A 139,619-nucleotide genomic window follows, 5' to 3' on the forward strand; every position below is an offset into this window, starting at 1 on the left:
TCTCTCCTCATTATGTCCTATCTCTATTTCTTCAGAGAATGTAAATCAAAGTTTCTTCCCCATGAGACACCCTTGCCCTTATATTCAATTTCCTCATCCTCGCTTCCCCAAGAAGATGGCTCCATGTGCTGCTTCTCCCCAACGCTCAACTCTTCCCTGTCCTGCAGTTGCAAGGAAGCAGCTACAGAGATGCTCAGTGTTGAAGTGCTGATGCTGCATCTGCTAATGTTCATGCTCAGTTATTGACTCCTGCGAGAGCAGGCTGGAGCCGAACAGCCATGCTTTTCCCAGGAACGTGTGTGCGTAATTTGAATTCTGTAATTCTAAAAAGCAACTTTAGCCTTTTCCAAGTGCTTTTGCTGTGGCAGACACATAGTCACAGTAATCGCAAATATTGGGACAAGCACCTTTTGCATTTACATTTTGTCAATCTGGGACCAACCCTTTAATTAGCTAAGAGACCCCAGGAGAGCTGTCCTGGTGGCATACATTCTTCACTGCGCTGTGTCTGACCAGAGTCTGATGTGGGCTTATATAATTTGATGGAGCAGAGTCACTAAATTACACGCTGCTATGCAATATGTAACCCTACAAGACATAGAACAGCTCCTTAACACCACAGCCTTCGAAGAGGCATGAGCTCAAATACCACTGCAGAGAACAAAGGTTCCCAGTGTTAGATACGATATTAGAAGTTCTACCTCATGAAACATTATAGGTTCCATTTTCAAAGGAAATCCAAGTTTGTGCCCATAATAATAGCGCGTTCAGAACTTCCCGCCAAAGAAATAATTTGTGTAGCTACGTACAGGCCAGCATCAGCGCACGCAAAAAGGAAGGCTGTGGAGCGTCTACTTTACAAATGCAACTCTAGGGTTTCAGAAGCGCATGCTAGACACATGCAGGATGGAGACAGTTATAAGCTGTTTGGCAGTGAGGGCCAGAGTCTAAAATATGAGTCTCGGAAGGTTGCTTTATAGCCTGAATTGTAGATTTTGTGGCAGCCTTAGTATTCTGTTTGCTATATTTTGGAAATCAGAAATCTGTTCCAGAGATGTGTGTTGCTTTCCATCTAGTATTAACATTTAAATTGTGTGTGTGAATCTCTCATCATCAAAACGACAGCAGTCCTGCTTGCCTGTGAACTGTCATTTACCATCCCCAATGATAACTGGATGATAATGGCCGTATTCTTACAGAGTTTGATACTTGAAGGAAATATGCTAACAGAATTAACCGTGAGGAATAGATTACCAGTGTCACTTGCAACAGTGAAAACTTTTGCAAGGTATACTGCTACAGTATAGAAAATTCTTGAAACACTAGAAATAAGTGATGGTCGATGACTGCATGTGTGTGTTCAGCACAGAGTCACATTGACTTCAATAGCAGTTGTATGTACACAGCCAAGGAAGAGTTTTTATTATAGATATAAAAATATATATATATTTATATATCGCTATATATATGGATAGATGTGTGTGTTTGTATGTATAAAACCACACAAAACCACAGCTACTTGGTCTTGTCGTTTTGCTATAATGTTTAAAATGTCTGATAGAGATTTTTTTTCTGATAATGTTACAGTATATTTGCTACATGTACCGAGTTTTCTTTTGTTTGTTTGGGGTTTTTTGTAGGCACCAGGCAGGCAATAGGTAGCTGGTTTTGGAGGTTCAAGCAGATGCCAAAATCTGAGGGCAGCCAGATTTAGATTTCAGCTTGAGAAGTGCAAAATATATAGCTGGATTGCTCCAGTAGTTCTAGTGCAATGGTTTTGCTCTCATCTGTAAGATGGCTTTCGACTTGCACTCAATCTTGGCAAGGAACTCACTTCTGAGGCTTTGGCTCTCCTTCCAAGGAGGAATATTTAGGCCAGTACGGACACTTGCATCTCCCAGCCCTCGTAGGAACTGATAAAATGATGGGCTGCTAAATGATACTGGAGAGGTTTGGTTTTAAAATTACTTAGAACTCGGTCATATGTGTGGGACCCATGCTGGGCATCCTGGCACGTGTGCCTGGGTGAGGGAGCTACCTGCTGGACTGGAGACGGGGGACACCACCCCTACACACACTCTCTGCAGCCTGGGGTTCACAAACTGTCGCTGGCTTTGGCCAGCAACGCGTGAACCTCCCCCTGGGGTGGGACGGTGACTCAGAGGGGTGCCTGAATCATCGGGGCTTCCCCTGGGCGAGGCAGGACTTGGGCACATGGCCCTGCCGCATGTCCGGGCAGGGGGGGTGGATGGGAAAGGAGCTCCTAGCTCCACGGACCCACAGCCCCAGGAGCAATCTCCCTCCTGAAGGACCTTACACCTGTAGAGTGGCCACAGGTGGGAAACAGGACCGAGGTGACAAGGTTATTTGTAAAAGTCATTCCTATGGCTTTTCTTTTTTTGTGTCTTTTCTTTCAGGGTCTGTTTTCGGTTCAGCAGGGCTACGGGCTATGGCAGCTCCCCTGCAAAGTCTGCAATAATGTGAAAACAGAAATAAGCGGTGAGTGGCTGTTGCAAACTACACTGGCCTCCTGGCATTTTCGGCTGTTTTCCACCCACCCTTGAAAATCATCTCTGGCCCAAAATGGAACTGTGAGCTGTACCACATGCTCTAAATGAAGTGCTAATTAAATACTTCTACTTAATGTAGACATCATTTCTTTGAAAAGACTGTAATGTATTGCAGATGTCATGAATTCCCTTAGAGAATGACGAGGGGAGCAACGTACACATCGCATCCCTCTCTAGGAGGCAGGGATGTAACCCGGGTGGTTGCGACTGATAAGGCCTAATGCTGAAACAGCACTCGGCTGATCCAAATTCCCACACACGTTCTCTCACAGTGACCTTGGTATCGGGAATACTGCAGGTGCTTCCATCTGGGTGTACACTTTGACACATGGGAGAGAAATGGTGGAGCCGTAGAGATCGATAGGTACTCCGAATCTAAACGAAAACGGGTAAGAACTGGCAGATGTTGCAGAAAAGGACTTAGAGCTCCCTGGGTGGAGGCCCCAGCCATGCTAGAGGAGCTGGCGAGTGGTTTCTGGCTCGGGCTGTCCCAGTGCAGGACAGAGCTCCACAGCAAAGGGACCAAAAGGCTTTGGGTTTAGCACATGGGCTAATGTGTTTTCTGGCAACAGGAGAAAGGCTGAAAATCCAGCTCCAGAGTAGCTGTAAGGCTCTGCTAAAGTTATTGCCGTTGAAATCGTGGTTGATCTGTAGGTTTCAGCATCAGCAGCCATCAAGCTCAGAAGAGCCAAATCACCTAGCTTTTGGGGTATGCTTACGCTGTTAATGGACCATATGTTCAAGCCCATTCCCAAGGCCAGACTTGCCCATGAGCAGCTTGCTTTCATGCAAGCTCTGGCACAGGCTCAAGTCCAGCTCTAGCTCTCTCTCGAGGGAAGAGTTTGAGCAAAATGGGTGTCTTTGTACAGGCCCAGGCCCTCATCAGCGCAGCCTGGGTGGATGAGACGAGAGCCTGGCTGAGCATACAGGGGTTCAGTTTTCCAGCACGGATCCCAAACATGGATTGAAACCCTTTGTACGTATACCAGACCCAAATTACCACCAGGCCAAATGGAGAGAAACTTGTGTGTCACAGAGCTTGTCCCCACACGCCTGTGCTCATCACACGCAGGCAGGCTCTGAGATCGAGTCCTCGGGGGTCATCTTTTGAGGGAGGAGTTTTCTCATAATCCACAGGACTAGAAATCCAGACTGTCCTTTCTACGACAGTGTAAACCCTTGGGTATCTGAGGGGCTACCTGTGAGACACTGGCACTTTGTCTGAGCTCCAGCTTCAGGGACGGGGCAGAGAGAGGCCCCCCCTGCGTGCAGCGGGGCGGGAAAAGGGGCTTCTGCAGTATTCCAGCTGCAGTGGTTCCGATACAACCCCCCCACACCAAGTGAATAGGGAGAGAATAAACTGGGAAATCCAGTTTTCATGCAGTCATGGTTACTTACAGGGCTGGGAAAGATCTCTGATGCTCCAATGTCCGGTTGGGGGAAAGAGCCTGATTAGGCAGAGATTCCAGTTGGGAGAGGAAGGAGCACGAGTCAGGACTCCTGGCTTTAATTAGTTTGTGCTAATGAGTCTTGTTAGTGGCTTGCTTACTGATACACCAGTTTGCTTTTCAAAATGGATGGTACTATCCTGTCTTATTGAGATCAAATAACTAAGGTGTGTTATTGCAGGTGACGTAATATTTACGTAGGATTTCCAGGCCCACAGATGGACATTGCAATATAGTACCTGCATCTTGGGGGCTCAGTGATGATGAATTAAATCTTACATTAACACTGGATACGTATAAATTTGTAACTGTAAATTGGAGAAGGAGCTCAGCACTGAAGAGTTAACAGGTGGGAAAAAAAAAAAGTCCAGTTCTTTCTGTTTTCTTTCTGACACATTTTGCTTTGAACTGCAGCCAGTGTGAACCTCCCCTGCCCTGGTCCAGCAGTACCTCCTCGCTGCACTGACAGAGCTTTTCTCCCCAGGACTGCATCCTGCAGGTCTCCCCAGCAGAAACAAAACTGGGTATTCATAGATCCCTAACTGCAAATTGAACTCCTTCTCTTTTTCTTTTGAAGATTGCAGGCTTGTAAAGATCTGAGGCTGGTTTAGCAACTGTTCTCGGCAGCAGGATTGTGCTTATTGTGCAATGTTAAACCAGTTATTTTTATTGAAAGAGTGAAGCCAGCATGTTTCCTTGCTGGTGGAAGGACCAACATGGACCATGCTGTACTGATTTCTGCCTGCAGTGCCCAAAGTCTGCAGGCAAAATTGAGCCGCAGGGTGCAGAGAAGGATGTCTGTCCACCTTGGCAGCATTGCTCCCATCACTCTCCGCACGCTGTCCCTGTCCCCACCTCAGCAGCTCGTCCACACCGGGCAGTTCTATCTCAGCTACCTTTGCATCCCCAGGTACTGCGTAGGGAAAAGCACGTCCTTGTGCCATTGACAGCAGCCAGAAGAAGGTAGGGACGCCCTGGCACCCCAGTGCCAGGACCAAACCAACCTCTGGTAGCTCCACACTTGGGGCACGTGGAGCAAATTGCTCCTTCACAGGAGATCTGGGGATCTGGACAGTTTCCAAACAAATGACTTGCAAGGTGCCTCGTGGCTCTAAGTGAAGAATTAAGGGTACAGACACTGTAACCGATTTTTTGGAGTAGCACAATTCATTTATTATTCACCTCTTGTGGGTGGGAATGAAGTTTCAAACACACAGAGGGGTCAGAGTCGCTTTGGTAGCTGCAGTAGGCACCAGAACGAGCCCGCAGGGAGCTGGGGGGCTCTTGCGGTTGTACTGTGTGAAGATACTCCAGGGGATACCAGAGTCAAAAGCAGAGAAAATCTTCACTTTCAGAGTGACACAGCAATTAATTAGTGCTATCTTCTTTTTTCTTTTGGTGAAGTTGATAACAGTGGTGGCTGAACAATACGAAGATAGCTTCAAAGGATTTCTTTATAATAAGAAATATGCAGCATCTTATTGTGTAAAGAGTATGAAAGCTGCTTCTGTAAAAATTCTTAGAATATTTCCACATTTCTTTCAAGATGGTTCTGCAATGTTGTCAGTGCTTGTCGGGGTTGGATGCTCCCTTGGGAGAAAAAGGAGGTAGGAATCCAAGATGATGAAGAAACAAGAAAAAGAGGGAAGAGAGCAGATGGCTAGGTGGAGAGTGTTCCTTAATAGAGTATTACACAGCGAGGATGTGAATTCAATTGCCTGTTGCTATTTCTCGTGACCACATAAAACTCAAAGTACTTTGGTATTTAAACAGTTATAGATTCAGACATGAGTCATGAAGCAGAGCTGATATTTTATCTGTGGCCGTGTTGGTGAATGGTTTTCTAATGCAAGGATCTTATTTCCACTCTCTCTACTTTACTGGTATTTCTGTTCTCAGATTATTTTGTTATAGATAAACAGGACAAAATGAAGACAACTAATGCTTCTAGGGCTGTCTGTTTTTACAGACTTAATTATTTTCTTTTAAAAAACCATGCTGCTACACAGTATTGCAGGGGTATTCCAAGTTCTCACTCTCCAGAGAGAATTAATCGAGAAAGATACCTTCTGGCTCTGCTTCTGTAGGAAACTTTGAGAGGAATTTTTGCTGCTGTTGGTGAGCAGGTCTCTGACTCAAGTCTCATTTCGCGCATCTATTTGCCAACAGACAATGTGTCATTTGTGTGATAGCCACTGCGAGCATCCTGCACGAGGGAGTGAGTGAGTGGGAGTGCAGGGGAGTGTATCCAGTGGCATGAACTTAAAAGAAAAAAAAAATCCTGCAAAGTTCAATTCTGCATGTGGAAATGGATATGATTTTCAATTTTTCAAGTTTAATTCTCTTAGTATTTCTGAGTATGGCAAGCTAAATAGGCTGAAATCTGTACGATAAAGAGGAGCATTCACATGAAATTTATTTTGATACAAAATGTTCTCTCTTGCATTGAAGACAAGCAGCTACTCAAGCAGCCCCTCCAGCCCTAAAATAATTTGCAATGGTAGATTTCTCTTCCCATGAAAGAAAAGTTAAATTTGAGAGAAGACAGATCCTTGTCCCAAGGGAAGTATTGCTGATGTTAGAGTCGGGGCCTCCAAACAGAGGCTGCTTTTGGAAGATGCATGTTGAGGATTGTTAATGCTGGAGAGGGAACTGACTCATCACATCATCAATTCGGCTCCTCTGCCAATACAGCACAAAACATCTTTTATCATCACACTCTCTTTCTTCTTGATTTCTTTTTTAAAGGAGTTTAAAACTGGTTAGTGTTCTGGTCTTCCCCGTTTCCAGCCTGTTGGGGTGATGGAGCCCACATTTGCTCTGTGCAGGAGGACTCTTTCCCATCCAGGCGTTGTCAGGGACAAGCCAGAGGATGAATTTCTTGGCTTGTGCTTTCACTCCTAGCACTGAGTTGCACCCATACCCCTTAGCTGTAAGAAAACTAAGCTTTCCCATCTGAGTCCTTTTTTCTTTTTGCTTGCCTTAATCCCTCCTTTCTCTTTGTTGCGGAAAGCACTGTTTATCTTAATGGGGACAGCAAGAACACTCTGACCGCATAATTGCCACGAAGGCTACAGCCTGGTCCAGACAGTACCAGTTTGCGCTGATATTTTTCTGGAGCATGCCAACAACAAGCGGCTGCTGTGAGAGCTGAAAATGCTGCTTTTTTTTTTCCTGTTCACATCTGCATTTGATTTTCAATCAAGACTTGGTTGGTGAAAAGCCAACTAATCTACAGTGCTTAGGGGTTTTTTGTTTGTTTTTAAGGGGCTGGTTTGAGCCAAGTTTAGTACCACAGAACTAGTTTTTAATAATTTTTTTCCCCTGAATTATAAGTACTTTTGGATACAGACTCTTTCAAATGGATCTTGTGGGGAAATTATTATTCACCGTTATTTCTTTGTATTAGTATCTTGTGTACGACTGTCATGAAGGGCCAAGACCTTTCTGTGCCAGGTACATTAGAGCACACAACAAAGCGGCAGATCCCATTTCCAGACCCTCATGGTGTCAGGGACGGTGCAGGGGAGACGGGTGCCTCCACCTTCCCGCTCTGGAGCCAGGGAATCAGAAAAGTTTGACTTTTGCGAGAACTAGGGGAGGAATTTCCACAGGTTTTGCGTGAAATGCCTGGCATTTTGTTTGGGCTGGTGTCACATCCTCTTCCATTTGCTGCTGTTGTGGCAGATTAAGAATTGGTCTTGTACTGAAGATAGGTGAAAAGTCACTGTTTAATCAGAAACTTCAAAGGAACTGGGAAAGGATCCATCTGTAATTCAACCATCTTAAGCTTTGGGTACCAAAAAGAGGAAAGGGTCTTGGATCAGAGTTTTCACTTCTTTATGGCAATTTTTCTGTAACAGAAAGCACTGACCTGTGACTAACACAGCCTACAGAAGGACCTCTGGTATTGCTTGCCGTCCTTTATCAACCTCCACTTGATACACAACACACTTTTAATAGAATTTTTTAAGATGAACATACAGTTAGTGTTGAAAGGTGCTGAATGAATAACCCTCTGAAACTACAGGTTCCTCTTAACGTGGGAAAAATTGAGGGGGGGATCTCGCTGGCTGAGGGAGGGAGCAAATTAATCATACTGACAAAGAAAGAACATGAAAGGTAAAAGCTACTAATATAACACAGCACTATTACTGTGAACAATTAACACTCACGTCTTAGTGCTTTCTACCTGTATTTTAACATGTGTTAGTGCAAAATCAGTGTAAAAATCTAACTCGGTCAGCCTGTTGTTATATTATTATTTATATCATTATTACACCCCCTGTGGCCATCCCTCAGGTGCTTTGCAAGGTCCCCAAAAGCGTCTCGCCAAGAGCTCCAAGGCCGTGTGAGGTTTGTGAAGGTGGCGATGTCGGGCAGGAGGGGGGGCGGGGGCTGCTCCGGGGTGACCCCGCACCCCCTGCCCGCTGCCATCCCCATGGGGCTGCTCCCTCTAGCCGCATCTTTTCCATGGGATTAATTCGACTTTTCAGCCTGTAGAAGTTCTACGCCTTTTTTGGGGGGGAAAGGCAGGGGGGTAATTGTTTTATGCATATTTTCTATAGCTGGTGATTTTTCAACTGAAAATGTAGGCTTTAGTGATGAAGGTCCACAAGTCTCATCCCTCCTCTGCCTTCCTCTGTTAGCGGGCGGGATGTGTTTGCTACAACAGTTTTGGCTTGTTAGAGGAGTGGTTTAAATACTTGAAAATACTAAATGACTGTGTGGTTGTAGGGCAAAGTACAGCTTTCAGTGGCCCATGCTTTCTTCTGCTGTATGGCAAAAGCTTGAAAGATCCCTTAGTAATGGACAGCCCGGAGCTAAAATCGATCATTCTTTTCTGGTTAGTTTTCTTTTAGCCAGCAAAGAGATCAACTACAGTCTTTGTATGGAAAACCTGCTAATTTCTCACCTACCTTCAATTTACTGGGTCACTCCCAGTGGAGATACGTTTAAAAATATATGATAGTTGGAGGCTGAGCGTGCGGCTGCATTGGTTTTGTTTAGGCAGCCAACCGGTGCCAGTTGGCAGCCGTGTTTGTACGGGGCGGTAAAGGCTGAGGACAGGCGGCTGCGCCAGTGGGTGCTGCCAGCAGCAGCGCCTGTGCGTGCGCGCGGGGCTGACACCGTCTTGCAGAGTGACAGCCTCTGCTCAGCCTCACGTGGAAAGTAGAACACGCAGGATTTTAAATCGCTACCTGTTTCGGTCTTTTGGGGACAATTTTTAAGGAGCTTGGATAGCTCGGGCTGCCTTCTGCGGTGTACATGGTGCCATCTATTGCTGCCTTCCCTGTGGCACCTACAAACCTTACCCTTGATGCGGTTTGTGCTTACGCCCGGTATATTTGCCTGCGTATCTGACCGAGGCACCAATGTAGGATGAGCAATTTTAGATCTTCAACTGAAATGTCTTTCCTTCCTCCATGCTTGGCCTTCAGAAAACGGTTTTCTTTTTTTTTTTTTTTTCTTTTTCTTTTTGGGGAAGGAAGGAAGGAAAAGCGTTGAACTTCTGTTTACCTCATTTTGTTTGAACAGAGCCCTGTGTGTTAACCCTCCTCCACACAATGAAACTCTGTACAGTGAAAACTGGCTAAGTGGGTCCTTATTCAGGATCATTCATCACCATGGCAGTGCCTCGTGCACACATGGCAGATTTACATCGGTGAAACTGAGGAAGAAAAACAAAAGACCCACGATCTGAAGGAAGGGCTGGCATTATTTATGAAGCGCCAGTAATGCACTGAGGATTAGATGAAGATCGAATCAGCCTTGCTCCGCGAGGGTGCTGGTGGCAGGGTGACATGTCTCTGAACACTGCAGTGAGGAGGACAACGTATTCGGCAACTTGGGGCTCCTTAGAGGCATGTTGTGGTGTGCGTTTTGCGCACTAGACTCCCCTCTTCGGCAGATGGGGCATGCACGTGGGAAGTAAGTCAGTCTAATGGTGAGTACAGACAGCAAAATTGTTTGAAAGAAATAGTGTTCTTGTTGCACTTGCTTATTTGAAGCCTCAGGACCTTCACCAGGCCAGGAAGCCACAGTGACAGTTTCAGATCCCACTTTGCTCGTTTTGTCCAAGTGAAATAAATGCCAAAAAATATCAGAGGGGAGGCAGAGATGAATGGGGAACATGCTTCTTGGAGTCAGCAATTCATACTCCTTGAGGGGCTCAAATATATCCCTTCCCTTGCGTCTCTGCTGTATTTCAGTGAGGGACCAGCAGCAGCTCTGGGGTTGTTACCCAGGAGCCCAAACCCACAAGCCGGGCTCAGGCTGGCTAAACAAGAGCATCGTTAGGATGCTGCTGGGCTGGGTGCAGGGTGCGCAGGGTCGGCTGGCACCCGCTGCTCATTCACAAATTCTCAGCTTTTTCATGGCAATGGCAATACTTGCTCAAGAGCCGATTGCCAGGCCACGAGGAAGCCTTCTCCCACTGCCTGTGTCCCGGTGGTTTTTGTTAAAGGAGAAATCGCATCTCTTGGCACTGGTCAAGATGAGAGTTGTTCTGGTTTCCGAGGCGTTGCTTTTTGGTGAGTGTCTCCAGCTGCTGCACTCCCCTTCACTCAGGGCACTGACTCATGCTTTTTGCCATCACAATAAGTCTGTTTTCATAAACAAAATTAAGTGCGCTGTGTTTATTCATTAGGGAGATCTGAAGTCTCTCAGCAACCAAGAAATATGCTTCGTGGGATGAACTCTCCCTCCCTCTTCCCTCCTTCTCTCTTTTAGCAGCTAAGGGAAAGAAAAGGTTTGGGAAAACACTGGCCCGATGCTATCAGCGTGCTGATTCTGTGCCTGCTGATGCGCAACACCATGGCTGAAGAGACGGTATTGACTATTCGGCCGGGGTTTGGACATCTCGCAGACTCAGTACGCCAGAGAGGCATATTGTAAATCGCACAAAGACAACCAGGAAAACATGGGACAGGTTAATGAACTGGGCTTTAAACAACGCTCCAGGTAAGCCGAGCACAGATGAGGGGTCCCAGCCTGACAGCCAGAGAGAGAAGCTATTCTGGCACATGGATGGTGCCAGCTCTCCACACTCCTCCGTACCCAGGGCTCTCTTACAGACAGTTTTGGGCAGGACTGGGCATGGGCATGGGCAAAGCCAAGCAAGGCAGGTTGCCTGATGCCCCAGTGCCCGTGCCAGAGCCCTGGTGGCACAGCCGGCTCTGCTGCTGTTCTCCCTGTCGTGTCCCTCTCACCCCCAGACTTCTCTCCTTCCCGCAGCGGGAACACGGCTGGACCCAGCCCCTGGCCTAAATGGGACAAAACTCAATTTGCCTACAGTACTGGTAGGTTTTGAGCTGGATCTGCAGGAAGGTGAGAGGCTCGTGCAGCTCACCATGCCCGGACTCCCCGCTTTTGGCTGTCCCTCCTCCCTGCTGCCCAGGCTCCTGCAATTGCTGCCATCTGGGGTTACTGATGCATTGGTGACATTGATGCTTCTTCATTAAGGACTGAATTAATGCCCACAATATCATTTGAGAGGAAAGAAGTGTCTTCCTGTGGTTAAGCCTGAAATAAAATTAAATGAGATGGAAATTGTATGGGTGAGTTCGTGGCAACAAGATGGATAAAATTTTGTGACTGAAACAACCCCTGTGCTCTCGCTCAGAACAAGCGTAAAGGCAAGTAGCAACCGAGAGATGGCATCAAGCATGTGAAGAGCCAGAATCCAATTAAACTAATAAATAAGTCCCTGTAATTCATACAAGTTTTAACCTAAGCATCCAGATCTAGAGATTCTGCACCTTGGCCAGCTGCAGTACTGCAGAGGGAGAAGAGCAAAGTGCCAAGTTATGGAGCATTATTAAGACAGATAAATTCTGATGTTAGCTGAAGAAAATGGGCTGGCTCAGAATCAGCAAGTCTGCGTAAGGAAATGTCTCGCTTATATCAGCCCACCAATACAGTTTTACTCCCTAATGTATGTTCCTTATTACCATATGTTTTCCAGCATGCCAGCACTGTTCCCTTTGAAATTTGGGTTATGTTATAGAGCCCAAATCAGAAACTTGCGAAGCAATCTCCCATATTGAGTGTGTGCTTCTGTTCAGATAGCTTTAAACCTGCAGAAGATAATTTAGAAGAAATGAATAATCCCCAAGCCAGTGGGGAGCAGCGAGGGAAGCAATTCAGTCGGCCAGGTATAATGTCAATATGCAGAGGGCTTAATCCCGGCCTCTAAAATAGCGAGATCGGGGTTTGAACATTGGTTAATAAATCCATGTTATTACGGGGTGGAAAATATACCTTCAATTTCTACTCATAACAACCACTCAGCGACTTCTTTATTAGTATGCAAATTTTTTACCCATAGAAGAGGAAATAAATGTGGAATTTGCTGTCTTTGCAGCAAATGTAGAAGGTATTTTGGCCATTCTTGAAATCCCTGTTTCTACCACATACCATAAACGAAGTGAATACCTTTCACTTGTGCTTTAGAGGGATCCATAAATCAGAAACAAAGGACAGCAGAATAACAGGGTGGTGTTTCTCCTTCTAGAGCACCAGATACCCTGTGCCAACAGCAACAATGTCAACGTGAACAGCGGTTTCCGTGCCAGACAATTCTATAGGACTTGAGTTGCAGTGGTTGCTCACCTTCCAGCGCGCAGAGCCAACCCTCGCTTGCCAGCACCCAGTCTTCTTCAGGGTCATTGCCTAGTAAGAGATGCTGGCAGTGACCTCAAACTTCATGAATTTGGGGGAGCAGGAGCATGGATATTGATCTGGGCTCAGACTTCCGATAACTGGATTCTGTCCCGTTATCATCGCTGTTGCTGGAGCTGGGACTTTGGATGAGTCCCTTCCCCGTGCCTCACTTTCACCATCTGTACAAACAAGGTTATATTTCCTTGAGAAAGTTGTGTGGGTGAAAAAACACTGGATAAAACCAAGGAATTTTGTAATTTTAAAATGTTTAAAATTTTGGAATGTTTTGATTTCTTTGTGATTGACAGCAAACACAGGGGGTCTTCTGGCTTAGGTTCCCATGTGGAAAACTGGATACACTGATAGGCGTCAGAGTTTATTGGCTACAAAAGCACCATGTCTTCAAGAGCATAACCAGACTTACTGTCCTGGTAAATAGTCACAAGCATGTGACTGTGCCTAATTCTTCAAAGGAGACATCTTAACCTTCAGCCATTCTCTCTTTGTTGTTTTTACAAATACTATTTCAGTACTCTTCTGTTTCTGTTGCTCTTGGATTCTTTCACCACTGAAAGATGTTCTGGGTAAAGTGATGGCCGGTGGAATGGGTAAATCTAATTTTCAGCTTCTGCCAGGTCAGCCTCCGGCTCTGATTGCTTGTAAAACACGCAACAGATGAATCTCATGCAGAAGTGAGTTGTCCTCTTCATCACCTTCAGGTGGTTCTGCTCTTCAACCCTTACCTCCTCCTGAGAGAAGGTGCCAGTGACCCACCATTGGGTGCTGCTCTTTGCAAACTAGAGTTGTGTGGGTCTCTAGCAACTTCTCTAAAAAGTCCTGGCTTATTTCAAATCTGCTTATTTCAGAAACTGAAAAATTAGAACACATAGAATACATACATAGAAGAGATCTCATCAAACGCATGATGGGCTCCAAGTCCACAAATGGGTCTGTATCTGTGTTAAGGGTAGGTTGAAATGTTGCAACCAGCCAAAGCTTCTGGGTACAGTGCCTTGGAGTGTCAGCCTCTAAAAGTCACATTCAAGCTCAAACATATATATCACATATTTGAACCAAAATTTGTCACCCAGGTTTGGAGGAGGGAGAAGCCTCGTGGTTATTTCTGTCACTGCAGGTCTTTTTTTCTACTAAGCCACGATGCTTATCAGGCATTGTTACTCAAAAAAAAACAACCAAACAAACACCACCAACAGCTAAAACACCCTTGTCCTCACATTTTTCTTTTCATCCACTGAATCCCTCTTATTTCCTTAAGTTCTCCTGGTGGAGATGTCACTGTGGGTGTCACGGTTTCAGCTGGGACGGAGTTAACTTTTTTTGCCAGCAGCTGGGGTAATGCTATGTTTTGGATTTGGGATGGGAACAGTGCGGTAGGGCACTGGTGTTTCTGATTGTTGCTAAGCTCTCAAGGCCTTTTCTGCTCCTCGCACCACCCTGCCAAGGAGCAGGCGGAGGGGGGCAGAAGTTGGGAGGGGATGCAACTGGGACAGCTGACCCCAACTGACCAAAGGGTTATTCTATACCATGGGATGTCATGCTGGGTATATAAAGCTGGGGGGATGGGGATGGTCCTCACAAGTAACCGTTAGGTGTGATGGAGCCCTGCTTTCCTGGAGTACAGCTGAACACCTGCCTGCCCATGGGAAGTAGTCAATGAATTTCTTCTTTTGCTTTGCTTGTGTATGCGGCTTTTGCTCTACTTATTAAACTGCCTTTATCTCAACCCATGATTTTTTTCTCATCAGATCTCTTCTGATTCTCTCCTCCACCTGAACAGCAGGGAGCAAGCGAGTGGCCGCATGGTTCTAGCTGCCGGCTGGGGTCAAACCACAACAATGGGTGAGAAAAATAAAACAACCTTTATCATTAATCTTCTTTCAGAGGGTTTCAGGTTAGCCAGAAGATCTGGGTTTGCCTGATATAATCTTAGGAAAGTGGATTACTGCTGGACTGTAACCAGCACAAAATGGCTCTTGTTTAGATGCACCTTCTTGTAAAAAATACATGTTTAGATTTACCTGTTTCTAAAGAATGGAAGGAAAATTTAAAAATGGATAATTGTTGCCAAACCCACTCCCTGTTGCATGAACCAGTGAAACTGTAGGGGCTGTGGTCAGAGAGTATTGATTCGTGCAGGGTCCATCCTCGCTCTGGTTTCCATACCACCTCTGGAGGCCGGGGCTGGTCCCCAGCCGGCTGCTCTTTGCCGGGCGGGCTTGCTGAGGTTCCCCCAGCAGGGGAATGCGGCGATGGGCTCTTGGAGACTAGGGGGAGAGTGCAGTGTTGGGGAATGAGGAAAAAGGCTGGGAAGTAGTGTAGCCATCACAGCAGCTGTGCAAGCAGCGGTTTAATACAGAGCTGCTGCGATTGATAGAAAAGGTGTCATCAGCTGCTGTGCGGTGCATGAAACACAGTGGCAGAGGTCAGCCCCACAAAGCTCCCCGCTTTCTTATCGGGGAACTCAGCAGCACAGGGTGAACCGAGCTGCACGGAAGACTGGAAAAACAAGGTTTTCCAGACAAAACAGTTTTCACAATCATGAAATGCATCCTAATCTTGGCATAGCCTTGCCAGAGCTGGGGAGAGGTGGCCGGGAAGTCCCAGAGGGGAGGGCAGGGGTGTCTGCCTGCCCGTGCCCCCATCTTGGAAAGGCCGGCCGCATCACCCCGCGCTCGGGAAAGTGCGTGCGTGTGTCTGTCCGGCTGTTGAGGGGGGGAAATGCTTCGCCTGGCTGCGCTCCTTGCTGTCGTTGCGGGGAGGATGAGGGGAGGCACAAGCACAGCCGGGTCCCAGCCGTGCGAGGGGCCGACGTGGGAGATGCGGCGTGCGAAGCGGCAGCGGGTCTGCTGCCAGCGGGGCCGCGGCTCCCCCTGCTCTGGCTGCGCAACCCCCCGGGAAGCGTTTTCCGTGGCCGGGACATTTCGGGCTCCCTCTGGCACCGCAGCTCTGCCCCACCGGCGCGGGGGGTCTCCGCGGGGTGGGCTCCCACGGGGCCGTGGGGAGGGTCTCCGCGGGGTGGGCTCCCACGGGGCCGTGGGGAGGGGGGCAGGAGCGGTGCGGCAGCGGCGAGCGCAGCTCCCCTGCAGATGGCAGTGATATTCTGTGCTGCAGCGAACCCTTCGCTGTATTTCCCCGGGCCTTTTTTTTTTTTCTTGCTGTGGGGAAGGGCGGAGGGGGGGGAGCGGGCGGACGGACGGACGGACACGACACGACACGACACGACACGACACGACAAAACCCCAACCAGCCCTCCATGCAGCCTAAAGAGCAAATTTTATATAACCTTTGTTTTGGCCCCAGCCTGCAGCCTAGACGGCGCTGTGCTGTTGTGAGGCAAAGTATTACATAGCTCATTATCATATTAAAAGCCTAGAAAATGTAAGATATGTGGGTATGATTCGATTACATTTATTCCTTCCATTTATTTCTTTTGTTATATCACCTCCTTAAAGGTAAATTAAGCCAATGCAGTTTCTTGCAAAAGCCCTGTATACATAGCTAGCACAAATCCTGATTTATAGAAATGTTTGAGTTTAGAACTGGGAAAAAGAAAAAAACATAAGGAAAGAAAGGCACTGCAGCGCTAATGGCAGACGGAGCTACTCACTGGAGACTTCAACTTGAAAAAGAAAGGTCTCTCTCTCTCTCTCCCCCCTCACGTTTTCCTTTAGTGAAGCCTAACATGAAAAAGCTCAGAAATGAAACATCTGTTGGGCTTAGATTTCAGTGGCTTGCTCGTGCTGATATAATCAGGCATCTGAGAAGGCTTTCATGATAATCCTTGTCTTTCAATAAGTTCATATAAAGGGTCTGTGAAAAATTTACTCAGGCCAACTTAAACCTCCAGGACTATTTGTCTCAGCAGTGAGCTACCCTTACCATGCATTTGATATATTAAAAGCGTCCACTGGGAGCAGGGCAAAGCTGAGACCTTAGTATCACTCTAAGGAAAAATAACCTGCCAGTCAATGAAGCGTCACTTGGACTGAATCGTGGCCAGTGGATAGAAAATACACGAATTCCTGTCACTGTCATGTTCACGTACTCTTACCTAGCATGGCGCGGAGCTCGTGTGGCCAATCTGCCACACTTTGCGTGGCCCAACCGCTGTGCAGCTGTTGAGGTCCCCGTACAACACCTGAGCAGACTGCTGTGCTGCAGGCTGGGGACATTACCAATGCCTCTGCTGTGAAGCCACTTGATAAACAAGCCTGGAAAGTTTTGGGAATTAACAGCAGCACTCCACGGCTGTCATGGTAAGTAAATGAGGCCCCGTTTCCCATGGATGTTTTTCTTGTGCTGGAAACCCTTTAATTTTAATTTGGGATGGGGAAAGTTTGCTGGTAGTTGCAGTAAGCCTGCAATGCGTGTTCGTCCTTCCTGCACACACTACCAGAGAACGGGGGAAAACTTAGTCCAGCTCTGTCACTTGCCATGCGGCAGCACGTGTGCGGTCATCACCGCTGACACTTACCCTTCCCGAGCCTGGCTGTCATTTCTCTTTCAGCTAGAAACATATCTGTATTTTAGTATATAAAGGGCAGCGTTAAAGCCAGTGGCTTTAGCTACTGTAGCACAGATTAGGGCACGCTTTGCAAGGAGTCGGGCAGTAAGATGTGAGGTCTGTTGTCATAAGTTTCGATGGGACACGCACATACTTCTGAGTCTTTGATGGCTTTTCATGCCTCGAGTTCACCTGGTGTATAAAGTTAAGGCACACAGGTTTGTGAGAATTTCTGACATTGCAAGAAAAATGTAAATTAAAGCCGGGGGGTTGTGGGGGTGATGGTGCACGGACCTGGCAAAAAGTCATTGATATTATCTGTCAAAACTAATACGACTCAAACTTGACTCCTGTGTTCACTCCTAGGCTATCATTAACGGCCTGCCACAAAATCACAGTATTGCTCTCTGTTCTGCTCTGCAGGGACAGAGGCTGTAATATTTTCCTCTCGGCCGTGCTGCTTTGCTGCTGCGCTCTCTCCAAGGGCCGGGGGGGCTCGTCGGCGCAGGCAGTCACTGCGGCTTTGCTGGAGGGAGGTTTCTGAAGGCAGACGTCCTAATGCACTCCAAATCTTGAGTGGCATTTCGGAGTAGGCATTCTCGCTTGCTGCTCTCAGCTAGAGGTGGTGGCAGGGCTGGACTGCTCCGGGGGGGACCTTTGAGTCGTATTTCCTCAGCTCTCTCCTTGCAGCGCTACTGGAGGAGAGGGCTCGGGACAGCGTTGGGGCTCCCTGCACAGTGCCGGTACTGACCCGGCTGTCTCTGACCTCCGCCGGAGGCAGAGCCAGGATACGTGCCAGCGGCAAGCCCAGAGGCCCGAGGAATTCCGCTGCAGTTTTTTTTCTGCTGGTTTTGTACTGTCTGAAGCCCAAGGCGCAGCCTAGCCCTCAGAGCAGTTAATATCACCTAGAAATAATTTCTTTAGTCACATATACTCCTGTAGCTGTGCATAGATGTTGCAGCTGGGCAAGGAAGGGGTTTTTTTTATGCTTTTTAGCTTGGTTTCTGAAGAAAACAAGGCTGGTATAGTGAACACTGGCTGCTTGCTCCCCATGCCCCATCCCTGGCCTGAAAGTGCATTTCAGCCAAAATCCCCAAGCAGAGCTGGACCCTCAAAGGTCGTTAGACAGCTAATAGACTGCAATGCACAAGTATCCTTTTACTATTTACATTTCTTATATGGGTATCTAAGCGGTAGATGGAGATCACTTTTATTTACATGCCCGCCTGCCTCCGTGCTCTGCCGCTTGAGTTCAGCTGCGATTTCGATCCTGCTCCCTACCGAATGAAGAGGTGCCTTTGTGCTGCAGTCACCCCTCACGCCTGGATTCGGCCAAGTGGTGCGCAGTGCGGCTCCTGCCAGCTTCTCCCGCCTCCCCCTCCCCCCCGGCTTTTAGGTTAAGTGGTGCCTCGCAACCTCAGCAATTTTGCTGTGCCGGCAGTCCTGCCCTTCGGTTTAGCAGGAGCTCAGACCCTGTGCTGTGGCCTTCCCTATATAAAAGTAATTCAAGCTCCTCTGCAACATGAGTTCCCTGCAAGGGTAGCTGCTTGCAGGAGCAGACAGCCCCGCTCTGGCACGGGAGGTGATGGGGGTCGGGAAGAGGAGGACAGGGTTGGGTGGGAGCTCATCATCCCTCCTGCAAAGCTCCCTCAGCAGCAGCTCAGTTGAGCGCGGCCACCTGAGCAAGCCAGTGATGATGCATTCAGAAAAGAATCTGGTCTGAAGCTGAAAGGCAGCTTCTTAAATTGAGTAAATTACATTTGTATTTAAAAAAGAAAAAAGAGAACTTGTAAATCGCATATTTACACAATGGAGCACGCGAGCAAGTGAGTTTTCTCATACGAAACCCAGATGTTCATTAGAAACATGAATTTTTCTTCCTTGCTGCTACCATGAGAAGCAAAACTGGGAAAAAAGTCAGCTGTGCTGAAGGGGTATAAAGGAGTGAGTTAAGTGTGCAAAATCCAGGAAATTTTCCGTTAAAACTAAAAATCTGGGGTACTGCTGTAGTCTTTTAATTTGGACCCAAGATAGAAATTAAAGCCAGAGTATCAGGTCAGGTGCTCAAGTTCTCAGCCCTTAGCTGTGGAATTTCCAGGTTAAGTTACTTAAATTTTCCTGTTGCTGAATAAAGCTAAAATCCTGTGTGCCATATATTTGCTCATCATAAAATGTTCTCTCCTAGCCAGTAACAGCTTCTTTGTTGGCGAAGCCTGTCTGGTTTATGAGCTTCCCAGCCTTTGTACAGTGTACTGGGAGTTAAGAACTTCCACATGGCGCTTGCTCTGAGGCTTTTGTGAATAAGCAGAGCAAAGCGCTTGCTCTGTGTCCAACAAATGCATCAAATATGGTTTGAATTCTCTGTTTTTAAATGCAAAGGATAATATTGATTTTGTTAAGGTAAATGTCTTTAATTGTACGCTATATAAACTGGACTCTTACTGAGACATAATGGGCTCTGGGCGTTCTTCCAGCAAAGCAGTATGAAAATGCATCTTTTAGTGTCTCCAGTAGAGAAATGCAGAATTAAGATTTAGATGAACAAAAATTAAACGGAGTACATGCCCCAGTCTCCAAGAAGCATATTCTGATGCAGACGGACATTTACACAGATGGAAATTAACGCTGTATAAAAGCGAAAACTCTGGAGTACCTGTTGATGTGCAGTGTTTAGTGCTTTTTATTGGGATGGTGCTGGTGGGAACAGAAAATTAAATGAGGGGAAATAGACAGTAAGAGCAAATGAAGAAGTTCACACAGTTGTCACTGTATGAATCAATCGATCTTATCTACAGCACGGGCTCTTGATGCAAAGGGGTACTGGGCATCTCATTCACAAAGAAGTACCCCATTCTCTAAAGTCCTTATGCACGTTTTGGTTTTGAGTATTTAGAAGGGTGGTAAGGACAAGACACCTATTGGGTGGGCGACTCACCCACCTGATGTTAGTTTAGCAAAGGTGATAAAGGTATTTAAGAATAGACCAAACAGTCACACAGCAGATGATATCCTTTCATTTATTGCTAAGCTACCATAGTACAGGCAATATATAAAAATATTTTACAGATAGCAAAAAATCATTACATTGGAGGTTAACAATGTTGTTGTAGGAATGTGAAAATTATATAAACCCCTTTTCAGTTCTTAAAGTTAGGCTTTTGAACAAACAGTTTGATTAAAAGGACATCTGTTAGGATGATTTGAGTGACAATTGGGCACTCGTGTATCTATTAACACATGGTTTTACCTGAACATAGAAGGCAGGGCTTCAGCAAGGACACTCGGACTTCAGTGAGAGGGGGATCTTTTCGTAATTACACACACACACGCACAAACATACACACAATATGGAAGTCCCAATTAGGCCACCAGTATAAGGACTGAGCTATACCTTGATTCTCTATTCCCAGGTCTCACCACACTACTTGTGTAGTAAGGTACTGATCAGCATCAGTAAAATGATTTAATCCTGGAGTAACTAATTATTCTAACAACACATCTGTGGATTTCTGGGCTATTACAAACACATAAATCATTATCCAGTTCTGTGACTCAATCATTCTAGAACTTTCTAGCCAATTTTGCTATTTTATGAGAGTTATTCACAAGGATCTCAAAAGACTAACTTTTCCCCAGATAACCACTCGTTTGCAGCCTATATGCTCTTTTACAGTACCAGCACCTTCATTTGAAATTTATTGCAATATGGGTCAAGTACCAATTGATCTTTTTTGTACCCCAGGAACAATGACAATGGGTAAACAAATCTTAAACAGACCATAGTAGATGATGAGATACTGACTGGTGGTTAAACAAATTGCTATCAGCTGTCACCCGCTGCAGTTATAAAGTGACAGAAGTTAAAAAAGACAGATGTCAATCATGTCAAGTGTTCAAAAAACTGGATTATTCATTCTGAAGTGAGATTAATAAAGAATTACAACTTTCCATGTGTGATGGAAGTTAAGAAATCATTGCAATGTAAACGATGAGGAAAACAGTTGACTTCTGGAGAATTTGAAATTCGCCCAGTCTAAACCCAACACTGGCATCTCTTCCTATTGCACAGGAATACGTAACATAAATAAAGAACACTCAGAATTGCAGATAAACTGGAACATCAGATGATTTTAAGTGGTGCAAAATTTATGAAAATCTGAATCAGTTTAAGATTTGAAATTAAGAGAGTCATTGTCTTGAATCCCATCTGGCAGATAATTGCTCCCTATTAAGTAGCGATTTGGAAAGAAAGTCAGGGGAAAAGTCAGATTGAAATATTTAGAAACATATTTCTGAAGTGTTTAAAGCTGTCTTTGACGTCTTTGGAAAATTTATCAGATACATCTACTTTAGGACAATAACAATTCAACAACAATTGCATAGAAAATTAATACACTCAGAAAATGAAAATTGATCCTTTATAAATACTATCCTTAATCCAAAAGGTGTTGCATATTTGGTCAGACAAAAAGCATAGACACTTTTTTGTAAAGATATGGATTACAAAATATACTTTAAAAAAAACATGCTAGCTAATTTGAGAACTGTTTTAGATACGTTATTAAGCAGCAGCATTTTATACAATAGAGAATAACATAGTGCTGGTTTTGGAAATATTCTACATTCAGAAAATGCTGTATTCCTACAAGAAGAATGGAAGTGATACATATTTACATGGATACAAGTAAAGCAAGTGCAAAAACCATGGCTCTTCTACATTCTTTTCTACCAATAAAAACACGTACATTAGACACTTTCATTCCATTGCTGTTGTTCAGGTCTTAGATTTTGCTCATTCTCATGGAGAAAAACAAAAACGGGACTTCATATTTCATTGCAAGTATCTTCACAAGCAATTACTCTCCTGGCAAACTGTACTTCCAGCACTCATAACTGACAAAAAAAAATCTTCCTGATATCTGTCCACTCCCATTCCACTCTCAGACTGTTTCCATATCATGAATGATGATTTTATTCTACGTATTCATATATTTGATGCAGAAGTTTATCAAAGCTCATCCTGTATTTGCAGCCAAAGCTTGGATGGAAAAATGGAAGTTAAAAAAAATGCACACACACACACACACACAAGCAAAAATGAAAGAGATGAACTTTGAGTCCCAACGAGCCCCATGTACTTCACATGGTATAACTTTGATGGAAAATGCATTAGAGTTGTTCACCCCGTAGACAATGTATTTGGAGGCCTTTGGTACAATGGCAGGAAGGCACTGTGGTGAAACATTCAGATAACTGAGGAAAGACAGAATTTCCTCATGTGCAAATATGGCTATCTTCCAGATAAAGTGAGAACAAATTACTCACAAAATGGTATTAACTCTTCCAAGGTTAAGCTAATGCTTCTACAGAAAAAAAGCAAGTTGTATTAAGTAACAAAATATTAATACTGGAAAAACACTGCTTAGCAAGAACAGGAAATAATTTAGTATTGTATAGTTTGAAGTTCTTCAGCCTAGCTATATAATTTTAACATAGCAGTTTTCTTTTTAAAAAGAGACAACAATGCGTAATGCTATGGCTGAGGAGACTCCTTTTCTCCAGAAATAAATATAAAAGTTGGTTAAAGCTGTATTATTTAACTAATAGTTGCATGTAAAAGCAGATAGAGTAGCACAGCCTGACCTCATGTAGCTGTAACTAGAACCACTAAAATGTAGTCTCTATTATATACATCTTGTGAACCCTCGATCCAGTAGCTGGCTTCAAGTGCCTGCATAGGTCTGGTTGAGCCAATTACAGGATGGTGACCCAGGTCTGTAATAGAGTGTGTGTGTGTTCACATATAATCATATGTATATAATATATCCACTTATAGATAGGGTTATATTATATAAATATACATGTATATGCACCTACACAAACACACATACAGATTAATATTTATGCATTAAAAATGAGGAAGAAATACAGCAAATGCAAGCATGAGTAAAGCACTTGTAGGACATTTAAAAAAAAAAATCCTCTCTATAGCCAAGTGCCCAAAGGAACACAGAAACGCAGTGGAATTCTTAACCTTCAGTTAAAGAGCGCATGTTGCATGTGTGCATCCTGCAAAGAAGCGTCGTCGGAGCATTGCGGGGGCTCAGGGGTTTGGCTGCCTGGGTCCCTTTGAATGCTGGAAAGCCTTTGCTATGAGTCCACATTTTTCTTGTCTGCTATACACATTTATGCCTTATAGTAAAAAGGGGAGAAAGATGCTTAAATGGTCAATGGGGGACAGTGGCAAAACCAAACAAACAAACAAAAAAACCCAAAAGAACCCAGGCCACATCATGAATACGCATACTGCAGTGGCTCATCGTGGGAGAAGGTTGCTGGTAGATTTGGTGTGCAGTTATCTGACTTCGAGATCAGCCATTCATCTGTATACAGAGGACTATTGACAAGCAGTTGCTATGGACAATCACCAAATAAGCAGCAATATTTTGAGACTACATCAGTGCATCTACAGCTTTGAAAAGAAGTTAATGTTCTTCTTTGATAGTCTATTTAAAATCCCATAGTAGAAAAGTTTCTGTCAGTTATTTGGTGATTTCTGGTTTTTTGTGAATTTTTTTTTTTTGTCTGGTTGTTTGTTTGTTTTTTAATTTCTCATCTACTTTACAGATTGGAGCAGGAAAAATAGATGGTTGGTTTTGGTACTTTCAAGTGTGAAGTCTGTCAAACCAGGAGACACGTTTGGTCTGTTCTTTTACTCAGCTGCAGCAAAGAACTTTTGACGGCAACTTTTGGCCTGAGGAATTTTTCAAAATTGTCCCAAATGATCTCAGACTGCATTAAAACCCCATAATATATGTCAGATTCTGGCAAACTGGCAGTTTTAAAACAATCCAAAATAGCTTATTTGAGGCACGTAAAGCAAAGTACTATACAAGTGCTGTGTAATGACCAATAATTCCCCTGTGCAGAAGTCATTTCAGCTAGTCCAAGCCTCAGTTTTGTTTTTGTAAAAGTCAGTAATAAAACAGGCCGTTTTCACCGCCGCAGGTAACAGCCTCAGGCTTGGCTATCTCAACATTCGCACTGATGCAACATGTGGAACTCGCAATATGAGCATCAGAATGAGGCATCCTCAGCCAGAGACTTCTTGGTGTTGCTGAAATGGGATACAGGGGACCCATTCTGTGACAAAAAAGATTTGATCTCACAAAGTGGACTAATGCCTGCTACCACTTGCTGTCTACCAGTGCTGCCAGTGTGTGTTAGCAGTACTTAAGGGGAAAAAGAAGCAAACTCCCTAAGCCGCATTATGGATGTCAGTTTGGGATCTGCAGTCGGGAAAGGCTCTGCTCTGGTTCTGGAACTTGGCTTGGTTGAACCCAGAGCTTAGAGCCTCTCCTGTGAAATTCAGATTTCAATTTAAGACCCAAGATTATAGGTGAGCCCTAGGTCAGGTGTTCTGGAAAGCCTGATGCTTCTACCTCTAACTCTAGAACTGAAGACCTTGCAGAGTTTAAGCATCAGCTTTTAGTGACAGAAACTATATTCTTCTCAGTACTCCTGAAAAGATTTCTGTTGAAGTGAGCACATACTCTGCAGGATTTGTGCAAGATCTTTCTTGCAATATTGGGGAACCAATTATGCAGCTGCTCTCCCAGTCTGCTGTATTCATATAACCCAATTCCTGCTGTGAGCGTGTGGACATGGTATTCAGCAAAGTTTACTGTGAAACAACTGAGAACAGGATAGATTAACTGTGTTTTCTAGAAGAGAGCTCAGGCTTTGCCCTCTTAAAAATATCAGTGTTCCTCATTTACAAAACCAGAAAAGATTACTACGTATTTCCTACAATATTATGGCTATTTTTTACTGTACATATTGATTATCCACTCATGATGCCTTTTTATCACACTGTGGTAGCAATGACACACCAAAATGTTATAAACTTGCTAGCTGTACAACTGCAGATGGCAGCGGTTACCTCTTATCGTGCTAAGCCTGTGGCAGTACAGTATATTCTAACACATGAAACAAAACATAACAAACATATTAACTCATGTGGAAATTTAACTTTTCCAGAAATTGCTGGTACCTTTGCAAAGCTAAAGAGACGAGGTGTATATAAGCAAGTGTATACTTTTTCTGGAACATACGGTTTCTGTAAGATGCAATTCTTTTCCTCTGCAGCTTGTGTGGTTAAATGCTACAGCTGCTAAATGAGATAAGTTACGAGCCAATAGCAGGTTCTATATGAAAAGAAACAGCAACAATTCATTAGAGAGAAAATATCTAAGATGTGTTCATACACTGACTAAATATTAATAAGGATCAAACATAAAATCTTTGGATTTACTGTGACTCCTATATATTAATCTCTGTTTTATCTGGGTTTATTTTACCTTGGGACAGGTGTTAGAACTGCTGAATTGCTCTTTTCACTGCTTCTCTGTGAGCATCGTTCTCCTTCAAATTCCTATCCAGTCTGACAAGAAAAATGAAGAAAACTCCTGGATTCAGCTGACATCTATTGTTTGAAATACTGATCACAGTGCTCAGAGTCAGAAAAAAATGGCTTTTGATCACAGGTCGGATAAAGGCTGAACAAGCTTGGATTGCCTCAGTTTCCTACAACAATAAAATTTCTCAAAAGAGCTTTGAGACCTGGAGGGCAGGTCATTGTTAGTGAACTGCAAAATGTTGTTACTCTTTTATGGAATATATTACTCTTTCTTCCCCCGTTTCCCACCCCACCCAAATAAGCACTAATATATAACCTCCCTTGCTTTGTGCGGTGTTCAGGAATGACATCTCACTTCTCCCTTATTACTAAGATAGATCAATACATAGACAGATACTCTGCAGCAGGCTTGAAGAGTTTCCTCAGACAGATGCTCTGTTATATGAGAACAATACGGTCTTTGGACGAAAGGAAGGGTGTCCTTCTCGATGTTTACAGAGAGAGGTGGTGAGTTGCTTAGTCAAGGCTGTCAGCTTGATGCCAATACATTGTTCCTTGCATTGAATTGGTGCCTTGAGATGAACAGTTAAGGAAGCAGGAGGTTGCAGGGGCATTGAAAGGATCTAAGAGGTCAGTTATGGAAGGATTCGGTAAAAGTTGTCTCTTCTATGTCTGATTTCTGGCAGGGAGTCCAGAAAATTCCTTCCTGATAATTTCATTAACTGTGAAATAAAAGAAAGAGGAAGAAATGTTAGAGCACTTTCAAAATCACAAGAAGTAAAAGCAATCCTTGGGCAGTTTGCTGTTAAGCTGAACACATCCCCTCTGGATTCATAACATAATTTTATTAAAACCTAAAACTTTAAGTCCTATTTACCCAGACTACATATTTTTGGAAGGCAAGTGGGAAGGAGAGGAGAGAGTGGGTTTACACCATGTTCAGGATGCTTCAAGTACCACAAAAACACAACTGAGAAGATGTACCATGTGTCTAGTACATGCTACATCCCTTACGTACACAACACTTTACCTCTTTCACAGACATTTGCTAGATTAAAAAAAGCCTAGGTTAAAAAACATAAGTATCTGTAAGTTTCTAAACATTTAACATTTTCACTAGGCTGAAATAAGAATATTTTGAAAAGAGAAAGGTCAGATTTGGAGGAAATACAGCGGACAGTGCTGAAAACACAGAGATTGCATTGCAATTCAGGTGGAAAAGTGTTGTCTTTATTGTGGTTGGGGGGGTTTGGAGTTTGGGTCTTTTTTACATCTCCCTGTAGACTAGTTGCTCTACAATTTTGTTATAGTTTGTTTGTAGGTTGTAGTGTAAGCAAACTTCCATGCACCACTATGATACTCTAGGAGGCTGGGACAGGCTTGTTAATAAAGCTCAAGAGAAGACACGGAAGAACTTTGTTCTCTGTTTAAAATCAGAACAATATTACACATTATATACAACAGCCATTCTCTCCTGTCTACCTTTCACACTTACTTACCTAAAGCACCGTTTGAAACCTCCTGGAACAACAATTCTCTCTCTAGGCTGCACTTGTATTAGGAAAGACCTAAAACATGGGCGTTTTAGTGCAAAACTCCAGAACTGCCTGTTTTGGGGCTCCATTTCCCATGCAGCTCCTTGGCACTGTATTCACCAAGGGGGTCCACGGTTTGGAAACTGTTTATATCTACTTTGACAAATTTGCCTTAAAACCAAAAAACCCCACATTTTCTAAGGTTTCAGACCCCAGATCTAAATGATTTCTCCCCATTAATATTTAAAGGCTAAGACAAAACTCAAACCAAAGGCAACCTTCACCCAAGACTGTTTAATCCTCAGGTATACAGCTGTAAGATTCCCCCAAATTTAGGTCCATTTCTAAAAAATGTTTATTAAAAAAATTAATTAACATAGTATTTCAATGCCTCCCACAATTAAAAAAAAATGGTGCCCAATTTCTTGTTGTGTCTGGTAAGAGGAAGACATGTATTAATTTTTAATGTTATGATTAGTAGTTTGAAAGCTTCCTCTACTCTACATGCAATGGAATTTATCGCTGAGAAAGTAAAAAAAAATCTATGTTTTATGCAAAACTCCATGTTATTACTGTACAGATGTCTGCTGTGGTGGGCTATATTCCTCAAGGACTAAGTATTTGCACAGAGCACAGCACAGGTGCTTGACAGTAGGAGCAGGGAGACAGCCCTCCACGTTTCCAGGTACAGCAAACTCTCCTGAAGGGACCCCACAGCCTGTGCCACACAAGGCTGTTTCCATCCCTCCACGCTTAAAAATCCCACCGTTAACAGCTCAGCATCTAGCTTGCTAATTCAGCCAGGAAATGCCTGACTTCTACCAGACCAGTGCCTCTTGGAGAGGACATGCTTTTTTGCGTGGCTGACAGCAGAACTCTTGTCCTCTCTTGCTGGTCAGCTTTCTACCTGCCACCCACACATGGTAACTTCTACCAGCCTTTTGGGTGAGTTCTTTCTTGCAAATAAAGCACATATGTGGGGTATTTGGTGTGTTGCTGCTCTGCAGTGCAAGCAAGCAACCAGTGGGAGGTGAGGTTGGTCCACTTGCAGGCAAGAAACCTCCTTCAGCACAGTTAGAAGGGCTTCCTGTTTGCTCTACCCAGGAAATGAGAGGAGCAGGTCTTCAATGGAAATTTTTCACAGCCTCAACTAAAAATAGCAGTGAGGTAAAAGAAGTGGGCACCCACTCTTACAGGGTCATTTCCTTTCTAAAAACAAGTAGGCTGAGACTGCAGGCCGATTTATTTATCGACGCATTTGTTTGAGCAGCCAGTGTACCAAAAATATCATGTACGAGTTTCCTTTCATTTAATACAGCCACCACTTGTGGAAATACTGGAGCCAACAGTCATCTTTGTCCAGGAAGGGTTAAATATTCAATGAAAAATCAGCAGATAATTAAATGGTTTGCTAAGCCTACAGTCTTTTGAGGAGTCCATTTTTGGTTCTGTTTCCCAGACTGAGCTCTAGGCAAAGTGAAATCCGTTGCTCAGCACCCGCAGACCACGAGCCCAGCACCTGGCCAGTGCTGGGACCTCCGCGCGCCAGCGCCCGGCAGGTTGGATGGTGTGGTAAAGGGCTCACTCAGCCTGCAAACTTCACTTTCCCTCCTGTGTGCTGCACGGGAGGTCAGCAGTAGGTTTTGTGGGTTGAGGTTATAGGGGGACTACAATCTGAAAAGAGCTAAAAAGTTGCAGGGGAACAGTATAGAACATTAACGCCATAGATGAGCTGCAGGACCGTGCTTGGGTGCAGCTGGGCTCTCTCTGTGTGAGCTCTTACAGGTGGCAAATTGGATTTTTGTTGTAAGCATCTGAATGACAAGGGAGCTTTTCCTGTTATCAGTTGGCCTGAATGTCCTGTAGTCACCCTGAATTTCACCTAAATCCACGTGGCGAGGGGAGTTAGGTGCAGTTTAGGCTGGGCAACACTAGTGTGGGAGCTCTAAGGGAAAGATGTGTAAGTCAATGACTGTCCCAGCACAAAAAGTCCTAATCTACAACCAGAGCCCCTAAATCTGAGTATATAAATGTAATAAGAATGGATCCCAAGGCAAGTATCTCCCAGCTTGGAGCCACCTCCAGACCGAGTCTAGTGAAATCACGCATCTTTGGCGACCTGCTCCAGATTTGGGAGCACATGGATCCAGATCCAGGTGTAATTTCAGTGACTTGGGTTTCAACGGCAGGTTGAACAAAATCAGCAAACTGAGACATATCTAAACTTTAGAGGAAGCTGAGCTCATGTGCTGAACTCGCTATTCTGAACTCCCATCTATCTTTTTTGGTAGCATGGTTAAAATGTATCTCAAGTATCGGTTCTCATTATTTGCTCATTTCTAGCCAAGAGGAAATGGACACAATGTGATGAATAAATAAAATATTGTTATTTAAGGTGCCTGTCATGTGGCAGCTCTGGAGCATACTGCTATTGATCCATTTAATGAGAGAGAACTGATTAAACGGGGCCATGAGGACATATGCCAAGATAACGAAAGATTAAATCATAAAAAAGGATATTGAAATTACAGCTGACGTCAGCCATCCAGACCAAGGAAATGCCTAGTTAGGCCTGAATCCCTTCAACATATCCTCTGTTAGATACTGTTGTTGTACAAGTATTACAACAGCCCCGGTGCTTGGAGATCCCCAAGCTAGCTGAATGCAAAAGGCTGGCTGAAATCATGGGAGAAAGAATGTCTGCGTTCTTCTAATCACTCAGCTTTGATGGGATAGAGTCAGTCTCTCAGGCTCCAGTCCTCAAAGACATTTAAGACTCTAATTCACATCTTCTCAGATAGAAATCTGGAGTGTATTCACTTGCGGGATGATAGTGGGTTGTATTAAATACCGAGCTTCAACTAGTAGTCCAGAGACAGAAAACAGCCTCCAATTTTAGCTGGCAATGAGTCAGGCTCCTTGTAATTGATTATATACACGCACACACGCTCATATGCATGCGTACGCACACATTCACAAACGCATCGGAATAACAACTTTACCAGCGTTATTCCATGTATATGTCCGGACTAACACCGATGAAGTCGATGTTGTCAGAGCACTATACCCGTGGCAGTGACTGGGCTCTTGTGCGCTTTGGGTCTCATCAGAGGAGGCAAAGCTCAGCTCCAGTGGGCTCCTCCCTGCACCGGGCAGGGATCCTGCAATATTCCACGTTTGCTCTGCTGATGCAGCCAAGAGGCAGTTTTACATGCAAAGCAAACACAAGGCACGCAGGGAGGAACTAATGGCATAACAGGGACTGGGGAGGGAAGCTGAACCCGGAATTTTTAGCATGCCCTCCAAATGGGACCAGGCAAACCATGGTCCTGACATGGTTCTAGCTGCTGCCTGGGAACAACAGGATGCTTTAGCCCAGCATGCACAACCCCATCTCTCCTTCCCTGCCCACCAGGCCCCAGCTACTTCAGGACAGCTCTGTGGTACACAAGTGGGGAAGAAAAAGAATGAAAAAAAATTAAATTAAATTAAATTAAATAAGATTTTAAACCCTTTAAGCCAAATAAAAAGGGGCATGACTTTTTAATTGAAAAAATAAATAAATAAAGGTTAAGAGAAACACACAGCTGGAGAAAAGGCAGAAAAATACCAATTACCTTTCTTTTTGATTGCTTGGATCAAAGATCACAGTCATTCTTTTTCATATAATGTTTTGTATCCAGCTAAGGTGTGTATCTATCAGCTCTGAAAAAGATTTGCAAAACCATTTTTGAGAAAAAAAGGTAACCTTTGACCTATGTTCCAAGGCCAAATGTTACAGTTTTCAGCTACTCTTTAATTTTGTGGTTTAATTTATTAAAAGGACATTTCAGCATATACAATACATAAGGCAGAACTTAACCGCTGACCTTTCTGTTTGCTCAGATCCAGAACTAGATTTTTCTTTTTACCCCTCTTTTCTCAACTGATAATATCTAAAAATAAGTATACAAAAAGTACACTCCTAAGTTGATCACAAAACATATGCGAAATGCTGGTAATTTGATCTGAGACTTTGGAGGCACAGGAGGCCCATGCGTCTTGTAAATCAGGTCAAAGACTAGTCACTGCCTTTTGCAAAATTCAGTTATAGTATCATCTTAGTGGCCCAAATAAAACATGACACATTTATGCCAGATCCAAAGTCAGTCCCTTTTAAACAAGAGATCTAACCACAGTGGCTGTGTAAATTAGACTTTGCCTTAATTGTAAAGAACAGGAAAGATATGTGCAAAGAAATTAGAAAGTTAGTGTCTGCTTCAAACACATATAAGGTGATTTTTTTTTTCTCATAAAATGGCAATATTTTAAATTCTGTTTCATTTTTTTCTGTCTGATCTTCTTAGATTTCTTTTGAATTCATAATGAAAGCATTTGGCACTTCTGCAAAATCATGTGGAAATTAAAAAAAAATTGCAATATTAAGGAGGAAAAAGTGTTGCTTAAAAACTAAGTTAGTTTTTAGTGCAAGATTCAGAAGTGTCTTTGCTGCTGGATTTCAGGTGACTATATATAGAAAAGAAATATTTTACTTGGCACCCAAAGATTGTGCAGCCACGTATCGTACACTGGAACCTACCACTCAGTACACAGCCTATTTTATCCTGCATCCTGGAAAATCAGCTTTTTGCACATGCAAGCAGAGCAACTAATTGACTGGTAAATACAAACTTAGGTGTATCAGGAGCCCAAACCCAACAAACTGTGTTGGGGAAAAATACTGGGTGTGTGCAGGGGGGTTGTTTTATAAATCAACAGCAGTGAAAGGCTTTTTTTTTTTTTCTTTCTGGAAAATGGGGACATGTAACTTAGCTGTAAAGCTTTACTTTCATTAAACATCAAAGAAAGGTTTTAGTCCTTGTTGAAATAATGCCAATAGATGCACCCTGCAACTTTTCTTCCTTGTCCTGCTTGTAATCTATGCAGTCTGTGTAAACAATAAACCTCTTCAACACCATCCAGCCCAACAGCAATCAGGTCACCTCCATTAATTAAGCAAACTCTTGGAAGAAGTTACTAATCTCAAACTAAGTGGCAATTCAGGTCCCACAATGCATTTTTGCTATAAGAGTTTCAATAGATTCAAAACCAAACAGCATCCTTCCATGAATCTAACATCATAATATAGATAATCTGATAGAAAACAGAATCTAAATAAAATGCGTATTTTTGGCTAAAGCCTATCCCAACTGAAATCAATATCTAAACTCCTCGTGATTCACAGGATCTGGATTTCACTCACAACATTTAAATATCCTTCCCTTATATTTCAATACAGTTGCAGAGTGAGGTGCAAAAATAAAACAATCAATATCTATGGTACTATACCACCCAAAATCTTTAACAGGAAGCTGGGTGTGCCTGTAAGAACAGAGCAGAAGACAAAGATAGCATTTCTGCTAAAAAAAAATCAGTGTCTTAAACGCACTGTACATCAAGACTATGAAGGAGGAAATACTCAAAACACAAATCTGTCTGTTACACTACCCCAGAAATTTTAAGGATTTTCTAAGTACTTTCATTATTGTCACTGTGCTTCCAGAAAAGATCAACAGCCAACTACTACAAAACAACTGTGTTAAAACTGTCAGGAAAAAGTGTGACCTAGTGGTTACAGCAGAAGACTGGATAGTGTCACTCCAGAGCCTGGACCTCTGCTATATCATCTCACCCTATGACTCTGGCCAAGTCCAAAGTATCCCTGAAGGACCAGATTTATCACAGGTTTGCTTTGATCTGAAATATGCAGAAAGACTGTGAAGGTCACACTCAGGGAACTTAAATAATACCCGCCTAGCTAACAGAAAAAAGCCTGAAATGATGATGACCTGCACAGAATGAGCCTATACTAAGTGTGTGGATGTAGTAGAGAGCAACCATTTTCAAAAGTCCCTACACGCATGTTTTAAAATCCTTAGGTAGTTTAGATCCCAAACTACCAAAGGCATGAGGCTCTTAGTCACTCTAAATATTCTAACATTATTTAAGTTACCAACTTAAAACCTTTAATGTCAGTTAATGTTGGAGTGCTCAATACCTCTAAAAATTAGGTCTTAAGTATTTCTAGTAGGAAATTGAACCAACATAGGCAACAGAGAGCACTTTGAAAATCCGTTCTGACTTTGCTGTATAGCCTCTTAAGTCAGGAGAATAAAGAGCATCCCTCAGCCCTAAGGATGCCTTATCCAGGGAGACACTGGAGTACCACTCATGAGAGGCTGCACAGATCTCTCTCCACTGACCGTTCGGGAAGTCTGGGACTGGTATCCCGAGACGGTTGGTAGCCTGAATAATTTATTTTAGACAAACAACCCTTTGCTTTTGTTTATTGATGCATTACTCTCAGACACAAGTTGGTACTCTACAGTTCCCTCCAGCCAAGTTCTCCTCAGTGATACAAAGCAAAGCGACCAATTACAGGGGAGGGAAAACAGAGCAGTTCGCAGCAGTGGAGATAATGCGAAATCTGGGCTGCTCTCCCTGTACTACCTGCTCTGCAGGGAGCTGTTGGGTGCCTGTCTAATTTTGCCACGCTTCACTTCAGCTTGTTACACAAATGGTTACAGTCTTGTAAATCAGTAATAAGTTGCACCTGAACCTGTAAGTGATTAGTAAAAAATCATTACATTTCTATGGCCAGAGCAATTTCACACAGTTAATCAGTTAAAAAAAGAACTGGGTGTTAACTGGTTGTTTAATTCCCTGGAAGACCAGTTTATTGAGACCCCGTAGCAAAAGGACTGAAATCTGAAATGCAAACAATATATGGGAGACTTATATTGCTTAGAAATTATATACTCTCCTGGAGCAACAGGTGCCAAATGTTATCCTAAAGTGAGCTGAATGGACGAATTCTAAGGCTGAGCAGGTGCCATTTGTGCCGCTTTCATTATTTAATCCATTTGATCCCTGTTTGAATCTATTGGAAATCAGTGTTGAGTTTTCTAGACTCCTCCACGAACCAGGAAACCAGGGTTATGTGATATTTGTAAGACAACATGCACACACGCACGAGGTTTCTCATCCTGGGTAGTTGACTAGAACAGCAAAAGAGCAATTTTTGCTCCAGAGTGTGATTTCCTGTTTGCTTGATGGATTACAGTATTTAGTCATCAATTTTTTATCACATGATTCTAAGATAGGCGCAAACCCTGCCTACACATCGACTGCAGGAAGACTCCGCATCAGCTGGCAATCTGGACAGGGCACCTCCAGGCACAATGCCATGCCCTTTCCCTCCTGCCCCATTAGGCTTCAGCATATCCCTGTGGAAAGCTCTTGGAGCTCATCTGCAAGCTCATTTCCCCCGCTGTAAAAAAACCTTAATTTAGAGGAGTTGCAGAATAGTCACTGCAGGAGCACACTGGCAAGAGGCACCCCATCAAACTGGGGTGTTTCTTTAAATCTCATTCTCAGAACCTTTTTTTCTTCTTTGTCCACAGCGCTGCACATGCTGAACCTGAACCCAAGGGAGGGTGTTCAGGGTGGCACCCAGTGCCAGGCGCTGCCAATCTCCTTCATGGGTTACCTGGCAAAGGACTGGCTCCCAGTATTAATGCTGGCACTGCTGGGAACTATATGAATATGAAGCAAAAGCTCTTGTATTAAATTTCCTAAGACTGTGATAAATAACCTGTTTATTTCTTAGAAAAACCCTTTAAATCTATTTAGTCACTACACATAAGGCATAAAGGGGCTGCAACAAGATGTGATAGCTTTGTGCAGTTCTACGAGTGTCAGCAGCCACTTTGGAAAGTGTACCTTGAAAGTGGAAAACTAGATCAGCCTGGGCGTGATGAGGAACTCCAGGCCGCCGTGGATTTGGTTTGTAGTAGCTTTCCATAACAAAGTCTTTTTTTAACTGACTTTCTTTCTGCTCACATATATTTAGATATGACTTTCATTCTGCAGTACTCTGATGCCAGATAGTTTTGGCTGAAATTGTAAGAGAAGGGACACGTGTTTGAGTCATGCAGTTGGCTCTCTCTAGTTGATAGTTAGCAAGTTACTGAGAAAAGATGAAGTTTGTATTTAGTTTTAGTTAACATGCAATGAGACCAAGTAAAATATTCCAAGTAGAATATGCACGTAATAAATAAATATACAAAAACTTATACCAGAAGGGGATGGAATTCATTTTCTTAAACCACATTACTTGGCTAAACCAATACAGAAATATTAGGCTGATGGACTGAAGCTTAAGAAACACAAGGCAAGAGTCTTCACTTTGTCACTCCAAACCCTTGATCTAACTCTGCGACAGCTGCTGCTGCGGCAAAGCACCAGGGTGAACTGCGCTCCTGTCTATTTTTGCATGTGTGGTTTGGACCTGAAGAATTTGCTACATAACTGCTGAGATAAGCAGTGCCACTTGGTATTAAGACATATTTCTTTTAGATTAAAAACAGCAAAGCCAAAGGAGGTTGGTGATGATTTTTCTTACAGTAGCTTGCACCTCATGGTTTGAAAGCTAATGAAATTGGTATTAGATACCACAGTGCCTCTAAAATAGTAGCTACCAGCAGGAAAAGCACACAAGCGATAGCGCTATTTATTCACGTGTCACTTTGCAGTTTCATCATTCTCCTAGACTTAACCTATTTACTAAGAGGCGGTATGAGTCATTCAGCGAAGTGTTTCAAAAACAGAGAGTGAAAAGAGAATGGATGGGAGAAAGCTATTTTTTACAGGAAATAATTGGGGGGTAGGAACCAAAGAACAGTTACAGCATGTTCAGGATTAGCTGAAAGCAACAAGAATAGGCAACGCTGCTGCTTTTTTTTATTTCTGTCACAAAGGAACTACCAGAACAAATATTTAAGTGAGGGGAAACAAACCATTTAACAAATATTTAATTAAGGGGAAACAAACTGTATTACCCTTCCCTTTAGGCAGTTTTGCAGGGGATGAACAGTCAATAATGTAATCTATTTTCTTCCCTTGAGCACTAGCGCTTATGTCTATTAATCCACAAAACTATTTACTGGCTCTAATTCTCTGGCACCTTATCTTCTGCTGTGTCTTAACTTTGCAAGCGTCCCCACTGAAAGGCTTGTGCATTCTTGCAGAACTTGGGCTTCTCCAGGAAACTGGGTTTCCCTCCGAACGTGTCTGAACTGAATTTTGAGCCTGGTTCTCAGGAGAAAACAGCCAGCAGAAAATCACTGTCCCAAGGTAACAGGGAAGATGCACAAGTGGCCTACGAACAATTTTGCCAGACAAACCAAGCTCTCCTCTGGAACAGGCATGCAAATAACCTTCTGCTTGCGATTACTCTGCTTTCACAAACAACTTCAGAACAGCGAGCGCAAAGAAGGCATATGTTTCTTATGTGCCTTATTTTAAAGAGGATTATGGGCAGTAGGCACACTGTAGTGAAAAACACTGAGCATGGGAACACATGAAATCACTTTTGCACACAGATTATTTTTCTATCATGACTCCACATCCTTCAGCAAATGAAAGTTTGGGGCCAGAATCTTCCCCCCTTTGCATTAGACACTGAATGGTGAACGTTGTTTTAGGAGCCTTGGTATCAGGAACTGCGCCTGCAGGCGACAGAAAGGGACCAGGCACTGCTAGAGAGGTCTGCGGGTCTTGGCAATGGGAGTCCAGGACAGGCGAGAGCCTAACTTTGGGGCTACAGTTACGAATCCCAAGTTAGCTGGAAAGAATCCAGACCATTAAATATTTAAGTGGTTATTGACAGGGTGTTACAATTCACATATAACAATGTCAAGGAGGTGTCACATACAAGATACTGCATGTCTGCCCACATCCATCTGTTTGCTTTTATTTTGCACTTTGACTGTAAGACCTTTGAGGCAGGAACTGTTCTTTTCCTTTGGAGTTGACACAGCATCTGCCACAATGGAGTTCTCATCTGTGCGGGGGTTTCTAACATAAAATAATGTAATAATAAAGATACTAAATAATACTACAGACTATATCTATAAATCAGAGACCATTATGAACTGAGAGGGCGGGCTAATTATATAAGACACCTTTAACTACAAAAAAGACTATGGGGAGTAGATACCGTAAGTGACTTTGCATCTCACCTCAAGAAGGCCTGGAACCTCTGACAGTAAATAGCTCGAGAGCATAAGAAAAATGTATGTGCATCATCCAAATACTTAAAACTTTCAATTTGACTCAATGACACAAACGATAAAACTTTTGTTCTCAGAATGAAAAGAAAGGAAAAGGGGGGGATATAAATTACCAGAAACAGAACTGAGCTCCTCAATGTCCAATAGCTGTTGAGGTGACTATCTTTAGCTGAAGTGTAGCCAGCGCTATTGAGGTTGGGCAATTCCCAACCTCACCACAATTGCAATAACCTACATTTGTTCAGAAATTAGCCCTCAATTATTTGCAGACCTCCCATCCCAATTCCAGATCAAGATGTAGGAACAACCACCCAAAGAGACTGCCCCAGGGAATCCTTCCCAGGAATTAATGATGAGCCATCCCAAATTTTCCAACTGTGAGGTCTGAGAGCTGTGGTATCCCCATGCAACCCAGGCAGGAGGTGAAAGACTATGCTCACTGCAGCGTCTCAGGGGCATGCTGCAAGGCGCTGCAAGTACCTAGCAAGACCATCTAATCACTCCCAAGTTCCCATCAGCTGCATGAAAACATTCTCCTTTATACGTGAGTTTGCATAGCCAGCTCATGAGCTCTGCATTTGTAGCTCATATTGAACCTATTAGTTTGTATTTAACCATCCATTGCTACACTTCCTGGGAGAATTCCAACCAAACAATGAAGGCTTTGGAACCACATCATGATAAAACACCCTCTTGCCTAAAATAAAGATAAAACTTGCTTACGTTTGATATGATCTCATCTGACTACAGAACACATTCAGAAGCAATTGGCAGGCCATCCCTTCAGCTAGGAACATGGACTGAATGGGAACACTGTTTGTCCTGCAGTTGGGGAACTAGCCACAGACAGCTGGAAGAGACAGTAATAGCAAAGTGGAAGGCCAAGATCACCATAACTCTTTCTGAGCCGTCTTGGAAGGACAGTGACCGCCAACACGAATGAAATGCCCCAGCTAACACATACAGCATAATGAAACTGTATGAAGCCACCAGGTATCTTCCGCAAGGCCAGATTTTTAAAGGTATTTTGGTAGCTAACTCTCAACTACATAACTGTGGATTAGACATCTAGCCACTTAAAAATAATCAACTGTACAAAGAGACAAGATCACCTCTCAGAATCTGGCCTAGACTGTACCCATTTCCCTGAAAGACGAGATGGAACAAATGTTGGGGAACACCAATAGAGAATGGCTTACAATAGGAACTGGGGGTTGTCCTTTGGGATGAAAAGCAGAGACGGGACACTTTTTGTACTAGTAAGTGCTGACTTATCAGTGGGGAGGTAATGCTGACTCCTTGCATGCTCCTTGCAGCACCATCATGAGAAAAGCTCACACTGTTTCTATGCAGCACTTCACCATCACCACCATCATGGAGTGACACTGCACAGCATTGCCACAATCTCTCCTCTAGGACACGGGAACAGCTCTGATGGCTGACCAGCTGCTGTGCTTTGCCCCAGGTTCAATGTGGAGGAGAAGGACAGTGGAGCAGCCATGGTGGGGAGAAACCCAGCTGAAGCAAGAGGACTGCTGGCCATCCTAACCTGCGCTCCCCCATAACTCATGACACCCAGAGACTCGCCTGTGGGCTGTGGGACATGCTGCAGAGCCTGTCCCAGCTAGCTCCAGCTCCCGCACTGTTCCTCAGCACTGCAGGACTGCCTGGCAGTGAACGCAGGTGCAACGCTTCAAACCACACTGTAACTACCCACTGGTCATGGCACTGCTGCGCCCAGCAGCAGCAAAACAGGCAGGTGCCTGGGAAAGGGGTGGGAATATCCCAGGTACTAAAAAAATGCCACATAAAGAGACGTCAAAATGAAAGTAATTTACTGGTAGGAAAAGATAAACTAACCAAGAGGCTGGTTCTTCCCCCTTTGCAGCCAAGAAGTTAAAATGCGCTCAAGTTTAAGTGGGTGTTTGAGTCATGGTGACTCCAGAGCAGGCTCATGCTACAGTGGGTGCTGGGAGAGGGCAGAAGGAGCATCACAGAACTGAAAACTCCCCATTTTGTGCTGACAGCAACCAGTGACCTTGGGAGAGCCCCGTCAAGCAGAGATCGGTTACGTTTCATGGCCGAGCCAGCAGGGAGGGTGAGGTGGGAGCGTGCTTTGCCCCAGCTGTGCCATGGGTCACACAATGAGGCTTTCCTCTCAGGGGGTCCCCTCAGCATGACTGTAATCAACACTAAAAATAATAGCGCAGTTTATATTTGGGCTAGAAATCACCACCATTAATAGCAACAGCCAGCAGAGTCTCCAGAGAGGGTCTGGTCACTGCTGACCCTGGCTGAGATCTGAAGGATTATCAGGATGGAGAGGGCTTCAGCCTTCTGGCCACAAAGACAGAGGCAATTTTTATGATTCAAGGGGGTGACCATCTCCAATGGGCACTCCCCCCTTCTCACCACCTGCACTAGGTGCCCCAGAAACATCCCCCAGTTGCACTTCTTCACCTGCTTGTGCAAGGCAGTCAGCCTGGCCCTGCTGCAGCATGGGAGCAGCATCAGAAAGGGGACAGAGCAACATGAGAGCAGCTCGTTTGGTTTGAGCTTCTTTTTACAGAATCACAGAATCACAGAATTATCAGAGTTGGAAGGGACCTCAAGAGATCATCTAGTCCAACTCTCCTGCTAAATCAGGATTGCCTAGAGCACATTACTCAGGACTGCATCCAGGCGGGTCTTGAAAATCTCCAGGGAAGGGGACTCCACAACCTCCCTGGGCAGCCTGTTCCAGTGCTCTGTCACCCGAACCGTAAAGAACTGTTTCCGTGTATTTGAACGGAACTTCCTGTGTTCTAACTTGTGCCCATTGCCCCTCGTCCTGTCACTTGGAACCAATGAAAAGAGCCTGGCTCCATCCTTCTTCAACCCACCCTTTAGATACTTGTACGCCATAATAAGGTCTCCCCTCAGCCTTCTCTTCTCCAGGCTAAAGAGTCCCAGCTCTCTCAGCCTTTCCTCATATTTTTTTTTTTTTTTTTTCTTGATTCAGAAATGTCATCTGCATCCAGCTGTTAGTATTTTGGAAATCTGCTGGGGTTTGTTTTCCTGGTGTGGTTCAGTGCGACTGATGTTCCAGCTGCAAAGCCCTCGGCAGCCAGTGAGACTGCTTAAAGCAACTATACATGAAAGAGCATGCTTTGGCCAGCACCTTCTCTCCTGGGAGCACCCTGGGGCTCCTCTTGGGCAGCCTCCTCATCGCTCTAATGGGAATGATGCTTAACTCCATCACAACCACACCAGATGAGAGCGTGGTGATCAGGAACTGCACAAATAGATATCTACATTACCTAATGCAGCAGAGAAAACATTTTAGTTGCAGCCAACAGCATCCTGACCCTGACTTCTGAATGCATGGCATTGCTTACAGTGTGAACTGCAGCACAATAAATACACTGTAACTCGATGAACTTCCAAAACACTATGGCATTGCTATCCACTTTCAGGTTTTCTGCTTTTTTTGTAGAGTTTGTTTTTTAAAATCCCATCTTGTCATAAGTATAATCTATGTTATCTATAAAAAGACCGTGATTCAGCAACAGGGCAGGTTATACATGAATGAAGGTAATGCCTTTACCCCTGCACTTTTTCCTTCCAGTATGCTTCTCCCACACCCATTTCAGTTGCCTGCTCTCTGTCAAGGCCACAACAATTCTCTCTTCTTTCCCCCTATCCCAGAGCAAACACCCCAACTAGAAGTGGAGAAAAGCCAGATCCAGAGTGCCTTGAAAGGGCAGGAGAGACTGCAGCGTGATATGAGGAAGTGGGGGCTTGCTGAGACTTATTTCCAAGGAACAAACTTTTAATGGGGTGTAGGTTATACATGTGAAAACATGGTGATTAAGTTAAGGGACAGGGATTAATTACTTAAATAATTCTTCCATTTGACAGCTGAATCCAAATTCCCCCATTTTTATCCACACAACTCTAATTCCATGCTCAGTTACTCAATGACACGGACAAAATCATCCATTACTGAAGAGTCAGGTAAATACAAACCACCACTAAATGTAGCCTGATCACATAATTGGCCTTTACACGTCTTCCTTTCCCAAGCAATGATGGAAACGATGTTGGGTGATTAATAACCCCTGATGATTATAAGTAAGTAAGCAAGCTATAAAAGAAAGTATAAGTGATATGAAAGTGTATTTGCTGCAGCAGAGGCGTTCAGTGGTGTGTTGGGGTGTGCGTCCCTGGCAGGGGTAGGACAGTCCCCCAAGGCAGAGATGCACTATGACCCAGCCTCTGAATGCCCAAAACCCCGGGGGGAAAGGGGCAGATAAAATCCTCTTTAGAGAATCCCCAACTCCTGCTGATGATACGCACATTGTAGCTGGAGTTAAACAAAGAAGAAAAGACAATATATAGTGTGGGGCTGCTTGTAAGGTCACTAGACCGGTGGAGAAGGGATTGCTTTAATTTCCCTTTTACCTGGAAAGAAAAATAAACTGAAAAAACAAAGTAACTCCACCACCTCTTTAAAGGGTTGGAAAAAACCTGTCTGAGAAGGGAGATAGTTGAAAACACCTCCTTGAACACATGCTGTTTTCCATCCCCTAAAAGCAGGCCTTAGTGTGCCTTTTACCACGGCTGGCCTGGACGCAGGCCGTTCACAGTGCGGGAGAGGCGGGGCGAGGAGTAAGAGGACGTGAAGTTTGCTGTGCTGTCCAGAAGATGAAAACACTAGTGCTGTTTATAGAGGGAAACCCAATTCGTCAGCCCAAATGAATTCCTGTGCTAATCCATGCAGGCTTCATGTTTTCCACCAGCCCCAGCCACTGTAAAGACTATCTTTAGGAGGCACAGTGTGTTTGGAAAGGAGCAGCTGGAAAGAGGGGACATTTATGCCAGCTTGGAAGGCTTTCTGGTATGGAAAAAGAGGAATGCTCTCTTGGGTCTCCCCACAAAATTAAAGCATCTTCATCCAGAGCAAAACGATGCCAAGCACAACAAACAAAAGCGGCTTTCCCCAACTCTCCTGGGCAGCCTCACTCCAGGGTTCACAATGGTTTCCATAGAACTTGTTTTGCTATCATAACAAATTTGATCTATCCAGGCGTGATGGTGTGCACTGTTTTCTAAAGACAAGAAAATTAATTTCCTCGCTTATTTCTCTGCCAAAACATTTTTGTCTAGGTGCCACAGACAGGGACTCCCCAGATAACTAGTGCATCTGCCGGTCGGCTGAATGCAGCGTGCATCTCGAAAAGAAAAATCCTCGACAGGTTTTGGTCTGTGTACATGGCACAATGCAAGTCACCTTTGCTGCAGAGGCTGGGGGAGAGGCTGCGCTTGGCTAATCACTCTCGTTCCTTGGCCTCTGATCCTCCCAAGATGAGCTAGCCTCAGCACAGTGTGCCTGTGTGCGGCAACACGAGCTTCCTGTAATAAACCAGCCATCAACTGTGTGCATCTCTCATTGCATACACGGGAGGAAATGAATGTCTTGTTATATTGACCACAATCTGCTGAAATGCTAGTAAATACTACTAACTGTGATTACAAGCTAGATTATTTACATGGCCGGGGTACGCTCCCTGAGACTGAGTGCTGCACCGGAATGTCACACGCAGGTGAGGTTTCTTCCAGCCTTTCCACAGACACACTTGCACTCAGCAGTGGTTTCTGAAAAGCAGAGATGTCTTTCTGCATGACAGAAAAATCTGGAGGAGCATTTCATGCTACATCTAAACCAAGAGCATTATCAGAACAGCCTGAATTTTTGGAAATTCTTAATCTTGATCTAAAACTTACACTAGTTTTGAAGATGGGAAGAGTTATGAAATAGAATCAAATATAAAACAAAGGTCCACAGATACTGATTTCTAAAACAGACATAATAATAGGTTTGTGTGCTTTTTATTTTAATAATAGCCTATAAAATCTATAATGAAGAAGAATTTGTATTAAAATCAATGGCATTTTTTAGAAAAGGAAACATATCTGAAAACATGGTAGAAGTTATCTGAAGACATGAAGCTGCAGGATGACCTCAGGAGAAGAACTCTCATGTAAAGCAGCCTACTGAGCTGAAAATCTCACCCTAGGGTTTGCCTGCTGGAAATCAGTATCTTGTAATGCTTTCCAAGGAAGAAGACAGCACTCCACTCAAAGCAAATGCATATGCATGAAGAAGAAACCAGATAAGAAAAAAAACCCCACACCGTTATTTTAAGGAAAGACAGTCCCACAAAACACAATGTAATTAAAAAATACAACTCCTAAAAGTCCTCCTCCGATTTGGAGGATTTGGAGGATTCTGGATTAAACCAAGCCAGTTTGCTTACTGGATCTGCCCAATGCCTAGAGTGGCCAGTGTTTGTAGACTATTTCCAGCCTTTGCAAACATCAATTTGTACAAAATTATAATTACTTCGTATCCACTGACTTGAACTGGGGGACTCCCCCGAGTCCTAAGGACAGCTTCCTAGGTTGGTGACCATTTACCTATAGAAATTCTGAGCCCTATTTTTAAGTGGTTTGGGGAGGTTCGTGAAACAGGTACAGCAATGCCCTGTGTGCACCCACCAGCGCCCCTTTCCCTGGAAAGCAGCAGGTGAAGGTATTGCCTGTGGGCAGGCTGGATGCCCCACAACACACAGAGCGTCTGAGGGCAGGTGCCTTTCAAAGTTGGGACCTTCACAGACACTTTCGGAGAACAGCCCTGCTGCCTCCTGGTAAGAATCGGAAACCCAAAAGTGGCTGATGAAGACCCAGCACGAGCACCGGGAGGTATTTGACCATAAAGGGAATGCAATGTCTGGTACATCATCCAGTTTCCTCTGGCCTTGTGGCTATGGAGTCTCCCAGAACTGAGCTCTTACAAAATAACTGACGCTGTGTTGCTCATAATGACAGATATTTAACCCAGGGAGGTTTAACTGTCACAATACTTTCACCATTGACTCCCATATTTCTGAAGTGGCTCCCCCTTCATTTAGTCATTCTCACTCTTTCCAATGAAACTTAGAAACCACCTAAATAAACCAGCACCGATTGAGACATTGCAAATGTCATAAGAGTCATTCATGTGTCTCACTATTTGTCCTGCATTTGACTCGATTCATTCACGGATGATGAAGTCATTCATCATTAAGAAACCAAACCAAACCACACCACAATTTGGGAATCTTTGACTAGACTCCCCTGGCAGAGATGATCAGAGGGAATGATTGCAAACTCACACTCCTCTAATTTACTGCTGCTTTCGCCCTGGCCCAAATTATTCTTCGCACGTTAAAAGCGAAGGATCAGAGTCCTCGCACAAAGGCAGAGCAAGTCAACACATAAGCACTGAAAAAGGACTAAATCATGCTGTCACTTTGCTGTGATATCACCTGGTTATTTCTGCAGGGCCTCAAGGTTTTCTGGTCACGCAACGCACACTGCTTTGGTGCGTAAACAGGTCTGGCACACGACTGCTGCACTGCCAGCACCCTCCCACAACCCTCGAGTCAAAGCGTGCCCAAATGCACACAGCTGGGTGGAAGCAAGGGACAGTCCGCTTTGACCTTCACTTCCACACCGGACAATTATCCATGGCAAAAAATTCTCCCTCAAATGCAAACCTATCACACAGCAGCCATGGGCAGAAGTCAATAATACTTTTCTCACTAAATCTAGTTCAACTACAATTTCACTCTAAAGAAATCGTGTTTGTTCAGCTGAGGGCAGAGTTTAGCCTGTGTTTTGGAGGGCAAAGTTTCCAAATTAAACACCCACAAAAGGACATGGCTTGATTAAAATGGGAACTGTGTGGATTAGAAGAACCTGCAGGAAGACGGAGAGCATTAGACCAGTTTCTCACTGAATTGGTGTTGCCCTGCTGAGTCACATGGGCATCACTGTTGAAGCCCTTTGATCCTCAGTGGTTTTACTCTAGTTAACAGTAGCTGAAGATTTAACCCTTTTATACCTAACACTGGTTAAATCCAACTCAGGACCAAGTTTTCTAAGTCATTGTTATCAGACCATTAGTCATGCAAATATATAGAGATCAGAGTTTTAATTGCCAAACAGACTGTATAGTAGACGTGCACCTAAACTGCAGAATATGAATGTTTGCAAAGTTGGGAGTACTTGGATTTAGGGATTTTGTGCAGACCCCTTTGAGAGAGAGGATCCATCTGTGAAATTCACAGCTGGATGTACGCCCAGATTTCTGTGCTTGAAAAACTGAAGCATGGGGACTTCGAGTGATGATTCAGACACAACTGCATTGTTTATACATTTTAGGTTGGCTTTTACCTTCCTCTGGTTTCTTGTTGGTAAACACAGGAAAAATTATATTACAAAATGAGAAAGAGAAAGAGTGTGAAAGCAAGCAACTGGTTGAAAATTCAAATTAGGAGTTAATATACTGTGAAAGGAGTTAATATACTGTGAAGGGAGTTTTATGGTCTTCAAGTATTTGCTCTTCTTCCCCTATCTCTGACTCTCCTGCTGGCACAACTACAGATGTGCTGCTTGTTTTTCAAATCAGAGAAGTAGGAATGACCTATTAGGTCATCTAGTATCTTTCATAGCCAATGCAGGATTGCCGTCTTGTACAGTTGTCCAGTCTGCTTTTAAAATTCCTCTAAAAACACACTGCATCCAAATTAAAGCACAGAAGTCTCTTGGAACTGGCGAGTAAGAAGCAGCACCAGTAAGGAGTATAAGGCCATACCAGCTTCTGCTGGGCAGAAAAGTAGCTCTCACTATTTAGAGTTCTCATAAGAAAATTAACTTTGATAGGGAATTCAGATAATTCATCCTCAATTTTTTATTTAAAAATGGCCAGCGATTTATAAATAATAATTATTATTATATTTTCATAAGAAACAAAGTATGACAAATAGGTGGAAGAAAAATGGATTTTAAATTAATCATCTATAGGTCATCTTCATTCCTGTGGGAGAAAAGATCTATACAGACAAAAAGTCCCCCTTCAACTATCCATGCTGCCTGGCAGGACGTGACCTTAACTGGAAAAGTTCTGTTTGTGTGAATAATGCTGAGAATACAGCCATTTTTCTAGAGCAGAAGACTTTATAACTGGCTTTCAGTTTGCACCATAAACAGGCTGTATATCTTTAAGATGGTTATTCTTGCCAGGCATTTTATTTCACAATAGTTAAAGAAATGTGCAGATGTTGTCCAAACTTTTCAAAGCAGCAGGGCTCTTTGCAGCTGCTTGCAAGATTTCAGAAGTGTAGTTTGAAAACGGCTCAAGCTGCCTTTTTGCTAGCCATCGCAGCAGGAGCAGAACCCTCCCATGTATTATATTGTGCTTTAAGGGGAGAAAAGACCCCTACCCTTTTCCCACCTTTGTGCATTCTTAACATTAACAGAATTTTTAACAAATGAAACTGTGAAGAGCACCAATGCCAAACACAGCATTCAGGGTTCGTGAGTCAGGCCTCTAATAATCATGAGATTGGTTTTAAAATCATGCAATCAACCCCCCGCCCCCAAAGTTGCGTCATTTTTGTCCGCCTGGATTTTGAAAGAGCACAACACCAAGGTTCATATTTTTAATGTTTTGGTTTTTCTTGCATTGGACTTGAAAAGATCACTAAGTAAAAAATAACTCTCGTATTTTGCTGCAGTCACCTGCACAGGGACTTTAAAATCACTATAAATATTCCAAGACTTGCAATTAAATTGCAAAGAATTTGGCAAAAGCTCTGAGCTGCCTTGTGGATGTAAGCCAGTTCACTGGCTATACTTATTCAATTACATCGTGCTAATTTTAAAGGGGAAATAACAGGATAAACTGTGAGAACAAACACACACCTAGCTGCGGGTTCTTTATATAGTTGTCAGGGAGGGTACAACTCCCCTCAGCAAAGCATCTTTCTAATAAATAAGTCCAGCACATTGCATCATCTTTGCTGGAAGTTACTAACACTAGGATTCATGTTGAGGTGGTCACCACACAAAGCAAGCAGGCTGAGCTCATGCAATTACTGCCCATGTGAAAACCCATTATATTACATATGCTGTAGCTACCCCTACAAGTTTGGCCAGCTTAGCAGCACTGGCGTTGCTGGTGAAACCCTTCTTCCAATGCAGGCATAGTCAACCCAGTACAAAAAGCCCTTCAGTGAAACAGCTGGTGGTGGTTCCCTGACCTGGCATAAGCTGTGCTGATTCCAGTGTTTTTGCACCAACAGAGCTGTGTCTATACAACGACTTTTACCATAATAGCTGTGTTAGCAAAATAAAAAAAAAAAAAAAAAGAAACAAAAACAAAACCAACCACCTTAACCAGCACAGTTATGTGGTAAGCTGCCTAAGTGTAAAACAAGTCTTGTTAAAGGTTTCCAGAGAGTGCTTCTCTGGTTCAGTGCAAAATGGTGAATTAAACTCTAGAAGGAGTTAACCCCCTTTTCCTGCTTTACACAGTTTTGTTATAAGCCATTTCCTATCCGCACATTTCTTGCTTCTCATCTCCAAAGCCCCCATTTTTAAAAAATGTTGTCAAAACAGTTATGATTTTGACTGAACTGAAAGAATTTCTGTGTAAAACACCCAGCATCACCCCTCACTGGCAAACCACTGATTCATTTTCTTACAACCTGTACTTGCTCACACGACAGCTTTGCTTTGTCTCCAGACTTTGCTCTAAGAAATAAGGATGTTTCTAACAGACACACCTGTTCTCAGTGGCAGGTAGCATATCACTTCTAGAAAGCAGGATTCTTTGATATACAGTATGAAAGGAGTGAGTCTGGTGGAAAGACAGAAAAAGGAGAGAGCAGCTTTGCCAATCCCTCCCTTTAGTGCAACGTGTGCTTTAACAACCTACGGCACGGCCAGCACTGCCCCAGCTCCTGCACACCCGGGCGACAGCTTCACATGCCTTTGGTACCGCCATGCCTGTGCGAGGGACCTGGCAGCCCGGGATCCCCCAGGCAAGATAGTTTTACCAGTTACTTTTTGCATCAGCTGGGGCAAATCAGTTTAAAGCTCTGTTCCCCGCTTCACCCATCTGTAAGAATTGAGGAAAAAGCTTGTCTGCTTCTTTCTGCAGTGGAATTATTTTAATTCATTACCGTTTCTCTGCACTGGATGAATAATGTCACTGGACTGAAAAATGTTATTGTTGTTATCCCTTTAAATTGAAAGTGGATTGAAGGAATAAAAGTAAATGTATGGCCTATTTTGGCAGATGTCTTCCAACAGATGGGTGTCTATGGTCGTCTTTATAAGAGCTGTCTGCTGCCTGTGATTCAGACCGTCTAAGGAATGCCATGAGTGTGGAGTAAATGGACAGCAAGTCTGGGAAAGGACTTTATTGTGGTTTAGAAGCTTTCAATTCTCAACTGCATGAACAAGTTCTTTTTTTCAAGTAACTCTTTGCCAGTATTTCAAAACTATCATTGAAAATTGCTTGATGCCTTCAGAAAACTGAGCGCTTTCTGCTGATAACAGTCCACTGGTTTAGCCTTCAAACAGTGGCATGCCTTCCACCAGCAAATTGCTAGAATTGGGGTTTGTTGTCTTGGTGCATCAGTTTGTGGTGGGACCCTGCCCATCAAGGCACCGAGAGAGCGTTCACGTACCCATCCTGCAGTGTCAGTTCTTGGCGGCGGTGCCCGTGGTCTCCTAATGGAGTCTGCATGTTCTTTTGAACAGGAAACGCTTTGTAACGCAACTTGCCTGTGGGCACTTACTGCACCAATTAAAGATTCCTGAGCTCGAGAACAAAGAGGTGCCAGTGGAACTATGGTTTTAATCAGTTGATTCATTTTCTTCCTTCCTCCACTGCTGATTTTAGATGTATGGGTTTTTCTTTTTTTCGTCTTGCCTTGTTTTGCATGTTTTTAGGCAGCAGGACAGCTGCTCGGAAAGACTGCTGGGGAAAGAGCAGTCTTAAAAAGGGGCTGGATTTGTCTGAATTTTCAAATAGTGAATTGTTTCTGGAGGTGAAGAAGAACATCAGATGCCAGCTTGCCATAACAATACAAATACTTAGTTTTTATTCAGGTATGCAGTTGTTTTTTTCTGAGAATCCACACGATTTTTAGTAACACGAATGAATTAAATGTTTAACTATACTAGAGGGAAGAATAACGAGATACTTTTTACAATGCTAAATTGAGGTACAGGTAAGTTAAATACTTTGCTGAAAGGCCAAGCTCAGACACAACCCAGAAGACCAGCTCCCTGATAGAATGATCTTTCTACTTCCTGCCAACAGACTACAGACTTTTGGGAGCAGAACCAGCTTTTTGTTCTCTCTTCATATTGCATCTAGAAAAGCAAGACTCGCATATGACTAGGGCACTTAAGTCCTAATGCGACAAACACACAATAGCAGGGATCCAAAAATAAAGCATGTAGCGTACCTACGGAGTGCTGTAAGGTCCCAATAGAGAACAGAAAATCTGGAATAAAGTGAGTCAGAGCTTCAAGAATGAGTCTGATGAATACATAGATTTGCTAGAGTGTTTGAGCAAAATGTTTTGGAGAACGTACATGCTTCACTCTTAGTCAAACTCTGCCTGAGCAGAAATGACCACACCTTCTATGAAAAGTAGTTCTAATTAAAAACAGAGCATGGCTTTTTTTTGATGCAAATTGTTGCTCTAACTGAACCACAGCCCATTTGCAACATTCAAATTCACTCCTGTCTAAAATGCCAGGAAACAGGAACATTTCCCCCTTTGCCCTGCATTGCTATTTTACTCTGTGCACAGACACATGATGGAAACAACTACAAACCAAACTAAAACATGCTCCTAAAGCCACCATCTTCTGTGCTTTCTGGGGATGAAATCACTACAGTGTTAAGAGAGAAAAGCAGCCAGGCAGGCGGCCAGACCCCCGGCCCTTGCTAGTGCGGCTCCACTGCTCTAATGCACGGAGGGCTTAAAACTGCCTTCACCGTGCAGCTGAGGTTCCCCCGGCACAGGGAAATCCCCAGCTGGCAGCAAGCTGACAGAGCTGGCTTCGTGCCACCCCCTCCTCCATCCACCGTGCAGGGGCTGGGGAAGGCGAGCAGGATGCTCGCAATGTGCTAGCACCCGAGCCAAAGCCCTAAGGAGCATGGTGGCTGCAAGGGGGGAGGCCATGTCCTGCCTTCCCTCCTGGCTGTACTGACCCTCTCCTCTTATCCACACACGCACATCGGTCTCCCCGAGGAGCACACGGGACCAGCGCGGATGCAGAGTGGGCTGCGCACTGTGGGGAGGGTGGTGAGAGACCAAAGCCAGCAGGAAAGAGCTCAGTCCCGGACTGCCACTTACTCAGGGCTGACACAGTAGCTTTGCTTCTTGGGTCCCCAGGAGACCCGGGGTTTCCTGGAGCTACACCCTGCTCAGGCTTGTGCCTAACAGCTACCGGCCTACGGAACAAAAAGCTGGTTAGGAAAGAAAGATTCTTCCTGAACACAGAGGAAAGAAAGGATTTGAATTTCATTTCATGCCACTGTGGGGACAGACTGTGGATTTTCTTGTTGTTGAATGAAAGAACACAGAAAGCAAAGGTAGGGACTTAACACACTGCAAATGGTCTTGGATGAGAACTGTCCTTAGGGCAATGGTTACTGTGGTGGGGAGCAAAACTGCACAAATTAACACACTGCTCATAGCGACGGTGATCGAAAGTGCTGGGTGATTTACAAGCACCACGTTGCACATCCTGCAGATCCATTTTCTAAAGAAGTATCTGCTGCATCTGAAATTTTCTGTGAAATACATGAGTTCACTATAAAACATCTCTGCTGATCGGTGGTCTGATAAACCACTACACAACCATCTGCCTTGCTTTTCTCCTCCCCATTAAAGATTACTGGTGCACCAAAAATAATTTAGAGCTACTGTATCAAGCAGGCGGTCTGAGTGTCAGATGTGGTTAGATAGTTAGTATTTGAATAATGACAATCATTTTTCTTTGCAAAGTAAAAAGCACACAACATGACAGCTGAACCAAAAAGAAGAGCTAAATCGAAGGCAGGCAAGTTGATAACATTCAAGACAACAGCTACACATCCATTATTTGTATACAGAAAGAGCCTGACACCATACTTGACACTCAATCTCTATGAGGCACTTCTAGATCATGTCACATCTGAGTGCTTTAGAGTCTGTCATGCATTTATCTTCCTATTGCTCTTGTCACACGATCCTCATATCTCTGCATCGCAGATGGGGAACAGTGGCGCATGGCAGCTGGGCGGCTTCCCTAGGGCTACGCAGGAAACCTCTGGCTCTGCAGCATGGGCATGGGCAGTCCAGGGCACGACCAGTGCCCCAAGCCCTGGGTCACCCTCTCTCTTGATCCTGCCCCCACCATGGGATTTTGGATAGCGCTGCAAATAACTAAATTTTTAACTGGGTTTGTGCTTTAAATAGCTAATCTGATTGCTCTGAAGGTCCTGGAAGAACTCAGTTCTATTTGTCAACATATTTCTGTGGTTGTTTGTGTAACTTTTACCATTGTTGGTGGTTTTGGTTATGAACAATATTAAGATGAGGCTTTGGCTGAAACACGCTGAGCACTCTCTCATCCTATGGCTTTCATTTGTATTTGAAGCTAATCACTGCTTGCCAGCATTAGCCTGGACACCAGACGGGTACTGAAGGGTCTCCTGACCATGGCTTATCTTCAGTCCCAAAGTATTTCCAACAGTAACGAATCTCTGAGGCAGAGGTGTCTAACAAAGGTTTCTCAGCCAATTTTTCATGACTAGTCCCATCCCCTAGGGAGTAATCTTTATGCTATTTGATATCAACAAGTTACTTTTTTTTTTTTTGACAGAGAAACATGGAGGTATATAAAGGAATATGTATATGAAGGTATACATATGTGTCGCAAAGTCTAACTTGCATCTGTCTCCCTAATTTCCAAATCCAACCTATACGTCTTGATAGGTACAGCCTTCCTTCCAGTAACCACACATTTCATAATTCTGTCTGGGAGGGGAAAGCTGAGAAGTTGCAAGGGGCCTGCAAAGGCTGGGCTGGACATTTCTTGCTCTGAGGTAGCACCAGTAAGAGGAGAATAGGGGCCAACGTCTCCTTCCAAGAAAGCACATGGCAGGTCTCTACATCTCTACACCAACTCCACATACATCTGCAGTATGGTCAGAAATGAGCAACAGACGTGCTAAAGTTACCATTATGGTAGCCAGCGTGGATGGTACCAGTTGTGCAGCTACTGCACCGAGTTCTTTGCACATGGCAAAACCCACCTGAGAAGACAGCTAAATACCTGCCATCACATGCCTTAAGGTCCACACTGTTTTGGCTACACTGCTGGTGCTATTCAACCTCGAGAGCTTACAGCTTTGTGATCTGTGGTCACATATTTGATTGTAATCCTGTGGAGTTGGAACCAGCTCTTATCTTTACAAAGCAGGAGGTAAAGACAGGTTAGGTGTGCTAAGTCCCCAGTATTATATGCCCTGTGGAGCAGTGAAGGCTCTGAGCAAAGAACAAACCATGATCTCAGGAAGAAGGACAAATACTTTTTTTTTTACAGCAGGGAAGATAAGAAAATAATGAAGGGTCCTGTGAGCAGTAGCAGCAGGAAGCTGGAAGAGGTAAAGAGAAATAGCAATTGTGTTAGCTATGAGATGTTCTTCTCTGATCACTTCCAGGAGAGCTCAAAGACCAGGACAGCATACCCACTCCGAGAGGCAACAACTTCAGGAATGAGGAACCGAGCAGGGCTTGTCCCAGGTCACTTAAGAAGTTCGTGGCAAAGCTCAGAATAGAAGCAAAGTCCAGAACACCAAGGCTGAGCATTAACCATGAAGGCAGAGGACAAGAGTTGACAAGAGGAGGTCACAACTGTAGAAAGGGATGAAAGCTAGTCTGTCAGCAGAAATACGGAGAAAGAACAAAGAAGAGGGAGGAGGAAGATGGGGGAAGGGAAGAAGAGAGAAGGGAAGCGAGAGACACTGAAACAGTGGTTGCTTAAGAGCCTGTGCATCAGCGGCAGTGCAGCACACTCATGCCAAGCCTGGCTGGGGAATCATCATCTCAGTATCTCTCTGTGAAAAATCACAGCAAGACCTAACAGCTCACTTTACCTCAGAAGAGCTTTCTGGATAAAAGGGATTTGAGGGTAAAGCCTCCATAATCCTTTGGGTTTGCTTTCTTTTAATACTATAAAGCACAAAAATAAACTTTCTAGTTAGGAAAAATATGGCTTTTGTTATGTTCTGAGTCACTTTTCCCCAGCAGCAAACAAAGTGGCTTTTTAATTCAAGTCCTGAACATTTCAGAATGAAATGTTTTGCAAAGTCCTAAAGTAAATCACCATTCTCCACGTCACACTTCTAGCTAATGCAAACTCACTGAGGTCAGTAAAAAGACTGCATGTGACCTGAGTTGGGTGGCATCATAATTGATAAATTAATCCCTAGTTGAAATCAATTCAAGATGATCCAGTCAGCCAAGCAGAAGCTTGCATTTTTGTTATTAACTTGCTGCTATTCTGCCTAATGGATCCTCTTAGCACAGAGGCCGAGTGCATCCCTTGTGAGCTATGCTACAGTTAGACATTACTGGCCTGATTCAAAACCCAGTGAAATTAATTTTGCAGTCCATTTTGGGAGTTCGTTTAAGTGGACTTTGGCTCGACTCTGAAGTTTGCTAGCTTTTACTTCAAATTCTTTCTTTTTTATTTCTTTTACAAGGTTTGTACCAAGTATTTTTAGAAACGTGGAAGAACCTCTCAGCTTCTCATATTAAAAGTACCTTAAAATACAGTGTTCAATTTTACTATTAGAAAGATTATCTTGCTTTATTATCATGCTCCATTCCCTGATTTCACTTAGCAATTTTCTTGCAGATCCAGCAAATCTCCTAAATCAAATTCACTGTTAAAACCCAATTCGACACTCCTCTTCAGATGCAGGGACCAGTAAAAACTCTCCAGATTTTACTGTGATGGCACCAAAGCTATATCAACCACATTTCAAACACAGAGAGAACTATCCAAACTCTACTCTGCCCACAAAAACAGCAATGAAAACTGTACAGGATACAGCCACAGAGCACTCAGTACCTATGCTGAAGAAAGTAAAACTTTCATGGGCACAATTTCACAACTCTAAGTAGCTGCAGTAAAAATCCCAAACTACTGGGTGCTTACAAAGCGCAAAATGGTGCACATTCACAAGATCAAACCATGCGTGCAATTGCCTGGACTGAGAGGACGGCAGCAGTGAATATACGTGAAAATCAGGTCTGTACTTCATGCATAAGAACACCCTATATTTGCAGCAACATATCCAGCAACCTCACTCTGCTCCCACTAAAATCAATGTTGGGTTTGCAACTGGCCTTTATGATTGCAGTGTCCAGCTGCGCTGTTAACTTTGCATTGATTTCCTCTTGCAAGGAACAAACTTTAATAATAGAACCAATCAACCAGATTGCCAATAGCTGCCTACCTAAGAATAAGCAGGATATGTTAAAAGAAAGCTTTACTCTAACTTTTATTAATTTCTAAAGGCTAAATCTGCTGGCTCACAACAAAGTAACGGCATTGTTTTACTTATCAATGTCCTACTGTTCATCTAGAACATCTGCAATAGTTTTGCCTGCAGCACTACCCCATTCATTACAGGCCTTGATACTGTTCAATGGGCTTTTTTTTTTTTTGGTACAAAATGTACAAAAGCATTTTATAAAGTGGACTTTGCCCTGATATGAATAATATAAAAAAAAAATAATTTAAAAGTGCATTTTGTTTCAGATTCTCCATTTTCCAAACTAACCTTTGGCAAATGGAAACAAAATGGCAACAGCTTGAAAGCTTGAAACCTGACAGCTTACTCCATGGCACAAAGGAAGACAGAGGTTTTTTGCAGAACACTATGTTTTTTGCTCTGTTGCCAAAGTGCATTGCCATCTACCAAAAATGCAGTTGATGAAAGACCAAAATGTGGCATGAGCAAACAGCAAATACCCACAACCATCAAAAGGAGGCCACATTGGCTTTGTGCCGAGGAACAGGTGGGATTTATAAGTCCTAAACCTCCTCCCTCCAACAAACCAACCCATACAAGAAAAGAGCAGTGCTTACCATCATCCAGATATGCTTGGTCCAGATTCTGTTCCTGTTTAATAGTGACTCCAGCTGGTAACACTTCTTTCTGGTCACTAACCGGTGGTCCGTTTTTTGCTGCTCGCTGGCCTGAGGCTGCCTGCTGCTGAATCACGGTAGGATATGAACTTGGACTTAACCTTTGTGCTTGACTGACCTGGGGCTGGCTGGATCTTGCAACATTGGATGTAAAATTTTCACAGCACATGATGTGCTGAAATTCTTGGTGACTTCCGCACCTCAGCTGCTGGTTGGTTGGAGAATAGTGAATCACTGGAGAAGACTGCTGGTTGCCTGGAGAGTGGTGGAGCACCGCTGAAGTTTGGCCTGGAGAACCAGCGTGCACCAACACTGACCTATGGGCATCTGAAATCGCAACTGGTGCAGCCATCAAATTGGATTGCTGGTAGCCCAGTTGGCTCGGGCTAAGGCTTTTGCTTCTTTGGTATATTACAGCGGCCGGATTCTGCTGATGGTATCGAGAATCAGGAGAAGAAAGGCCTGAGCGCAACTGCTGGCAAGGAGCCATTGTGGCCACAAGACAGGAAGGGGATTCGGTGACCATTGTAGGCTGTGAATAGTAAGGCTGTGTTACTGTTCCCAGACCACTGTGTACTGTATTGCAGATTAAGGCTGGATCATAGTCATCAATGGGCTCTGTTTTGATTGATGGTACTAGAATAAAGCATGCAAAGGACATTATTCGTAACAAGCTGATAAGAAACAGAGAGGTTTTCCTTGAAGTAATAAGAGATTTAAGCCATTTACAAGATTTGCATGTGTGAGCTTATATCTCAAAGGCATTGAGTTAGGTATATGCATAAATCAGGTATATGCAATCATGGCAGAGTGTCTCTTGGAAGCACTCTGTACTAAGATGTTCCTGAAAACCTTTAATGATCCATTTAACAACAAATTTATAAAAACTGAAAAAATCAATAATTTAGCTCATATTTTAATTCATCTAAGGGCTATTATGGAACATAAACAAAATAAGAAGCCATAGATAGGTGTATCATGTAGTACTTCCATTCCAAAGGAAGACCGAATAAATTGAAATCCTATGACATATGCAACTCATGATTTTTCTGTCAAACATTTTGCTAGTGACCAAAGGCAGAGTTGAACTATTTTAGAGCTTTCTTTTTAGTTCCTTTGCTGCATGTAACTTCCTCAGTACTGTGAGCTGAAGACCTTTCTGACACCACCATTTAAAAGACCAGGATTTAGTAAGAGTTGTGTGAATCTTGGCGTGGATAAATGATGACCCTCTACAGACAAATTCTCACAGTTCTAGTGTTTTTTTTTGTAAAATCTTCCCCAAAACTCAGTACAGAAATATCATACAATGAAAACCATATAGTGGTCATGCAACAGGGTTCTTTTTTGGAAGTGTAAGTCTGAAGTGGTCTATTTTAGGGATTGTATTGAGATAGCATTGTACTTATCAATACTATTCCACAGCAGAACAATTTAGCAACTATACAAAACCTTCACATACCCTATACAGTTCATAAATTCAGGGAGTGGACCAGAGATTTTCAGGCCAGAGGAGACCAAAATATGAATCAGAATGAATGTTTGCCCATCCTTAGAAAACAGTCAAATTAAGACATCATTTTGAAGCTTGCAAAAAATCTGGTACTGTTATTTTATGCTTTCTGGTTTCCACAAACAGAATACTCTGATTTTCTCACAATATTTTTCTCCCAGCCAAAGCTGAGAAATTCTGGGAATCTCATTAGTAATCCTATTGCATTATTGTGATATGGCTCACCAATTCCCAAGAGGAAGAACATCAGGAAAGCATTTATATTTTTCTCAACCACCCTCATTCTGAAGAATATATATTGCTTGTCTTCCTCCATACCAAGGCCCTGTTACTTTCCCAGATCTGATGTTATCTTACTGTCATACACATCAGCTGGGGAAGTCAACACTCATGGTTTTCACAGGGTCACATTATGTCACAGACTTAGTCTGCTCCCACTGAGGCTGTTGGCAAACTTCCATCAAGTGAATGGGGCAGCATCAGCCCATTGCCAAGATAACTGTCTTCTTAAATTTATGGGAAACTCCTGATCATAAATCACGTGCATCATTTAAACCAAACAGTTGTTGAGTGCTTAGCTGCACTCAGCTGAATTAAATCAGTAAAATTTAGATGGCAAGAAAACAACACAGCAGAAGAGAAAATCTTCCTCTGTCCTTGAGAATTACCTGGGTGATAGGTAAAATGCTGGGGTTGGCTTCTTTTTCTTTTCCCATTGATGACGTAGAAATTCACCTTCACAGCTGTGCGAATGTGCTTGTTACGATACTCTGGTATTTCTACAAAAAGCATGCTCTGAAACAACGAAAGGTGACAATACAGAATTAGTAACTGAGGCTGACTGCAGATTCTTGCGTGGATCTCCTGTTACGTGTCCAGGTGTAAAGGAAGAGAAATCTTCCTATGCATCCCTATAAAGAAGGGTATGAGAAGAAAAAAGGGAAAAAAAGGGCAGATAGTGAAAGACTAGAAGATCTTTGGTACTAGGAAGCTGCTTTCTATGTACTGTATCCTCTCCTGTACTTGATGTTGTCCTGAACTTGGAGAGAGAAGTCTCAGCTAGAAATAAAACACACAGAACAGTGATAAATGCAGCATCACTGTTAATCACACTGTGCTTGATAAACAAGTGTGTATTGCAGAATTCCCTCTTTTTGTTAGAATAAACTTGATTATTCTATAGGCTTTTTACTTATACACAGCTGGATCCCGCTTCCATGGAAATTAACAGCAAGTGTCCCGTTCTCTTCCGCAAGGGCAGGCATGGCCCATGGCAATGTAAGCGCCAGCTCCTAAATGCACTGAACGACTACAGTAAGGTCCCATTAAGCAAAGTGAACAAAGAGGCTCATTCCCTTGAAAGACCAACGTTCATTTTAAATACTATAGTACAAGTCCTGTCCTGCAAAGTACAGAGCACCCAAGACTTCCATACAGGCGAAAGGAAGTCAGGACAGCCAGCATCCTGCAGAGGACTGGGCTGATACAATAGAGTCTTCTGCAAGAACACAAAATCTAGCCGTTATTCAGTTTGCTGTGGGTTACAGCTAAATGAATAGTTTCTTTTTGCAACACATTTACTGCTGAAGCATTTGACATTTGTTCATCACAGCAGTAAGATAGCTGCTCTTTCTGCTGTTGAGACGCTCTTTGAAAACTACCCCTTGAATACAACTTGCTGTCTGAGAAGCTCAAGGAGAGGACATCCAATGTTTTGCATACTTACAGGCTGGCTCTTATCTTTGTCCACTGTTGCCTCCATTTCCCAGATCTGCTGCCCATCTGGAAAAATATCACAATATTAACCTCACTGTATTTTTTTTAATCATAAAGCTTGACTTAAAAAAAAAAAGGAGACAAATTAAGGGCATCAAGTTAGCAAAGCTCTCAAAATGGACTTAATTTCAAGCACCTTCACAGTCCTAACCAAAAGCAACAGCATTTAATTTAAATACATCATTGAACACCTCTCGCCAGGAGAAAGCTAATGTACATATTAAAATTAAGTGTTCTTGTAGAAATTAGCTGAACTGAGGAATGAAGTACTTAGCACAGGTGCAACATGTGCTTTCTACCAGACTTGATTTCAGCCAGCTTGACTGATGGAGGGCACCAGAAGGTCAGATAACTCATTAACAGTCACATTCGGTCAGCAGCTCAGCAAACTTTCTGCTATTTTAAGGTAAGACCACATGGCTCCCCACCAGTGTGGTAAGTGGTGGAATGGGCGAGGAGATGGAGGAAGAACTAGCTAAAAATCCAGATCTCATAAGGGATGCATAGAGATGGAAGCAAGCAAACTGAGACACTTCAGGGCTGATTTTTAGAGGTGCTGCACAGTGAAACCGGCAGATGCTCTGAATTCTCACAGGAGCGTAGGTTTTTCTAGAAGTAGTTCAAGAGGGTGCTTGATTTCTGTTATGCATGCCTTCTTACTATTTATACTTGTTTCTTATAAGAGCAACATGAAACCTCACCGCATGATATCTAGCAACACATCTCTGATCAAGGAACAAGCCCAACATGTCCAACTGTGGATCCGCACCTCAGCACTGCCACCACTGTGGGCTGTGACAGAGTGCCACCAGCAGTCCTAAAGTCACTGTAAAGCACCAAATATTCACCGTACTCAGTGTAAAACCACCTCATTGCACATGCGACAGCCTCTACGGCTGAAACACTGGAAGTCTTTCTGCTCTTAATTAATCCACACAGCTCGTCTCCATTCTGTTACACAAAATTGTATTTATAGAAGAAAATAAAATTTGATCCCCTTGTATGGAATACCATCAAAGTAACCCCCGTGCTATAAGAGTACATCAGTAGTGACAGGACATTTGTACACAGACTGCCTGCTTCATCTGGATACAAATATTTCTTAAATCTACTGTCGCCCACACTTCCCAGAAACATCTTTTAGCAATGCCTTCTTTATTACTTTTTTTTTTTTTTTAGATTTTAATCTCTACCCCTTTGATTTTTGTATTCTGCTGAGCCTTTTAGCCAAACAATTTACAGAAGAAAAATACTGATGGGGGGGAAAAAAAAATTGCCTCATACCTTTCTGAAAGCTTGGTTTTAAAATGAATAGGGGACACGTATCCCAATGAACCGATGTGACTTGAAACACTGCAGCCGCAAGGCTGGTGTGCACATTGGAGAAGGGGAGGCAGCTCCAGGCACGTTTCTGCCCGGGTTCCCGAGGCTGCACGCCCAGGTCTGGCAGGACAGGGGTGGAAGTCTCCTAAAAACACTCCTTCTCAGAGGACTTTTTATTTTTCCCAATTCTTGGAAATTCTGCAAGAGCTGCTTTTGTCCTCTGTTATTTAAGTACTTCTGCTTCTGGCAAAAAGGGAAATGAAAGAGTATTTTTAAATGCATTTTGCATTTTTTTCTGTTGTTTTCCTCTTTGTTCTCCGCTCGGCGCAGACAATGAGCTGACAGATGTGCTCGGCTCTCGGGGCTGCTGCTCCATGGCCGGGCCCGCAGCCCCAGGGAGGGCCCTGCCTGCCCCGGCTCTGCGGCCCACCCCGGCCTCAGCTCGGGGGTCCGGCCCGGCGTGCCCACCGCAGCAGGCTGGGCCTCGCCTCCCCCAGCCACACACAAGTTTTGGCCCCTAAACACACAGGAGGGAGAGCAGGGTTTTCGTGGGGTCCGTCACGAACAGCATGCCCCTTCCTCCCTCAGGAAGGGATGGCTCCCCGGGACCTTTCGGCAGGGTGCCTGGCTCATGGTGGGGCAGGAGCGGGCACACAGCACTGGCCTGGCCTCCTCACCCCCAAGCCTTCCCGCCAGGGATGTGGAGGCAGCTGAGGAAAAGCTGGGAGATGGGCTCCGTCCATCGGTTACCTGTGAGGAAGAGTCTCACAGGGCGAGAGCGGGGAGAGAGAGCCTGGGCCTCCAACACCTCACACCACTACTGCCACGGCACTCTTCTGCAAGGGGAAAATGCTAAATAATTCTGGCTTTTTTCTTTAAGTGTTTCAAGTTCCTCCACAGTGAGTCAGTTGTCTTTTCTACGCTAACACGTGGATTAGTGAGGGACTGCCGGAGCCGAGACGGCCTAAGCAAGATGTGTTGTTAGAGCCGGCAAGGCTCTCGCCCCATTTGCTGTTTAGCCCTCACATCCCGAAGGACCGCTGTGCAAAGGAATTGAAAATACTCCATCATTTAACAATAAGCATTTGCTTTGGCCACAGCTCTGCACTGTTGCAGGTTAAATCTATACCCCTATTAATGCAGCTAATGCTTCACCGTGGTTGAAATGGTAAATATTTCAGGGAAGAGGGCAGCCAGCAAATACCAGAAGTTTAATCCAGTGAATACTAAATGCATTTTCTGATGACAAGGCAGTAAATATTTAATTCCTCTTCTAGGTGATCTTAATGAAAAGAAACTATCATCGTATGTGTTAAGGAACCTCCCCACACACTCCCCCAAAAAAACCCAAAGAGAAACTTCTATAGTTCTCTGAAGAAAAAAGGAGGGGAAAGGAAACAAGACGACAGAGCTCTGATAGAGACTCTCATCGGGAACTGCCTAAGCAATGCAATATGAAGATGTCCTGACAACAAGGACAGCCAAGCAGGAATATTTGACACTGGTTTTCCTCCAGGCAGAATGTTTTCATCTTTGTTTCTGTACTGCTAAATTCAAACAGTCTGTGCAGATACAACAGCACTAACTTCACAAAGAAGGTAGAAATCAAAAGGATTTGTTGGTCCAAAATGCATAAAATAAAGGAGAAATGGGCCTCCAAGTCATCTGCTGTATTTAAGAGGCCTGTGAAGCATATGCAACCACAATCACAGTGGATTTGATTTAGTAACCGAGCCACTGAAATTGCACTAAAAGCTAATGAAGCCAGCCATAAAAATCAAACGATGCTCAGGCTGAGTCCAAAGTCTGTGAGGATTAAGAGTAAGAACAAGAATAAGCCCAACCAAACAAGAAGTAAATGTATTTGAAGTTATCATTCTAATGATGATAGATGCTTCTGTTTGGATATATTCATGCTTGTGGCAGCTAAACAGGTTTCTACCATATTTGTCAGCAGCAGCAATCCCTGTTCTTTAAGCACTGAAGCCCTGTTGAATATAACCACTCTGCAACTCACTCCCTGACCTTTATGCTTAATATCATGATGTGGCTCCATCTGTCTCACTGCTTCACTTTTATAGTTGCGAATGTACAAACTTTAGCTTGAGACAATCAATATTTGCTTTTCCTTTAACCCCTCTGGATACGCACATTATGGTGAGCTTTTGGCAGAAGGATGAGGGCAGCTGTTAATAAAATGAAAAATACAACTGCATTCAGAAATGTCTCCCTACTTTAACCTATCCTTTTTGCTGGTAATGAAAAGAAATCTTTTGATTATGCACACTCAGAGAGTTAATGGAGAGCAGGAGGAATACACTGAGAAGTCTAAGGCCCAGAGAAAAACAGAGAAAACTTGCACCAAACTGTCAACACATTTATCTTTAAAATATGCATAAATATGCATAAAAATATGCATAAATGAGAATTTTTGTAGAAGGAAATTGAAGTGTATGTTTGAAGAAAGTCGTCAGCAAAAATGACATTTTTACTGTAAGGATCTGCTAAAAATCACAATGCTGATATGATGGTAAAGCACAGCCCCCAATACAAAACATGCGTCACAACCCGGCTATGCTGAAGTGGGCCCTTTTCTCCAGTGCCGATGTTGTAACCCAGGTGGTACCTAAACACTACAGATGCATTTTGCTTTGAGTAGGAGATTGGGCTCAATGACCTCCCAAGGTCACTTTCTGGCTTTGATTACCCTGTAATTCTGTCATGCCACAAACAGGACAAATGAGTGGTCCCCTCCCTGCTTGTAACCCTAGAAGATTAAGCCCCAGCTTGACTAATAATTTAATCTAAAGTCTACAAGTATAGATAGCTGGTCTTTGCATATAATTAAATCTGCTTCGACAGTGGAAAGGTAAGAAAACTGCAAAAGAGCAACAGCATCAATTTTGTTGAAGTACTGGAGGAGCGTGAGTGGATAGATGCAAACAATGTGTGCTCTGCAAATCGCATTCAGTGCTGGGCTGTCCTGAGAGCAATACGCGCCAGCCAGAGCACTGCAAGGATGTCCCTGTACATGCATGGATCACACAGGAACTTGGTGCCAGGTCCACATGTGTGGTGTGTCTCAAATTCTACCTCCGCTATGGGGAATTAAATCCGTGCCTCTGAAAAGTGCAGTAGTTCCACTGAAGATGATAAAATATCTTTGGATTTAGACCCTGAGGTCTTACCAGACATGGCTGCCTCATGCAATATTTTTACTGTTGTGGTTCCCTGCTCATTTAATGGTTTGTCTTAGTTGGCAAGTCTTTAACACCACAGGTCAGTGAAATGTTCAGGAAATAGAGATTTTTGTGCTGCTTCAGGGCTATGAGACTTAGCATTAAACCCTGATGAGAGATCTGATTGTGTCAGCACTCTTTGGAGGAATGAATGAGTTGTTGGAAGAAAGTAATTCTACCCTCTCTAACTCAAACTGTGATCATACCAAAAGTCTTGCTTCAAACTTTGGGGAAAATCAAAACGTCAGTCCGCATTAGGAACATTTTGGGTGATTCTCTGCAGCCCCTTATAGGGCTTTTTTTAATTAGCCAATTAAAGGTTTTCTGAACCAGTTACAGCCTTTACACATTATTCACGATCCTTTACTCATGACTTTGGGGTCAGTAACTAGCAGAGAAACAAACTTACTGCTTTATTTGAACAAGCATGACTGATGGACTGAGAGGTTCATGAAATTTTCTTTGCAGTTCTCTCCAGTTGAAGACTAAATATACTATTGTGCTGATTCTGTATGTGATTCTGTGCCTGCATGCGATTTTATGTTTGAAAATGTACACTGCTTTTCAGTCAAGCATTACACAAATTACTTAATGAACAACCTGTTACCTTTTTCCCAGGCAGCAAACCACGTTAGTTCCCCAAAGAAGCTGAGCCTGGTAGCTAGTGGGACAGCTGCCCCGACTAGGCATTTGTGCAGAGTTCCCTTTTGGGCTTGCAATGAATTGTCCCTATTCACTGTGTTTCTTGGAAGGTCTTCCAAAAAAGCACAGCGATTATCTATGTCAGCTTTTATCAGCAGATGAGAGGCATCTCTGGAAAACAGTCAAGGTTTTTTAGAGCCACCCCAAGAACAAAGCAAACAGCAACGAGTGCTTTCTAGCAGAACAGACACCACTTCTGGGATGCGGAAACCTTACGGGCAGGGGAAAACTCACACAGTCTCTGCTGCTTTTTTCGGGGACAAACTCTGATTTCAGCTGGGAAGTTATTCTGCTCCATGTCAGTGCAAGGTTACTCAGCGTCTAGTCCTAAGCAGTCGTCTCCTTCTAAGCTTTTACTTCAGAATAGTTTTCAAACTTTAGAGCACACACAGCAGGAATGAATTTAAAACTCACAAAAGTAGTGTTTTTCACTGAGCCTGATTTCCATGGGTTTCTTTCTCCTTCTGAAGCAAGACTGCCCACTGCAGTTAATGAAGCTCTGTTTATGATGAGCTGAGGCCAGTGCCTTCATTTCACTGAGGACTTAAGTTTGAGTCACAAGGGCCAAAGATACAAGTCAAGGTCTGGGAGGTAAAAGGCCAAAGGATTAGTCATCCGCCATCCAGCCCAGCCCCAAATCTGACATTTTGCACAGTGAGAACAAGTCTAGAGGAGAATTCTCCCCATCTATTGTTGAGGAATTCAATTCACGCTAAAATAAAACATAAATACAGTAGTTGAGTAGTGAAGCAGCAGGGGCAGTCAGTCATTCCAGAGCTCTTCCAAATGATTCCTTATGCCAATTCATCAAAATAGATTTGTTGTTTTTTTAAGATTATACGTGTGTTTGTGTGTGTGTGTGTGTGTGTGTGTGTATGAATTATTAAACAAAAGCTCCTCTCAAAATAAAACCACTGGGAACCTCCATGTAATAAAATGAGTCACACCAGGATGCGATGACTAAGTGGGAGAATAGGGAATTCCACTCCCCATGCCAGCTTTCTACAGGATCAATTTTCTGTCAACAGGTGATGGGAGCTTGTCTCTCTGCTTTTTGTTTATTCCAAAAATTATTATTACTTTTTAATATTCTCTTTAAACAATTAAGATTCAAAGCTGAATAATCAGGACCAGGCATACTTCCACTAGGCGCCCCCATAGTAAACAGTGAGCCAGGGAATCCAGGCCAGTAGTGGCTGCCTGTGTTAATAAGGATTTACCAGCTGTAAAATTCCAAAATCTTGTGTCATACGGGGAAACCTTCCAAAACACTGGATTCCACCCTGTCTCACTGAGTCTCTAACAGCTATGGCAACTCCGTTTCTGCAGCCACACTCTTTTGCATTTTTGTGTGTGTGATCCTTAGATTTTTTCCTGTTTTGCAGTGTTTTTCTGGGATCCCCAATTTAATGTCTGACAATTACCCTGCAGGATTTACAAGAACACCTGGGGCAGGCAGCACATTTCAGCCAGGGAGTAAACCTGTGGGCAGAAAGGTTTTCTGGGGTTTCAGCAGCTATAATAGCAAGGAAAAGCAGAAGGTGTCCCATTTACCCCGAAACTTTCTAATTTGCACAGCAAAAAAGGGCAAACTCAAATCCATCCTCCTGATTAATACCTGTTACTCTTCAGTGTTCACAAATGGTGGGATTTACTGAGACACATTCCTCTTCTGCTTAGAAAGAGCAAACAAAATAGAAACTCAAACAGAACAAAACCTCTCTGACCCTCCCCAGTTCTGACATCTTTTTGCAGAGAGAACTACCAAGCAAGCCCTGTGCTCCACTTTGTTGATGCCTTACTTTGATGCACTTCAAGGCAGGAGGAGGGGAGATTAACCTGGAAGGGGATCACCTTTAGCTAATGCAAAAATCAGGTGGGCCTCCCGACAGAGACATCTGTAATTTATTCCCCTGGTTCATCCCATCGCTCTGCAGCCTTAGAGTGAAGATATGCATCCAGCTTTAAATGCTGGACTCTAGCCACAGACTGTGTGGAGCGGAGAAAGTGCTCTTTCTAAACTATCAAGAAAATAGCAAGATGGCAAATTTATTTCATGTACTTTGTGTAGAACCTCACATGTTGCAAAAAATTGAATCATTTAAGATTACAATACCACTCTCAGTTTTGCTAACTCTATAGCTACTCCCACATATTTGTGCTTTTTTCCCTAGCCTTTCCCATTAAAAAAAAACAAACAATAGTTTGGGTTCTTTTCCGCAGATGCTGGGCTTTTGTCTCAGGTTAGGATGCCTTAAAAACCTACACTGTAATTCACATTCAGCAGTGGATTGCATCCGTGACTGAGTTATGATCCCAGTTCTAAGATATGTCCCGTTCCTCTCAATTCTCCAGAACTTAAACCCTCTATTTCAATTCATTAATTTAGAAATTCAGTGAGAGAACTGGAGCTTGGAGCTCACATTAAATATTTAAAGTTGTTTACTGGGGTCAAACAGCAAACATCTCTTTTGGATGCATCTGGGAAAAAAATGAAAGCTTTTTAAAAAAAAAGTTGGTGTCTTTTTTATCTTTAATTTGCCTGAGAAAATTGCATCATTGATTTTGCATCATTAGGTTCAAAGAGATAATTTCTGAAAATAGTTTGCCATTTTTTGCATTCCCCAGGAGTTTTTTGATCATTCATGAAAAACTGTCAGACTGCTAACAGGCATTTAGTTCCTTGTTTGGGGCACAGTAAGAAATTTCAGACTTGACACAGCAGAAAAGGGGAACATTGCTGTAGACAGTCTTATAATTTCCTTTCACCTCTCCCACAAAGGACCATGATCCTCAGCCCTGCTTCCTCACTATCATCAAAACCAATACACAAGCCACCTTCTATTCACATTATTCACGCCATAATGCCATCACATCACAGTTTTCTATAGTGAGTTGTCTTGGCCAAAAGACTGAACCACGTTTGAAGACATTTGGCTGATTTTGAGCAGATATATATCAACATATACAATTACAACACATATGGGCTGTAAAAGGCATTTACTGCATAGAACAGCACTTGCAATAGTGGCTTTACTTGTGATAAAATGTCAGCCAGTACGTGCCTTGGGATTCACAGGTCTGGGGCAATGCTTACTGTGGACTCAGCCTCCCCAGGAGCTTCAGCTTGAAGTACAGCAACACCCCTTTTAACTCCTTGCTTGTCAAGGCTGCCCCGCTCTTCCCGTTGTGGCCTGGCAGTGTATAGCTGTTCCTTGCTCCAGAACTGACTACCGAGGACGCCCACACCCCATTAACAAAGGATTTACCCCATCCCACTGAACTCACTGGCTGCTTTCCATAAGCAAGTCCCATCCCCAAATCACCCAGAAGTATTGAGCTCTTGCTGCAGCTGCAGACCAGAAGGGAGTGATGTAAGAAACTATAAATTCTTAATTTTCTATATTTTTTAAATCTATTGTGCATTTTAACTATATCTAAAGATATATTTAACAAATCATCACTATCACCAGCTACAAGATGTGAATACCAAACCTTTCTAGGGAGCTGCGATTTCCTTTTAACTTTTGTAGGAAGAGGTACAGGAAGATTGATAGCATCATTGGGTCCAACTTACTGTGCTTTATAAACAATTTTTTTTTTTTCTAGAAAGTGGAAATTCCAAAACCAGAAAGCACTGCTGTGCTTATTTGCTAGCTTGTGATGCAGCAGGAATACTGAAAAGTGCAAGCTTGAGAGCAAAATCACTCTAGAGCCTGCTTGTTTGCTTCCAAAAGTGAAAGCAATATGTTTCAAAGAAATGAAATTATTTGTCCAGAGTTAAAATAAAGCACATCTGCAATGACAGATGTACAGAAGTGCTGGAAATCAGACAGACACTGTGAAGTAGTACAAATATCATCAGAGTAGTTATTTTTGTTACTGTTGTTCCAGTGATAGGCAAACCTTTGCAAGGGATTACATGACTGTACTGGGATAAACCAGGTACGTGTGGCCATGGGCAATTCTGAGCACACAAGCCACTGCAGTTAGCATAGCTGGATGTGCAACGACAGCCCATCTCCTACAGCAATCCCTGACAGAGAGCAACACATAAATATAAACCTGAGAAGCAGAGAGCACCCAACCTCAGAGAGGATGGGCACAGGTTGGAGCCCTGATGCGCACCTCAAGCAGCGTGATACTACTCCTGCTGTGCATGAAGGTGTGAATGCTACTGCCATACTTGAAGCAACAAACTCTGTGAATCTTATTTCAGATATTTTAGCAAAGCTGCCAGGTATGCCAAAGGGGGTACGGGATGGAAGCAGAGGAGGTACAAGACGGAACAAGAGGGAGGGAAGAAGAAAGGTTCATGGGTGTTGGTATCCTGGGCACTAGCACAGGCTCCACTGTTCATTTCTGGGGTATGAAGGCAAGTACTTCCATTCAGGCACAGCAATTTGGGCACTGTGCAGATGAAAGCCTCAACTCGCCACTGACACACTGAACACAATGGCCCTGGTCCTGCCCTGTGGTGAGCTCTCCTGAAACCAGCAGACATTCATGTTCAAGCTCACCTGCTGTAGCCATTAGCCTCCTAAGAAACCACTGTCGTGAAAATATCAACGAGGTGACAGACATGCAGCAACTCAAAGGAAAAAGAAACTGGAACTCCATTGCTTGGCTCTAGAGCTGGAAAGATTAATGGACTTTGAGCATCCATGCTTCAGAGGCCTTGACAGCTGCGTCAGTTCAAAGGGCACAAAGAGCACCACCTCTTCTCTTTACACTGCATGGCCGAATTAAAAGATTTATGGTGGATCTACTCCAAAGATGTACGCTTTCTGTTTGGGTTGTTCCTCCACCACCCACATTGTCCTAGCGATGATTCATGATGTCCATGTGGCCACCATAAGAGTTTGGCAGGGGAAAGCACAGTCCATTTGCACTGTTCTCCCAGAGAAACATGAAACTCCTCTATCACTCACAGCCGAGCGGCAGTAACCAGTACACAAATGGGAGTAAACACAATGCAACCAACAACATCTGACTTGCAAATTATTACATGACAATTAAAACAAATAAAAGGGGGAATTCCAACCCTTTTCTTTTTTTAACTGCATTGTAAGATCTGGGCCCCAACCAAAGATTAACACCCTTGACCTTTAGCATATTCCAAATCCTTGATAGCTATAAGCCTGCTTTTCAAGCTCTCTCTTCCAGATCAAAATTAAAAGAATACGTGCACTTAAAAAATTTCTATTGGTACAATCCGATCTAGTTGCTTCCCCTGACCTATTTTTATTTAGCTGGGCTCCGTTATGTGTCTCTGAATTCAGATCTCAAAACACCTTCAGCCAAACTCTGCTTTTGTGTGCCGGACTGACTCTACCAAACTCACGAGTTCCCCTGGCTTACAGCAGCTACAGATTACAATCTCTTATCAGGAAGAGATAACCTTAAAAAGAACTCAAAACTATAACGCTTGCATGTTGGCAAACCTTATCATTAAGAAAATGAACGCTGTTTATGCATCAGCATTTCAAACGCAAGTACTTTATCCCCGTGCTCGCACACGGAGCACTGAGCTCCAGCCCCTTCGGTTCGCTTCCTGCTGCCATTTCCTGTCACAAGCCTAAAATGAGAGACTTTCACAGACTTCTCATTGGCGAGCTCATCGCAATAGTTTGTAGTTCGCCTAATACAAGAAAAGGCAGTTGTTTTCATAGTGACATCCCTGCATAATTTGGGGATTATTCTTTATTTTCCAGGTATCTCTAGGGAAAAATATACATATCTGTAGTGCTGTGTAACAGAGAAGTAAAAACTATTCATTATCCTTCTTAGAAGCATGTTGTATTTCGGTTACAAATATGAGAAGTTCTACGTTTCTCTGCGTTGCTAGTAGTGAGTGAAACATTGCCTACAAGATCCATAGAAACTTGAAATAGGTTTTGAGTATCCACCTGAGGGATAAAACCTAATTTACAATTGTGAGCCCGGTCAGCAGTTTCCTGAGGTTTGTGAGGCAGCCGACTGCCACCTTCTCAGCACACGGTTCATCGCAGGCACTGACTCAGACCCCACATTCAAGGTACACCCAGATTTTGGAGTCTGTGAAACAATTGGCAGGAGAACGTCTCACTGCAGAAAGATACTTGTGCAAAGGTTTTTGGGGAAAAAAGTCTTGCTACTCTCAAACAAGCCAAGCCAAGGCACTCTATGGAGTATGACATGCCGAAAGCTATTAGATGGTTATCTACACTGCTGCTCTCACCCTTATCGGTACTAGTAGAGTTAAAATTGGTGTCAAAAGTGGGAAATCAAACACCACTTGTTAGCACAGACAAGGCTTGTGAGCTGTTAAAGTGAAACTCGAAGAAAACCATGTTTCCCCAGTGAGCTTTGTGCACCTTCCTGCCTTCACAAAGGTGAGACTCTTTCACAGGCTCCCCGGGGCCGCGGTGCGCTCTGGAAGAAGGCGCAACAATGACAGGGTCACGCCAACGATGCACTATCCACCCACCGGGATGTTTATTGTGGCTAACTTTACTTCTGAGCAGCTTATAAGCGCTTTTTGCAAGGTGCTGTGCAGATCGGATCTGCAGCGAGCGAGCTCCCCGAGGTGAGCGCAGGATCCACCTCCTCCTCCCACCCAGTGGCATTTCTAATTGATAAATCAGGCTGCAGAACTGGGCCTTTTTGTTCTGTGTTCGTGCAGCCCTAACGCAACAACAACGAAGCATGGCCATGGTAGTGATAATTAAAATTGTCTACAGTGCATACTGAGGGAAGCTGAAAGTCACAGGTTTGTAGATCCTAATTTTCAGGCAAGCTGGTACACTCGTTAACCTTTGACAACCCAAGCACAAAGGCTTAATTCTCAATCTACTGCAGTCAGCCAGAGTCTGACCAACGCCTGAGTGATTTGCATATCCAGCTCAGCTTCTTAACCTTCCTCACCTTAAGATATACTAATTAAAGAAAGCAATCTTCATTTAAAAGCAGTTCAGGGCATATCTGTAAGAGTATTGCTACATTATAAACAAGGGCATGGATACACAGAGAACTAGCTCGCATTCAGCACGCAGCAGAGTCCCTTGGATAACCCACTGCAAACTACGCAGACTTCTGATTCAAACCAAAGGTTTGACTCTGGGCCTCCCATCCTCTAAATTCCCCCTCTGCCAATCATTTATTCAAAGTTCCGCGGACTGAGACTGCCTGCAGGGGCCAAGGGGCGGTGGGGGAGGCAGGATATGGAACACCAGCATGTAAATCCCTGCTCCAGACTGGGCACTGCCGCTGGGATAAGTCATGCCTCTTTGCTACCAGGAGGTAAAAAAAAGAAGAAAAAAAAAAATGTAGTTTCCCTAGCAGTGAAGAAAAGCTTTAGATTTAGTGTGGAAAATGCTGTTGTTCTTTTTACTTTCTAACATCTATTCCAGCCAGAGCCTTCTCTGCTCTTATATGGAAATAGGGGCAGGGCGTTTTGGATGTTTCCTCGAAATGGCATTAAGAGCTACCTCCTTTTAGTGTATCATCTCCTTTAGTTACTGCAAAACATTCTTGGGACAGGTACCGTCGTGGGCTGCCAAGCATGTTCCCATGCACCTTCATGATTCGCTGACATCGACGGAACAGTGGCAGCACAGTGGGAAGGAATTAATACCCGGGCTTAAAAGGAAATGCAGGGTGCCAAGAAAATTGCTCTGACTGCACAGGCTCATCTGAACCTTCACAGTTCAGAGCCCAGAGCCTTTCATTCTTGCTGTAAAATAGCATGGCTTGCTGGTGCTGTGGGAAGAAGCTGGGACCCCCAGCGTGCTTCTCCTCCCCAACGTCACCAGCTGATGCCCACATGTGTTAATTTTTGACTCAATTCTTACTTTTAGCCAAAAACATTACCCCATAAATCATGCACATGCTGTTCACTTAAGCGATGCAATTTCTTAAATCCCTTGCAAGTCACTGGATATATCGCATAAGCTGCCTCTACCATAGTTTACTGACAGAAAACTTAGGAACATATTTTCTTAACAGCACAGAGAGAATACAAATTTTACATAAAATAGGTTAGTGCTTTTCATACTGCAGAGTCCTTTGTCTCGCTGAAATCAACAGGAGTACAGGATGGCAGAGTCTGGACATTCCTATTTGCAAAGTGATTTTTTGATCCCTGGACACTCTTATTATCCTTGCAGAGCACAGTATTTAGAATACAAAAATCAAACCTAATGAAGGGTAAGTTAAACAAGTCCAGACCATTTACGAAGAAACAAATGTCCCTTTGCAAAAGCCTTAGAAAATCCAATAAAATACACATACTGCTTAGTGAGGTGAGATGAAATGCCTGCATGCGTATGATATTAGAAAAGAAACAATTCATCTCTGAAAAACCAGTAACTAGCTACAGCAGAATGCATTTGTTTGCGTTTCCTCCTGTAAACGAGAAAACCTGGATTTCTGCTGCCCACCTTAACCATTAGACCATCCTAAGCATATTTTCTGGGGTCAGGTATTCTTTGAGTTAGAAACCAAGATATGTTTATTATAGCATGCCATTATGAAAACACAATAGTGAGGGCTCAGGAAAGGCAGTAAAGGTGATGCTAGGCAACAAAATAACTCCCGGTTATTTTGTTAGGGTTGTTCTTTATTCCTACTATTTATTTATATTCATCCAACACCAGCCAGGGCTTAGGACCATCTTGTACTAGCTCTGTGCAAGTTGAGCAAATAAGTAGACAAGATGAAAAGAAAAAGAGAGAGAATCTACTATCTGCCACTCACTCCCCCTTCATGATTGCTCAAGAGCTAGCAACATTACCTGAAAATTGACAAAACAAGTTTTAAAAGAAGCACCTCTACTGGAAAAAAAAAAGTAGCATTGGGCTATAACAGGGGACTTTTCTTTTTGAATTTAATTTCATTTGTTTTACTACAGTCTAAACCTGTATAAAAATATCTGAAAAAATATGGAAGAGGAAGTGATATATTCTTGTATCTCAGAATTTATAAAAATAATTTTACTTTTTTATAAAACCACACATTATGAACATTTTCCCCCACAGACTTCTAAAGGGAAGAAAACAACCTTTGCCTGTAGTTCACATCCATAAAATATGTTCATTTCAATTATGATTTCTACAGTAGCGTTCACTAAACATGAGATTGAACAAGCATAGAGGAACACGTAATGGTCACCGCATCTCTTTGATAACATATCCTGTTCCTGCTGATTCCCAGTGTCTGTATTCCTGTGAACCAATAACACAAATATTTGCTTTCAAATCTAATTTTACTTGCATGGTTAAGTCAAGTGATTTGGTTTTACTTACATGAACTTGAATGGGATTACTCACTCGAGTAGAGTTACTCATGAGAACAAATCTTAGGATGAGACCATGAGACACAACAGCACTACAGATTTGTTTTATCCCATGAGGGAAAGTTAGAAAAAAACCTGCCTTACCTGATGTTTTCTCTGTGAACACCACCTTGGACTCTGCTGTGAAATTCTGTCCAGTCAGGATCATCTGTTGTCCTCCATAAACAAGGCAGCTATCAATATCTTGTCTTTCAACCATTGGAAGTTCATGAGCAGATCTTTGGGCTGTGGACAAATTGCAGACATGAATGAAACCCACTGTGTTTTACCAGGACTTTCCAGATCTTCCCAGAACTATCCACAGATTGATCTTGTCATCGTTACCATCCATTGACTGCCAAAGCAGCTTCTCCAGGGTGCTAAATTTAGGTTTGAGAGGGGAAAAATAAACTTACTCAAGGCATTTTATTTGGAAACATTCAGGAGCTGGCTGCAGCGTTTCAGCTGTGCTGGCCTTACTCCTTGTCCTTGAGAAAGGACAGCTTGGATGAATGAGCTGGAACTTGCCCATGCCTGTTTCCAAATAGATGGCCAAATTTTCAAGTGCAGGCACACTACAGCCCTGGAGCCCAAAAATTCCACCTGCAGAGAGGATTCCACTGAATAACACTGAATTCCTTCAGAAAAAAAAATAAAAATAAACCTCTTCTACAAAAGCCCACTGCCTCCTACAGAACAGGGACTACACTGGGCAATGGAACAGTCTGTTTGCCAACAGAAGCACCGTCTCCATGTGCAGGCACTGAGCCTTGTGCACACAACAAGAGGGGCAATCACCAAGACGTGCTCATGTCGGCGAGCAGGAGGGGTCACACCGGGACTCTGCTGCAGCCTGGGCTTTTTGTGAGCATGTTTTGCAGAGGCCTCAGCATCTGAGGAGCAGGGCCCTGTGCTGCAAACTGAGTTTGATTATAAAAGGCAAGGAAAGAAAAGGTTGGGTGGACTCCAGATGGACATGTACGTGATCACGGATTTCTAAGGTCTTTACTGTTCTTAGCCATGAACTCGAAGCATGACTTTGGCGAGTTATTCTCTTTCCCCAGCCAGAAAACCAGGATAGCACCATCTCTCCACCTACTTTCCTCTCATCCCATTAAAACAGCCACCTGCATGGTCAGAAAAGCTTCGGAGAATCCTGGTCACCATCCCTGCAAGCCCATTCCAACTATTTGCTAACAAGCGGCAGGAGCTGAAGAAAGCGAAGATGCGAGAATTGTTCCCTACAACGCAGACAGCTGGAAAATATCACGAGCTTCCCTGTGACCAGACCAGGTGGGCAGCAGTTTGGGTCTGGTGAACTGCGAGTTCATGACCTGCACTCAAACTCCTCCAGATTCATCCACCCCAACTGGAAAGGCCTCTAGAGGATACCGCTCATCTATTTAACAGCTGCCTTGGCTGGATTTTAACTTTCTCTGACAAAGAGCCTGATCCCAAGAGACCCTGAGCACTTGTGTCTTCCCTTCACTGAACACCGTTGGCTGCTGAGCCAAAAATAAGGAAATATTATCCTATATGTTCAGCACTGGCCCTCCACTCACACACAGGCAAAGTCTGCTTTCTGTGACCTGGTCCCGGTACCCTTTTACTGCTGTCCAACCTTCAGATAGCCAAAAACCCCAACAGCTTTTGGCTGCAGCGAGCACAGTACAGATTCTCGCACCACATCAAGAAAATGCTAGCGTATTTGGTGGGAAAACACAAGCATTAAACCTTTCAGACAGGTGTCTGGAGAAGAAGGTAGCAATTTTTCTAGCAAGGACAAGCTCAACTGAACCCTTTCTGCCAGTCATGACATGGAGTTTTTGCTCTTGATAAAAATATAGATAATTCAATATTTATAATTTTCTTGTGCCATTTGAGAGGCATTTTTTAACGTCTGTTTAAAACAACCTTATGACTCATTGTTCCCTTCAAATATATAACAACAGCTGGGCTAAGATACTGCCAATTAAAAATATATATTCAGATTATTTTCACAGAAGCTGCTAATTTGTTTCACATGGCTGTATGATTAATTCCTTTCCCTAAATACTCAAATTTTTGATGAGTTCATAATTGGATTTATCACAGACAGATTTGTAACCTTAAAGGCTTAAGACTAAATAGCAATCATCAAAAACACGTCTACAATAGTAAAGAGAAAATGTATTTAAGCTTTGCCCTAGACACTGTTTATTCCTGTTCAGTCCCCAAATTTCACTTCCAAATTATCCCAAATCATCAAAATTCCAGATTAAACCACGTCTTCTACAGACTTCAGTTTGTTAGTAGAGAGCTTTGTACCTGACATCCAACAGATCAGTGCTTCCCAAGGCTTTTTCAGGACGAGGAAGGACAAATTTTAGCCTGGAAATAACCGTCTGACTCATCTTAATTACATTTGGAGCTCGGCAAGTTGGAAATCGCTGCTGAAGACCAAGCTTTCGTCCAACTTCCATAGAGCGCAGTGTTTGTGTACACTGCGACCTACCAGGGAGCCGGGGAGGACAGCCGGGTCACCGGCAATCTGCATCTCAGCTCTTACGAAATGCCAAAAGCCTTTCTGCCATCCTCAGCCGAGCTGGCGTGGCCTCAGCAGCGCTGCCTGGAAGCCTGCGATGGGCAGAGGTGTTTGGTGGGTACCCCGACGCCGCTCCGTGCTGCCACAGCCCCACGGCCAGCGGCAGCCAGGCTGATGCGGAGCTGTGGCCAGGCATGGCTACAGCACCAGCAGGCTACGGGCATCTCCAAAACTGCTTTCGCCCTGACCCACACGTGGTCACCCCTGTAGGAGTACAAAACCCATGTGTGCTTTCTATGTGCTGCAGAATAATACCATTTGGAAGTGTTTCAGTTGAGTTTCTCAATGAAGATAGCGTGCCAAAGGGAAAGTTGGAGGAATACAGGTACCTACTGAGCACCGGACTTCCTCTGCCTCATTTCGCCTGCACTCTTCTTCTCCCACTATGTGGTCTGTCGACCCTTTCTTAAAAAAAAATCACTTTTAATTTTCCAAGATCTATCTTTTTTTTTTACCCAGGCCTACAAGAAGTTTTCACCCCATTGCCCATTTCCATCAGTAAGGAGGCTCAAGGTTCAGAGTGGAGCTGCCTCAATAGGATTACTTTTTTTTCCTCTGCAAGAAATATTAATTGCCAATAAATCCCCTTCCTCTACGGCTCATGATGGGTGGACTGCATGCAATAATTTCACACTATTCCTTCTCTTCCCCCAGGGGTTGGCACTTCATAAAGTGACCTACAGCTACTGGAGTTTATGAGCTTTGAATAAACAAAACACTGTTGATTTAACCAGTTGGGGTGTTTACTTTCAATAGCAACAGTTACTGACATAAGGCAGCAAAGCAAATGCTATAGAAATACTCACACTTGGCCTGAAGCAGTGTGTCAACCTATTAACAGGGGACATTATTTTTCTATTTTATTTGACTGTCTGCAAATCAAGATGTCATGGATGCATGGTGCCAAGAAATACAATGCACACAGCGACACAAGAGAGAAAGGGAGCTGCTGTCTCGGGGCGCCGCGCCGTGCCGCACCGCCCCCAGCGAGCCTCAGCCTGGGAGGGATGCAGCCCCTGCGCTGCCTCCCCTGCCCACGCCGCTCGGCAGGGCTGCAGCTGCCCACAGCCCACCCAGGCTCACCTGCCCCGGCTGCGGGGGCGCAGGGCGCTTTTCGGGGGGTGAGCCTTTATCCCCTTCCCTATGCCAGCAGGTGGAGGAAAGGTTAGGATGACCTAAACCTCTGGGCGGGCAGGCTGGATGCTTCACAGGGGATGCACAAGCCCAGAGGCTGACTGTAAGGGAACGTGCCAAGGCAGGGCGAAGGTGTTTCTTGCTTCCCCACCTGCCCACAGCATCTGTAACTGTTCCTTTTTCAGCAGAGAGGCTATTTGATTTCTAGGAAAAAAAAAATGGATATTTTGAGACAACTGATTACCTGGATAAGTCTGTTGTGGCTCCAGATCCCCCCCAGGAGAGTGTTGCCCACAGCTGCTAGCAGGTTCCAAGCGACAACCTCAGTTGTATTTCCTAACATGGCTCCTTAGGTGATCCCGGCTCCACCTGAGAGCCCCTTTCCCTCTGCACCGCCCAGCTCTCCCCGTCAGCACTCCTCCTGCATGCATCTCCTGGGACGAGCAGTTCTAGCCCTGCCTCAGCACCGTGTTTCCTTCCACCAGCTTGGAGAGCTTCCAAGCGCTGCCTTGTCTTGCCCAAAAACTGACTCGTTTTATGAGGAGTCTTAACTGAAGTTAAATGTCTCTTAACAGCCTCCGGAGAGGAATCGTCTCGGCAATCCCTCTCCCTGCATGTGCAATAAGAGAGAGGGCTGGATCGGGTAATGTAGGCAAAGCAAAAACACTAACGTGATCCGCCTCTCGGGAGGAGCAGGCTCCTGAACTCTGCACAGAGCATGCAGGTCTGACCGACACTTCCAGGGAGGAGATACTCTACAGCCTCCGTCTATCAGTGCACTATCTCAGTGCCTTCTGCAGAGTGGCTGGAGGCCTCCATGCAAACCTCTGGGCAAACAGAGGCCAAAGAATAGCTGCTGGAGTAAAATCTGCTCCATCCTGTCTTTCTGACACCTACAACTCTGGATCCAGAGCTTAGGTTTACCCGTTGTCCCCGTAGCTGGCCACAGTTCGGGGAAGATCTTACCTTGGGCGATCGCAGGAAGCAGGACTGAGGCTCACCTGCAGCTCAGTAAGGAAAAAGCTAGCGTTACCTCTAACTACCTCTAACTGCCACCACAAGTCAAGTAAATCAAAAAAGGTGGCTACTTAAAAGAGGTGGGGTCACGACCTGCACCCCCAGTGCAACAGTCTCCCAAATGTCCAGGTCCCTCTTTGGACGCCCCCATGTCCTTACCCTGCCCAGGGCAGCCCCAGCTCACCCCTGTTTGCTGGAAGCCTTCAGGCCGTGACTCACCACGCCTGACATGTCTTTCCAAACCCCCAAAGGCTCTTGGCTCCAGCCACTGATTTCTGTTGGATTTGAGAAGAGCAGATAGAGCTGGGTGTCTGATGCTAAAAAAAATCCTGGACCTTAGAAGCAATAGCAGAGGCGTAATTTGTTGTGGGATTAATTCTTCCACCTCAGTGCAAACCTTAATGAGCCAAAGTAAATATTTTATTCCTCCTGTCACGCTGTGTTTATTTACCACGAGCTGCCTGCCTGTGGTAGGACTGATAGGAGCAGAGCTCCTGTGCCCAGCGCTTATCCAACCCGTTAATATCCTGAGAGACTTTGATCCCACCCATCACGCGCTGAAGCACCCTGAACGCTCTGGTGGGAGGAGAGGCAAAGGCTGGGGAGCTGCAGTATGGCAGCCAGGAGGACCAAGGGCAGGAGACACCTCCAGCAGGCAGGCAGGCAGGCAGGCATCGGGAAGGCACCCTAGAGAGCAGCAATCTGCTCATCCGAGGGATGGGACGAATTACCTCCTGGTCAGAGTACGGGGCAGTGGAAGGCTCAAGTGAGAATCAAGTAAATAAAGCAAATTTTGAAACCTCATGATTAGATGGGAAACCTTGAAAATGTGATCTAAATGCTATGGAAAGAAGAACCCAGTATGAATGACAACAGTTTCCAATTTGTTGCCAGCAAGACTTAATCAGCAGTTTGTGCAGAGCCATCCAAGAAAAAAGCACCAAAAATAGAGGGCTTCTCTCCACCTCCTTCTCTGCACATAATTTATTTTACGATGTCCTTGCGAAGGAGGAGTGACAAGCACTGATGGCAGCAGTGTCAGATAAGTATGATACTTTCTGTGAACTGCAGCCAGCGCACCAAACCAGCGTGTGATTAATGACAGGAAAACCATGGCCTCGCTTCACTTCTCTGTCGATCATCTCTGCGGGTATGCACAGCATTTCCTTTTAATCCCTTGTGGAGGAGATCTGCCGAGCTTAAATTATGCTCAGAAATCCATGCTCTGCGTAATGCGCTGGGGCGCTCGCTTTTACCAACAGCAGTACTGCAAAGGCAAAAAGTAAACAGGGGTTTATCCTCGCAGCAAGGCTTGCAGCCTGCGAAAAGGGCGGGCATTTTCCTTCTGTCTGACTCAGACTTTCCAGACTGAAATCTTTTGGTTGCACATTAAAAGTGGCAAATATTGCCAGAATTAGCTTTTTAATTCTGTGCTTTAGGAGAGAGAAAAAATTTACTTTAGAAAAAAAAAGCAGTTTTTGCATCAGCTGCCGGACTATCTTGAAATTGAAATGAAAGGAGGGAAAAATTCCTTTAATTCACCTGGAAACCAGGCTACTCTTGTAATAATCTTCGTTATGGTTAAACTTGCAAATGAGTATCTCCCTGGTGCAAAGAGACCATTCATTTCTGCTTTTTTATCTCAATAAACTAGGGCTCCTTCTTGCCTGCCATTGTATTCCAACCAGCACAGCTCCCGGCCGAGGAAAAGCACTCGCCGGTTTGCCAAGACAACATTCTTTTACATGACTAGCTCTTTCCCCTGTAGTTATTAATGTGTCACATATCATAGGCTCAGATTGTCTAATATTATGGGAAAATCTACTAGAAGGAGAGAAAAATAAAGGAAACTTCCAGGGAAATTGATTAAAGGGAAATAAGATATTTGACCCGATTTAGTGGAACAAAATACGGTCAATAATAGAAACTATTTAAATGCCTCAGATGGACACACAGTTCTTTAGTAATAAGTTTTGTTTGTTTTGTTTTTTTACCACCTCGGAATATCTATTATAAGAACAAGATTTTAGACTCCTGCTCTTGTGCCAAGTGCAATCGTTTGCATTTTAAGGGATTCATGAGCACAGCTTGGTATCAGCAAACATGGATTATACGAAACAAGAACTGTGAGACACTTTGGGATGGTTTAACCAGGACCCATTAGAATAAAACCTGTGACACAGCGCGAAAGGTACTCCAAACACTTACGCTCACATCTTGCAGACACTTGCATAAAGCGGTGTTTGGTTGCCAACAGCATGGAGTAAAACAAGCTGCCTGGCGAGTGCTACTCTGAGCTCCCTTCAATGCTGCTCCTTCTCTGCTCCAGGGATGCTTCAGCCCAGGAGTAGAAACACAGCTCCAGACATCACTCACTCACCGAGAAATGAGTTTCAGCTCATAGTGAAAGGTAAATCAAAGCAAATGAATAGAACTAATGCTACAGACATTGCCTGAACGGTTTGAAAGTAATGATCGGGTCTGCCAAATACCAAAGCCCTCCATGGGCTTGCTGGTATTAGGGCTGTGTTTGAAGGGACAAGTTAACTCAGTAACCCTTCACGCCTGCGATTCCACCACCTCCTGTGACAGCAGCTCTGTGACAGCCCTGCCTGGCCCAGCAAGATCTCACCTACATGAGCGGGCTTATGCCTATGCCTAAAACACACCTGCACAAGCCGGGGGGGACGTTTTGGCATGCGCACCCACAGTCCGGCTAACGGCACCGAGGTGCGCAGGCAGGGAGCAGGGCCCAGCAGCACGCTGCTGCCTGCACCCGTCGGCTGTGGATCCTAGGGACGTCTCATGTGGCGGCTGTGGGGCTTGCGGCCATTTCACCGACTTGGCGTGGAGCAACACCCAGGAGAAGGGATTCTTCTCACCTTTCCAGCACCACATCTACAAGACAGTGGCTTTTTATCCCTAAGTAAGTGATGGCCTGTTGCTACAATTTTCAGAGGGCTTTCAAATGCCTTTGCCTACTCAGTGGCTTCAGAACGAATCAACAGGCAACAGGAGAAAAAAGCTGCAAGCTGCTGAATGTGCAGGCTTGTCTGGATATGAGGTCCATTTTGAGGCATAACTGATCATTTAACAACATATCACCTCCTTGGTCCTCCCACACAGCTGCCTGGGGAGGAACTTGCTCCGGATGATGCTTTGAACCTGTGAAATCCCCTCCTAAAACCTGTCAAGTGCTGAATGTGACACAGATGAGGTGGAATCAAATTGCCCCATGAAAAGCAGATAGTTCACAGTTCTTGCTTCATTGCAGCTAATGATCTGCTGACACCAGTGGGAGTTTTTAGCCAGGATCAGCTTCTGCTGAGGAGAGCACTCAGATATTCTGTTGGTAGCAACAGTGCTCTCGAGGGAACCCCACTGGTAAGGAAATGGCCAGTTATCTCAAAGCTGCTACTTACTAAGACTTTCCCGGCGGGATATTATTAACAGCTACCAGACAGGAGAGATCTTACAGGAGAGTCCCTGAGGATAAGGGTTCCCAGGTGGCCACATCAAAAAAAAAAAAAAAAAAAAAAAAGAAAAACAAACAAAGAAAAAAAAAAGAGAGAATCTCAGCAGCACATGAAGGTGGGAGGTGGGACACAAGGAGAAGATGTCACGAAGCCCCGAGGTGCCCCTTCTCAGCAGGGCACCGGAGCTTACCTGAGACTGTGAGCTCTGCAACATGTGCAGATTGTCTGGGAGAAACTGAGATTATCATCTCTAGTGTGATTTACTCTGCATTACTAATGCTGGCTGAACTAACTAATGTTTTTAACCATCTTCCCAGAACTGGGCTGAGATCAGGAAGTGCTACTGAAATGCAAAAACGTTGCTAAATATGCAACGTGACGTTCTAAATGGAAGAGGCTTATTAATCCAGATCACTTCATACTCTGCTTCCATGAGTTCAGAAAAGCACAGTACTTAACATATCTCTCCAAATTGCCAGTATACCCAGTATTCAAAAAAAAAACCTTTTTTTTTTTCTTGGGGAACAAATACATTTTTTTTCTTGTAGGAGCTTTGCTGTCTGCTATGCAGCCAACTTTTTCATATTTTAATTATGAAAAATATAAAAATAAGCCACTTATACTGGTATCTCCACTCTTGTCTTTTTTATGCCCCTAAGACTCATCGAAGCAAACACATCTCAGAATAAATGCCTAGACATCTTAAACAAGCCTTGCAAATAGCAGTCGTTGCCCAGGCAAATTAGGTGTGCACGTATAATTCAGAAAAATGTGATCTTATTCTGTAAACCATGACCGGATTTCTGCTTGAATGCTCTGTGGTGATGGGCACAAATACAATGTGCAATTGTGGAAGGGTCTTAGAAATGCCTGGCTAACTCTTTCTAAAAGATGTATTTGCTGTTCCTGTAGAATTTGCACAAGTGGGGTGTTATCTGCAGGGCTCACTGCCTGACCCAGGGACCATCTGCCCTCTGCTGTGGGCTCGAGCTATTTTTCCGTACAGTGGATGTAAGAGTTACACCTGGAGTTTCCTCACTGGAGCAGCTTCCCATTGCAGGCAGGAATGGGCTCTTTTCACTCAGAAAAGAAACTGAGGGAGAAGCCAGGTGATGCTTTGCCACAGCTCCCTTCCTATCTAGAGAAGCTGCAGTTTGCTGAATGTTTCCTTTAGCAAATGGGCCTTTGTTTCAGCAGGGACACGTTTGGGGTGGAGGCCACTATTGTTTCAGCCATCTGGTCCCATAAAGGTTCATAACCATTTCCTATGGAGAAAGGTGGTGGCTACTCCCACTATTCTCCCTTCTCCATCACCGTGCTGGAGACTTCACTCAGCTGCTAAAATGCTCTGACAGGTGGTATCTTCTCATAAACATTGCCAAGAGTTCATAGGTATCCATCATCCTCTCTTTAGCCTTGCCTTGTTTATTCATTTCTACTGTTTGTTTTTTTTTCAAAGCTCCCATCAATAATTCACTACTCACACAATTTCTCTTGATTTCCCATCCAAAATTGGCTCCTCTCTTACTCTAAGCAGTTGTTATTTAAGTACAGCCTGCATCTCAATAAATAAAATTCACACATGAGGAACTCTTCGATGACTTTCTTCACATGACTTATGGCAAGACAGGTTCTGCTAAAGGGGTGAGTCATTCAGCAAAGGGAGAGGAAAACTGTTCATTATGTATTTCTGAAATCCCCAAACCGCTGAAAAGGCACCATTTACCAACAAAAAGCATCACAGGATGCACATGAACCAGCAAAGTGGGTGGAGCCCTTCCAGAAATGACTGCGACACAGGGGGCACCTCACCGGAGGCCTCTCTTTCTCAGGATCCAGTACGTTAAAATGAGTGGGAGGCGCAGGTTTCTCAGCTTACGTGCTTGTAGGATTTGCCCCTCGGAAATCAGAACTGCAAGCTTTCTTCTGTCCCTCAGGGGAATACCAGAGCAGCCCGGGGTTTCCCTGCTTCAGCTGCAGCCTCCTGAGCTGCGCACCCCTTAACGTCGACATCTAGAAACAACGCTAACCAGGATGCGCTCGAGCCTCAACATCAAACCCGTTTCTCCATTTCAGCTGTGTTCCTGCCACAGCTCAGATGTGAGGACTTGCGGTCACTCCTTCAGCAGGCAGGACTGGCCACTGTGCTAGGATCTGGCCCAGGTTTGAATTCAAAACCTCCAACCACCTGCCAGCTTGTGGATAACAAGTTCTGGTTGTGCCTCCACCCAAAATAAAACCCAGGCAGGCAGGCAGCTTGCACACTCGTGCACAAACAGGGAGAACGTATATATGCCCCTATACGCACACCCACGCTGGCTCCCTGCTCCCAGGAAAGACCCGCTAGCCAGAAGGATCCAGCAGCAACACATTAATAAATAAACTTTGCAAAAGCCCCAAAGTCCCTCGCTGTCCTCACAAGCTCCAAGCACTGTGAAGAGCCACCTGCCATCAAAACTTGTTTCAGGAAAGGCAGTGCGTATAGGTAAGAGCCACGGGTCACTCCAACGGTGGCACGGGCCCAGCCAGCGCGGGAAGAGCGGAGCACCTCGCCTTTCCCTATCCGAGCCCGTTGGGTTTGTGTCCCCCCAGAGCCAGCCTGGAGCAGAGGGACAAAGACGATCGTTGTTGCAAGAGACGGAAAAGGACCAAATCTCAGGGGATACTTACAGCATTCGATGGGGTTTGACGCTGCTTGCAGAGAAATGATCCTGCCGTTGGACTCGGGGATATGCACGCGGAAGACGAGCCGGACGCGGGTGTTCTTCCGGCCGATGTCTGTCTCTCCCTTGCGCAGCTCGATGTCTGCGTTCCTCAGCTTCAAAATCCCCGCACAGTCAATGCTGCCAAACACACACGCCATTTAGCTTAACATTTCTGCTCTCAAACAGCTTGGAAATAGGTGACAGTCAAGAGGATTAAGCTGTTCTGCTCCAATCTCTTGGTGAAGAGCAGCTCCAAATACTTGTTCTGTTTAGGATCTAGATATGTTTCCCATGGCAGGGGGGTTGGAGCTAGATGATCTTTAAGGTCCCCTCCAACCTAAACCATTTATGATTCTACGGTATTGCCATTTCAGCAGTTACAGGGGAAGAAATCCCACAGGCGCAGCAAGTGAGGGATGCTGCTGGACCCGTCCCCAAAGAGTCTGGGCCCAGTGGCTCAGCCTGTCCCAGGCACGTCCCAGCCGAGGGCCAGGGATGGCCTTTGCTCTGGCGGCAGCAGAAGCTGCTCTCCAAACATTATAACCCCGAGTCCTCTTCCCCTCCTGTGCTAAGCACAAGAGCGCACATGGCAGCGCCCACGCCGGCACACCGGGGCAGGGAGAGTGAACCAGAACAAGAAGTCACACCGGGGCAGGCAAAAAGCCCAGCCTGTGCCGGAGCCTTCCATGAGCCAGAGAGCACTACAGCCTCCGCCGCCTGCTCTCCAAACAGCTCAGTGCCCAGAGACCGCACAGCAGCTATTGCCTGCACATGGGCAAATTAGTTCAGCTCCACGGGGAATCACAGCAGTTGAACCAGCTAATTGCAGGCACCATCCAGGCACGTTTTCCCCAGAGTTTGTAATGCACGCAGTGAATTCGGCTTCAAAGTAGGAACTAAACTGCTCTCTCCTCCTTTCGGACACGGTAGGCGCTTCTGCTAGAACTGGGCTCTCCAGCCCTGGCCCAGGTCACCGTGTCACCCTCCAAAGCACCGGGATGTTCCCAGACAAGGCAATAGCCTGGCAGAGCAGAAAATGGTTCTCTGCTCCCATTCACCGTCCCTGCACAAAGGGAGGATGTAGGGAGCAGGACGGGGCTGAGCAGCAATGAAAGGATGAGGATTGCTTAAACCAGCATTGCAACTTAGTATTGGTGGAGGTTAACTTCTTAAGAGCCCAGTGTAAACCCGCAAACACGCCCGTCTACAGCACAGCCCTGGCAAGAGCATGTGACAAATAATAGTTACAGATCTAAGATCTTCAGCTCAGCAGCGGTCCTCAGCAAGTGCAGCGAGTACTGTTATTAAACGGGCACTGCCAACCCATTTTGATATCAAAGACACACCATTTTTCTTCTTTAGATATGAATTAAAATCAATTTTGGGGATGCAAAAACCCCAAGCTGTTTTCTACACCCACACTTCTTCCCATTGCATGTGTGCAGGGGTTTATTGCTCCAGGGCTACTTGTTAGGAACAGACAATCGTGTTCCATTCAGCACTTGGCTGCTTAAGTTTGAGATGTGGACTTTTATTTATTTCCTTGGGTGCAGAGGGAAGGAGAGGCTTGAAGGGAAGGGAGGAATGAGGTACATTTTCTGAAAAAAAGAAAAAAAAAAAGATACATAAAGAAAGAATGTGGATTTTGCGATGAAGTAGGGGGGCTTAAACACATAGCTGCTCTGCCAATTTTGTCAGTATCCTCTGAAGGATGGAGATACAGCTCTTCCCTCTGCAGAGCAATCACTCTCATGCTGCCTGGCACACATTCAAGCCTGAAGTTTCAGACTGGTGCCCACTTCATCCCTCTGCCTCCATAAAACTGGAAGGAGTAATACAGAAAAGATGTGCTGTACTTGCTTTTCTGTCAACCTATTACAACAAAAGAGTGCAATTGCACGGCCAGAGCACTTGGCTGAGTTCAGAAGAGATGTTTCCTATTCCATTAAATGTTGTAAAATGAATCGTACACCTTTCCTCCACTGCCTGCTGCTCCTTGCTTCTCATTGCGTCCCTGCAGCATACGGACTTGAGATTCAAGTCTTGTTTTGCTTAGTGCTCTACAAAACCATTCTGACTTTGAAGACGACAGATGATTACAATATAGTCACTGCAGCAATTGGGGTAAAAGCAAAAATGCCTGCGTGGGCAGCTGACGAGTGGTAACTCTTTAAGCAGCTTTAACCCAGGTGCTTGTAACTGCTGCTCGTGCTTTTGTACAAAGGGTCTTACGCTCATCTATCATCCCGATGCTTTGGAAAGGGGAGCCCCTCCAGAGCAAGCGTCATTATTCATTTAAGTGACTCCTCTCCAAAGAGAAGGAACTTCACATGCCAATTTAATCCTCCGCAACTTTGCTAATAAAAAGAAATATGCTTACGTTGCTTTCATGTTGTTTTTGGGTTCCAATGGGATCTCTAAAACTTTGGTGTTGCCAATGATTTTTTCATAGCTGGTGGTGGTGACAGTTTTTCCTGTAATGCGGTGGACTTGATAGAAAGCGTGAGGTTTAAGTATCCGTTCGTCTGCTGTCCCAATGAAGATCTGAAGACCCAAGGGTTTGTTCTCCATGTAACCGTGAAGCTGGCAAGACATTAAAAATCTATTATCGCACACAGGACTAGCAATGCCTTCATGTCAGGAAACCAAACAAATCTACAGACATATATACAGATACGGAGATATACATAAACATAAAGATATGCATTGTACAGACTCTTTCCTACTCTCAGACAGACCTCCTCTTAAGAGTATTTGCTGGAGTCCCTGATACATAGGGAAGGGAGCTAATGGTTATGCAATTAATGGTTATAATACTAAATATACGAAGCAGAAAAAAAAGGATGCATCAAGAAGAAAAAATTCCAAACAAGCTCTCCACCAGAAATTTGTTGGTTGTCTCCAGAACAGATTGATAAATCCCCCCAAAAGATAAATTTTTGAGTACACTTGTTTAATTTGCAGAGACTGATTCCTAAATGAGGTTCAAAAGATTTTTCTCGGGGGGGTGGATAAAGCTGCAAAGCTGCGTAGACTCCCTGCTCCCGCAGCCTTGGGCAGTGACTCCTGCTTCCCATCAGCAGGAAACACAGCAAGGACAGAAGAAAGCCTCCCACTTGCATTCCTGCAGATATACGTGGTACTCCCTTGTGCACCTTCTCCAGACCTTATAAAAGCTAATGGAAGTTGCCCATTGACATAGGGGGCTTTGAATCAGGCCCTATGTGACGTCCAACCTGCAAACCCTAGTTTCTGTCCAGCCTAACGTTCAGTAAAATGACTTTGCCTCAGCTCAGCTTGTGATTCCTACTTTGACTGCAGTTAAATATAAGGGGGTTTTCCCCCTCAACAGGAAGTATCTAGCAAATGTGCCTGCAATTTTGAGAACTGAAATGTTAAACTACGTATAAACATTTCAGAAATTAATGATCTCTGCCACAGCCCTTTCTGTGGCCTTGGCATGTGCAGTCTTGCCCAGCTCACATCCGTTCCAAACCCAGCTGGAAGGACTGTCCTTCCAACCCCTCACTTTGCTCAGGTCACCCCAAGCTTCACGTGTCTCCAGCTTCCCCCGTGTTCCTCACACCAGACGTAAGCTGCCTGCCTTCATCTTCAAAGCTCTGCTCTTCTCTTTGCCCTCTCACCTCTCATTTTCTACTCAGTTATCAACATCTATTACCAAACTTCCCAAATCCAGCCTCACACACCAGCATCAGCGTAAACACTCCCAACATTGTTTTCTGCCCATCAGCCTCTTCCTACAGGGAGGATGTTCCCTTTAAATAGCTACATCTCCACCCTACAAATCTCCGTGTCTGCAGAATTCTTAAATAGTCTTAAAAGGAAATATGTTCTTCTTCTTCCGAAATCAATTCTGTGGACCGCTGTTGATTCACTGCTCTTTGAAACTCATCCTTCCCCCAGCCGTTGGTTCACCTTCAGCCTTTCCTCTTGCATTGCATTAAAATACTATCTGTACAGGTAGAGGTGGCATTTTTGGTCTGTGACTGTACAGTACCTGGCACAAGGAGGTCTTACTTGAGCTTAGAGACTGGGGCCTCTAGGGTTCAAGGACATAACCAGACTCTTCTGGACTAAATAACATTTTTATAAACATCATTTGCTGCAAGAGAAGCAAGAAAGCCAGAATGCCTCCATAGACCAGGAGACAAGGAAATTTCTCCTTCTTTATTAACATTCAAAATTACAAATCAAACCATTCTAAATTTCTCACATAACCAAAAATGAAAACCAGACATTTATCTACCGCATAGCCAGTGATCTAGCTGAAAGGGAACTTTATGGTCTGAGACATGCTAAATTTGTTTTCAATTATTCTGTCCACATACAAAACCTTGATGAAGCCATACAAAGCAAATAGTGCTGGAAGATCAGAGAAAAGGGAGATTAAGCTAATGGTATTCATGGCCAAACCTTTTTTTTTTTTTACTTTTTTCTTTTCACCAGTCAGCGGGAGGTATCTTTGCACAGAAGGATTAATTCCCCCCTGGAAGGGGGGACCACATGCAGCATCAATGCAGTCCTGGCAACCTTCCTTCAGTATGGCAAATGTAAAGCGACACTCACTCTTCTGAGCTATCATTACTCATCTAGCACATATTTGCAAGGCATACAAAGACAGGGTCTATGCCCCAGAGACCTTACAACCCAAGGGCCCGAATTTGCAGCCTCCACTTACATGAATAGCTCCATTGAAGTCAACGGGCCTTAAGTACGGGTTGTGCAAGAAAGAATTAGAGAATCCAGCCCAGCCGCAGCTCAGACACCTACGGTAACTCACTCACACAAGCGCTTCGGGAGACTGTGAGGAGGGAAAATTGGGTACGAGGCTTTGTGCAAACATGCCAGTTGGCTCTGGGAGCGAGGTGGAAGAGGAGCGGAGCTGGACTCCAAGAACAAGGGCTGGTACCGAAAAAGCAGTATTGCCAAGAACGCAATAAATACAACGGCAGCCATGGGGAGATTTAGAAATGTATAGAGTGCATAGAAGATTAAAGGCGACAGAAGTCAAAATTATAGATCTACTGGGAACAGGCATAAATGTAGGAATCACCTCCTGTTTACCCACGGAGGCCCATTAAGCGCAGGTCCTCCGGGAGCCGTACTGAAACTCATCCTCAGTATCATACTTTCAAAATCCAAGATTTCCTGGCCTTCAATGAAAAGCCATTGTATGACCAAAAGCCATCTTCTCTTTACAAAGGGAGAGGGAGGGGAAAAGAAGAGCAGTTTTTAAGTACTGAACACGTTTATTTTCATGCCTGACTGAGCAATTCTGTGTGGATCCAGCTAAGATGACAAGAGGATCCTTTGGACTGGAACAGTTATCACAGTGACAGCAAAGCAGCTTTCGCTCTACCCTCTCTCCAGGCAGAACTAAATCCCAGAGTTACAGGTGGGAGACTGGAACGGAGGAAAACAGATAATAAATCACAAAAGATGATTTGCCCCCAGTGAGCGCAGTCAGTAGCAGCTGTAACAGAACTGGCTATGCACAGTTTTTAATACTGGCCACCTTTAAAAGTAATTTTAAGTGGTGTTTCTGCTCATATATAGAATGAGTTCCCAAGGTAAAATTATTCATGGTCTTCTAATAATATGTATGTCTGTGGGTGTGTGTCTGTATAAGCATATACAGACTTGAAGAGGAGAGGAATTGATTGTCTGTTCATATGGCAATGTTTGTATCATCTGCTGGACGAGGGGGTATAAAACACACAGTAAAAGGCCTTCTGGTCCTCCAGCAGGACCAGATTTTAAATCAATTGTTTGATCAATGGAAGAAAGTAACATAATTATTTGCTAATTTATGACATTATGGCAATGCTTTGGGATGACATCACTGTAAAATCAAAATAGCCTTATAAAATGCAAATACAAAGAGAAAAGAATCTGTAAGAGTCAAGCATCCGGGTTTCGAAGGCTGTGTCTTTATCTTGAGTTAATTGTTTACATTTTAAAGGAAAATATAAGATCATTTACCATGAGCATTTCCATTTACCTTTCACTTGCTAAGAACCCATCAAGATGGCTTAGGAACAAAAAATGAAGATGGAGACAGCCCACAGAATTGCTCCAGCCACTCTAAAATCAGAGTTTTCAACTCTGCCACCAATTTACTACATAGCTTCAGTCATGTCATATAACCTCTCTGCTGATCTGTAACAGGGGAACAGTGATGCTAACTCTACTTTGCAGGGACAGAAATGAGTTAATATTTTGTGCTGCATTTTTATACAGAAAAATTCATTGCGAGCTAGAAGGAAAGAACACATCAAGGGTTTGTTTCAGATGTATCCCTCCTCAAAATTCCACTACAAGAGACTGTTAGTCTCAATAAACACTCACCTCCACTATGCTAGGAGCTGCTTTAGGATTTAAGCATAATGCTGATCTTTTTTTTGGCGGAGCAAAAGTGAACCTTAAAGAACCCTACAGAGAGGTGAAGACTTAAAACATTTTTTAAATAATAACTTTGAAATTCATTTTTTCCTCCCTTAGCAACAACCAAGCCACTCGAAAGCGTCACTTTTGCAGTCCTACCCTTCTGCTCATCAGGCGGGAAGGGAGAGGGCAGCTCGCCCGGCAGCCGCCCCAGGGGAGGGCGCAAAGCCCTCCAGAGACCAGAACAGAGGACCAGCCCCGCGCCAAGGTGTTCCCTTACTCTTCTTTCCGTGAAGAAAACTAAATCATCTGGATTTCAGTTTCAAGAGAGTGAGAATTGAGAGAGATTTATGAATACAGAACTCTGGGAGGAAATATTTTTGTGTATTATAAGGTGACCTATTCACAATAAAACTCCCCCAAACTGTATACAGATCGAGCTGGAAAAAACCCAACTCCTTTGAGTCACATTTGCCACACGGGGAAAGAGAAGCCAGACATGATGTGTACCTTTCCATACTCTATTTTGGGATTTTAAGATCCTATTTCTTTCAGTTGAAAGATTTTTCTTAAACTTTGCTTTTGCATAACTCTTATAATATTAACACAGCCAGACATGGGCTGGTCTGTGACCTGAGGAAATGCAAAGAACTTTGGCAGATAAACAAATAACATCATTCAGAAAACAAGGAGACTTTTCTTGTTTGGTTTGCTGCTACGATTTGGTTTCTAAACAAAATGGAAATGTGTGGCATGATTAAAATCATCAGCTCACCTCTGCATAAATAAAATTCATTCATTCTGCACTCCACCCGTGGATCGATACCAGTCAAATTTGGGAGAGGTGGGTATTTAAGTGCTATTTTCAGGAAGGCACGTGTGTAATTCTGCATGCTCATTAGCAGATGTGCCTTCAGCTGCTGGGTATCAGCAGCCCCGTTACCTGCCTGAACGCAATTCTGTGACCGTACCGGCAACCCCCAGAACACACATCAGCCATATGAAACAACACATTTTTCTCTTGCATTATTTCAAAACTCGGGTCTTCTTACAAACTGAGCCTCCAGCTCCAAATACACAAGCACTTAGAGAGGAGGTTTGAAATTCAAATCTAGATCAGTCCCTACCCCAGTGTTCAGACGAACCAAACCCTGCATCTGCGCAGTTCGATCTGGGATCAACATCGCCTCCGGCTGTGGGGATTTAAAAACACAGGTTCCCCTTTTCTGAGCATGGATAGCAAATCTCTTTGCACAAATGAAGCCCGCAACACTGCTTAGTTATGCTGTCTGGTAACTGAGTGATAAACTGACGGCAGAGTCAGAAGGAAAGGTGAATTCCTTAAAGATTCTGCAGGTGGTCACCTATAGATACAACATATGCATATACAGAGAGAATTTAGCCAAACCTTTGGAATTTAGATCTTTGAGTCTTGGACACGTTTACTGGCATTTATATATTATTATATTTTATATAGACTTATATTACTAGCAAGAGGAAGGAGGATTCCTGGGAGATAAGTACAATAACTTTTTTATTCTTAAATGGGGAAGCCAGGGCAGAGAGCTGCAGTGATTTTCTGGGTCCTGCAGGGGATGAGCAGCCAAAGTGCAGTGAGACCCCGAGGTCCCCGTCCCCATCCCCCTGTGCTCTGCCCTGCTGCAGGGGGCCCAACCTCGGTCTGCAAGCGGCACAAAAGACGCAGTAACACCGCTCACCGGCCGCAGCGCCTTGGTTTCCACTCATATTGCACGCTCCTGCCTTTGCCTTTTTCATTGAGGGTTTTCAGGGCCAAATTTTCTTGGGTATTTCTAGTTTGCGTGTTGCACATCTAAAAGTCTGCATGCAAACAGCAATGGCCTTTGCGAGACAAAAGCAGGAGCATCTGCAAATCTCACAGGCACCGTTGAAGAGCACCAGCGAGAATGTTGCCCTGTGTGATACAGATGCCGATTGCCTTAGAGTAGAAGGGAATAATTTGTTTCCCATTCACCCCAACAGAGCTTTGCTTGTCAGGAATTTAGGTCTTTCTCCCCCGGGAGGTATAAAGCTGCATCTTTAAAGCTGATTGCACACATCTTCCTGTCTAGACAACGCAAGCTACTGCCAGGAGGAAAGTATAAAATCGGGGAATGAATTCACTAGTCTTGGTGATTTTATTTGCTTGAAAGTAATCAGCTCTCTTGCTTGTTTTAGCTCACCGTAACATGAGGCTTAGTCCATTAACCGCTGCATATTACTCGCTATCTCCCCATGGAAGTCACTCCAGCTTCCCCCCGAACGGGGTGTGCATGTGTGTGGTCAGCTTTGAGAACAGCGCCGGGGTGATTCCGCTGGACCTTCTCCGGCCGGTAGTGAAAAGTGGGAAAACAGAGCTCGACTGGCAACATTTAATTAGAAGAAAATACAAAGCCGCGTGAGAAATCGCTTCCTCCTACTGCTTCCCTTTTCCTGCTGTACACAAGAAGATAAGAAAGCACCGAGTGGCTCGCCAGGACCAGCACGCGGTTGCAGCACTGGCTGCCCTGGGATGGAGCCCCAGCTCGCCCAGCGCCCACCTTCCTCTAGAAACAGCGAGCGGCTGCCCAGTTAAAGCTGTCTCTCAAAGCTTTTGACACCACAAACTACTCCCCTGTTCCGACTCCTCATCAGCCCCGAGGCTGTTTTCCGTGCCAGCAAGCGTTTTCGGACACTCCGCAGCAGACAAGAGGAAGATGTGCTTGTTGGAATAGCCCCGGCTTGGCACAGCGCTTCTGTCGCGCCTATTCAGCTCCCTTCCTGGGGGAAGCAACTTTGCATCTTAGATTTGATCGTTAATTCTCATCATTAATAGCCCTTGACTGCAACAATTTCAAGGCGTTTGGGGGGGAGGGGGTGTCTTTACTCAACAATACTCCTACCAAGATGGAAAATTTCACTGCATTGTCTCAGGGAGAGCGGCATATCAATAGCTGTCAGCAATTAAGACACAGACCTCATCCAGACACCGTATCGTGTAGCGGCTTGCCTGCCTGCTTCGCTTAGAGCTGACATTGAGCAACAAAGTTGAATCTTGTCACATGTTTTTGTTCAATTTAATGTACTTGGGACACAGCAAAAGAACGCAAACCAGAAGAAAATCTCTGCCTTGGTTCTTCTTGCTCCTTACCAAAGCAGTCTAAAAAGCCCTCCAAAGATGAGCCTTTCTGATTCTGCTAAATAAAGAGTTTTTATACTCAATTTTAAGTGTTTCTTATTTTGGTGACAATTTTGTCAAAATTCCAAGTACTGAATCACATTTGCTCTGCTGGTCCTTACGGTAAATGACAACCGGACTCCCAGTGTCTAACTGGGATTTCTGCTTTCACATGGGGTTAAAATACAGGTCTGGGACAGAGACTGCAGCTGTTGGGGGAGTTTGTTCTTGACCCTGACCTTACATTGTAAGCACTGTAAGCAAGTTGTTCCCTCTCTGTGCCTCAGTTTCCCTACCCCTATAAAGAGCTGATCCTGTTTTCAAGATGCTTTGACTATCTCGGCTGAAAGTTTACAAGAGGCACTGTGCATCTGACTACCGCACATGTACAGATGTGGGGATTTGGAGATCAGATTTTCATAGCTGGGTGAAAATATGATTTTTTTCCTACTAAGAAAACCAGCTGTGTAATTAAAGAGCTTCCATGCACATTCGTGATAAAAGGTTTAAACTTCCCCCAGCATGACAAAACTCCCTCTGCCACAAGTAAATCAGAGGGTGCAAATCTGCTGATTTTGGCAGAATCGCACTGGGGGAGTTCCTCGGCACAGGGCTCTGCCACCGGTTAGCGAAGTCGTTCCCTTGCCGGCTGTCAGAGGCACTGTGGGAACCCGCCTCAGCCCACCTGGAGCAGAACAGAGGGTGGGAAGCAAAGATGCTGTCTTATCACCTAACCTTGCAGCTTCCTCTGCCGCAGCCAGTTCACCCTGCCCGGCAGACAGGCGAGGCGGCGATGCTTCGGGTGCAGCCCCGGGAGCATCACGCTGTGCGATCGAGATGTGGCACGAAGCTTGAGAGCAACCGTGCTGAGAAGGGGGAAGATGGGACAGCGGTAGCAGCAACAGCATCTCGGAGTTACTCGGTTCAGCCTGAGATGACCGATTCGATTGCACTGAACCAAATCCCCAGAGCGGAGCCCTCTGCCAGGGCTTAGTGCCGGGCCTCCTGCGAGGCGGGTTTGGGGTCCAGGAACCGTGGCCTTCGCTCGGGCACTGGCTATTTGACTCAACGTCAGCCAAATTTTGGAAAGGAACTTGGCCAAAAAGCACTTTGGGGAAAAAAAAAAAAAAGAAAGAAAGGAAAACAAAAAAGAATAAATAAAAGCAAGCCCCAGGAGCCTCTCTCCTCCCCAATTTCTTTCTCATGCTGAAACCCACAACACGAGGCAAGCTCAGAGAGAGAATACCTCAGGTCTGCTGGAAACATCAGGGTTTCAACAGCTGTTTCAGAATGAAATAAAGACCCTAGAAAATTTTCACCAGTCCCTTTCCCCCCGAAGAGCCATTCGCCCAGCGAGCACGATGCTCCCCCCGGACACGGGAGACCCAGGTGCGAGTCTTCGCTTGGTGCAGGGCTCTTCCAATTCAATAGACATTGGTCTTGAGAGAGGAAGGGAGGGACTAGAGGCTTAGCTGGATGGTGAAGCCTGTGAACAGAGAGCTCAGATGTGAGTTTACAGGACACTATCCACCCTGCGTGAATGTCTCCCGCGGACACTTGAGCGCACCCTGAACAGGATGAGTTACGCAGACGTTCCTGCTGCGCTGGAAGCGTCCACATTCATGGCTAACAGGCACAAATTTGAACTCTGGTTTACTACGCTCCGACTCCCCCATGTACAGAGAGATCACACATGAAAGAGTAGCCTAGATCTTGCACCTGCCTAATCCAGGCATATTCCTAATCCCAGGAATAACCCAAACTGCCTGCATCTCACAGGCATCACACTCAAAGCGGTTGGTATACCCTCCTTCCCCTCACCTTTGCCAAAATTACTTTCTATCAAAAGCAATGTATTTTGAACTAGGCTCAAAAGTTTCAGTGACAATTTTTCATTCATCTCTAACTCAAAGCCGGTTGGCCCATGGGAAAATCCCGCTGCTCCCTCGAGGTACCTGGTTCACTGATCATCTGCCCTGCACCTCTGCACCCCAGCTGCATCCCAACTGTACCATGGAGCCATCCTGCCCGTCCTCTTAGGGGCGAGCTGCACTTGCTCAGCCATAACATCTGGGGACAGCATCCCTTTCACACAGGGGGATGCAGACTCAGTTTAAAGACTTTAAGCAACAAAGGATGCAACTTATCTCTGGTTAAATTCTCACAGTAGCTAATTATCCTCACTGTTATCCAGCAGTTCTCTTCTTGCATTAGTTAGAGGAAGCATACAGGTCAGCTCTTCCTCTACTCTTGGTTTATTACAGATCATATTTGATAATCCCTGGTTTTCAGTCCAGTCTTGCATCTAAACAAAAGTAAATTTCAAGCTCATTTGTGTTTTCCTACACTGCTTTTGATTTATCCAGCAATTTCATTTCCTCAGTGGCTTCACTGAGCTTTCAGATAGATCGATCTAAAGGTACAGCCACGCTACCGGTACGCTAGCAGTGCGGTGGGAGGGGTACTGACTGACCTGTCCTACATTTGATGGGATATTAGTTTTGAAAAGAATTTCCCAGATGTATCCAAAATCTGCATTTTCAGAATTGCACATCTTTCCCTGCAATAGTACATGTAACGACAGTAAATACATCTGCGACCCAACGGCTCAAAGCTCAAGAGGCACCTACAATCATCACAGTTGTGCAAACGAGCCCAGCAGTCCTGCAGGTAAATTGGGCATGAAACATGCAGCTTGTCATATGCTGCTCTGGAGTTGGGGGCAGATATCCCTGCAAGAGCCAAAAGCTGCCGAGAGCCTGTGTGAGGCTCCTGCTTGCAAGAAAAGGGAAGTGGAGACCACAATAATGGTACAGAGATGTTGCACAGCCTGAGCCCAGCACAGCCACGGAAGTGCAAACATGCAGGGCTTCATCCCGCACCTCCAACTTCCTCTTCCCCAAACAGGGGGAGTTGAAAAGACAGGCAGAGAAGGACAAACTCAACTCCTCCGACGTGCCCTCAACAGTAAATCTTCCCGGGCAGGCTGGTTTGGGTTCCAGGAGCAGGAGCACGTCTCCAACCTAGCCCTACTTGTGAGAGCGTGAACCATGGTATCAAGCTGTGATTTGGTTTTGAGTTTCCATCAAAGGTTCTGGTTTCACTAATACACTAATACACAAAGGAATTAGTTGAATGTTGGAAGTCACATACAGTTAAAAGTCAGGGCCCCATGGGAAGCCTCAGCTAGAAAACAATGTCTCCTTTGACTTAGAAACCACAAGAAAACACATACGGCAAAGTTCAAATATAAAAGTGGAACATACATTTGTTATTGCAAAGCAGCTCCTGTGTGCTCCATTAACAACTACCATTCCAGCTTCGTTTTAAGAAAAAAAAAAAAAAAAAGGCAGTGAAAGTCACCCAAATTTTAAAAGTTAAAACCCAGGGGAAAGCTGGGTCAGCTGTGCTGAGCAGGAGCCCCTCTCCATACAGCTTTCCCGCATTACAGAAGAGAAGTGAGGAGGAGACCAGCACATGTGGGCATGCAGTATGGGCTGTGATGGGTTGGGGGTACCGGGGTACCCTGCTGACCTCCCTGGTGATTTTAGGATAGCGGCAGCAGGCAGGGACTGAAGTCTCAGCCCCCTTGAGACATCTTCCCCTTCTGCTGCAGGCAGAGATGGGGAAGGAGGAATCCCTGATGCTCTGACTTGAAGGAACTATTCCCTCCTCCCTCCCAGCCCTGATACCCATTTTAACCCACCGCCTCCGACTAAATGAAGACCCCAGAACTCAGCAGCAGCCGAGGCAGGTCACGGGGATGTTGCCTGCAGGGGACCATGGCTGTGGTGGGGACAGAGAGCTGCCACCCATCAGTGCGCGGTGGCTGGGGAGCCTGTGCGAGCCGCGGGCTGAGCCCCACGGGCAAGGAGGACCTGAGCGCCGGGCTCCCGCTGCCCGGGGCCGTGCCCAAACCACCGAGCTGGTACCTAAAGGCGGGAGGCAGCGGCCCCACCAGCCACTCAGGCTGCTCTCCACAAAGGTCCCCAACAATGCTTGCCCCGGACACCGGCTCAGCGCCCTTCTGCCCGAGCATCCAAAACCTCCAGCTGCAGGACTGGGCAAACTTTCTGGCTGAAGAGTGAGTTTTTCCCCACCCCGACTCGGGGACCACTGATGCACGGTGTGCTCTGGGCAAGGTGCTGCCTTGGAAAAGCGGGGCCCGAGTGACCAAGGTCACTCAGCTGCTTTCGAACACTGCAGCCTGGGGTTGTGCTGAACGGATTCGATTATCTGACACAAGCAGTGGAAAAAAGCAGGTTTGGTGATGAAGAACTGAGTTAATAATGCAGTAGAAGTGAGAGAAACAGAGACATGCAAAGGAATTACTAATTACTTATAGGTTGGTTTTCACTCATAAGTATTTGAGCCTTTTGTAAAGATAAATTAGAGAAGCTATACATCAGGGGAAGGATTTGCTAAGATGGCAATAAAACAACAACAACAACAAGCAAACACAAAATGCCAGTTATGCACACTCCTTTGAGAAAATGACTACAATTTACTGTGCTGAAAAGCCATGTAAAAAAACAAGTTCCCTGAGGATTGTTTACAGCAAGGTAAGTCCAAACCGCACAGATGCTTGGGGAAGAAAAATAGAAATAACAAGGAAAAAAAAAAGGAAAAGGCTTATATTTACTCTTTGACCCCAAGACTTAGCTGAGTTCTCGTAAACAGATTTTTAACAAAATAATACACCTGAGCCTCTCTACAGTCCATGGCAGATGCACATCTGAAATTGATGCCCTGTGTCACTGCTCTCAATTATGAGAGATGAATGCAGCAGTAAATCACCCATTTATCTTGCACTGATTACCTCCAAGGGCCCCAGAGGACTTCAGAATGTGGGAAGATTATAATGTGAAATGGGTTTGTCTCATTTATACCCATGGGCTGCGACATGTGTAAACGCAACCACTTCTAATGAAATAAGTACAGATCAGCTATCCGGAGTATGTGGAAAACGTTTACGTAAATCAACTGCTCACTTTCCCTAAAAGCTTTTCCTCTCCGTTCCACTTCCCTTGAGGGAAGGACAAGGATTCTACTTAGAACTCCCTGAAATATCAAACAAGCGTGTGAAACATCATTTCCACCTTGAAAAAAAAAACTGGCTTCATGCAAAGCAGCAGGACAAAACCAGAACCGCTAAGTTTAATGAATATCTTCAAAATAATATTTTTATGGCTTTTAAGGAACCACAGACTCTGCTTGACCATGGTGTGAAGCTCATCCAGACCCAACCTTTGCTACTGAAAAGGTCTTTCCTTCTCATCACTGCCTTAAACAGTTCAAAGACAGGAGAACTTTTGCTGAAGAACTGCAAATGTCTCACCCCTGAAACAGAGAGGTTCTTATCACCACATTTTCCTGTGGACAGTAGAAGGCAGACACCTATGCCAGCATCCAGTATCACTCAAGTGCTACCACATGCTCTGTTTCCCCTTGACAACAGGATAACAAGCAAAGCCAACAACCCAAAAAATTGAATTTCCTCTAAGAGGTGGGAGTTCCTAGAAGGATTATTGAAAACAACACTGGGAGAAGTCCCAAGGAATCATCTAGTTCATCTCTCCTATCCCAAAGCAGAACTCAAATACACCCACGTCCTTCTTAACAGATGTTTGCCTAAAAGCATGCAAAGGAGATTTTTACCCCTCTGGGCAGGGCTTGCTGCCATGGGGTGAACTTGGAGAGAGCTAGGTTTGTGTTTGGATTGTCACCTCTACTCCAATCTTATCCATAAGCTCTTTGCATGGGAGCAGTCGCTGCCTTTCCTAAGGGATAGCCTCTTCCAAAGCCTTGACTGGAGCAGCTGGGTACAAACAAGCAGCCGTCCCTCAACATCAGTGAAAAAAAGTTGGAAAGGAGGAAAACGATCATGCCTACCCCTCCTCTGCAGTCTCAGTGACTGGATGGACCTGCGAGATGGTGGGTGCCTGCAAACCAGCTTTGTCCTTGCTACGCAGGATTTCCTCGCTGTTCTCAGTGACTTAACATCTAGGGGGTACTCACACTGGCATTCAACATACACCCCTAAAACAGAAGCCCAAGTTTCTCTATAGTTAATAGCAAGCTGTACTTTCCTCCCAAGAGTGACTCAGAGCACCTAAACTGGGAGCCTACCCTTCTCCATGTGACTCTAGATGGTCTCTGAAGTTAGGTGGTGTGAACACTACACGAGATGGATGGCTTGCCTCCTCCTCCCATAGACAGACGAAATAAATGCCCTCTTCGGCATGGCCCATCTGGCCAGAGGTTTTGATTAACCAGACTCTTCTCCTGCCACACTTGGAGTGCACAACTGGTGCAGAGCCTTGTGCACAAACTCTCGGGGCTAGACACGTGAAGAAGAGGAAGCAGCATCAGAAAGATAAACCACAAGATAAGGCCTGGAGGATATGAGATCTGCTGGTCTGTAGCTTCAGAGCACCCAAAAGAAGAAACTTGCATGCAAAACGGAGTTTTCAAAAAATAAATATTGCAGGCCAACATCACGCTGCAAAAACTAGCCAGCATCTCTTCCTCCAGAAGGTTCAGCTGATAATTAGTCATGTGGAAGGTTAATTTAATGGGAAATTAGAAAATTCAGAAAAAAAATTTAAACTCCATTACGTTTTAGAAAAGGTAGTCAAAATAGTGGAATAGCAGTCTATTGAAAGTGGCTGTAAAATGCATGGGACACGAACGGGACATTCATCCTCAGCAGAAATCCCACCACTTTGGTGGGCGGCTGCCACTCAGGGCAAGCTTGGCTTCTCAGTGTTTAAGTCTAACAGTGTGAGAGGCAGCACTGGATTAAAAAAATTGCTGTGGAGAGGTCCTAGTGCTCCAGAAAATTCCCAAGGGTGGCGTGTTCCAGTCTGTCATCCGAAAAGTGCTGTGTGCCCCAGCGCCAGGTCTGCAGCCTGCAGGGCACCCCAGCCCTGTCACCCCTGGGCCAACACTGCCATTCCTGCTCCGGGGCCAAACACAGATAGCACTTGGTGAAAACTAATTTAATTTCCTTACAACCAGCTGCCTTTAACTCCTGCCAACTTTCCTCAGCACAGCATCTACCTTTTAAAAAGCTCTCCTGTTTCATTTTCTCCGTTTCTGTACCGTTTGCATCTGACAAGAACACGAAAGTTAAAATTCACTGAGGGGGAAAAAGAAAAAAAAAAAACCAAAACAACCTTGAAGCCAAATAAATGTCATAAATGAAAGCTTTGGATTTTACTAGCCTTCCCCGAGTTTCAGATGTCATAAACCATACAGGTGCAACTATCTCATTGCTCTGTACCCATATGAACCTTGTTATGTTAAAGAGAACACAAATCCAACAAACACTTCCAGGTTTATCATAAACCTTCATAAAGAAACTGTCCATGTTTTCCCCATCTGCAGGCACAGCTGTGCAAAGGCACATCTGCTTGGGAAACTAACATGGATCTTTGAATTTATAGTTTAAGATCCTTAAGCTTGATGGCAAATGATGATAAAACTAGGAATATCAGTTCCTGTCTCCAACAGAAAATATAAATCCCTCTTTGACTGATATTGATTACAGGAAGGAAACAAAGCACTTCTATTTCCCCATGTGATGAGAAACTCCTTCGTTGCAATAAACATCCGGTTGATAGGAATACCTTGGGAAGGTAAATGATACTATATTTGTAAGCAAACTGAGAAAAGAGCAAGTGCTGATTGGCCGTATAGTTCATACATCCATGTAGCTTCAAACACACCACAGCGGGCTATGAGGTTGTCAGATCCATAAACTAAAGAGATTGCACATGTTAAAGTATGTCAAATATGATTGCCATTTATTATTATCCTGCAGCCTTTACTCAAATATCCAGTCCGTACATGTAAGGTCCAGCTCAACCACAGTAAACAAATTCATTGATTCAATAATTTAGGGCTTGATTTTAAAAGGGGCCGAGCCTGCGGGGGAATATCTAACATATGTTTGAAGTTAAGCACAAGCCAACCCAGTGAAATTAGTGGTATCGATCACACGCTTAAAATTAAGCATAAACTTCAGTATTTTCCTGGTCCGTGCTCGCCATAACAAGTCCCGAGTGTAAGAGGAACACCTGCAGGATGGACCCCAACTTTGCCTCACGAAAGTTGTCGCTGTGGGTGCTCTGTGCAGTTGCTGTACCTCATTACCAGCAACATGGCCCAAGCACCTCACGACACCGACCAAACGCCTGGCTGAGACGAGGGGGAAACGAGTGAGAAGACTGATGCGGCCCCAAATAGCTCCAGTGCAGCTACTCAGCCGTCATTTTACCTTACCCTTTGAAAAGTAAAGGAAAAGCCCCTCACCCTTCACAACAGAATAATGGTTCAGCTCATCCACCCCTCCGGCCAGCAAAGGGCCAAATTTTGCTACCTCCACCACTGGCGGCTCGGATCCTGTTCACTGGTTTCAGCAAGGTGACTTCCCTTCTCACAAACGTAGCTAGGACCAGCGCTGGACTCTTTAGGGCAATATAAATGATATCTCAAAAGAGATGTAAAATTATGTTTCTGTAGTGACATCGGCCCAAATCACAAGGGAGCTCCTGCCTAAACTCATTCACCCTTTCTCTACAGCATTACAAATCCCACTGTATTTACAGCTTTATAGAGGCCAAACTTTTTCTTGAAATTATCCTCTTTGCTATGTAATTATCTTGCCCTGCTGCCTCCTTATCACACGACTACAGCCGCCAGTACAGGTTTCCCTGTGGTGGTGCCCACCCAGGACAACAGAAGGCAGCGGTACCACAGATGACAAGCAGAACTGCAGGCGAGGCGGGACACGGCGTCAGCAGGTTACATATAAACCAGGCACTAGGTTGAAACAGATGTACTGAGTGCCTGAATTACACACGGCTGAAACTCTCTGACCTAAACTTAAATGGGCTTAAAATTAGAAGTTCTACCAGGTAGCCGGAGGACAGAAAAAAAAAAAAAAAAAAAACAAACACAAACCAAAACAAAAAAAAAGAATAAAGGAAAAAGGAAAAAGCAAATGCATGAAAGACATTCCTAACAAAAGGCAGCTGTTAACTCCGGGGAAACTCCAGTTTAACTTCCACACCTTCCTAATCCAACTCCCATCGAGGTTAATGAAGGTTGCTGTGCCTTTCTTTAAACCTCAAGTGAACGCGTAGGGGTCACGTACAGTCTGGCTGTATGGACGGGAGAGCAACTGAGGTTGGATACAGCCAGAAACACAGACAGCAACTCTGCCGCATGGACTCGCTCTGCGGGGACCTGGGGGGGCACAGCGCCAACACCCTCACTCACCGCTGGCAGGAGGACACGGTGCCGCACTTCTAATGCGATCTGCTGGTTATTTTAAATCTGTTTGGTAGGTCATTGAATCACAGAATGGTCAGGGTTGGAAGGGACCTCTGGAGCTCACCCAGTCCAAGCCCCGGCCAGAGCAGTCCAGGTCACGCTGGAAGGCGGCACAGCCTTCCGGCGTGTCAGCCACTCCTCCCAGAGTCGGTCACTGAGCTACGCTGAGTTTGAAAGCCAGGCTTGATGTCTGTACATTTTGAACCTCACAAAAAGCCCTAGTTTACACAGAAGAGTCTGTTCTCAAGGCAAAATGGGCTCAGCTGGGATTCAGGGCAGCTGAGCATCTTATGACAGAGCTGGGTCACAGGAGATTTAACATATAGCCCAGAAAACGTGAGAAATACTTCCCTAAGTTTCTGACCTTTCACAAGCTAATCCAAACCAACTTTCCAAACATCCAGGACTTTGCCACAACTTCAACTTCAGCTCCTTTATGCACATCTATAAGCACACCCAGGTTCACATGCTCCCCTCTTGCAGGGTCAGCCACCAGCAAGACTTTCAAAAATGAACTCGCCCCCGACTTTTCCTCCACGGAGTTGTTCTCCAGTCCCTTACCTGGACGACCGGGTGGCCTCCGGTCGGTGCCTTGACGGCCCCTCGGCTCCCCTCCGTCTCGTAGTGCGCCCGGTGGTGGGGCTTCGGCTGGACCTCGATCCGCAGCTCGTAGGAGCCAGACTGGCTGGAGAGCGGCCACTCGAGGGGTGGGAGCGACTGGACGGGCAAACTGGGCAGAGAGAGACCACACCAGCTGAAACTCTTTAGCACTTAATTTCTCAAAGTCCTGATCCCTTCTTCCTCCAAGTGCCCCGCCAGGGCTGCTCTCACCAAAACCTTTAGGAGTCTGCTATTAACATCAACGAGAATATGCTGTCCTGCTCATGTTTGATTACAAACTTTGCTGAACCTCAGGACGAACACAACAATTTCTGGGGGCCTTGCAGAATATAAGAGAATACTTCTATTTCTTCAACAGAGATATCTGTAGCAATTATATTTTTTCAGAGATCCCCCTCTTTCATCTAACTTTTGCTATGCTTCTTAAACTTCGATCACAAAACACATATTGTGAAATAGCTCCATTTACCATTACTTACCAGTTGCGTAAATTATTAATATTTATGATTTCCATAAATATTAAAATGCACACAAATAAAATGCTAAATATTCTTACCTGATACTAGTTTTCCTGTTATCAAAATACACAAGGCTTTACAGCACGAGATTAACACATCAAAATGTACAACTAGAGCTTGCACGGGACTTTAAACAACTCCTCCTTTGTTAGTACAAACTGCTGCCAGGACCAATCTAAGAAGCCATGGAAAGTCACAGCCCACGTTCTTCCACTCGCAATTTGTGTTTAGCAGGTCAGGAGCAGCACGGGACAACCTCAGCGTGGGGACAACCTTGCTGCCGAGCGGGATGGCAGGGCTGACGGGGCGCCAGCGGTGACTGCAAGTGGCATCACACATTTGGCAACCTCCACGCTGGCTGATGTGGACCGCTCAGGGTCCAGACCTTCCTGCCCCCAGCGCCAGACAATGGAGGGAGTTGATGAGGGTAGTGCCAAAGACTGAGATTTGGGTTAAACGGCAATTAACAAATTAACAACCAACAATAAGTCACTTGGGGTTGACCGAATGCTCGGTCTGACTTGGAGCAGAGTGCTCTATTTTGAATCAGGAAATATTTAAAGCATTTTCATCCTTGATGGAAATTTGAAAGCGAGACATTGCCTGAATTTAGAAAAGCAAACAAACCACTTTCTTTAAAAGCTGCAGGATGGAACAAGAGTGTTTAGCCTTTGTCAAAGGCTGTTTGCAATCTGCTTTTAGACAAATAATTTGGAAAACTGAATTTGTCATATGCTGTGCTGTCAATGAACCTTTTTGATGATGTTTCTTCCAAACCCAGATTTTTTCATCTCTCGGAATCATAATGGTGCTGCCAGTGCTGCCCCTGAGTACGTAGCTTGGGTCTGCAGCAGGATCTGCCCAAGGAAACACCACCCAGGGAGCACCATGCATGACAGAGGGCATCGCACCATGAGAAAACACACAACCACGAGAAGCATTACGTACCTGCAGATCGGTATTGCAGGCACCAGTTGCTTTGTCCAGGATGGAGGTACCAATAAAATTGATTCTGGGGCTGAGTTTCTCCTGTCCTCCTGCTCGCAAGGCCCGTGGAAGTCAACAGTCTGAAAGACGTGACATGGAATGCTGTTTTTGTGGGAAGGCATTGATGAAGGATCAGGGCTGGTTTTCCAAATTTTCGTGGGAACGCCACAGGAAGGATCTGTAGGAAGGCTGTTCATAGCATCCATGGAAAGAGAAGCGCTGGGCAACTGCGTGTAAATAACTGAAGAGTTGTCTTCTCTCAAAGGGATGCGAGGAGAGGATTGTGGAGAGGGGGTCCTTGACTGTCGTGGAGAAGTGGAAGGCAGCTGACTACTGTAGAGCTCAGTGCAAGAGTACCTCCGTTTTGCACCTGGTGATGAAGACCTTGAGTTGGGACAGGGTGATGGTGAATGTCGTCCCAAGCAGGTTTCCTCCGTGATGCTTGTTCGTGGTGACATTATTGGAGAGGTTCTAGGAGAATAATGAGTATGGATGTTTTGAAACTGTGGACAAAGGTCATCACTAGGACCATTATTTGGTGAAACACATGGTGATGTGCAAGGAGATACATTTGTCTCTGAAATGAAACTTGCAGAGGAGCCGCTACTAGCTGGGCTCAAACACAGTGGTTCTCTGTAGCCCTCAAAGCCAGGGACAGGCAGGGTAACCCTTGGGCTAGCGGTAGCTGAGTTTGACTGATGTTCTACCAAAAGAACATCTGTGTCTCTGCTGCGGAAGGGACCCCCTGAATGAATCAGTTCATGATATGGAGTAATTTCAATCCTAGGGCTCGGAGCAGAGGCCCCTGCAGTGTTGGCAGGGTGTGTAGGTGTTGTCCCTATGCTATCTGGCTGTCCATATCTGCCCATGGGATCTGCAGAAACGCTAGAAAAAGGCAGGGGGCATGGCTTGAGGCCACAGTCCAAGGCATCATGAGCGTATGTAACTCCAGAAGGTGGGCTGTTGGTTTTATGTGGAGTCGGTTCTTCTGGAAAAAGAAGGGTCTCTTTAAGACTATAAATATTATTACAGAAGCTGAGCAATCATGGATTAAAAAAAATGCATATTTATAAGCTGGTTGTGATCTGATAGTAGGTAAATATTTGCTTAATTCTTTTTAACTGCAATTAATGCTTGTGAAAAGTACTGGATTAACAGCCAGGGAAGCTCAAGTGCTCAGAGCAGATGCAGCATGGACAAAAGCACTGCAAACACGTCCACGCCGCCCGGCCGGACTCCCTCTACCTGAGCCCTGAGCTAGAGGGGTCACCTGGAAGGGTCGGCGCCACGTCAGCCTCTCTGCCCGTTTCAGTGCTGCCCTTCCTCCTCCTTCTGCTAAGTGTACCCCTTCGTGCCAATTGGGGTGCTGTGACTTTGGTCGACTTCTGGCAGCTAGGAGCTGGACTGAGACCATCACATCAGAAAACCACTTCCAAATAGGTCTATGAAAGACCAAAAAGTTGAGGAACGGCTTTTGGTGAAGGGAGAAAACCTTTCTTACACAGCAAATCCAGCCAGAAAAGGCTTCATGAAACCAAAGCTGAGCTCAAGCTCTTCAATTAAAAAGTCAGTTCTGTGTGCCGATTTGTTTGGTTCTGTATCAGGTCAACACGTTTCGGTGACAGGTTTCACATGAGAAAGCACCAGATGATCAGAAAACATATTCAAAAGTATTTGTTAGAAAAGAGAGAGAGGGAGGACCCAGCCCCATGGTTACAGGCAATCACTTTCCAATTTCAGCTCAAGGAACATTTTGGCCAGAGAAGGATTATAAAATACACAGTAACAGGTAAGTATTCAGTGCAACCCTCTCTCCTGGTGCAAATAAATCCTCAATTTTCAGAGATTCTTAATCTTGCAAACAATCCCCAGGTTGCAGAGTACAGGGGTGCTTCTAGGCAACACGGAATTCCCACCGGCATCGCTGAGCCCAGTTCTGATCTCGTCCCAGCACCCCATCAGGCGCTTAATGCCAGCGGCATCCGAGAGAGCAGAGTCACACCAGGTATCCCTGGGACAGACCCCTCGATGTACATCAGCTCCTGTAGCTTCCCCAGCCTGGGAGCTGAATAATACTTGTCTTTACACAAAAGCATGCAAAATAATATCAGGATTTTTACGTTTTTAAAGATTTCCACGTACCCAGCAGGAAATATCTGAAACAGCTCCACAGTTTGAAATTAATTTGCACTATCTGCTCACCCTTGGGCACAGATCAGTATGTGTCGTAGGCAGAGAGTATCATTTAATCATTTAAATAACGGTTTCAGCATTTTCTCTAACTCCTGCACTATATGAGGGAGCATTTCCCATGAGCAAATAACATTGTACATAAAGCCAGGCAGGAGCTGGCTGTGCTTTCTGCAAAAGTAGCAAGAGATAGTAGTAAAACTTTCGCACACAGATAGACTTATTAATCTCAGGGTGGTTCTGTTCCTTTTCAGTTTTAAACACTTCTTAGTTTAAGCAAATCCTTAAAAAAGAAAAAAAAAAATTGTTTTTCCTTAAAGCAAAATTCTCCACTGATTTTTGACTACTACTTTTTGTGCTCAATGTTTTGCACAACCTGGAGAAAACTCCACAAAAAAAAAATGTAGCCGGAATTGCTGAGCCTTCATGTTTAGTGGGAAAAAAATGACAGCCGACCAAACAAACCAACACACAGAACGCCTATGTGATGGGATGGGAGAAAACTGGGGGAGTCCAGCTTGCAGATTTCTTAAGGTTCCCTCTGGCTTTTAATCCCAGCACACAGCTGTTTTGGGGATGGGGAAAACAGCGATGAGTAACTGAATTTTGAGCTGAACGTATTTTTAGCATCGTTGATCTCAGATATCAGAGCTTTGGCACTCAGAGGAACAGCGTGTCATTCACATCACTCAAACTCTGACGCATCAAGCCTAGATACTGATGCTATGATTCACTTTGAATAAAACTCATCGCTCCTTTGGACTCAACAGAGCAACACACCCCTCCGCAGTCACACAAAACATCCCTCCCACCACTTTCGGAAGAATCATGCTGATTTAAGCTGATGCAAGGGAGCAAAATCAGCACCAAGCAGAGCGAGGCTTGATGCCAGGACTTGCTACAGGACTCGTACAGTGACCAGTAATCCCAAAAAAGCTCTCCAGGGTCAACAGCTTCACATCAAGGAACAGGCAACTGTTTCAGTTCCCCACTCGACACACCTACGGCGAGAGCTGCCCCCATCGTACACATTAAACCGCGTTATCTGTGCCAGGTACACAGACAACAGGTAAAAAAAAAAAAATCACAACTCCCAACACGTGCCAAGCAGCAACGCTGGCACGTGTGAATGAGTGTTGAGGGGTATGGGAAAGCAAAGACCTATTTGTATGTGCATGTGTAATTTTTAAAGTCTTGTGAATAACAGACACACCCCACGCACTCTTTCTGCCCATTAAAAATTGGGGATAACCCAAGTTGGAGGTTTTTTCCCCCTGAAATATTGTGTTTAAATGAGCATGTTCATCCCACACACACACTTTCTGCCCATTAAAAATCTGGAGCACGTTGACACCACACACACATCTTCCGCCCATTCAAAACTGGGGATAACTGAAGTTTTCTTTTTTTTTTTTTCCCCTGAAATATTGTATTTAAATGAGCACGCTCATCTCACACACACACACACACACACACACTTTCTGCCCATTAAAAATTAGGGATAACCCAAATTTTCTTCCCCATCCCCACCACCCAAAATACTGTGTTTAAATGAGCACGTTCATCCTCGGTATTCACCCTCCAGGAAGATCCATGTTACAGATATTAATAACAACGTTTACGCACAACAACAAGCTGCAACATGCCCTTGCCTTCCCCCGGCGCTCTGGCAGAGCACTCCGCCGCGCTTTACCGGGATCGCTGCGCCGGCGCTGGCGGGCAGCGAGGGAGGCAGGCGCCCTTTGCCAAGCAGACAACACCCACAGCCTTCTGCTGAGCAAAAATATTTAGTTCCCCCCCCCCCCCCCCCCCTGCATGGCAAATTATCAATAAAGCAGGCAGCGGCAAGGGAATGTGGGCAAGACTGCAGACAAGAAAACCCCGGCTGGTTTGAAGATCGCCCTGGGGACCGGCCCGGGCAGCGATGCCCAGAGGCTGAGGCTGCCGGCCCTGACTCATCGGCAGGGCTTCGTCAGGAGGCAGGGCTTGGGAGGCCTGGGGGGTTTGGGGAGATCTCCCCACCAAGTCCTAGCCCCGCGTAACTCCGGAGGTACAATGAAATCACTGTCCCGAGCGCTACTGCCCACGCCGGTGGCCCTGTCAGGGTCTGTCGCCATGGAAACGCCGGTGATGCTCCGACGCAAAGCTCTGACCTCGCCCCGGAGGGAAAAGAGACGGCTGGGTGACGCAGCAAGCGCTGCTCTCCCGAAATAACCGCCTCTGCCTTCGAAATCGGGAGGAATTCTGCTTTTTGCTTCAGCAGGAGGGGACTGGCTGCCCGGCTCCGGCCAACTTGGCTAAGGCGGGCTGGGGCTTGGAATCCACCGGAGGAAGGGGCAGACCCGAGCCGACGTCCCAGCCACCGCGGGCGAGCACGCCGGGAGTTCGGCTCTGTAAACAACGTCAAGCTCCTGCCTTTGAGTGGAGGGGACGGGGAGAGGTGGTTCCCCGGCACCGTTCTCTCTGCGTTTGCAGACACCAAGCGGGAAGGCGGAGCAGCCCCGGGCACAGGAATGGCTCCAGGCAGACGGCCCCAGCGACAGCCGCGCTTCTCCCCGAGGTGAGCTTGGTTAGGGTGGCAGGAGCTGAGGACAGCAAACCTCGCTGCTGGCCCGCCGCCACGCTGGAGACGGCGGCTGAGAGGCCATTGCACCCCCTGAGGAGAGAGCAATTCCGTGACCGATCAACCCAGCAAAGGAGTTTTTCAAGAAGCAGCTTTGAAAGCTTTGTGCGAAAGCCTCAGAGGCAGAGCTTTGCACCCTCGGTTGTGCCACCTTCACGGGCTCATCTGTCCCTGGACATTACATCCCAGAAGACGGACTGAAATCCCCCAGCAAAGGGCTGTCCTCTCCGTTGCTCTTCCGAGGGACATCTCGGAGAGCAGCGCAGCAGCCTCAGCACAGCCCCTGGGACACCCCCCGCACGGGCAGTTACAGCGCGTCCCCACCTCCCTTCACTGTGGCATTTCGAGCCCGAGGTTTCACCGCTGAATCACCCTCTGATTCAGTACCAAAAGATCCTTCTTGTTGGAAAGGAGGTTAGAAGAAAGCGAGCTTCACACCCAGACAACGCGGGCACCTCCTTACGCTCTCACGCAGCTTTACCATCAGCAAACTGACTCCACCACTCCCCTCCATCACCCAAGTCTCACCAGTAGGGATGTCCTCCCCCCAAGCCCCCGAGGATCCCACCCAAACTGCCTCCAAGCTGTCAGCGCTTACTCCCCCCTTTTTTCCACAGCCTTTACCCAATTACAAACTCACCAGCCCACCTCTCCTCTTCCCGCGACAGGGGATGGAAGCAGGGCTCTGGGTGCTACCGTGTTGTAAACAAACAGCAGACCAGCTCCTATAGACAGACTCACACATGCCACAGACAGCCCAGCCACCATCTGGTGGGTGGGCAACCTCCCCAGGTGGGGATCTTCAGGACTTTAGTACTGATTAGCTAGAGGAGTTAAAACACAGGTGGAAAAGATCATGGGATTTAAGCTTCAGAGGACTTAGCCCTTGATTTTAAAACACTCCTTTTCACACACCCCCGAAAGGAAAACCCACACCGGGTCCTGCTGGGCTCCAGCCATTTCCCAGGCCGGACAGGGCGCACACGGCTTTGCCAGGGCCCACCCTCCGCTGGTTTTTAAACAAGGCAGTAACTTCAAAGCCATTCAGTCAGCCAAATGTGACCTTGCCAATTAGCATGAAATTAGGGAATAACAGATCACCCCAGCAACTACATTCCACGACGGGTTTATACAAACTATCATCTAGGAAAAGCTAAAGATAGCTGCCTGCGGGACAAGGGAGGGCAGGGGGAGAAGTTTGGTTTTGACCTCACATCCGTTTGCTGCCCTGGGATTTAAATCAAGTTACTTATTTGCATAAGTAGATGAGTCCAGATTTTTTTTTAATTAATTTGCTTATTGTAATTTGAAGGGGCTGGTCCTTTCTTGCGTTTTTCAAAAGCCGAGTCGCCTGTTATTTACAGTAGCTGCTGGGAAGCTCAAAGTGAAAGTTGGTTTCCTGAGTGAAATCTGGTGTTCTCTGTTACATGTGCATATTTGTCTCCTCACTGCAGAGCTGCCGCTGAACACTGCCTCCTGTGTTACTGAGCCAGTCACCAGACCTCAGCTGCAAGCATTTTTTTTTTCCTTTTAATAGCTTTGTAGTAGGGAGAAAAAGAAGGAATGAGGCAAATTATACAGGGCTTGACACCTACAAGATGTGCCGATGTCCCTGGGAGCCTGTCTACATACAAACAAGCACTTAGAGGAATATTAATATTTATAGATGCTCCCTGCTTCCCCTCTCTATGTCATACATACATAGACCTTGTAGATTCATATCACCAGATGCAATGTAAGAGTCTGCTGAGCTACAACAAAGGCTTGAACCTATCAGAGAATACTCTTTCCCATTTGCGTTCTCACCTGTTGTCTTAGGGCAGGATTTTGTCTCGAATCTTATTTAAAGATGGGCTTTGATTGGATTTTAAGTTTCAAAACACCACTCAGAAGGGTAACCTCTAATATTAAAAATTATGCAGCAGCTTTACCTGTCAGTGGATCATCACACAGTGAACACAGAACACATGAAGTGAGCTGCTGAAGCTGTCTGGCTTTCCAGTATTTCATCTCTCCTAGTGGCAAACAACAGGTATTATGGAGTAATACGGAAAGCAGTCATCAGAACTTACTCATCCAGGAGTTCCATTGGCAGGAGCTAGTTCAAATGCTCACTGATTTTCTGCAGTCTTCTCCACTGAGAAAGAAGGATATTCAGCACCTCTCAAGTTTGAAACAAGCTAAAACCTGGGATACCACTAGTGATACCTCCACAGGTATCTCTCAAGGGAAAGCATCTAACGCATTTTTTTTTAAAGGAGACAGAAAACACGCCCAAGCGAAATCACAATTTCAACCTAACAGCACAGGATACCCACTTTGCCCAAAGTTCCCAAAACCTGTTCACCCGGGCACAACTCTGAGTGCGGTCTGCTGAAGGCAGAGGTTTCTGGTTTGCAAATGCCAAGAAGATGACAACTAATTAAAGCCTGGCAAGTAAGGGTAAAAGTAAAAGGCACATGGAAAATGGCACTCTGTACAGCACTCCTGCTTTTGGAAATGGTTGGCTTAGAGAGGAATATCTAATATTAATAATATTGACTGTAGGATTTTTATTTACCCTTTTTTCCCCTGTTGCTTTTATAGCAGTCCATGTTCCTGTTGTCTCAGGCACACATAAGCACTCCTGAATGCCAACTGCTTTCAGTAAGGATATTTCTGGCATTTCCATGGCAACAAGTTGTGATATAGATCCTACTTTTAAAACACAAGCTTAGGTGGATACTGTCAAATCCCAGCCTTTTAAAAAATTGTTTATCAGAAATAAACTTTCATCCCAATCCATTCCTAGAGCCCCAAATTTACATTTTTTTCCCTAAGAAAAAAAAAATCACTTTTAGCATGTGTACAGGGATTTGTTATTGTAGGACTTGTTGTGAGCGGTGGGTGGAGCAGCCAGACTCTCAGGAAACCAGAGCCTTTCAAACGGGCTTTGACTGTAGGAACCAGACTGGAGTGCTGGGATCCACAGACACTCCTATGGTTTTGGTTCCATTTTGAATCCTCTGCTGAAAAGGACTTGTTTTCCCAACTGCAGTTCAGATGAGGCCAGAATCGCACATGAACAACCAGCATCGTTCACCACCAGCATGTGGATAAAGCCCCTTCTCAAAATTTGAACATTTTCTGTTCTCGTGTAAACACGCTTTAATCTTCTGTACATTAAAGGTCACGGATGTATACTGGATTGCTTACAGACTCTAGCTGGTGCCTTTTCAAAGCGAGGGAGAATGTTCTCCAGATTACAATGCTAGTATATATGGTTGTGATTTTTTTTTATGCTAATGATTTCCATCTTTGGAACAAACAAAATTACTACTAATTATAGTTTCCAGTCATTCAAATGTGGAGAAAGCAGGCTCAAGAAGGATGTTACTTCTACTACAAGCACACACTGCTCTGCATTTATGTGGTTTGAAGATTAAACTTTCTACCCCCCACCTACGTACTATTATATTCTGTGGAACTTCCCACTTAAGGCTTCACCGCAGCACTCCACTATAAAGATGTGAAAAAACTCAGCACCTGAAGCTTTCACTGAGATTTAATGTATTTTCATTAAAATCATTGACTTCTCCCCATCGTGGATTTATTTTAGCATGGTTTGATCTACACCAAACCTTGAAAGAAAATTCAGCTTTGTACATTTGATGACATTAACCATCCTCATTCAGCTTTGATTCTGGTGCACATCTGTATATATAAACAAGTATGCAATGAATAAAATTCAGTAACAACTCTCCATTTCGCTAATGATACCACGATTTAGGCCAAACAGGTCTCTTCCCGCACTCTCCCCTAGGAACACAACATCTCTTTCTTCAAATGCCCTAGAGAAATGCCACCTCTCAACTGTGCAGAATCAAAACGAATGTAGCTTAGAAACAATATCCCAGCAATTCTTTCCTCTGGGTCCTGTCTCTTTTGGCTTTGTCTGCTTTACACAAATCTGTATTTTACGGGATAGGAAGTACTGCTTTTTAGTATCATCAACAGAATTACCATTTAGAAAGTCAGGGAACACTTGTCACAGTGCTTTTAGTATCACAGACTGGCATAAACTTAGAAAAGTAGGAGAACAGTCTGCAAATCTTTTTTTTTTTTCATTATTATTTTAACTTGAGCTTACGGTGTTTGGACCCAAACTGGAAACTAGATCTCCCCAGCTCCTTGCCATCCAAGCAGGATGGTCAGCCTCACTGCAGGTAACTAATTCCTTGGGGCTCCTAGACCTGGTGCTCAAGCTGCCTTGTTGAGTTTCCAGAACACCCTCTACCACAATGATGATGGTCACAAGGAGACCAAGCGAGCCGAGCTCTTCTGCTGTGTCTTTTACAGCTGCGCTCTCATACCCGGGTGCACAACCTTGTAAATAACAGGCAGGTCCCACGGCCGCTTTCAGATACTCATCCCCAGATGAGGACCAAGCCACTTGCCTCCAGTGGCAGTGACCATTCGCAAGCGCCTGTGCTAAAGCAGCACCGAAAAGCCCAGCCCCGAGCACGGCCCGTGGAGCAGCGCGCCGCTCGCCATCCACCGCCACTCCGGTCCCGGGCAGCCGCAGCGGGGGCACATGCCCGGCTGCAAACCCACCGAGGGGGCCCGGCAGGGCTGGCCCCGGGCAGGGCAGGGGCCCGGCGGCACCCCGGGTCTCCACCGCCCTCCCAGGGGCTGCCGGAGGGCGCAGGCAGCGCCCGGCCCGGAGCCGCTGGGTCCGGCAGTGGCGGCCCGGCCGCCCCGTCGGGGCGCGGCAGCGGCTCCTTCTGCGGCGGCGGCTCCTCACCAACCTTCGATCGGCTTCAGGTAGTCGTAGTCGAAGAGGATGGAGAAGTCAAACTCCTCCTGCGGGCTGCCCTCACGGGCCGCGCCGGGGCCGGGGCCGTGCCCGGGCCCCCCCTCCTGCGGGTCGGGCTCCGGAGCCTGGGCGGCGGCGCTCATCGCGGCCAGGGCCCGCCTGGCAGCGGCGGGGCGGGAGGGGAGGCTCGGGGAGGCTCGCCCGGGGCTGGCCGGCTGCTGAGAGGAGCCCCGAGTGCGACAGCCGCCGCGAAAGCCGTCGGTATCCTTCCACGCGCAAGTGGAGTTGGAGGGGAGAAAAACAAACAAAACAAAAAAGAAAAAAAAAGGAGGAAAACAAGAAAAAACAAAAAAAAACAAAACACAACAAAGATCTCCCGGGGGGTCGCTGAGGCGGGCGCGGCTGCCCCCGACGGCGGGGGGTGCGGGCGGCGAGCCCCGGCGGCGGCACACGACGGGGAGCGGCGCGACGATCGGTGGCGGCTTCCTGCTGCCGAGCAGCCACCTGCCGCCGGGGCCGCCCCCGGGGAGGAGGAGCCCGGCCCGGGCCGCACCGCACCGGCCCCGGGGGAGCGGGGGGTGCCTGCGGAGGGGGATGCCTGCGGGGGTCGTGGTGGGAGAGCGGAGCAGAGGGGCCTGGGGAGGTGGGGCGGAGAAGGGAAAAGCAGCGCTGCGAGGGAGGTAATGGCCTTGCACAGGGATGGGGGACTCCAGAAACCCCGCTCAGCCCCCATTCGGTGCACTGTCTCTGCCCTGTTACCCTACAGGGTTGACCATGGCTTGCTGTCTTGCGAGCAGCCTCCTCCTCCCCAGCGGTCGGGGCCATGTCTGTTGAGGCTTCCAGGGTCTCCAGCAGCTCCAGGCAGCCCAGGTGCTGCCCTTGCCTTCTCCAGGCTTCATGCATCCCCCGCCACGTGCTCCTGCCTCCCATCGCAGGCTGCTGCTAAGGCAGCAGCAGGCGGGTTTCTGGGTGCGTCTCCCTCTGCAATCACAGGCCAACCTCTCTTAACTGGAGCACCTTTTGAAACATCAGGTCCATCATGCACAAGGCCTCTGTTCTCCTCCTGCCTTGCTCACAAACAGCGTTTCACAGAATGGGCTCTCACCGCCTTCCCTGCTGACCACACTGCCAGTGCTGCCAGCTTCCCCAGGTACCCTCGGCCACCTTCGCCACATTGACTCTATTCATCAACGTCTTCCCTAGGCCCGTCACAGGGTGCCGGCCGCTGCCTCTCAACAGCCTTCTGCCCCTGCGATGGCTGCTACAACCAGCAATGACTTCGCTCGTGGGTAATTGGAGATCCTAAATTTGTGTGTTCAGAGCATCTGTGGTCAGAAGACTCTGTTCCCTCGCTTACCTGTTTGTATGGTCCCCTTTATTAGTGTACGGATGGCTGTCATCGGGTCTGTGAGTTTAAAAAATGCTCTTAGTCTGTAGTCAGGGAAGGGAGGCAAAGGCAGAGGGACCGAGATCATTAAAAAAGTATTTTGGTGTTTACTTCAATTTGTTTATATTTGCTAAGCCTGTTAGTACGACAGCGTTAACTACATTACAAATCTGACCCTAAGTTACTTGCCTAAGGTCACAGAAAGTCTGTTTTACAGCACACATGAACAAGGATCTCTACGTCTAGGCTTATACCTTGGCACCTTAATCATGAATATGGCCAGCCAAGTAAGGACAAATCACCTTCTCGTCACACCTTTTTGCTCCATCCTTTGACAGTCCAGAGTGCAAAAACTCGGATTTTCCTGGGCTTTGAAATCAGTTTCTACGTTGAGCTTCTGAAGAACCCCAGCAGCAAGCTTTGTCCCGGCCGATCACCCTGAAGCACGTACTGGGAGGCGTTAGGGGCACCTATTGGTGAGCAGAAACACTGCACAGTGCTCTCGGGTGCGAAAGGGGGGTAAGGGGAACTGCAAAAAGCGCTGTTGTGGCTGCATGAAGGCAGGTGGAGAGCAGTCAGACTGGAATTAGGCCTTCATGGCATTAATTTGTGACTGGAAAGTGCCAAGGGATAGGGAAACCTGACTTTCACGAAGGGCGGGTGATCCTGCAGGTGGGATGTGCTGGGGTTTTTATTGACATATTTACAGAGGAGGTGGTTAGCTGGAAATACTGGGAGCCCCGCTGGTGTATTCTCACTATACATTTCCCGCTGGAGTGCAATTTGAATGGAGAGGGAAATGCCATTATTCCATATTCACGGAATCATGGAATCACAGAGTTTTCAGAGTTGGAAGGGAACTCTAGAGATCATCTAGTCCATCTCCCCTGCTAAAGCAGGAGTGCCCAGAGCACATTACTCAGGACTGCATCCAGGCGGGTCTTGAAAATCTCCAGAGAAGGGGACTCCACCACCTCCCTGGGCAGCCTGTGCCAGTGCTCTGTCACCCTCACCGTAAAGAAGTGTTTCCGTGTATTTGAACAGAACTTCCTGTGTTCTAACTTGTGCCCATTACCCCTCGTCCTGTCACTGGGAACCATTGAAAAGAGCCTGGCTCCATCCTCCTTCAACCCAATATTCACAGCCACTAGATTAATGAGAGATCTCACTGCAATCAATGGCATACTTGAACTCGGCAGAGACTAGAAGGGCAATATCTTTTCTCGGTAATGCATAATATACACAGTAACACAATAGTTTCCTTGGACCGAACTATCTGAACCCTCTCCTGCGCACACTGCCAAAACAATCCGGAATGGGCCTTGATGGGTTTCCACGCGGTCAGCGCACAGCCGTGTGTGAATGTGCACACGCGTGTGTAAACGGTGTGAAAAAGGCATAAGCTGTGTCTGTCTCCTCCTGTGCAACACGACGCTGCTTCCTGACCCGCTGGGGCTCCTTGCTCGGTGCAGGGACTGCTGAAGCCTCTTTTGAAAAGGATCCAGCGCTCGTTCTGTGGTCGAGCTGGAGACCACAGTTAAAGTCTACCTCATCTGCTGCAGCGATCCTTAATACTACGCGAGGCGCTCGCTCTCTGCAGTTTTGTAGTGTCTGGCTCGGCCAGAGACGGGGCTCTGCTGCCGCCGGGCACAGACGGGGAAGCCAGAGCAGCCGGTGATTAGCGGTCTTGGCTACCAGCATTCAGAAATGAGGCCACCCCAGAAAGCTGCAGACGGGGTTGAGCTCTTACCCTCAGGAACGTGTGTGGGGAACGGAGGGGACCACGTGCTGCTCTGTCCGAGGGCTTGATTCACTCTGAATTGTTTAAATGTGAAGAAAACATATATTAAATTGGCCTATTTAGATATCTGCTCTAAAATGATGCTTACCGTTTGCTGGAGCGCTAGCCTTTTGTCATTGGCCTTTCTATTTAAAATTCATTAGAAAAACCAAATACACTTGCTGATCTTGGCTTAGCACTAAAGAGAGCTGTCATCCTTGCAGCTAACAACACATGGAACACAATTGCATAGCATCATTTGTATCAGCCACAAAAAGAAAAGACACAAACACTAACATTGGACTTTTTTAGTAAGATATGGGTGATTGGCAGGAGAGCATGGGGGAACGACCCCAGCTTCTGCTAAAGCTTTATGCGATCCTTTATCCTTAATTTCCTAGCTTGCCTGCAATCCATTAAGCATGTGAAGTTTCAAACTTATCCTCAGCTACTCCTAGAATTAGTAATACTCCACAAATGGAAAATGTACCTTTTGCTTTCCAAGATGACCATGTCATCCGAAATAGTTTCACTCCTAATACATGTGATCATAAATTCTGACACTGGCGAGGAATTAGAGTGGCAAGACAGCAATGAGAAAAGTGTTAGAGAAACGTAGGAATTAGCTCAGCTTATAGGATTCAACTCTTTTGCCCAGCGGACAACTTGAGAGATGTCAAGGAGCAATAGCCACCGGGCACACTACGGACTGCGTTCCCTCTGCTCCCGTCTGCGGCTCACAGGGCACATAAGGACATCGGTCCCATATGACTGCTACGGCATAACGCATAGGAGTAACAGTTTCCACAGGCCTTGAGTGCGCAGAGGTGTGAGTTATGATGCTATACTCTGTGGGCTGTGTTGGAACCCACCAGTGTGTTATTTCGAGCAGAAATTGTGCAAATCCACAAAATATAGATTTGGCCTAAATATTATATATGCATGAAACCATTACTTGGTGCAAGCAGCTGCAGAATTCAGCTCAAGTGGCAGCTGTAGTTTTTGGAGACCTCCAAGGGCTGAGCGTAGTTTAGTTTAGACCCAAAACATGCTCTTGAGCCAACAATGAGAATAAAACATTATAAATTGTTTAAGTTTTAGCTGTTATAGCCACATAACTGACAAATACTGCCCATAGTCTGTCATTAATAATTAGCGATGAAGAAAAAGCAGGGAGACTACTAGATTTAAATAGGCTGTGGTCTCTTCAGCTCAATACATACGCTCAGAAAAAGCATCCAGCCACTCCAAATCAAAGGAAAAACCCAAACAACGTGACAAACACTTCCTAATGCTTGTTTTCCATTCGGGCTGGAATGAAAGGCTGGAATACAGCGTCCAAAGACTGGAAATACCGGTTGTTTTCCCTAAATCTCAATCTTTTTCATATTGGAAACGTTTCCCTTCTACAAGGATCCTCCATTTATTTCTCCTGTTACCACTATCGAAAGGCCGTCATGGCCACAAGCCCCGGCCACTGGTCACAACTCCGCCTGGGCTCACAGCACCCACATTAGAGATCTGGGAGTCAGCATTAACGCCTATATTTTTTCTGCAAAGCTGTTTTCATGAGCCAAAAAGGTGTTTCAAGAACTTAAGCAAAGTCTGTCCTTGGCAGCATGAACAAAAATTGCAGCCACGTATACTTGCAGCAGGCTCTACACAGAGCAGAACTGGAAATACATTGTGCTGCCATTTCAGGGAACTGGAGAATGGAAGGAGTCCTTTTCCACATAGTTGGATCGGTGCTTGCCTTTGGCAGGCTTTTGCTTTAATAAACTTTAAAAGTATGTGAATACTGGACTACCTAGGTACTAGGGCACAAGGAATCCAAAAACAAAGCTAAGAAAGAGTAGTTTCTAGTGTAATATAAACTATGATTTAGAATGTACTTAACATATTTTTAAGTGTTTAAGTTTGCTCCACGTCTAATTTATCATTTGCTATTTTCAGTTTCTACTTACACCATCCCATTGTATTCCCTGTACCAATAACTTCACTAATGCAAATGATCAGATGGTGCTCCAAGCTGAAGAAAGTTTTAGATGATCTTCTCAGAAGTACAGTGACTGTGCTAATTATTATGTGACCCACATTACATAATTTACACTGGATCTGTAGTACTGTAATACCCTCATATTAAAATTTTTGAAAGAAAAAAAGGTAGAGAAAAGTGGATTAAAAATGCTGCACGTCTATTTAGCAGCTAAAACCCAAAGAAAATACGAGTCGATGCTGTCTTAAAAATCTAAGTGTACTAATGGTGTATGTGGCAGGCATTAGAAATTTAACAGGCAACTAAAACTTGCACATGGACTTAATCCAAGCTCTTTAAAATGAGCTCAGACTGTGAGTGACTAGTTGCTTGGTCTGGAGTGTGGGGAGTGCTATTAGAGAGGAAAAAAAAAAAAGAGAGAGAGAGAAGGGAGAAATATTCTGGTACTTCCTTTGAGAGACACACATGCACACACGCTACTATTCAATTTTGGGGTCAGGTTGAGTCAGAGATGTTACCCCCCAATTTTAGGCTTAAAGTGGTTTGGCAAGAAAGGACAATGGAAAAATTGCTTGTATCTCCATGTTCCCATTAAGTTCTGAAGTCTGCTGTGCAAACCAAAGGAATGCACATATCATAGTTTAAAAAAATAGATTAAGGCAGTAGTGGAAAAGAAGTTCTAGGATATTATTATCCTTGGCTATTTTCAAAAAATGAATGATGAAACATTTCAGTTAGAATATCTATTGGAATGCTATAAAAGAGTGCTCCAATTATGTCAGTGTCCCATCTGTGAATGTGATTCCTGCCCTGTATGAAAGACTCTGAAAGCATTTGCTGACTGGTAGCTGGTGTAACCTCGAGGGACAGAGCAGCAACAGATGTGGGGCAACAAGATGACACGGGGACTCGTGGTCACCTGATGAAAATCTCTGCCGTGGCCAGTGTCTGGCTGACACTTGCAGAAGCACAGTGCAGGGAGCAAAGCTACTAAAGCGTCTTTTTGCTAGCAGGGTGTTCAGCTATGCAAAGCCTTCATTCCCCATTCTGAGGCTGCTCTAATCATAAAAGGGGGCTAGAGCTCAAAATTAACACATCATCATTTACACACCCTACATTAATGAGACTCTTGCACTTTGTTGTGGGTGCAGAAATCCTCCCAAAGCCAGAGACTGATCCCGAAAGTGCCATATGTTATTAACCCCTAGCAGTTTCGTGCAACTCTTTCTTTGTGGAAAGGTTAGGAGCAGACTTCTGACACGAAGGCAAGTCGGTGCCAGGGTCTGCTCCCATCGCCCCTACACCACTGGCAGGAGCAAGCTTTTTGAATAAAGGAAAAATACACGCTGGGACCCAGGAGCATATTCTTTCTGGAATATCTCTGGGCTGTGTCGTGCAACTGACTGGCACTGCTTGTCTGGCTACTGTGGTCTCAAGTATTTGATCTGGGGGGGGGGGAAGACAAATCAGTGTCTTTCAATTCAGTCTGTGACTGCGGGGCTCTGGGGAACATCTACTCTGCGGAAAGCAGAGCTGCATAGGAATGGAAGGAGCTGTGGTAGCCGCCACTGGAGTGCTGCCTTGTGCTTCGATCCACTGCTACCCTATAGCAGGTGAGAGCGGGACCTTACCAGCACTAAGAGCAAGACGACTCCTATCTTTCCTCATCTCTCTGCAGCAAAATAACTTGTCCGGGGTGTTGTGAGAGTGACTAAGAGCAGCTGAAGCGCTCAGGGGAGAGGGAGTTTTGTCTGGAGAAAGCCGAGGATACAGGATCCTAAGGCGGTATAAAGCCACTCAGAGTCTTTCCATTGGCTTGTCCGAGAATTGGAGCTCTGGGATGGTCCCCGTCGGGTGTACGTGTTAATGAGTGTGTTTTGGCAGGTGCTCGGGGAGCTCGCTACGGCAGGAGAAAACAAATACGCGCTACTAAGCGCCCTTCAAACGAAGCCCTGCGATTCTCGCCTCATCCCCCCCCCGCCTCTCGTAGCCCGCCCGCCCCCTCCGCCGGCCCCGGGAGCGCCCGGGGCTCTGAGTCAGCGGCCGAGCGGCGGTGCCAGCGCCGGCGGCGGGGCGGGGAGCGCGGCGGGCAGGCTCGGAGAGCGGGGAAGGGGGGGGGGGGATCTAAAATGGAGCGAGTCAATGGAAAAACGCTTCCCTTCTCCACGCCGCTCCCCGGCCCGGTAGCCCTATAAAAACGGCAACTCACCTGCGCTTCCCGCCTGGCCCGCGGGGTGCAGCGCCGAGCACCCCGGAGGAGCGGGCGGGCCGCCTGGGCAGGGGGCTGCAGGGCCCGCGGGGAGCAACCGTGCTCTCTGGTCCACGGGTGCTTTGCAAGAGGCGGGCTGCGGGCGGTGAGGGGTTTCCTAGCGCGGAGCATCCTCCGCCTAGATCCGGCGACCCCGAGAGCCCCAGGCACGGCTGTGGCCGGAGACCCCCTCCCTGCCCGCTGACATCGCCCCTTCCCCCGGCTCCGTGCCCAGCCGCTGCCGTGCCTGTAGGACCGCTCCCGCCGCCGCGCCCTCCCCCGGGGCCCACAGCCACGCTCGCCGCCGCGGGGGGAGGACGGAGGATGCCGCGGTCCCTCCTCGACGGCTGCCTCCCGCCTCGGCGGGCCCGGGGAGATCCCCGCTGGGGGGGAGGGGGGGTGAGTGACGGTTCGGGTGGGAGCGGACCCTCGGGCGGCGCGGAGCGGCCGCGCAGGGGGCGCGCACCGAGCGCTGACAGCGGGGCAGACTCCTCCTCTCGCCGCGCTTAACTCTTCCTTCCACCGGCACCGGGACACCGCGGAGGCGGGAGGGCAGCGCGGCGGCCGCCCCCAGCCCCCCCCTTCCCCCCGGCATGGCACGGCACGGCACGGCACAGCTGGCCCCCTCCCGCACGCCCCGACGGGAGCGCCGACCCCAACGGGAGCCGCGGGCATCCCCGAGGGCAGCGTGGCCGCGGGGCCGCCGGCCACAGCCCCAGCGCTGCCGCGGACTCCGCCGGGCCCGGGGAAGCCGCCTGCGACGCCCCGAGCCCGGCAGGCGGCGGAAGGGTTAAGCGGCCGGGAGGTTAGTCAGCGAGACTCCTGGGGTGATGGCTTGGAAGAGGAGAGTCCCTCTGGCTGAAGTTTAAAGGAGGTTTCTCCAGACAGAGTTGTATCGCCTTCGCGGAGCGCTTCAAACCAAACCTAAAGCCAGTCCAGTTCCTTTCCCCGAGGGACCTTCTCGCCATGAAACCCTTCCTGCCTACCCAGCCGAGCTGCCTGCGAGCGAGCTAAAACCGGCAGGATAAACCACCTGGCCCGAGGGGTAACCTACAGAGACCCCCGGGGGAGAGACACGCACGGGAGGGCACACACAGCACAGACACACAGCGCGGGACTAAGACCCTACCTTGATCCATAGACCTCATGATGTGGTGGTAATGTACCAGCCTGCAGGCAGTTTCTCTCTGCATCAGGAATTAAAAAAAAAAAAAAAAATCAGTAGCAAAAAAAAAAAAAAAGAAAAAAAAAAGAAAAAATGAAAAGAAGAAAAAAATCTTCTTTAAACCATGTTCAACCAATGCCGCCCGGACAGAGGGAACCCCTCTTGCTCGCCTCCTCCGTAAGTGTTTGGAGGTGCAAAGAGGGATCCGAACTGGGCTGAGCTTGTTCCTGAAGTGAAGTCAGTTCTCTGCTCTGAGATGAGGGTTACTAGAGAGGGAAAGGCCACTTCCTTCCCTGCTCCGAGTGTTTATAGTCTTTGAATGCTGTAAAATAACGGGATTCCCTCACTGTTTCCTCCTGTTTATCCCAGTGCCATGGAAACCCCTGGATCGCCTCCATCTCCCAAACTGAGGGCTTTCCTGCAAACTTCACACTCAGGAATCCATGACGTCTCCCAGCTCCGGGCCAAGGCAGCTCTGCGGCTTTCTCAGTCTGCAGCACAAGCACTTAATTGTTGAGCAGAAAGTTAGAGAGCGAGAAAGAAAGAAATATGGATGATGTTAAAAATCCCAGTGTGTGCTTTTTAAACAAAACTTGCAGGCACTGCAAAGCCGTTCAAAGCAACGGGGCTTCTGTGCAGAAGTTTTCCTTCTTCCCAGCAGAGACAAGCTCGGACGGCTGCTGCTTTTACCTTTGAATAAATCATTCAGAAAACTCAAGTCCCCAGCTTATATTTATGTCTTTTAAATTCGCCAGCACCCTATTAATACCCATCTTGTTACTGGCACAGGTTTTGGCTTCTAATTACCACTGGCTCAATTCTTCATGCAGAAGACGAAAAGTAAAAAGAAAAAAAAAATATATATCGGTTAATTTGTTTAGTGGCATTTCACAGACCTCTCTCTGTTTCTATTTTTAGATCCATTTAGAAGAGAGAGGAGTAACCCCATGGCTTTCCATTGATACACGTGGAGCTTAGCAAGAAAGAAATAGCCAAGGAAGCCTCCGAAACCAAGACAACCCGTGTGTGTTTACACATGCGATGTATAAACAGGAAAATAAAGCGAAAGAAAACAGGAAAATAAAGTCAAAGATGTCACGAGCCGTGTGCTTGTCTTACAACGTATAGTTTTCACTCGTGTGTTGAGGAGCATCTGCCCCTGGATGCCGTGCAGGGCTCGCTACCTCCGCGCGCCTCAGCTTACATAGATTCTTTTTATTTTTTGTCTCTAGAGGGGATGAAGAGTTCACGTGTGTGAAATGCTCCTGCGGGGATGGCGACAGCTCCGCAGTCCCCCGGTGTTTGTACACAACCCCAGCGACGGCCGCGGTGCGGGTTCCGAGCGGGGTCAGCCGGAGCCGCGGGGAGTGAGTCACCGCGCGGGGACTTGGCCGGCGGCGGGGAGGGCCGGCTGGCACCCGCCCGCCCTTTCCATCTTTCACTCTCCGAGTCCCAAAATCGACTCGAAGGAGGTATCGCAATCAAACTTTCTGCTTCTCGAGTTTGTTGTCCCGCAGGCTAGCAACTGCGGGCCGGCCAGGGAAACTCAGCGCACCTCACTTTCCTAGCTTCTGTCATTTTTGGACGTGCCGAGGCGGAAATACCTTCCCCGGCTCCGCGGGCCCGTTATACAACCGGCGTCCCCCGACCCCCGAGGGACCCCCGTCCCGGCGCCCCCGCGCCCCTCAGCTCCCCCCGCGGAGCCCCGCACTGAGCACCCCCTCGCCCCCCCCGCCGGCTTTTGGGGAAGCCGCCTTCTCCCCGTCCCCGCAGAGGCTGAGCGCCGGGACCCCTCTGCTGTCGCAGCAGCGATGCCGCGGGCAGCCACCGCTCCCCTCCTCGCAGGGGCTGTCCCTCCCGAGCCCCAGGCGCGCACGGCCGGCAGAGAAGCGCCGAAACCCCGCGCCTGGCACCCGGGCTCCACCTGGATGCTTTGCCCCTTACCAGCCCCCTCGACGGGCCGCTTTAGAACCACAATGTTTACGAGCGAAAGCCTACAAAAACCCAAAGCGGGAGGGAACCCACCCCGCAGCTCCGGCTCCCGGGCAGAGGTGTTACGCTTGAGCTAATTAGCGTGCTTGATTGGACCCGCTATTGGCATCAGGCGAAGTAAAGTCGGCACCACCTGATTCCGATTTCGACACATGAAGGGGAAACCGGTGTCGCTGCTTCGCTCGGAGAGCAAAGCACTTGTTAATTAATAGTCGGGAGAAATTATTAATTTCGCCCCACTTGCACCCTTACGCTCCTCACTGTGGCACTAACTGCTCACCCCAGCACCCCTTGGTGTAATTGCACTGGGAAACGCAGAGGAGGGGAGCTGGGGAAGGGGCTTTAGACGGGAGGGAAGCACTAAAGCAACTGGGAAGGGGCGAGCTGGAGGGGGCTGAGGGCGAGCAGAGGGAGCAGCCGGGTGCAGGGGGACACACACACAACCTGGGGGGGCCGAGGGCACCGGGCCCTGCCAAAGGGTATCCCAGAGTGAGTGGAGAATGGGCGACCCCGACGGAAAGCTTCGCCTCCTCCCACGCTGAGCTATAATCGGGGGAGCAGTCACAGCTCAGCGGTTATGGCACACAGGTTGGCTTCCCTCGTCTGGACCGGTTAAAAATACAATGTCTTTCTTTTAATAGCTCAGTTTGATCGGCTCCTGCTAGTTCACATGACAGGGTTTTCCTAAAATATCTTCTTCCACCAAGTTTTTTCCAACTTAAAAATGCTGAATCCTGCTACCCAAATTAAACTCAGTGCAAAGCTTAAAAAAAAATAAATAAAGAAAGAAGTGAAAGAGGGCTGGCGGCTGCCTACGGACTGCTAGCATTCCCCAAACCAGCATATGACACAACTGTAAGATTTCCAAAGCTTTTGGAGAGTTCAGCGAGAGAATCGTGTCCTCCACTGGCTGCAGCTTCCCCGCTGAGTTAAACTTTCCTGACGGAACCTTTCTCCATCTGGCCCCGGCTCCCAGCGCGTTGTGAGCGGCCGCGGAGGAGAAGGGGATGTCGTTCAAGTCTTATATAACGGTGCAAGCTGGATGCGGGGGCAGAGACTTTCCCTAGAAACGAGAGATTTTTATATATATATAGTTATTTTTAGCTTCCTTTTTTCAAAGGAAGGCCAAATATCTCCGACTTTCCTTTGCTTTCTTATTTTGGTATCACTAAGGGATTTTATTTTTAGAGGTAAGGAGCTATTAATAGCTAATATTTTTAGCTATTTATTCCCTCTTTAGGAGAATACTTCCTCTTCCTTTCAGGGGCATATTCTGGACCGCATCCCTAACCCCCAATAACAGACCCAACTCCCCACCATGCCCACGCCACCCTCCGGGATTTGCCAAGAGGATGCCCGGCTTTTGGGGACAGGGGAAGGGGGCTCATCTCCGGTCCCTGGTTCCGGCCCCAGGCCCGGGCTCGTTCCTTGGCTGGGGCGGGGGGGGGGGGGCGGTTTGGAACTCGACGTTCTCCCCGTGAGCAGCCCGGGCTCCCGGCCCAGGAGGCTGAGCAAGGAGCTCCCCGCCCGGGAGAGCAGAGCTACGGACGGCCGGGGAGGGTGTCCCGGCCCCCGGGGGTCCCTGGCTTGCCCCGGCAGCTGCCCGAAGCATCGCCCCGCTACCGGGCAGGGCCGCTGCACCTCCCGCTGGCGAATGAGCGCTCCCTGGCCGGCTCCACGCTGTTAATTGGCAATAAAACCGAAAGAGCTTTTTAAAAAAATAAAATTCTCATGCTCTCCAGGAGATAAGACATCAAGGCTTCCTGAGGATGTGCTCTCAGGCCATTGGGGCAGCTGCCCGGAGTTTATCATCGTAGACTTCACGGAGACATCTCTGTTTTCCACTTGCAAAAGGTATTTCGGCTTCACAGCAACAATAAGTAATTTTGACAAAAGCTCCTCACCCTTCCAAAGTAAATACCGTTCTCCCCGAATCTGCCATAACATACAATGCACTCCCCAGCACCACCTCCACTATTGAAGACGTTAAGCAGAGTGGTGCCTAAACACCAGATTTACATACTCCGGCTGTGTCTTCACTGCACCTCACCAGGAGTCCCCCATAGACCCCAACAAGGACCAAACAATCCCACATCTGCAGCTGGGCCTGCCTGAGCGACACCAACCGGCGCCTCCCTCCGTTCTTGTAACAGTCCTTCAAGAGCATCATGACTACATGTTACCAACTCAAGCTTATTTCTGACAATGCACTTGTCTAAATAACGTATTCACTCACTTAATTAAGTTGCAAACAGGGTGTCTGATCTTGTAATGATTCGGAAATCCACCCACACACAGCTCTCTCAGATTAGAACTAGAACTTCTTGAAATTTTCCCCATCAAAACATTTTTGCCAAATGAGAAAGGGCTTTTCATCTACAATGAAAATTATGAAAATTGGTTGAAATTTTCTCCTCCCCCCCAACAAAACTCAATAAACTGAAAGGCCATTTTTCAGAGTTAAAGTAGTTTTGCTTGATTTTTGGTTGGGGGTGTGTGTGTTGAGTGTTTTTCGTGTTTTGCGTTTTTTTGTTTGTTTGTTTTTTTTAGAACTGACTTTTACTAAATGGATTCTGTTTGTGAACATTAAAAATAATTTTTATAAGTGAAGAGTGATTTTTTTTATTTTATTTTACTTTGTCTTCAACAAAGGCAACCTCAGAAAACAAAACCACAAATAAAAAAAGATATTGAAGAAAGTGTAGAGAACATTCTTACTCTTCCCACTCCCCTTGAATATTTCCTGTAAAGGAAAAAATAAATGTCTTTCAACTCACTCATAGAACAATAGGGCCCCACTCTCGCTGTCTTTAGTCAGGCAGCTCTTGAATTAGAGTCCTCTTATGGGACCAAGAGGATGTAATTAATTCAGCTGGCCTGATACAATGCCATCCAAGGCTGCAATTTCCCGTTTTACCTATTACCGTGTCCGTCTCCTAGAAATGTGTCGGGTTGCAGACAGACAGCGAAGCGCCTTTGCAAAGCAGCCACACAAGTGCGTAACCACTGGTACATGTCAATGTCCGGCACCATCCGTCAGGTTACACGTGAAAGAAGTACCAGAGCTGGACCTGCAGCTGTAGGAAAACCTATTCTGAGCCCCAGCCTCCTGAAAAACCCGACCTGTTTGGGGTTTTTTCCCCCCAATGCAGGCAGAAGCCCCCCGGCTGAGCCTGCCGCGCCGTCGGGGGCCTCCGCCCGGCCCCGCAGCATCCTCCCGCCCCGCCGGCGTCCCGCAACCTCCCCGCAACGGCTCCCACCGCGCCTCTGGGACCGACACCCCCGCTCACGTCTACCCTGGCGCCTTCGTTTGCCCAAAGCCCGCACTGATTCTCGGACAGGGAATTTTAGAGGCACCGGAATTCATTTGCATGAGAGAGAAAAGGAGGCGGGATGGCCCGTTAGGCACGTCGGGAGCCATCAGACTCCTCGGGAGGCTTTTTTCCACGCCTGGGCACGAGCCAAACCCCCTCGTTCAAGCCGAAAATCCGAGAGTTTACATATATTCCCCATACCCATGTGGGGAACGAAGCGGCTGAGGCAGCACCCCGCTCCCGGACCGCGGGCGCGCAGGGCTGCGCGGCAGCGGGAGGGTCCCGGCGGGACGGGGGGGGCAGCCGGGAGCAGCAAGGGACGGGGAAGGTGCGGGTGGGTCGCGACCTTTGCAAGCAGGGTTCAGGCGGGCCAGCTCGGAAATAAAAGCAATGCACCGGTTTACCGGATGGCAAACGGCGCTCGGTCTGCTCCGAACCTGAACTGCGCTCAGCGCACTCGGATGAAGCAAAGTTGTGCGAAGAGGGATGTTTGTACACAATGGTCTATGCTTTTACCCAAACATCAAACAATGTTTTCAGGGAACACTTAAGCCTTCCAGATTGGCACTGCCTTACAAACCACTACCAATGACTAGGTCAACTGCTCCGAGGCTTTTTGCAAACAAGCATGTAGGACAAAAATTGAACAATTGAACTATAGCCTTTTTTTATTATTATTTTTAAAGCAGGACTAATTAAACAAGTAAGAACTCTGAATGAGGCTGTAAAGATGTTGGTTTCTTGCCAAAGATATTTTCTTTTTAAGATTATAAAACCATAGGGATTTTTGTTTGTTTTGTTTTCCACGATTTTAAGCTACGATTCAGAAAAAAAAAAAAAAGATACAGCCAAATAGAGCAGTTACTTGCTCGAATAATTGGAAAGAACATTAGTCATACTTGGGAGTTGGAGAGGTCCTTCCCTATGTGGGCAAGGCAAGTAAACAACATGCTACCATTTACCTGTCTCTTGTAGAGCTTAAGTCACCATAACTGCAGTCACCAGGCCGCGCTTTGGGGAGAGATCGCCAACAAACAGTCACGCATGAGAAATGTCAATTCTTTAATTTATTAACCCTGGATTTTTAGCCCCATCAAAAGTTGCTACCTGGGAAATTCCCATTATTGGTCATACCAGGATTAGAACTGGCTTGTGAACCTCCTTCCCTTTGCATAGCTCAGGAAAAAAAGGAGAGGAAGAAACCGCACGTGTTGGACAAGACCAGTCAGTGCAGATTCACAGGCAGCTGCCGGCTCAGCCTACAGCAGCCCTCAAGCTGCTCCATCCAGTGCCCTTCCCTGGGGCAGACTGGGAATGCTTCCCTGCCTGCTCTGTTCAGCCAAGCTGGGTACGACAGAGAGCCTGTCCCCTAAATTAGAGTTGTTACAACAGTACAAGGAAAGAGCTGGTCGCTTTTGCACATTGGTCCCAGCTCACAGAAGTTTGTGGAACGAGAGCAGCAGCATTAATCAATCACTATTCCCAGCTGTACAACTCACCTTCGCCTTCCAAGGAGTTACTGTAGAGAACCAAGGTAGGAATTTGAAAAGATCCTTCTGATTGCAGGGGATTAGGAACATTTTCTCCCAGCTGTTCCTTTCAGAGGGGCGGGTTCTTCATTCCCTAGGTACATGCCCAGGCGGCAGTGGCTTCCCAGTTCTCAGCATGGAGCTTCCTCCAAGTCCCACACAGCAGCGAGCCCCTCTCTAGCGGGGCTGGGTGGGTGTTTGCCAAGCTTTTGGAAAGGGAAAGTATTCATGGTTGAAAGCTAGTCCAGGAAGGACTTGGCAAAGCTAGACCGAGAAGGTGACTATGAAACCCATGATGCTCACAGAGCACCTGGACTCACATGCCCGCACCTATCAACTCCTGGCTCAGCTGGAGGACACAGCTATGCTGGTGAATAACTCCAAAACACACCAAATCAAAGTCACACTGCTTTCTCTCTATATCAAGTGATTCTTTCATGCCAGGGCAGAGTGAATTGCAGTTTAGAGCAATATTCTTGTATCTAAAGACAGCCTACCACCCGCTGGCAGGGCACTGGCAAAAATGAACATATAAACAGCATTGGTTTCAGTTACATTAGGACATAAGTTGGTTTATTAATAACAACAACAATGAAGTAATCCAATTAGACACCTGTACATTAGGTTTGGGATGGAAACCCTAATACAGTCATTTGCTATGTCATATGATGGCTAAATAAATAAAGATGATAAAGAAAGGCCATGACTGTTTTGAAAAGGTGGGTTTTATCCCTTTAATATCACCGCCAGGGCAAGGGAATCCGATATTATGTCCCAAACGCAATTTACGATTCATTACTGGGGCTCTGGCCACACCCGGCAGCTAATCTAAAATTTCACACATTTAATGAACTTCATACTTGAAATATGTGGTCTGTAAAATCTGATTTACACTGTTGTTAAAATAGTTGGTGTTTGAAAGAAAATATATTTTAAAGTATGTATTTGTGCACAAAGTTTGCTTTTTTTTTTTTCTCTAAAAAATCCAAACCCGGTCATTAATTTACCCCAAAGCATATAAAACGTTCCCCACAGCGTAATTTCTAGTGCAGTATTTCTTTCAGCACCTCAGATTTACTCACTATGTTTCTACAGGAGCAACTGCATTCAGTTATACAAAGGAGTAGAAACCCCCACAATGTAATTGTAGGTACCTCAGTGGGTAAGTTAACTTGACAAGTCAGTTCATGATGGAGTCCAGGGTCTATAATTAGTCCTTACCTGCCACCATCGTAAAACCCTGCATAAGGTCAGTCCTTGCCTGGGCCGTACAAGCGATACCTTGCAATCCCAGTTCATTCAAGCGCGTTGGCTTTTTATTGGATGTTAACACCTGATATTTCCTTCGGGCTCTGGTTTTACTGAATGGCTTTGTAGCACTACGTTCTTCAAGAGCTGGAAGGGCAACAGGAGAGGAAAGAAAGAAGAGCGGGAACCCGCATAAATCACCGCCCCGCACGGCGTCCTGACGGTGAAAGATCACAAGAGACACCGAGGCTGTCGAAGGAAATAGCTGTCGTTCACGTGTGAAATACAAGATGTTTCTTTCAGTTGAAGCCTATTTATGGTGAACACTGCACCTGTAAAAATTAGTTCCACGTTTCAGTAACAAGGACTCGCAAGAATTTGACTCGGACTTGAACAAAACCCGAGGATAGTGTGAGGGTGTGGACGAACGCGACCTGCTCGTTTACACCAGCCGCGGGTCTTCCGCCGAGATACCAACACAATCCACTTTTCCCATCTGATTTTAGAAAGATTTTCTCTTACAGGTTAGTGTTGCAAATAGCAATTCCACTTAGGAAATTTGTTTTCTGGCTCATTTCTCCTTGTGTATAGGAAAGATCAGATATCAAAATCTGATCAGCAGGAGGCCTGAGACTTCCTAGAAGCAAAACCGGGCAGCTTCGAATCAAACTTCAGTCTATAGACAGTTGCCTGAGAAATTCTGGGGCTGGCTTCAGCCCAAAATGTAAACTGTCACCACTTTGGTTAACTTACCTGGATGCAGCTAAAAGGCAGCAATGCGACTTGACAAATAAATAAAAGGATACTAAAGACTGGAAAGAGGCATAACCGGAGAAAGGAAGATAGATGAGGGGTTGACAACATCTAACCTTGGTCTTTTAGAAATTTCTTTTTCACTCTACAGCCCAGCTGTGAGGGCAGAGAAGGTCCAAGTCCCTACACCGCACTGCAAATAATAATTGACAGATGCTGCTTTAGAGTAGCTCACAGCACACAATGATAGTGTAGAACCTGTTTAAAACTGGTCTTCCCCTTCTCCGGGATTTTACTCACCTTGGACACAGAGGTAAGGAGAAGAACCAGGGTTGGTTTCCAGCTCACACTTTAGGCAAAAAAATGTCCTTGGTCTTGTTTAATTTTATTCGTCTTCCATGTTAAAATCACTTTTCTGTTTGTCATTTGGCTTAAAGTAGTTGTTCCAGGCTAGAACGAAGCCAAGATAGTATACTAAATAATTAAAGCTACCTTAATAAACAGCAGGATGTAACTGCTCCAGTTATGTTTACAAACGAAATTAAGAGAAGGATCTTATGTGTGAATCAAGTGATTAGTAACTACATCTATGTGCAAAGGCAACGTGTACGCAGACGTGGAAATTGGGCATGAGCACTGCGCGGGCTGACACCCACGATGCTGCCGGGGGGAATTTGGGAGGTGAACCTCGAGCGGGCAGGGTGCCGCCCGGATCTCCTGGGCTGGCTTCCCACCAGCCCAGCTCCGGCAGCAAGGGCTCTCCTCGCTCATGGTGCAGGCTCACGCCAAGGCCGCCTCGGCAAGAGAGTGGTTAAAACGCCGGCTGCTCTTCACTAGGGCTCAGAAATCTTGCAGCTCATGGTGTGCCGGTTGTCAAACATAAGGAGAACGGGATGGAGCCTAACAGAGGTGCAGCTGGAGAGCAATAAGCATTTCCAGCAACATCTCCAGGGCAAAGATCCTACCTGGTAGGGGCCGAGAGGACCGCTGGCAGCGCTGCTGCCCTCGCAGCAGGACGACGAGCTGCTGAATTCACCATCTGCCGAGGTCCAGAGGTCTCCCCTCGAAGGTCCCGGCCTTTAACTCTGGGAACAAGATCAAAGCCAAAGGCAATAAAAACATCGAAAGCATAACCCATTCAAGCTCCCAGTCCCAAATTGGCACCGTGGCCTGCCCAGGAGAGCCTATTCACACGTGGGACCCTCCCGTCCAGAGGGAGAGCGACGGCTCTGCCTGCGCTGCCGAGGGACGGCGCTCACAGCAGCGGCAGACGCAGGACACAGCCATTCACTGGAAACCACCGCAGCGGAGCAGAGACGCTGTCAGACAGAGGGAGTGTCAATCCTTATAAAAGTGCCTTTTATTCAAAACCTTAATCTCCAATTAATCTTGAGAAGGGTGCAGAGGAGCCCTGCGCCTTTCCCACCGGCCCAGCGCCGAGCAGCATTTCTTTCCATGGCCACACCACCGCTGCTGCTGGAGCGGGTAACGCGCTTCTTCGAGACCATTACGTGGCATTTGATATAATGGCGTTGCTGACGAATGGTTTGTTCTTATTTTAAATATGAATCCCAATCAAAAGCGATTTCCATCACTTTTTGACGAGTCACACGCCGGTGAAATCTGCCACCGCACAAAACGAATCCGAAGGGACGTGTCCTAAAAGCAGAAGAGCCAGCACAGGACAGATCTAACAGCACAGAAATATAACGCCTACAGCTGAGCTCCAACATGGCTTTTTCGGAGCAGATGTGACACACATGAGTGAATACGCTGCCTCTGAAGGCTCGAGCCCAGGCGATACCCGCTCCCCAGCTGTCCACCAAGGTGCGCTCCGGCAGCGCTTCTGAGCTGACTAAGCAGAATCACGCAGCACAATCAGTTCACCTCTACTCATGCTCCTAATTTATATTGTGGGTAATTCTGCTTTTACCCTGGTAAACAAGTTTCTGGATATGGTTAAGCTACTCAGAGTGTACATTTAAAATAAAATCTGTTTCACATAAAAGGACAAATGAGAATGACTATTACCCCCATATTTAATGCGCTAAATTCTTTTGCACAGATTGTTCTTGTTACTACTTCTTTCTGTGAGAGAATCTGAACAGCACACAATATTCCTCCTTACGTGCACAATTACAGCAAGCCAAGAGAAGGAGGCTTTAAAGTGGGAATGCAATGATTTTAAAGCCCTTTTTTGTAACCCACTCACTCAATAACAGTTCGGTCTTAGGCCACAGAGGGAGGAAGAGCAGCAGAGAAGGACATTCTTCCGAAGACCAGATCCTGCAAGATCCTCACCATCCATAACTTTAATTACAAGCAGCAACAATTCAGAGATTCGCCACGTAACCTAGAGAGCCTGACACCACCCAGAGGGTTTTAAGGCCAGGAAATGCCAGCTCGTGGCCCAGGGAGACCACAGCACCAGTTTTGATACTGACCTTAAACAGATGCTGGACCAGGACTCGGTGCTGCCGCTAACCGCTGTCACGCTCAGCAAAGTTTTCCCTTGCATCACCTTTCTGCAGTTGCAGCAATGTTATTTCTGCAGCCGACTGCTGCTCATGCTCTCTGAAACTCACCGCTTTCACCTGCAGTTGCACAACACTTGGCACAGGTGTAATTTGGATCTGCAGGTCCAGGTTTAAGATGGAAGACCCCAGCAAAACGTTTTTGATTTGGGTTTATCAATACCCCACATAATAGGGACAGGTTTTTTGAAGCCTGCAATCACATTCATAATTGCAAAACAGACATCCGAATACTCTGGGGAATAAGCAGCTTTCCTATAGGATTGACTCCAATGTTTAAGGTGGGGAGAAAGTCTAATAATCAAAACGAGAATATTGTTCTGCTCTCTGTGCTCTGCCATGGCCTTCTGCTCGTCTCCTGCCTGTGAAACGGGAACAGGAGCAGTTACCTTCCTCTAGTGAAGTTTTATCATGATGACGATATTTAATGCTGTGGTAATGCAATGGAGAAGAGGCAGAGGAGGTGCGCAGCTGCCACACCGTGAGCCACCAGAAGGCAAAGACAGAGAGTGTATTGACGAGGTTTTCCTCTCTCCAGATGGTTTAAGGTACAGGGAAGCTTCTCTACATCTTCATACAATACGTGAGGCTCAGGGCCATAGAAAGATACCCAGTTACCAGCCAGCACCTATTCTTTTTTTCTTTTTAGAAGAAAACAGAAAAAAAGACATGCTAGTGTCTAGTGTATAATACAACCACAATTTGAAAAATAAAGCCAGGCATTCTTTGGTAAAGCCTAGGCTGAAAACTTATCCCAGGATGCGTGATCTTCCAAAAATCTGCCAACCCCTGCAGTGTTCAAACTTCTTGTATGACCACAGCCACATGAAGAATGAAATTAAACTCCATGGAAATCTTTGACATTTCTACTATTATGCAATGTTTGGGTGAAAAAAAAAATTGCAGAAATTCTCCTTCCCTTTCCAGAGTGAGTCTAGAAAAACTATTTCTAGCTTTTTTTAATTACACATTTCACCATTAAAAAGAAACCATCCATAAATTAAAAGAACCACTAACTAGGGCTTATGTAACCCATTTAGAGTGGGAAATTGGTAACACTTGGGAGTGAAGTCTGTTACTGTGATTTCTGGAGTCTACAGCATTCATTTGATGTGTGCAAACATCACAAAAATTGTTTATTTAATATTTGCATCTTAACTATTTTATATATAAGAAGTTAATCATGAAAAAGGTTAAGATGCTGGCACCTGCGTCCTATAGAATCTACAAGAAAATATTTAATAAGTGTTTAATTATCTGAGTTTATCACTGCTTTAGTGAAATAGTCTCTCAAGTCATAGATTTACTTTATCCAATTTTTTTTTTTTTTTGGGGGGGAGTGTTTACAGCTCCATTACATTTTTGGTAGAAAACTGTCGTACTGTGTTCTTAATCAACGCTATTGAAGTTTCCCCTGCAGAGAATATGCAGTGCTCGACTCCTGCCTCTCCCCCCGGTTTCTGACCCAGAAGCGGGGCGGGCAGCCCCCGCCGCGGGACTGCTGCTGTCCCCAGCCAGTTACTGAATCAAACCTTCAAGCGAGGAGAACATTCCAAAAATAGCTGTTCCTAAATGCTATTGCATCATAGCTTTTCCAAGAGCAGCATGTATATGTTTCAAATGAAAGACCTTCTCCTAATTCACAGCGGTGGGCACCAGCAGGAACAACCATCTTCTCCCTAGTTGGGGTTGCACCAAAAATTGCGAGGATGGTTCGACCACAGTTTTCCTGACTGAGCCGAGTCTCTTGAAACTGAATTTAAAAATTACAGGGCCTGTTAAAAATCCTCGGGACAGTTGGGTACTCTGGGACTAACCGGTTGTAGAAAAGGCCGCAGCAAAGCTGCAGCCCAGGGCTGAGGTTCCTCCTGGCAGTGGCAGCCCCAGGTCCTCTCTCCGGAGCGGTGGCAGGAGGGCAGCGGGGCCAGCGACCTGCCTGTGCCCAGCAGCCGCTTCCCTGCTCCACACGGACCTCACCCACAAAAACCACAAAAAACAAACCAAACAAAAAACCCCCAAACAAACAAAAACCCTCAAAAAACCCACCACAATCAACCCCTCCCGCCAAAAAAACCCAGCCCCCCCTTCCTGTTAAGACCGTTAGGAAACTGTTTATAACAAAGAAATTAATGAAGCAGATCAACACTAATGAGCAGAAAGTACTGACCATTTCTCAGAGACGCATTTCCCACGTAGACAAGTTAAAGGGCCACAATGCAACTTAACCTATATACTCACAATTCTGTCAACACACATCTTGGACTGATCACACCAGGACTAACTCAGGTGCATCATACACAGTGTGTATGGATGAAGTAAAGAAGTTACATTAAATTTATTTTTCCACCTTGTTTTACAACATTCCCTTTTAAGTTTTTACACATCTGCAACATATAACTCCACAGAACAATAGATAATTGGCATTCATATTTCTCTTGAATCAAGAGTATTTACACATTGTTTAACTAGATGACAGGTACAAAACATCGGCACCACAGTAAATATAATTTTGACACCAGAATCCATTTCCCCAATTAAAAATTAAATTAACTTAACATTTATTTTTTTAACAATTTCAACAATTAAAAATGTTCTCAAAGGCATATAAGTACACAAGTTGTAGTAGGCAGTAGTAATGGACCATATTGGCAAAGCTGTAGAACCCAGGACTTCATGCAAATCAAAGAGCTTGTTAACTATGAAATAACTAATAATAAATAAAAAGTAAAAGAGCCCACCCAGCTCACGCTGAAGATTTTAGTGGGCACCGGACTGACCCCAGCAACTGTGGAGATGAGTCAAACCCCATCTGAACCGTTGTGTGAGGGTGAGCTGCATGCCATAGGAGTTCTCACCCCGGTTTAGAGCACTGCTTGCGCAAACCAAGGATTTAGGATGCGCCAGATGGCGCAGCAGCTTTCTTCAAAAGATAAAGCCAAAAGACAAGCTTTAGGGATTCACACATCTAACTGTCCGGGGCTCCCTGACAAACTCAGCTCAACTACAGCAAAATTTTCCTCGGCAGTTGCAGAGGACGAGAGAGGTCGTCACGGCGTTTAATTGTGATGGTTCAGTAGACCACAGAAAAACACTGCCTTTGGTGCCGCTCAGTTTGGTTCAGCCACAGCTGTAGCTCTCAGCACGTAGTTCTCAACAACGAGGGGCCACCGGCGATGTTAGTTATCACTCCCCAGCCCAGTTCTGATAAGACCCTGCACAGATTTAAGCTGCTGCTGTTGAATAAAGAATGTGGCATTTCAATTGCACTACGAGCTGAGCAAACCAAATGTTTGCAAAGGTAAACAGGACAAGCTCTATGGAGGAAACAAATACAGAGTTAAAGAAGAAAAAAACCCCAAACAATGAAAAGAGTTGCGAATTACTGGAATTACTGCAGAGATGCAAGAAGAGAAGTGCACGTCACAAAGCCTCCACGTTCACTAACCACCGCAGCAGCACAGCACAGAGCGTTGGCTTCCCTGAAGCAGCCACGGGACGCGAGAGCACACGGTGAGACGTACACCGCTACCCCACAGCATCACTTGGAGCACAGTCCCAAAGCACACAAGTTATATGAACTGCTACAGTACATAAACCAGAACAAAAAAAGGAATAGGAAGAACATTAAGTAAGGCTACAAACAAGATACTACATAGAGCAAGAAAACAATGCTTCACTCCCAATAAGCACAAATTATAAGCATACTAGAGGAAAAAGACTAAATTAAATTTCCAGCAGAGAATCCATTTATTCAAATGTACAGTAAGTATGAACATATGTATTAAACTTTGCTTTTAAAAACATTTTTTAAATAACTTAAGAGAAATAGATTGCAGACATAAAGTGCTAAACTTGAAAAATACAACAATCATTCCTCTTTCCTGCTGTTTGTTAGATGGCAGTTTTAATTTTCTGATTGCTTTTAAAAAATGCAGCGTATACCCAGACAGAAATGACTTCCTGCATTTACAACCTTGTGCAAAAAAACTAGCTGCAAAGGAATAGAATTTGCACTCCAAAACACAGCTACAGATTACTATCAATTCTACTAAATATGCGTTCCTCATTAAAGTTAGGATTCAATAAATATAACCGAAATAGCAAGTCACTCCCTTTCTTGGTGTAAGCTAATATTTTGCAAATATGGTCCACTCAGTGTAAACTGTATTGACTCCAGGAAACAGTGAATTCTACCATATATACGTCTCAAATATTTACATACAGTAGCATGGCACTGTTATTCTTGCAGGACATTTAACTACTAATACACACGAGATAGGGACAGGGCTTTACAAAGACGTGTGCTGCGATGTATTTGCCAACAGACAAGAGGGACTTGACCTCTCAGTCACAAGAAGTTGCCAAAAGAAATTCTTGTATTTGAAGCTACTTAAATCAAATGCTGACTGGGGACTGCATGGCCCATGCTATCCAGGAGCTGTAGCAAGTCATGAGAAAGACAACATTAAGTATCTTTTTGGCAAAGTGGCAAAATTCACAAAAGGCTGTTGGCCAACTCTCCCACAAATGGGCTGTTCAGGCACTGCTTTTCCTCCATGAGACAAAGCGTTGGACTTCTAGGGCCGTTCCCAACAAGAGCATGTACGTCAAATCGGTAGAAATGTATATTACTATTATTTTTAGGAGGGTAAAAAAAAAAAAAAAAGGAAGAGAAGAGGAAAGAAAAGGCAATTTTTCAAAATATTATGAAAAGGTGAATACTAAGAATTAGCTTTCCTTAGCCAGTAGGTTGTTTCTGAAGGCGACTGCTATATATTGGGACTTCAGACAAAAGCCTAATCAGAAGACTGGCACAAGAGAAAACCAGTGAGTTAGATTAAAGAATGTTTGCTGTTCTTATTCCCG

At 45.5% G+C, this 139,619-nt stretch overlaps 1 protein-coding gene across 1 annotated transcript; it reads right to left on the reverse strand.

Moving 5' to 3' along the window:
* Positions 1-26,292: 26,292 nt before the first annotated feature.
* On the reverse strand, positions 26,293-114,950 carry NFATC2 (nuclear factor of activated T cells 2; the record flags this gene model as incomplete). The annotated part of the gene is made up of 10 exons (XM_082491128.1): positions 26,293-26,348; positions 55,313-56,008; positions 57,554-57,680; positions 58,612-58,667; positions 73,344-73,484; positions 84,120-84,292; positions 86,535-86,737; positions 103,635-103,803; positions 105,161-106,187; positions 114,800-114,950. 10 exons carry the CDS (start codon positions 114,948-114,950, stop codon positions 26,293-26,295), a joined length of 2,799 nt encoding a protein of 932 aa, XP_082347254.1.
* Between the last annotated feature and the right edge of the window lie 24,669 nt (positions 114,951-139,619).

Source organism: Vanellus vanellus (assembly GCF_965231255.1).
Source record: "Vanellus vanellus genome assembly, chromosome: 15".
NCBI lineage: Eukaryota > Metazoa > Chordata > Aves > Charadriiformes > Charadriidae > Vanellus > Vanellus vanellus.